Source organism: Melanotaenia boesemani, chromosome 1 (genome assembly GCF_017639745.1).
Source record: "Melanotaenia boesemani isolate fMelBoe1 chromosome 1, fMelBoe1.pri, whole genome shotgun sequence".
Taxonomy (NCBI): Eukaryota; Metazoa; Chordata; class Actinopteri; order Atheriniformes; family Melanotaeniidae; genus Melanotaenia; species Melanotaenia boesemani.
Window position 1 is genome coordinate 849881 of NC_055682.1, and position 144179 is coordinate 994059.

Genomic DNA, 144179 nt, shown 5'->3' on the forward strand with positions numbered 1-144179 from the left:
CGTGTCTGTGGAGCTGGAGCTGTGGATCGCGGCAGCAGGTCTTCAGATCAGACTCAGGTTATTCATCCCCGATCTGATCAGCAGTCCCTGCCAGATGGATGCTTTTTCTCCTGCGGTTATCAGCCATCTATGCTGTCTTTTCTTATAGCTAAGGCTGTATCTGTCCGCTGCCCACCCGCTGTGTTCCAGCTCCGGTCGGCTCGATGAGAAGAAAATTGCCTGCTCTCATCAGACAACTGTGCGTGTGATATTTCAAGCTCGTTCACGTGAACACGGGGGCTCGCGACGCGACTCAAAAAAGTTTCAGCATTTTCCAACTTTTGTCGATGTTGCAGGTAGCTACTAAAAGCAATCAGAGAACAGAGACATTTTTACCTGGAGGATCAGATCAGCTGATCATTTATTTTGTCTCTTATTTTTGTGGAAACCAGTGTTTCACTAATCAGACCCCAGGATAACATTCATTAGGAAGCCCTGCAGGCGGACAGGTTTCCCTCCACACTACCACAGCTTGAGCTGTGGAGATTTTGTGATCCAGGATCAGAGAACAGCTGAAATCAGGATGGTGAATGACTTTTTGTGTCTACACATCAATATCCAAATTAAATTAAGCTGTTAAATATCTAAATAATTGACAACAGAGATGTAGCAGTGGTTCAGGCAAGTTTGATAGCATATTGTGCAAGTTCTGCAAAAAACCTCTTAGATTGGCCAAATATATAGCCTATTGCATTGTTAAAGGGTGTTTGTTTTTTTCATGTTAATAAGCGACACAGATAAGCTGGACCACACATCATTTATCTTGACAAGGTATCCTGACAGTTTAGCTTAAATTCATATATCTTTCTCTCTGTGGGCTTTTACTGACACTGTTACACTGTTAAATGTAACATGGTTATCATTGTGACACCAACCAATGTAGGAGCACAACTGTGACTGAATGTTTTTATTAAATAAAAGGTCCCGCATCTCCATTAACGCTGCTCTTCTTTTGTTTGTGATTATAAGTGTAATAGCTGCAGTTTGCCAGCAGAGGGAGTTTGTCCCAAGGTGAGCGCTGGGTGTGGTGGTTTGTTGGGAGGCGCCTCCTTTGATCCTTTGTGCTGCTTTGGTGTTTGAGATATGAAGATTATTTCAATATTGGTCTGACATCATGCAGCTAACTGACCTCCCCGTATAATTTTTAAAAGGTTGAAGTTTTCAGACAATGTTTTCCTGTAAATCGGCATGAAATTTATTGAATTAGGAGAGCCAGTTCACTGCAACTGTCCCAGGCCCTGACACAAGATGGCCACCCTGTCGACACTTAAAAAAACAAACAACAAACTTAATTTTGAGGACAAGAGTATAAAGACTGCATCAACACTGGCCCATGCGGGAGAACTGTTGATGAAGGCAGCCCAACTTGTCAACAACTGCTTGTTGCATGAAACACATGTGCTAAGATAAACATTTAGTAGCCTTGATGCACAGCAGGGCTCAACTGGGACAAAAGTCAGCTCGTGCAATTTGAGACCTGACTAGCTCAAGTATTGATAGAAAAATGATCAAACCTACGAACAAAAACAAACTTGTTGCAACTGCACTTGTCTTGTTGGTGTAGTATTTTGTAGGCTTACTTGTCTATATCGTGTATAGGTATATATTATTGTGTATATTGTAATATATATATTACACCATCTTCCCAGTCCCCTTCCTCTACAATACTTAGCAGAAACCAAAAGGTTGATTGGTCAACTTAACCTTCTGAACAATGTAGGCCTAAAACATTTGATGGAATCCTGAAATTAGGACAGTGAAGAATAGGTGAGACATGTTGAAGAATATCATAATAATAAAATTACAGATTTAGCCATATTTTCATAGAATATTTATTCAACACAAAATAAACAGCACATTTTCTCCAACAAGGCAACCTTTAAAAAGTGAAAGGAGGCAGAGAAAAAAGAAGGGTAAGAAAAATGAACACTTGATGGACTTAAGGTCAGTATAGAGAAGTGCGGGGAAATATTTGCATAGGCCTACTGCTCTTACTTCGAGGAACCTCCTGGACAAACAATGAACAAAGTGTGGTGGGACTGTAGGCCTACAAGAAGCCACAGGAAGCTTCGCGACATGCCCATGATATACCAGCAGATATTGAATAAACTTCCCTTCCGGATGGGATTTGTTTTGACCATTTCACAGCTGCCTGGCCGTTCACAGAAAGGCTCGGCAACTACCGCTGCTGGAGCAGTATGTGCCGCTCCGTGGAAGTGGTTGACAGTTTACCATTTTAAGCTCTAGTCGCCTCTCATAATAGGCTAGACGTGTAGTGCTCAGTTGAGAGCGCAATGAGACCGAGAACATGAAAAATCTTAAAACAATCAGATCTCCGAGAGAAAAACGCAAAATCTGGAAGGTTCAACTTCATGGCTGTCACCGGTGAGAAAACTCCTTTTTTAACAAGAAATGATCTGAGTTTCCTCAGCAAATGAAGGAGCTGTTGTGCCTTTTTGTAAACAGAGTCAGTTAAAGGACAGTCCAACATTTTTCTATTCTCAAATATCTGATAGACTACACCTGCTCCACTAACTGACCCTGGATGTTGAGTGGTTGGTTCAGGGCAGGTGGGAGCTGTCCTCTGAGCCCACAGCAAAGTTCCTTAGTCTTGGAGATGTTTCGCTCCAGTGACCTCTCACCTGGATTCTCCCCTCCTTTTCCTCATCGGCTGTGAACAGCAGCGATAATAACCAGTCAAGTTCTCAGGACTTTTCAAGGGCAGTTGCTCAAACCTGAAAAAGGGGCAATCTGAGGTAGCCCTCTGATAATGTTGACAGTGAGGGGAATTTTAAAAAAAAAGTTCTGGCAAGACATACAAAGGCATGGCCATATTTTATCCAGTGGCCACGCATTATTAGAGTGTATCAACAAATAATTGACATGTGGGATCAAGATAACCAAAAAAATAATAATTAACGTTGGCCAGTCATTACATAAACAACTTGAACCATATCCACATGTCTCCAAATTCACTGTTTGCCAAGACACAGTGATTTAGGGATTTTTCATATAATACCCTTTGCCTATATGTGACTAGTAAAAGTTTTTCCATCACTCTGATTCCAAATGTAACACTTGTAAATGATCATGAACATAATTATTTTCTCCAGTTCATCCTCCATGTAGTATTGAGGCTAGACACAAAACCTGGTACATCCATTTCTAAAACTTGCACAGGTTGTTGTCTAACCAAAAACGAACAAAAGCCTTCAAAAAACAAAAAAAACAACAATTTTTTGTTTAACAATAAGCAAGCTCTGGCCCTGACACACAACAGGAGCTTAAGCTTCAGATCTGACACACCAGATATTTCTCTTTATCTACACATATCTTCTCACAATGTCAATGAGATCCTTTATTGGTCAAATTAAAATTCAAGAGAGAAAATGAAATATAAAAAAACCCTTTTTGTTAAAAGTATTGGTCCATGATAAAGATAGGCTTCAACAGTGATGCCCATCCTGGGGCATGAGACCCCTCAAGGCAGGCCAACAGGGGGTTCCCAAAAGCTTTGACAGCTTAGAAGATATGATTTAAGGACATACATATAGCCTACAGTAAATTTCAGGGAAAACACCACCATGGGAAGTCGCTGAGAAAAAGGCTTAGAATACGGTACTTTCCCGGTCCAAAAGGGAGACTGATTCAGTAGGTAGCCTACTTAAAGTGACTTGATTGAAGGGGACTAAAATTAACAACCCAAGTGTCTGTGTCACGAGCCCTGCATGTCTCAGATAGGCCCTGTATTTTTATGATATGAGCAGTATGCGCCTCCCAACAAACCACCACACCCAGCGCTCACCTTGGGACAAACTCCCTCTGCTGGCAAACTGCAGCTATTACACTTATAATCACAAACAAAAGAAGAGCAGCGTTAATGGAGATGCGGGACCTTTTATTTAATAAAAACATTCAGTCACAGTTGTGCTCCTACATTGGTTGGTGTCACAATGATAACCATGTTACATTTAACAGTGTAACAGTGTCAGTAAAAGCCCACAGAGAGAAAGATATATGAATTTAAGCTAAACTGTCAGGATACCTTGTCAAGATAAATGATGTGTGGTCCAGCTTATCTGTGTCGCTTATTAACATGAAAAAAACAAACACCCTTTAACAATGCAATAGGCTATATATTTGGCCAATCTAAGAGGTTTTTTGCAGAACTTGCACAATATGCTATCAAACTTGCCTGAACCACTGCTACATCTCTGTTGTCAATTATTTAGATATTTAACAGCTTAATTTAATTTGGATATTGATGTGTAGACACAAAAAGTCATTCACCATCCTGATTTCAGCTGTTCTCTGATCCTGGATCACAAAATCTCCACAGCTCAAGCTGTGGTAGTGTGGAGGGAAACCTGTCCGCCTGCAGGGCTTCCTAATGAATGTTATCCTGGGGTCTGATTAGTGAAACACTGGTTTCCACAAAAATAAGAGACAAAATAAATGATCAGCTGATCTGATCCTCCAGGTAAAAATGTCTCTGTTCTCTGATTGCTTTTAGTAGCTACCTGCAACATCGACAAAAGTTGGAAAATGCTGAAACTTTTTTGAGTCGCGTCGCGAGCCCCCGTGTTCACGTGAACGAGCTTGAAATATCACACGCACAGTTGTCTGATGAGAGCAGGCAATTTTCTTCTCATCGAGCCGACCGGAGCTGGAACACAGCGGGTGGGCAGCGGACAGATACAGCCTTAGCTATAAGAAAAGACAGCATAGATGGCTGATAACCGCAGGAGAAAAAGCATCCATCTGGCAGGGACTGCTGATCAGATCGGGGATGAATAACCTGAGTCTGATCTGAAGACCTGCTGCCGCGATCCACAGCTCCAGCTCCACAGACACGTCCATGCACACCACACACACCTATATCCTGCCTGCCAAATATAAATAAACACTTTTTTTTTCTCACCGCCAATGAACGCTTATTTCCTGTACCCCGTGTAGGTGTGTAGGGCCTACAAGACCCACTTAAATTTAGAATCGGTGCATACGGGGGCAGGCAACATAACGAAAGTTTCTTCATCCATTGAGTAGTAACTCTTATTTTGGAGGGCACAGCACCGGCGGGCTTCGAAGTCCCGCCCACAAATGAAACAAAATATAGATTGGTAATTTCATTTCTTGGCCAAAAACGAAAAAACAAAAAACGAACTGTTTTCCGGTTTTTGGGTTTTATTGTGCAAAACGAAAAACGGAAAAATGAACCGTTTCCTCGTTTTTTCGTTTTTTGCACAAAACGAAAAAACGAAAAAACAGTCTGTTTTTGGTTTCTGCAAGTGCCTTTTATACCAGGAAAACAAACTGTCAAAAAGTACCTTGGTCCATGAACAAACCGGTGTTTAATTTCTCCGCTACGAATCTTCTACATAAATCAAGTATACTGCCATCATTTCAGTCTGAGATACGCTTTCCTTCAATGTAGGCAAAGGGTCCTCTGAAGCCAGCCGCCTTACCCTCCTTTCTTGCCTTCTCAATCCTCGGCCACAGCGCCTGCCTGGATCTCCAGTCCTCCTGGGTCAGGTCTTCTGCAAACCTAATTCCTTCTTCCTTGCAGATCCGTGATGACTTTGTTTGCTTCCACACTTCATCTCTTACACTTCGCTTGGAGAAGAGGATTATTACTTGTCTGTGACGGTTTTCTGCTGGCCTCCCCACACGGTGAACAACGTCAACGGCGTCTTCCATCTTTTCCGCCTGCTCCGGTAAAATTTTATTTAACAGTTCCACAACTTCAGCCCTGATGTCTTCTTTGCCTTTTTCCTTTTTGCCTTTGATGCGCAGGCACCATCTTCGTTTGTATCTTTCTTGGTTGGTCAAAAACTCCTTCATTTCAATCTTTTCCTTTTGAAGAATCTCTACTTGTGCCTCCAGAGTTTTAACCTTGTTCTTGCACTTTTCAATATCTTCCGAGTTGATCTGTACCATCTTTGCAATCGTGGCTAGCATGGTGCTGTGCTGCTGGAGCTGGCTGCTGATGTCATCCAGACGGTTATCAACACGTGTTCCTAAAGCCTCTAAAGCTTCAAGAATTGACCCGACTGCTTCGTCCGGAACGGTTTCGCCGCTGATATTTTTAGCTTTCTTTCCTGCTTGTGCTTTTTCAGGAGTATTAGTTGGCGTGTTGACTTCTCTGTCTCTTTTGCTATTAGCATTAGCCGCTTCCATTGGTGTGGAGTAGCTGTGCTCGGAGCTTTCTGAAATGCGAGGTTTAAACAGCGCTTTTTTAGATACCTGTGCGTCCTTTCTTTGATTCATTTTTACAACCAAAGTTTTGCAGTTAAATTTTCTGTGGAGTTGACTTTGTTGCACTTTTAACGTCGGGACTCGTGTAGAGCTCTGAGTAACGCGTCCGCTCAGCACGCCATTAACCCGGAACTCACCGACAGCAGAGAGTTAATGACAACAGGAAGTGAATGATAACAGGAAGTGAATAACAACAGGAAGTAAATGATAGCAGGAAGTGAATGATAACAGGAAGTGAATGACAACAGGAAGTTAATGATAACAGGAAATGAATGATAACAGGAAGTGAATGACAGCAGGAAGTTAATGACAACAGGAAATGAGTGATAAGAGGAAGTTAATGACAGCAGGAAGTGAATGATAACAGGACGTGAATGACAACAGGAAGTGAATGATAACAGGACGTGAATGACAACAGGAAGTTAATGATAACAGGAAGTGAATGACAGCAGGAAGTGAATGACAACAGGAAGTTAATGATAACAGGAAGTGAATGACAGCAGGAAGTTAATGACAACAGGAAGTGAATGATAACAGGAAGTGAATGACAGCAGGAAGTGAATGACAACAGGAAGTGAAAAGACAACAGGGAGTGAATGACAACAGGAAGTGAATGATAACAGGAAGTTAATGACAGCAGGAAGTTAATGACAGCAGGAAGTGAATGACAGGAGCAAGTGAAAAGACAACAGGAAGTGAATGATAACAGGAAGTGAATGACAACAGGAAGTGAATGACAGCAGGAAGTGAATGACAGCAGGAAGTTAATGACAGGAGGAAGTGAATGACAACAGGAAGTTAATGATAACAGGAAGTGAATGACAACAGGAAGTGAATGATAACAGGAAGTGAATGACAGCAGGAAGTTAATGACAACAGGAAGTGAAAAGACAACAGGGAGTGAATGACAACAGGAAGTGAATGACAGCAGGAAGTTAATGACAGCAGGAAGTGAATGACAGGAGGAAGTGAAAAGACAACAGGAAGTGAATGACAGGAGCAAGTGAAAAGACAACAGGAAGTGAATGACAACAGGAAGTGAATGACAGCAGGAAGTGAATGACAACAGGAAGTGAATGATAACAGGAAGTGAATGACAACAGGAAGTGAATGACAGCAGGAAGTGAATGACAGCAGGAAGTTAATGACAGGAGGAAGTGAAAAGACAACAGGAAGTGAATGACAACAGGAAGTGAATGACAGGAGGAAGTGAAAAGACAACAGGAAGTCAATGACAGCAGGAAGTGAATGACAGGAGGAAGTGAAAAGACAACAGGAAGTGAATGACAGGAGGAAGTGAAAAGACAACAGGAAGTGAATGACAACAGGAAGTGAATGACAGGAGGAAGTGAAAAGACAACAGGAAGTGAATGACAACAGGAAGTGAATGACAGGAGGAAGTGAAAAGACAACAGGAAGTGAATGACAACAGGAAGTGAATGACAACAGGAAGTGAATGACAGGAGGAAGTGAAAAGACAACAGGAAGTGAATGACAGCAGGAAGTGAATAACAACAGGAAGTGAATGACAGCAGGAAGTTAATGACAGCAGGAAGTGAATAACAACAGGAAGTGAATTCTTACCAACTGATCATGACATTGCTGTCTTCTTGGTTTCATCGGTTGTTGAAATGGGTAAAAAAAAGGAAAACAGGAGAGAGTTTAGAGCAGAACATCATCTGGACATTAGCATTCACCACTGAACTTTCTTTATTTCGATGATCCTAAAACTGAGGTGATTGTGTTTGGACCCAGTTCAGCCGGCGTTTCTCCTGTAGATCTGGACAATTTGAAGTCATTTTGCAAGCCAGAGATTGTCGGCCTGGGTTTTAAATGGATTCAGAACTAAAACTTGCAAGCAGCTTTGGGCAGTTATCAGATCCAGCTTCTATCACCTGAGGAAGCGGCCAACATAAAGCCCGTGATCCATGCCTGTGTTACCACCCGGCAGGATTACTGCCAGGCACTTTACTTTGGGGTGGATAAGTTCTTTATTGCTCGACTGCAGCTTGTACAAAACGCAGCTGTGAATCTTTTAACTGGCAGACGCAGGTATGAGCACATCACCCCGGTTTTGTCTGCTCTTCTCTGGCTGTCGTGCGCTTCAGGATCCATTTAAATTGCTTTTATTTGCTTTTAAGTCTTTAAATGGTGCTGCCCTGTCCCACCTCTCTGAGCTCCTCCATCCTCAATCACCTTCTCGAGCTTTCAGGTAGCCGGACCACCTCCTCATGAAGGCCCAGGGCCAGCCGGAAGCTCAGAGGGGACCAGGCCTGTAGGCAGGAGCTGCTTCATACACCAGACAGGCCTCCTCTAGGTTTGTTCTTAAAACCAGCTGTCCACCTCGGCTTTAATACAAAATGAGATGTTGACATTTTGATATGATTTTATTTATTTTAATAATTTTTATTGTTTTACTCTATTTTATTACTTTATTTAAATCTATTACATAATTTTAATATTTGTATGCTATATATTTAGATGTTATGTGCACATTGTGGCACGTTGTTTCATCTACATGGTGTTTTTAAAATTGCAGTTGCAGACTAAAACATTGGGACCTGTTCAGGTTTAACTTGTTTCAGTCCAATTAATTGAATGGGGTGGTCTGACGGTCCAGTTCTGATCATCTGCTGGTTCTGAAACACTGCAGAACAGTGAGAGGCGCGACCCTGGACCAGGCCTGAAGAAGCAGGTCCAGATTCAGCACAACCAGAACCAGCTGCCCCCCCCCCCCCCCCCCCCCCATTCTGCCAGAACCAGAACCAGGCCAGAGTTCTACAAAATAATGTAGTGCTGATCTGGATCCAGGATTATTTGACCCATGTGGAAGAAATTTTACTTATTATGCTCCATGTGTTATTATAATCATTTCCTTTACTACCTACATTTATTCATCCATTAATTATTTGTGTTCACACTGACTGTTTAACATTTTATCCTCTGTGCTTTAATCATCATGTTCTGCTCTGCTGGGCGTTCACTAAAAGGCCCCCTAATCAACAGAAAGGTGTAAAACTTTTGTCCGGTCTCTGGTCCAGCAGAGTCCTCAGCTGACTTCCTGCGAGTCAGACGATTACTCTCACTTACCTGCAAGTAATTATTTGTTCATTTTTCCTTTAAAGAAATTTTGTTCTACTTTCACCAATTCCAGACTCTTGCTAATTCATTTTTCTACAACACCCAGGACTAAAGTCTTGGACTTATGCCATCTTTGAAACACAAAACTTTATTTGTGGCTGTAATGTGACATCAGAACTCTGCTCTGTGTTTAAGACATCCCTGGAATTCAGAACCGGGTCAGAACCATAGATGGATCGGACCGCCTCCTCTTTACTCTGAGTCCTGAACCGCTTCAGAGCCAGCTCCTCCAGCGCTGGATGGAACTCCTAATTCCATGTGTTCTGTTGTGGTTCTTCGCCAAACTTCCGTTTGTGGTGGATTTATTGTGCTCGTGGCTCCCAGACTGTGTTCAACAGTGCAAAAAATGTCCAAAAACTCAAGTGAAAATTATATTTACATACTTACAAAAAATGGAAAAAGAAAAGACAAACAATTACCCTTCGTCTCTCTTTAGACCAGCCAAAAATATTCCAATATTCTATCTCCAATCGATCCTTCCAGTTGCCAGCAACACAACTGAATGAATGACCCCCTGCACTTCTCAGGCTTCCTTTTAAATACTCTATGCTCCTCCCCTTATATTCAATAATGCTTAATTTCTACAAATAAATCACTTTAGGTTTTAAGTTTCCACAAAATAAAATAATTACAAAAATAACACAAATTCTACACATTCATTTAGAATATTCATATTCACCACAGAAATACCAAAGTAATAAATGCTTTTTTAAATCAAAATGTTTGGCGTGAACCGGAGTTGTCGCAGGATCATGACGTCCTTCCGCATGTCGGCCAGGTCGGCTTCTTGGATATTGCCTCGGTTTTGACCAAAGCCACAGCAGGGACAGGAAGAGGATGGTGAGTAACCCACAAACGCCATATAATCAGTAAGCCTAGCAAAATATTAAGTGTGCACTCTTAATAAGTCGCTACGTGAGGCAGATTGTATTCCTGTGTGGTTTACTGTTGTATATGTCGGACTTTGGCGTGAGTTTGTTCCCGCGGGACTGACCAGGCGAGTATATGTGTGTGTGTGTGCGGACTCAGTGTCAGTGATGAGAGGGCTTCGTCACATCATACCTCTCCTCCCCAAGGTTGACAAGGCTTGGCAACCGTGACAGATATTCTGCTACAACACTGGATTTTCCAGATCGATGGCGGATGTGGGACTAGAAAGGTTAGCGAGAGGTACCAACATAAGCTGGCTGTTATTGTCCTTCATTGAACTAATCCAGGTAAGAGCACGATGATCAGTCTCTAGATGAAATTCTCTTCCCAAAAGATAATAGCGCTGACTTTCTAACGTCCATTTTATTGCCAGTCCTTCTTTTTCAATGACAGTATCTGGTCTCACGGGGAAGTAGCTTCCTGCTCAGGTACAGGATGGGTTGCTCAGCTCCTTCCTCACCCTGGGCCAGAACTGCTCCGATTCCCACGGCTGATGTGTCCACTTGCACCAGGAACTTCTTGCTAAAGTCTGGACTGCACAGGACCGAGGTGAACACAGCTGTCCTTTAAGGGTTCTGAAGGGTTTCTCACTCATTCCAGGCCACAGGGTTTTTCTGGTCTTTGGTGGTAAGTGCTGTAAGTGGGGCAGCGATAGTTGCGAACTGCAGTACAAAATGGCGATACCAGCCAGCCAAACCTCCACTTTGTCCACCTGGGGCCGTACCTCTCCTCGTCCCAGCTGGTATCCCAAGTATCGAATCTCTTGTTTTGCCCATTCACACTTTGCAATATTTAAAGTCAGCCCAGCCTGCTGAATTCAAGACTGGTTCTGCCTACACCTGCCCCTCGCCGGCGTGATGTGGTCTCTCTCACACCACCAAGTGATGCAGATGATGCAGTAACCGGATCAGACCAGCAGAGACCAGACTCCATATACCACACACAGCCAAAGATTCCTCCATACCAGGTGGGAGAGGATACTGAAAACTACTTGTTACGCTTTGAAAGAATTGCTAAAACCTGGAAATGGCCAGAGACTGAATGGGCATGCAGACTGGTTCCACTTCTCTCAGGAAAAGCTCTGGATGCTTATACCTCCATGGATGGGGACAGAGCTCACTCATACAGAGACCTGAAAGCAGCATTTTTAAGCAAGTTTGACATATCGCCTGAGACATACAGACAGAAGTTTAGACATATCACCGCTTAAAAGGACTCTACCGCTGTTGGATTCAACCGGAGCAACGGACCAAAGAGCAGATCGGGGAGGCCATCATCCTGGAGCAACTTCTTCACGTCCTGTTGCCAGATGTGAGAACCTGGGTGAAGGAGCATTAACCAGCAGATGGATTGACAGCAGCAAAACTGGCTCTACAGTACCTCAATGCACGCAGAGAAAAACCATCTACACGTACCACCACCTTGGCTCGACCCACCACTGACGTATGGCCTCCAGCACGTCCAACATTGCAGGTCTGGAAAAATGGGGAGCAACAGTACGACAGTCTACAGGTACCACCAGCGCAGTGACTGAACAACCAGAAACTGGTAAGACACTGATTTGCTATTATTGTCAGCAGCCTGGACACAAGCTTCAGTTTGTCCACTGAAAAAAAAACACAAGTCACTGGTTCGTGTTATGTACCTAGAAATGAGCTGGAACCAACTGAAAATGACAAAATAAGGAAGCTCGCTTATAAAACTGTGACTGAATGGTGAAACTGTAGCAGTGCTAATTGACAGTGGTAGCTTTACATCACTCATCAACAGATGTCCTGTTCCAGTTGGTAGTATGCACTACAGTACTACCACAGATGTGTGTGTTCATGCAGATAATCATGCTTACCCTCAGACTGAAATAACTGTGTTAACTAATGAGCAGCCTTATCTTCTGACTGTTGGGGTGGTAGATAATCTGCCTGTGGACCTTCTTTTGGGGAGGGACTTACCAGTGTTGATATGTTTGCTACAAAAAGGAGAGACTGATGAAATTGCTGGAACTACTAATGTGTATACTAACACTGCTACTGCTAATGACCAGGAGTGTGTTTCTTGTCCGGTCATTACTAGAGCCCAGGCAAAGGCTGGGGTCATGCCTCTCCCAGACTTGGATGGTAGTCTGTGTGAGGGTGGCACCAAAGGGCCAAAAAAGTCTAGATGGCAACGCCTTTTTGAAAAACAGCTTGGTATAACTGAACACAATGTACAAGGTTTAAACACAGACAAAGTGTGGGAGATACCTGAAAGTATGGACTTACAAAAACAAGATAGCACATTGAAGCCTCTGTTTGCCAAGATGATGGATGTTGGGAATGTTAACCTTGTGGGGAATCATTTTATTGTTGAAAATGGTATATTGTATATAAGCAGTGACAACCACAAACGCCTTGTAATCCCAGTTAGCTGCAGACCCATGGTAAAGCATTTAGCTCATACTGTTCCATGGACTGGGCACCTTGGACGACATAAAACTTATCTACGCGTTAGCTCATGTTTTTATTGGCCTGGTATGTACACAGACATTCAATCATACTGCATGACATGCCCAACCTGTCAGAAAACATGTACTCCTCGCAGGTCAGATCGCGCTTGCCTTCAACCTCTTCCAGTTATCTCCACACCATTCCAAAGGATTGCCACGGACATCGTTGGACCGCTGGTAAAAAGCAGCCAGGGGCATCAATATAACTTGGTCATCTGTGACTACGCCACCCAGTATCCTAAAGCATTTCCCCTGCGCACCATCACTTCTTCAGCAATTGTCCATGCTTTGGTTGAACTGTTTTCCAGAATGGGGATCCCTGATGAGATACTGACAGACCAGGGTACCAACTTCTGCTCCAGACTCATGCAGCAATTCCACAAACAGCTAGGCATCCACGCTATTAAAACCACACCCTACCATCCGCAGACTGATGGACTGGTCGAGAGGTTCAACCAGACTCTGAAGCGGATGCTGCAGAAATTTGTGGCTGACAAGGGTAAGGACTGGCATCGCTGGTTACCTTTTCTTCTCTTTGCCTATCGTGAGGTTCCTCAAGCATCCACCGGTTCCTCACCGTTTGAACTGCTGTACGGCTGGGACGTCCAGGGACCCCTGGATATACTCCACAAAAGCTGGGAAGGTCCTGCTAGCAACACAGAAGAGAGAGGTGTGGTGCAGTTCATCCTGGAGATGAGAGAACGTTTGACAGAATACAAAGAAGAGGCAGAAATGAACTTACAAGAGGCACAACGGACACAAAAGAAGTGGTATGACCAGCAGGCACGACAGCTGGACTTCAAACCAGGTCAGAAGGTGCTCCTACTCCTTCCTTCCTCCAACAGTAAACTGTTGTCAAAGTGGCAAGAACCGTACACCATTACCTGGAAAATGGGCCCTGTGACATATGAAGTCCATCATCCTGATAAGAAGAAGCCGAAACAGACTTACCATGTCAACCTACTAAAGAGATGGAAAGAACCTCAGAATCAGGTGGCAACAGTGTAGGTGGTGAGAGAAGAGGAGTTTGACAAGGAGAACCCAGGTTGGGACACCTTAACCCAGACTGCAACACCAGTGCTTTCCCATCTCACACCTGACCAAGCATCAGACCATCTACAGGTGTTCCAGGAGGCACTGTCCCTGTTTGGAGCGAAGCCAGACAGCCAGTCACTCAACATGTCATCCAGTTATAGGACAACCGACCCATCTGACAACGACCATACCGTGTTCCTCAGCAGCTGGTTGGGAAACTGAAGAAGGAGATCACGACCACGCTGGAAATGGGAGTGATCGAGCCATCAGAATCAGAGTGGTGCAGCCCCACGGTCCTCCTAACCAAAAAGGATGGCTCACTACGGCCCTGCATTGATTTCAGAAAGCTGAACACCATTTCCGAGTTTGATGCCTATCCCATGCCGAGAACTGAGCAACCTGCTGGAGAGCAACCGGGTGGAGAAGCGACCATGTGTAGGAGCAGCCGGGTGGAGGAGCGTGACCGGGTCGAACAGCGACTGGGTGGAGGAGAGTGACCGGGTCGAACAGCGACCGGGTGGAGGACAGCGAACAGGTGGAGGAGAGCGACCGGGTGGAGGAAAGTGACCGGGTGGAGGACAGTGACCAGGTGGAGGAGAGCGACCGGGTGGAGGAAAGTGACCGGGTCGAACAGCGACCAGGTGGAGGAGAGCGACCGGGTGGAGGAAAGTGACCGGGTCGAACAGCGACCAGGTGGAGGAGAGCGACCGGGTGGAGGCAGTGGTGGTTTGCAGAGAGTCCGAAGCTCCTGCTGCTGGAGCGTGGGACTGAATAATATGGGTTCATGTTGGAGTGAGATGTCTGTCACTAATAGACAATCTTTGCACATAGGTGGTTGTCTGAGTCAGAGGTAAATAAAAAGAACTGTGTGTTGTCCAGTTACTACTAAGGCTCATCTGTGTGGGGGAAGCCTACATCGGCAGAGACGTCAGGAGGGAAAAGACACCCGACGCTCTGCAGCTCCACACCTGGACGGAATCACATCGTTCTGTCTCAGAGGTCAGTGTCATTTAATAAACCTCTGCTCACACCATCGTCTCTTAAACATATCCACTCCCCTTTAACAGCCTGCAGCGGTGTGGAAGGACGGGAAGCTGTCTGCTCCCTGATTGGACAGTTTGATTAGTCACCATCCAATCAGATAGACGTGTAATGACAGGGACAAAATTCTCTCTCGCACGAAGTTTTGTGCTTCGCATCTGTGGACAGGATGTTTGCAAAAAGAGCTTCTATTATTTTCCACAAACACAAATCTTTCTCCCACCCTGCAGATCCTTTCTGAACACGGAACGAACTGGAATTTTTCAGGACGATAAATTTCATAATTCTTCCTTTTAGTCACATTTTTAATCCAGCGTTGTTTTATCTCATCCTTCAACTTGTGGAGCATCTTGCTCCTGCTCAAGACGTCCGTGGCCAGAAACACGCCAAGGCTGACCTGTTTGTGTGTAAAATAAATTTCCAATTATTGAAATGTTAATCAGGCAATTATCTCCACATAAAGCTTAGCGCCCCCTGGTGGTCCCACCACTCCATAATACAACTCAAAAAAATATATTTGAACTTCCTGCATCTGTCTACGAGGGGAAACCAGTCCAAATTGAAATACTGACATGGAAAACTGAATGGGTTTAAACTGCGATGACTGGGAGGTTAAAATATGAAGTTTTAGTGGAAGTCAATCGGACATTTTTGGTCCTCAGAGGGAGAATGTGATTCTACAGAAAAATATGAACATCTGATAAATTGTCCAGCTAATTTCTGACTCAACGACCCATCCTCTGGATATTTATTATGTAGAAATTCATTCTGTTCTTATCTGTTTTTAATCAATAATTAATACTAATATTTGAAGTGGCTTTTAAAGGGTTAAAATCCTGAAACCGACTGATGGTTCTGAGCAGCTCTGAAGTTATTGCTGGATAAAATCTTGATGTTTGATGAGGATTTCTGGCCATGGGGACACTAGTTAATGGGTTTAATATGTTTGTAAGAAAAAAAGAAAAGAAAAATGGATTAAAATCAGAAATCTAATTTGGTTTCAGAAAATCAGATTTTATTTTTCAGCCCTGATTGTTCGACTGACTGACTGATTATTCCACCTGTTCTGGGGGATCAGTTTTAATGACATCATGGGTTACCATGGAGACCAAACAACAGTGGCGTCTCCTCAGGGCTGGACATACTCGCTGTGACTGCTAGCGTACAAACAACGAAATCGCGGCGTGGACAAAACGCTCAGTACCGGAGGTCACCACCAGGGGCAGTACACCGCACCTGGACTCCGAAATAGTGAAAAGGTCCACGTTGTGTTTCCAGGGCATCAAACCAGGTAGGAGTGCTTATCGCTGTGCAGCGAGGACAAAAATCCTCTAGTGTTCTGTTCTATTCTATTCTATTCTATTCTACAGTCATTTAGCAGACGCTTTTATCCAAAGCGACCTACATCTGAGAGGAAGAACAACACAAGACAGGTGTTCGGGCCAATATTGCAACGCGTTACCTCGCCTCGACGAGAGCAGCCCATGCGCCAAACGAACGCTAGGAATGTGTGGCAGCCATGAAACGTATGCGGATGCACCGCTAACAGCGAGTATATCCCAGCCCTAAGATGGCGTCCACAGGAAGTGACATGCACACACACACACAGGAAGTGACATTGGCATTCAAATTAAAGGAATAAATAAAGACTTTTGGCCAGTCTGTGATGAAAGGATGAAGATCAACCCTCATTTCTCCAACAAGGAAGCTACACCTGAACCCAGTGATGTCCGAGACACCGGGCTGAACCCGGGTCCAGGTCTGGACCCAGCCGGTCTCCTGCCCAGACTGAAATCCTGGTGTCGGGGCTCAGCAGGGTCTCTACTGGCCCGGCTGACGAACACGGAGGGGGGCTGAGTGGACGCCATCTCAAACCTCTGCTCACCCGTGCTCCTGTTAGCTCGGGAGGCGGCGGCCTTCCTCTCAGTCCGGGGGTGGGGGGGACGGCGCGGGGAACGCCGTCCTGTGCGAGGAGGCATATCCGGGGGCAGCAGAAGACGAGGAGCCGAGCTTCGCCAGCGCCACCGGGATCTCGTCCAGAGATTCTGCAGAGTCTGAGTGGTACTCAGCTGGAGGAGCAGCGGCCTGGACGGGGCCCGAGGTCGGAGCCAGGGGGGGCAGTGAGGCCCTCAGAGGGAATGCTGGGAAGGGAAGCTGCTGACCCAGGGACACACTGGACACACTGCTGGGATCTGCAGGAGGAGAGCGGCTTCAGAAGCTGCAGAGTTTAGCACCATTCACCTGGTCTACCTTCCCCTCCCTACCTGGGGGCGGAGCTGCAGGGACACGGCGCTCTCTGGTCACCTCTGAAGGAACTGGACGCACCTTCTTTTTCTTCTTCTTCTGTGGAGAAACACGAAGCAGATTAAAACAACTTTATTTACATCTCACGATGTCAGTTACACGCGTGACCTGTGTTTACCTGTGAGGTTCTGTATGTGTTTGCTGCTGCTTTTTGCTCTGCAGAGATGGTGGGCGGAGCCTCTTCGTGCGTGACAGGATTGGACACGTTTCTGACCGTCCCGTTAACCAGAAACCTGAAACACACACAGGTTACTGGTTCTGAACTGGCCTAGTACCAACATCTCAAACACACATCAACCAGTAAAACTGGATCTGCTTCCATCTCCAGAGGAGGTTACTGTTTCCAGCCTTTTTCTTCATCTGCAGTTTGAATAAAGTTTTTTTTTCCTGCCAGACGAGGCTTAGGGCAAACAGTTACTAGAAATAGCACACACACACGCACGCACGCACGCACACACACACACACACACACAGAGCGTCCTCATGGCCAAAGAATTTTTATTGTGTTCGCCTTGTTTACAGCAGAGTAAGCCGTCTCCATGGCGACAAGATCCAGCCCAGTCCTGTTATGAAACGAAGAGACGTGTTCAGACCCAGTCTGCCTCAGCCAATCCCAGCAGGCCGGGTCTGACCACCAGAGAACCAGGTCAGAACCAGAATGGGAGGACTTACTCAGTGTGTCCCTGCACCACCACCACGGCTGGCTCCTCCACGTCCAGCTGGGGGTTGGTGTAGGCCAGAGTCCCCGCATAGTCCACATCCTGAAGGGGGGAGGACAGACAACCAAACATTAATCCTGAAACCCAACCCAGCCAGGCCAGAGCCAGCCTGTCTCAAATAGACCTAGGGCGCAGCTCCGCAGAATAATTCACAAAAATTCAGTCAAGACATGAAAGTCCCAAGTCCAGCAGTTTTTCAGCAGATCCTGGTCCAGGGGTCTGCAACCGTCGGTTCCGGAGTAGGCTCTTAACAGATGGCTAAACATGCTAAAGAGCTAACTGGTGTTTAAGTCCCACAGGTCCCCACGGTAGCGATGTGCGATACCACTCATTTTCTTTCCAATCCGATACCAGAATACAAGCCAGAATTGGTGATACCAATCTGACACTGATCCAATACCTATCCGATCCGACACCGATCCAATACCGATCCGATACGATACCGATCCAATACCGATCCGATACCGTTTCAATACCAATCCTATACCGATCCGACACTGATCCAATACCGATCCGATACTGATCTAATACCGATCCGATCAGATACCGATCCAATACCGATCCGATACGATACCGATCCAATACCGATCCGATACCGTTTCAATGCCAATCCTATACCGATCCGACACTGATCCAATACCGATCCGATACTGATCCAATACCGATCCGATCGGACACCGATCCAATACCGATCCGACACTGATCCAATACCGATCCGATACCGATCCAATACCGATCCGATCCAACACTGATACAATACCAATCCGACACTGATCCAATTCCGATCCGATCCAATACCGATCCTACACTGATCCAATCCCGATCCGATACCGATCAAAAACCCGATCCAATACCAATCCTATACCGATCCGACACTGATCCAATATCGATCCAATACCGATCAAATACCGATCCAATACCAATCCGACACTGATCCAATACCGATCCGATCCGACACCGATCCAATACCGATCCGATCCAATACGATCCGATACCGATCCAATACCAAACCTGTACCGATCCGACACTGATCCAATACCAATCCGACACTGATCCAGTACCGAGCCGATCCGACACCGATCCAATACCGATCCTACACTGATCCAATACCGATCCGATACCGATCAAAAACCCGATCCAATACCAATCCTATACCGATCCGACACTGATCCAATACTGATCCGATACCGATCCGATCTGATACCGATCCAATAGCAATCCCACACTGATCCAATACCGATCCGACACCGATCCAATACGATCCGATCCAATACCGATCCGATACCGATCCGATACCGATCCAATACCAATCCTATACCGATCCGACACTGATCCAATACCGATCAGGTACCGATCCGATCTGATACCGATCCAATAGCAATCCCACACTGATCCAATACTGTTCCGATACCGATCCAATACCAATCCGACACTGATCCAATACCGATCCGATACCGATCAAATACCGATTCAATACCAATCCGACACGATCCAATACCGATCCGATCCAATACCAATCCTATACCGATCCGACACTGATCCAATACCGATCCGATCTGATACCGATCCAATACCAATCCCACACTGATCCAATACCGATCCGATACCGATCCAATACCAATCCGACACTGATCCAATACCGATCCGATCCGACACCGATCCAATACTGATCCGATACCGATCCAATACCGATCCAATACCAATCCTATACCGATCCGACACTGATCCAATACCGATCCGGTCTGTCACCAATCCAGTACCGATCCGATACCGATCCAATACCAATCCTATACTGATCCAATACCGATCCGATACCGATCCAATACCGATCCGACACTGATCCAATACCGATCAGATCCGATACCGATCCAATACCGATCCGATACCGTTTCAATACCAATCCTATACCGATCCGACACTGATCCAATACCGATCCAATACTGATCCAATACCGATCCGATACTGATCCAACACCGATCCCGATCCAATACCGATCCAATACCGATCCGATACCGATGCAATACCGATACGACACCTATCCCGATCCCATACCAATCCGACACTGATCCAATACCGATCCAATCCAATACCAATCCTATACCGATCTGACACTGATCCAATACCGATCCGATCTGATACCGATCCAATACCAATCCCACACTGATCCAATACCGATCCGATACCGATCCAATACCAATCCGACACTGATCCAATACCGATCCGATCCGACACCGATCCAATACTGATCCGATACCGATCCAATACCGATCCAATACCAATCCTATACCGATCCGACACTGATCCAATACCGATCCGATCCGACACCGATCCAATACCGATCCGATACCGATCCAATACCAATCCTATACTGATCCAATACCGATCCGATACCGATCCAATACCGATCCAATACCGATCCGACACTGATCCAACACCGATCCCGATCCAATACCGATCCAATACCGATCCGATACCGATGCAATACCGATCCGACACCGATCCCGATCCAATACCAATCCGACACTGATCCAATACCGATCCGATCCAATACCAATCCTATACCGATCCGACACTGATCCAATACCGATCCGATCTGATACCGATCCAATACCAATCCCACACTGATCCAATACCGATCCGATACCGATCCAATACCAATCCGACACTGATCCAATACCGATCCGATCCGACACCGATCCAATACTGATCCGATACCGATCCAATACCGATCCAATACCAATCCTATACCGATCCGACACTGATCCAATACCGATCAGATCCGATACCGATCCAATACCGATCCGATACCGTTTCAATACCAATCCTATACCGATCCGACACTGATCCAATACCGATCCAATACTGATCCAATACCGATCCGATACTGATCCAACACCGATCCCGATCCAATACCGATCCAATACCGATCCGATACCGATGCAATACCGATCCGACACCGATCCCGATCCAATACCAATCCGACACTGATCCAATACCGATCCGATCCAATACCAATCCTATACCGATCCGACACTGATCCAATACCGATCCGATCTGATACCGATCCAATACCAATCCCACACTGATCCAATACCGATCCGATACCGATCCAATACCAATCCGACACTGATCCAATACCGATCCGATCCGACACCGATCCAATACTGATCCGATACCGATCCAATACCGATCCAATACCAATCCTATACCGATCCGACACTGATCCAATACCGATCCGATCCGACACCGATCCAATACCGATCCGATACCGATCCAATACCAATCCTATACTGATCCAATACCGATCCGATACCAATCCTATACCGATCCGACACTGATCCAATACCGATCCAACACTGATCCAATACCGATCCGATCCAATACCGATCCGATACCATTTCAATACCGATCCAATAGCCAATCCGACATTGATCCAATACCGATCCGATCCGACACCGATCCAATACCGATCCGATCCAATGCCGATCCGATACCGATCCGATACCGATCCAATACCGATCCAATACCAATCCTATACCGATCCGACACTGATCCAATACCGATCCGGTATCGATCCGATCTGATACCGATCCAATACCAATCCCACACTGATCCAATACCGATCCGATACCGATCCAATACCAATCCGACACTGATCCAATACCGATCCGATCCGACACCGATCCAATACTGATCCGATACCGATCCATCACCGATCCAATACCAATCCTATACCGATCCGACACTGATCCAATACCGATCCGATACCGATCCAATACCAATCCTATACTGATCCAATACCGATCCGATACCGATCCAATACCGATCCAATACCGATCCGACACTGATCCAATACCGATCAGATCCGATACCGATCCAATACCGATCCGATACCGTTTCAATACCACTCCTATACCGATCCAACACTGATCCAATACCGATCCAATACTGATCCAATACCGATCCGATACTGATCCAACACCGATCCCGATCCAATACCGATCCGATACCGATGCAATACCGATCCGACACCGATCCCGATCCAATACCAATCCGACACTGATCCAATACCGATCCGATCCGACACCGATCCAATACCGATCCGATACCGATCTGATCCGATACTGGTCCAATACCGATCTGATCCTATCCGATACAGATCCAATACCGATCCGATCCAATACGATCCGATACCGATCCAATACCAAACCTATACCGATCCGACACTGATCCAATACCAATCCGACACTGATCCAGTACCGACCCGATCCGACACCGATCCAATACCGATCCTACACTGATCCAATACCGATCCGATACCGATCAAAAACCCGATCCAATACCAATCCTATACCGATCCGACACTGATCCAATACTGATCCAATACCGATCCGATCTGATACCGATCCAATAGCAATCCCACACTGATCCAATACCGATCCGACACCGATCCAATACGATCCGATCCAATACCGATCCGATACCGATCCGATACCGATCCAATACCAATCCTATACCGATCCGACACTGATCCAATACCGATCAGGTACCGATCCGATCTGATACCGATCCAATAGCAATCCCACACTGATCCAATACTGATCCGATACCGATCCAATACCAATCCGACACTGATCCAATACCGATCCGATACCGATCAAATACCGATTCAATACCAATCCGACACCGATCCAATACCGATCTGATCCAATACCAATCCTATACCGATCCGACACTGATCCAATACCGATCTGATCTGATACCGATCCAATACCAATCCCACACTGATCCAATACCGATCCGATACCGATCCAATACCAATCCGACACTGATCCAATACCGATCCGATCCGACACTGATCCAATACTGATCCGATACCGATCCAATACCGATCCAATACCAATCCTATACCGATCCGACACTGATCCAATACCGATCCGATCCGACACCGATCCAATACCGATCCGATACCGATCCAATACCAATCCTATACTGATCCAATACCGATCCGATACCGATCCAATACCGATCCAATACCGATCCGACACTGATCCAATACCGATCAGATCCGATACCGATCCAATACCGATCCGATACCGTTTCAATACCAATCCTATACCGATCCGACACTGATCCAATACCGATCCAATACTGATCCAATACCGATCCGATACTGATCCAACACCGATCCCGATCCAATACCGATCCAATACCGATCCGATACCGATGCAATACCGATCCGACACCGATCCCGATCCAATACCAATCCGACACTGATCCAATACCGATCCAATCCAATACCAATCCTATACCGATCCGACACTGATCCAATACCGATCCGATCTGATACCGATCCAATACCAATCCCACACTGATCCAATACCGATCCGATACCGATCCAATACCAATCCGACACTGATCCAATACCGATCCGACACCGATCCAATACTGATCCGATACCGATCCAATACCGATCCAATACCAATCCTATACCGATCCGACACTGATCCAATACCGATCCGGTCCGTCACCAATCCAGTACCGATCCGATACCGATCCAATACCAATCCTATACTGATCCAATACCGATCCGATACCGATCCAATACCGATCCGACACTGATCCAATACCGATCAGATCCGATACCGATCCAATACCGATCCGATACCGTTTCAATACCAATCCTATACCGATCCGACACTGATCCAATACCGATCCAATACTGATCCAATACCGATCCGATACTGATCCAACACCGATCCCGATCCAATACCGATCCAATACCGATCCGATACCGATGCAATACTGATCCGACACCGATCCCGATCCAATACCAATCCGACACTGATCCAATACCGATCCAATCCAATACCAATCCTATACCGATCCGACACTGATCCAATACCGATCCGATCTGATACCGATCCAATACCAATCCCACACTGATCCAATACCGATCCGATACCGATCCAATACCAATCCGACACTGATCCAATACCGATCCGATCCGACACCGATCCAATACTGATCCGATACCGATCCAATACCGATCCAATACCAATCCTATACCGATCCGACACTGATCCAATACCGATCCGATCCGACACCGATCCAATACCGATCCGATACCGATCCAATACCATTCCTACACTGATCCAATACCGATCCGACACCGATCCAATACGATCCGATCCAATACCGATCCGATACCGATCCGATACCGATCCAATACCAATCCTATACCGATCCGACACTGATCCAATACCGATCAGGTACCGATCCGATCTGATACCGATCCAATAGCAATCCCACACTGATCCAATACTGATCCGATACCGATCCAATACCAATCCGACACTGATCCAATACCGATCCGATACCGATCAAATACCGATTCAATACCAATCCGACACCGATCCAATACCGATCCGATCCAATACCAATCCTATACCGATCCGACACTGATCCAATACCGATCTGATCTGATACCGATCCAATACCAATCCCACACTGATCCAATACCGATCCGATACCGATCCAATACCAATCCGACACTGATCCAATACCGATCCGATCCGACACTGATCCAATACTGATCCGATACCGATCCAATACCGATCCAATACCAATCCTATACCGATCCGACACTGATCCAATACCGATCCGATCCGACACCGATCCAATACCGATCCGATACCGATCCAATACCAATCCTATACTGATCCAATACCGATCCGATACCGATCCAATACCGATCCAATACCGATCCGACACTGATCCAATACCGATCAGATCCGATACCGATCCAATACCGATCCGATACCGTTTCAATACCAATCCTATACCGATCCGACACTGATCCAATACCGATCCAATACTGATCCAATACCGATCCGATACTGATCCAACACCGATCCCGATCCAATACCGATCCGATACCGATGCAATACCGATCCGACACCGATCCCGATCCAATACCAATCCGACACTGATCCAATACCGATCCAATCCAATACCAATCCTATACCGATCCGACACTGATCCAATACCGATCCGATCTGATACCGATCCAATACCAATCCCACACTGATCCAATACCGATCCGATACCGATCCAATACCAATCCGACACTGATCCAATACCGATCCGACACCGATCCAATACTGATCCGATACCGATCCAATACCGATCCAATACCAATCCTATACCGATCCGACACTGATCCAATACCGATCCGGTCCGTCACCAATCCAGTACCGATCCGATACCGATCCAATACCAATCCTATACTGATCCAATACCGATCCGATACCGATCCAATACCGATCCGACACTGATCCAATACCGATCAGATCCGATACCGATCCAATACCGATCCGATACCGTTTCAATACCAATCCTATACCGATCCGACACTGATCCAATACCGATCCAATACTGATCCAATACCGATCCGATACTGATCCAACACCGATCCCGATCCAATACCGATCCAATACCGATCCGATACCGATGCAATACTGATCCGACACCGATCCCGATCCAATACCAATCCGACACTGATCCAATACCGATCCAATCCAATACCAATCCTATACCGATCCGACACTGATCCAATACCGATCCGATCTGATACCGATCCAATACCAATCCCACACTGATCCAATACCGATCCGATACCGATCCAATACCAATCCGACACTGATCCAATACCGATCCGATCCGACACCGATCCAATACTGATCCGATACCGATCCAATACCGATCCAATACCAATCCTATACCGATCCGACACTGATCCAATACCGATCCGATCCGACACCGATCCAATACCGATCCGATACCGATCCAATACCATTCCTATACTGATCCAATACCGATCCGATACCGATCCAATACCGATCCAATACCGATCCGACACTGATCCAATACCGATCAGATCCGATACCGATCCAATACCGATCCGATACCGTTTCAATACCAATCCTATACCGATCCGACACTGATCCAATACCGATCCAATACTGATCCAATACCGATCCAATACCGATCCGATACTGATCCAACACCGATCCCGATCCAATACCGATCCAATACCGATCCGATACCGATGCAATACCGATCCGACACCGATCCCGATCCAATACCAATCCGACACTGATCCAATACCGATCCGATCCAATACCAATCCTATACCGATCCGACACTGATCCAATACCGATCCGATACCGATCCAATACCAATCCCACACTGATCCAATACCGATCCGATACCGATCCAATACCAATCCGACACTGATCCAATACCGATCCGATCCGACACCGATCCAATACTGATCCGATACCGATCCAATACCGATCCAATACCAATCCTATACCGATCCGACACTGATCCAATACCGATCCGATCCGACACCGATCCAATACCGATCCAATACCAATCCTATACTGATCCAATACCGATCCGATACCAATCCTATACCGATCCAACACTGATCCAATACCGATCCGATCCAATACCGATCCGATACCATTTCAATACCGATCCAATAGCCAATCCGACATTGATCCAATACCGATCCGATCCGACACCGATCCAATACCGATCCGATCCAATGCCGATCCGATACCGATCCGATACCGATCCAATACCGATCCAATACCAATCCTATACCGATCCGACACTGATCCAATAGCGATCCGGTACCGATCCGATCTGATACCGATCCAATACCAATCCCACACTGATCCAATACCGATCCGATACCGATCCAATACCAATCCGACACTGATCCAATACCGATCCGATCCGACACCGATCCAATACTGATCCGATACCGATCCAATACCGATCCAATACCAATCCTATACCGATCCGACACTGATCCAATACCGATCCGGTCCGTCACCAATCCAATACCGATCCGATACCGATCCAATACCAATCCTATACTGATCCAATACCGATCCGATACCGATCCAATACCGATCCAATACCGATCCGATACCGTTTCAATACCAATCCTATACCGATCCAACACTGATCCAATACCGATCCAATACTGATCCAATACCGATCCGATACTGATCCAAAACCGATCCCGATCCAATACCGATCCAATACCGATCCGATACCGATGCAATACCGATCCGACACCGATCCCGATCCAATACCAATCCGACACTGATCCAATACCGATCCGATCCGACACCGATCCAATACCGATCCGATACCGATCTGATCCGATACTGGTCCAATACCGATCTGATCCTATCCGATACAGATCCAATACCGATCCGATCCAATACGATCCGATACCGATCCAATACCAAACCTATACCGATCCGACACTGATCCAATACCAATCCGACACTGATCCAGTACCGAGCCGATCCGACACCGATCCAATACCGATCCTACACTGATCCAATACCGATCCGATACCGATCCAATACCGATCCAATACCAATCCTATACCGATCCGACACTGATCCAATACTGATCCGATACCGATCCGATCTGATACCGATCCAATAGCAATCCCACACTGATCCAATACCGATCCGACACCGATCCAATACGATCCGATCCAATACCGATCCGATACCGATCCGATACCGATCCAATACCAATCCTATACCGATCCGACACTGATCCAATACCGATCAGGTACCGATCCGATCTGATACCGATCCAATAGCAATCCCACACTGATCCAATACTGATCCGATACCGATCCAATACCAATCCGACACTGATCCAATACCGATCCGATACCGATCAAATACCGATTCAATACCAATCCGACACCGATCCAATACCGATCCGATCCAATACCAATCCTATACCGATCCGACACTGATCCAATACCGATCTGATCTGATACCGATCCAATACCAATCCCACACTGATCCAATACCGATCCGATACCGATCTGATCCGATACTGGTCCAATACCGATCTGATCCTATCCGATACAGATCCAATACCAATCTTATACCGATCCGACACGATCCGATTTGACACCGATCCCATACCGATCCAATACTTGGTACTGAAACTTGATGTGTTTGGAAAATCACTTTAAAAGCAGCTAGCTGATGGGAAAGGATGTGGTACTTCCACTTTTATAGAATACTTAAACACTGAAATTACAAGTAAATTACACAAATAAATATTTGTCTGTCAACACCTACGTAGTAAAATATTTAGATTCCATCAGTTTGAACAATGACAGGATTGATCTTATCGTCTTTCTATCCTAATTAATATTTTTCATCCATATTTTTACTTTTAAAAACCCCACAATGAGTATTTAATGGCACCAGCCTCTGCAGCATCCTGACCCACTGGATCCGGGTCCCTGATCTCTGTTCCGGCTGTACTGATACAGATATTTGTCTGCGTCTGCTAAATGACTGTAGAATAGAGAATATTTATTGCAGTATTTTCTGATTTAATAACCAGATTATTGCTGTACAGAACATGAAGCAACAGTCTGCATAACGAGGAGAACTCTTGTTGGTGGAATATTATGGCGTTTATTCAGTTCCAAAAGCAGCGCGCTTGAATACCGCCCGCGTGCATAAAAACAATGCATGCGCATGGGGATCACCGCGCGCGAGTACGTGATATGAGCGAGTAAATTAGTACCCGCGAGTTAAAACACACGTCGCGAGGAGGCATTTCTGCATTGCGAGGGAATAACACAGTATCTGCAAGCAGAGAATACCGATCAGATCCGATACCGATCCAATACCGATCCGATACCGTTTCAATACCAATCCTATACCGATCCAACACTGATCCAATACCGATCCAATACTGATCCAATACCGATCCGATACTGATCCAACACCGATCCCGATCCAATACCGATCCGATACCGATGCAATACCGATCCGACACCGATCCCGATCCAATACCAATCGGACACTGATCCAATACCGATCCGATCCGACACCGATCCAATACCGATCCGATACCGATCTGATCCGATACTGGTCCAATACCGATCTGATCCTATCCAATACAGATCCAATACCGATCCGATCCAATACGATCCGATACCGATCCAATACCAAACCTATACCGATCCGACACTGATCCAATACCAATCCGACACTGATCCAGTACCGATCCGATACCGATCAAAAACCCGATCCAATACCAATCCTATACCGATCCGACACTGATCCAATACTGATCCGATACCGATCCGATCTGATACCGATCCAATAGCAATCCCACACTGATCCAATACCGATCCGACACCGATCCAATACGATCCGATCCAATACCGATCCGATACCGATCCGATACCGATCCAATACCAATCCTATACCGATCCGACACTGATCCAATACCGATCAGGTACCGATCCGATCTGATACCGATCCAATAGCAATCCCACACTGATCCAATACTGATCCGATACCGATCCAATACCAATCCGACACTGATCCAATACCGATCCGATACCGATCAAATACCGATTCAATACCAATCCGACACCGATCCAATACCGATCCGATCCAATACCAATCCTATACCGATCCGACACTGATCCAATACCGATCCGATCTGATACCGATCCAATACCAATCCCACACTAATCCAATACCGATCCGATACCGATCCAATACCAATCCGACACTGATCCAATACCGATCCGATCCGACACCGATCCAATACTGATCCGATACCGATCCAATACCGATCCAATACCAATCCTATACCGATCCGACACTGATCCAATACCGATCCGATCCGACACCGATCCAATACCGATCCGATACCGATCCAATACCAATCCTATTCTGATCCAATACCGATCCGATACCAATCCTATACCGATCCGACACTGATCCAATACCGATCCAACACTGATCCAATACCGATCCGATCCAATACCGATCCGATACCATTTCAATACCGATCCAATAGCCAATCCGACATTGATCCAATACCGATCCGATCCGACACCGATCCAATACCGATCCGATCCAATGCCGATCCGATACCGATCCGATACCGATCCAATACCGATCCAATACCAATCCTATTCCGATCCGACACTGATCCAATACCGATCCGGTAACGATCCGATCTGATACCGATCCAATACAAATCCCACACTGATCCAATACCGATCCGATACCGATCCAATACCAATCCGACACTGATCCAATACCGATCCGATCCGACACCGATCCAATACTGATCCGATACCGATCCAATACCGATCCAATACCAATCCTATACCGATCCGACACTGATCCAATACCGATCCGGTCCGTCACCAATCCAATACCGATCCGATACCGATCCAATACCAATCCTATACTGATCCAATACCGATCCGATACCGATCCAATACCGATCCAATACCGATCCGACACTGATCCAATACCGATCAGATCCAATACTGATCCGATACCGATCCAATACCGATCCAATACCAATCCTATACCGATCCGACACTGATCCAATACCGATCCGGTCCGTCACCAATCCAATACCGATCCGATACCGATCCAATACCAATCCTATACTGATCCAATACCGATCCGATACCGATCCAATACCGATCCAATACCGATCCGACACTGATCCAATACCGATCAGATCCGATACCGATCCAATACCGATCCGATACCGTTTCAATACCAATCCTATACCGATCCGAATCTGATCCAATACCGATCCAATACTGATCCAATACCGATCCGATACTGATCCAACACCGATCCCGATCCAATACCGATCCAATCCCGATCCGATACCGATGCAATACCGATCCGACACCGATCCCGATCCAATACCAATCCGACACTGATCCAATACCGATCCGATCCGACACCGATCCAATACCGATCCGATACCGATCTGATCCGATACTGGTCCAATACCGATCTGATCCTATCCGATACAGATCCAATACCAATCTTATACCGATCCGACACGATCCGATTTGACACCGATCCCATACCGATCCAATACTTGGTACAGAAACTTGATGTGTTTGGAAAATCACTTTAAAAGCAGCTAGCTGATGGGAAAGGATGTGGTACTTCCACTTTTATAGAATACTTAAACACTGAAATTACAAGTAAATTACACAAATAAATATTTGTCTGTCAACACCTACGTAGTAAAATATTTAGATTCCATCAGTTTGAACAATGACAGGATTGATCTTATCGTCTTTCTATCCTAATTAATATTTTTCATCCATATTTTTACTTTTAAAAACCCCACAATGAGTATTTAATGGCACCAGCCTCTGCAGCATCCTGACCCACTGGATCCGGGTCCCTGATCTCTGTTCCGGCTGTACTGATACAGATATTTGTCTGCGTCTGCTAAATGACTGTAGAATAGAGAATATTTATTGCAGTATTTTCTGATTTAATAACCAGATTATTGCTGTACAGAACATGAAGCAACAGTCTGCATAACGAGGAGAACTCTTGTTGGTGGAATATTATGGCGTTTATTCAGTTCCAAAAGCAGCGCGCTTGAATACCGCCCGCGTGCATAAAAACAATGCATGCGCATGGGGATCACCGCGCGCGAGTACGTGATATGAGCGAGTAAATTAGTACCCGCGAGTTAAAACACACGTCGCGAGGAGGCATTTCTGCATTGCGAGGGAATAACACAGTATCTGCAAGCAGAGAATCACCCTCGTGAGAGCTCATCAGTCCACTGTGTTCACACATGTGGACCTGCTCGCTCTCAGTTCTGTCACTGCACGCTCGGCTCAACAGTCCTCCCTCACTCGATTGCTGGAGTTTTGAGACTCCGGAGGTGGAGACTTTGGCTGATGTGTCTTATCCTCTGATTGGTCAGTTTTCAGTCCCTCTCCCTTGTCTCCGACAGAGCCTTCGATATATTCGGTCACGTGGGTCATGGAGCCTCCAGTAGTTCTAAACAAACCCCGCACTACTGGGCTCCACTACGGAACAGACAGCAGCGATCGGATTACTGAGGGTGGAAACTAAATAAACACATTATTGCTGTACATACACGTTTGTCACTGAATAAATTGTTATGTTAATGTTGATTAAAGTGATGATCAAGTCATGTTTGACTATAGATTAAATAAGTGTAACCAGCACAATAATTTCATACACTTTTGGAGGAAAATATTCATCTCAACCAACGAGCTAGCTCCTTACAATTTACTCTCATATGGTTAAATGATTAGCTTGATATGGCTTACTTTCACCTATTAAAGCCAGCCGTGTAGTAGCATGTAATATCCCAGCAGTATGGATTTAAAGTCAAAGACACAATGCAGACAACACCGAAGATCCTCTTCAGACAGGACTGTCTCTCAGCTGCATTTCAGTGGTTTGTACTTAAAAGACCAAATTTGCACCGTCTCTCTTCATGCTTAGTTTATGTTCTTACTTTACTAAAAAAAACTAAACCACACTTTATTGTAGGATTTTTGCATTACACCACATTTTTTTGGTACTGTGTACCAATAACTAGTAGCAGTTTAATTTAGGTGATTCAGAGTTTATCACATTGGACTATGAGTTTTTATTGAGGGGCAGCTAGCTAGATTTACCGAGTGGCTATAAAGTGAAGTCTGAGTGATATACATGCATACAGTTCCAACTATGTTTGGCTGCCTTTTGGAGAGGAGGCTTTTACAGCGGTATAGCAATCAAAAACAATAGCTTGAAACTTTTAAATATAGTCTCTAGAAGTGTACTTGTTCTGCCATAATTTTTTACGATTAATGAGCATTCTTTGTGTACTCTTATTCAATATCTTTTTCGCCGTATTTCTCTGTCCACTAAATTAGCATGTAAACAATAACCGTGCTCCCGCTATGGTGGACAAAGTCCCCAAATGCACTAGCTTGGCTGGGCAATGTGTGAGCATTTAAACTGACCAATCAGAGGATAAGACACACCAGCCAAAGTCTCCACCTCCAGAGTCTCAAAACTCCAGCAGTCGAGCGAGGGAGGACTGTTGAGCCGAGTGTGCAGTGACAGAACTCCTCTATTGTCGAGGCCGCCAGCCGCAGCTGTGGCCGTAAGGTCGTCAGTGCCTGTTGTGGCAGTAACCCCCGAACTTCTTGATGACATTGTGAGGCGGTGGAGGGAATACTTTGAAGACCTCCTGAATCCTACCGACACGTCTTCCGATGAGGAAGCAGAGTCTGGGGTAGCTGGTGCTGGCTCTCCTATCTCTGGGGTTAAAAAGCTCCTTGGTGACAAGGCCCTGGGGATGGATGAGGTCCGCCCAGAGTTCCTTAAGGCTCTGGATGCTGTAGGGCTGTCTTGGCTGACACGCCTCTGCAGCATTGTGTGGACATCGGGGACAGTTCCCCTGGACTGGCAGACTGGGGTGGTGGTCCCCCTCTTCAAAAAGGGGGACCGGAGGGTGTGCTCCAACTACAGGGGGATCACACTCCTCAGCCTCCCTGGAAAGGTCTATTCACGGGTGCTGGAGAAGAGGGTCCGTCGGAGAGTCGAACCTCGGATTGAGGAGGAGCAGTGTGGTTTTCGTCCCGGTCGTGGAACAGTGGACCAGCTCTACACCCTCTTGAGGGTCTTTGAGGGGGCATGGGAGTTCGCCCAACCAATCTACATGTGTTTTGTGGACTTGGAGAAGGCATTCGACTGTGTCCCCCAGGGACTCTTGTGGGGGGTACTCATGGAGTATGGAGTGCCGGACTCTCTTGTACGAGCTGTCCAGTCCCTGTACGACCGGTGTCAGAGCTTGGTCCACATTGCTGGCATTAAATCAGAATTGTTTCCAGTGAAGGTTGGACTCCGCCAAGGCTGTCCTCTGTCACCGATTCCGTTCAAAACTTTTATGGACAGAATTTCTAGGAGCAGCCGAGGTGTTGAGGGGATCCGGTTTGGTGTCCTCAGGATTGGGTCTCTGCTCTTTGCGGATGATGTGGTTCTGTTGGAAAAGGGTGGAGTGCTCTCTCCGCGTTGGGAATGAGGTCCAGCCCCAAGTGGAGGCATTCACGTATCTCGGGGTCTTGTTTAGGAGTGAGGGAAGGATGGAGCGGGAGATGGACAGGTGGATCGGTGCGGCGTCTGCAGTGATGTGGACTCTGCATCGATCTGTCGTGGTGAAGAAGGAGCTGAGCCAAAAGGCAAAGCTCTCGATTTACCGGTCGATCTACGTTCCTACCCTCACCTATGGCCACCTGCTGTGCGTAGTGACCAAAAGAACAAGATCACAAATACAAGCGGCTGAAATGAGTTTTCTCCGCAGGGTGGCCGGGCTCTCCCTTAGAGATAGGGTGAGAAGCTCGGTGATCCGGGAGGGGCTGCTTCAGAACTCCAGAATCTAATCATTTCATGTAGAAATGATTTTTCTTGCAAACAGATAAGTAAGTATTTTCAGGTCAGACATGAGATAAAAATGAAATCAGCTGACTGGATTTACCACAACAACCTAATATTCAGAGTTGTGTTCCAGCTTGGTCACTCCTCAGTTTATACACATGATCAGTTCCTGGTTTGTACGCTCCACTTTTGGCCGTAGACAGAGACGACAGAAAGGAATAAAGGAGGAAGTTGAGTGTTGGCTGGAAGAGGAGGGGGGAGCAAATCACAAGCTTTTTAATTCCCAAGTGGAACCCATCGTTAGGATGGACCAGGTGAAAGAGCAGGAAATGTTAACTCATCTACTCATTGTTTTATTTCCATGTTGTTCATCTGCTGTGATGATGAAACAGAGAGTTCACATCAACATGTTTACATTTATTTTGGCCGTGGGCGGAGAACTACGTGAACGAATGTTTAGTACACAGATATTCATCAGTGCTGAGTCTTCAGAGTCAAAAGCCTTTGTGTAGTTGAGGATTAATGTTGCCCCGGCATGAAACCGTGCTGGCTGCCAAACCAAGTTTGTTGAGTTCTTGGACAAAAACAAATAATGGGATAGAACAGACTAAACGCTAGTAGAAGTGTTAGAAAACACACTCTGTGCTTTCACAGACAACGCTACACAGGAACCTGCACTGAGTGTGTGTGTGTGTTCTTGGTCAGAAAAAGCAGCACGTTTGCTTTGCAAGCCAAGGATCTGCCTCGCTGTCTGTGGTGGACAAGCTGGAGTTCAGCTTCGGCTGCCTGCGACAGCTGCGTGCTGGATGAGGCTGTCCAGTGATGTGTTGGCTTTCTTCACCGTGGGACGGGTGGATTCATGGGCTTTCTCCTTGGAACAACAAAGAGGGACACAGAAGGAATGATGCATTATTCATTTTACTCTGTTCCATTTAATATCAAGCAATATCAGATTAATATCTTTGAAATATTTATCACCAGTACTTGTATAAAAATATAGTTTTTAAGGTTTTATAGTTAGCTGCAGCTTCCAATTATGACATCCCTCTGGTCTTAATGTGCAGGATCTTTAGCTTTAGCTAGCTTTGAACCTGGGATCCATGAAGCGCGCCCAGAAGTCCCTGGTTGCTGAGTTCTCTTACTTTGTGTTCATGTAGCTGAGGATCTTATTCTTAACTGATTTTGTTAAGTCACTGTCTTTCAGTCTCTGCAAGAACTGACGTCTTCATCAGATGAAGGACGAGTTTCACACATGAAACACTGACGTAAGTCTCGCCAGAGCGTCAGGAAATTGTTCCAGAGGACTCAATGTCTGGTTGATTGACTCAAGCACATTCAGATCCTGCCAGGTGGGAATCATATGCGTCGATTTTCTGTCTGCTGAGAGGACATCGTCTTTAACCGCATTTTCTGGGGAAAGGAGAGAAAACAAGACACAGACCAAAAATGATTTAAAATATGTGAATAAAAATTGTATTGTCTATCAGAAATTCATATCCACAATGATCCACTTATCATGCTAATAATTCAAACTTTTAGTGCAGCATTATTCAGCAAGTGGTTTGTGCATTAAAATCAACGGTTTATGAAGCAGTGCACTACACCATGTCTCAACATTGGAACAAGTTCATGTAAAACTGGATGGTTCGTAATAACCTGTATCAATATTCCTACAATTATAATCAGTAAGACTCATCTCAATAATCCAATCACTGAAAGACTTACCGATGGCGAGACGTAGCCTGTGGCCGAAACACTGGAGTCTGACCCGGCTGTTCAGCTCGGTGGCCTTCAATGTTGCGCCGTTGTCCGTGGTGATGTGACCCGGTGCTCTTCATGCAGATCCCAGCTTGCTAATCCATGAGCTAGATTTTCCATGGTGTGCAAGTCCGGGAAATATACAGTTTCTAAACACCGCGTTCTCAGTTCGTTGTGTTCAGTAAGGAAATGCACGGTGAAACTCGTGTAGGGCTCCGTCGTGCGACTGGACCAGAGGTCTGTTGTGCTAGCATGGTATCCAACTGGACGACGTTCGGACTGAACCGTTTCTGGAATAGAAAGGTGAGGAAGAGCCCCGTAGTGGGATGCTGTTTCTTGGGTCCGGTGTTGCATTAGAAGCCCTTTGTGCTCTCAGTGTAACAGCCGTTGAGTCTTTGGCGGATTAACGTGTAACAGCTTCTGTGATTTCTTTACGCTGCTTTGATGACTTTTCATGTGGAGTTCTACTCACAAAACTCTCATGCACGAACGTCTGTTGAACTTTTGAGATTTTACGTTAGAAGCATCGTTTTTACCAGCGTTAGACCTGAAGAGCTCTTCCTCTGTGGTTATACTGAAGGTGAGAGCGAAGCTTGGTGGTTTTCCCTGGTGGTTGCCAAGTGTTCGACATGTCCTGCAGAGCGTTTGGAGCAAGTCTTCTTCTTACCGAAGTAGCTCCAAATCGCTGAAGTGCTGTTTATTTTGCTACAAGTTCTTCCACTTTCTCTACGCTTTTCTCGCAATCTTCCGCCATCGTGACCCTCCGTGTGCTCTACTGTTAGCTAAACAAGGCAGACGGGGGGGCGTATTTATGACAGTAAAAGTTCATTTGATTGGCCACTGACACACACAGCACAAAAACGTACAGCTGCAATTGGAACATCATCACACCACTTTCTTAAAATAAGGAATCATACTATTAGCTAGTTTAGGTCATCTTTGAAATATGTATGTCACACGGGGTAAGATCACGATGAAGGTAAATTTTCAATATATTGTGCAGCTCTAATGAAGACCACCTCAGACCCCCCAGAGGGCGGCCCAGCCAGAGCCCGCACCATGCCCAGCAGGATCGGGCCCCCTCAGACAGCCACCCGGCTAGGGCTGCACGATTATGACCAAAATAATAATCACGATTACTAATCACGATCATTCAGTGTTTGGAAAAACATGTACTTTTATTGCACCAATTATAAACAAACTATGTATTTAAAGAACGATTTTTAGTGAAAAATTAAACTTTAAATCAGAATAGATTATAAACAATGCAAAGAAAAATATACTTGCATTTTTGAGAAGTTAACGTGAATTATAGGGCTATAAAAGAAGCTAAATTAAGAACCAATCGGGAGCAACATGAGCTGTAATGGATGCTACGTGGAGAGGGATGTCGTGACAAAGGCAAAAACTGATGAAAAGACAACGTAAAAATGTTTAGAACAGCAAAAAAAAATCTAACTGAATTCTTCAGTCAATATTTGTTTTTTAAGGTTAATTTTCTTAAGTGTAACATGTCACAACACTTAACTTTTTACATATTTATGTCCACACTCTTCATGAATAAACATGAACATGTGACGGTAAGCCAGCGAGGATCCGCCAGCAGCAGCTTTTACGTTTCGTTTCCAGCCTGGTGATGAAACAGAGGTGCTGCTGCGTGAGGACCAGGCCTCTGCTGAGTGCTTTGGATGGGGGGGTCTGCGTATCACCCCCTCCTCACTGAAGAGGAAACTATACCTCTTTCACGCCAGTCTCCAAAAGTCTCCAATATCACCAGAAAAAGTCGCTACGTTAGCGACACAGCTAGCTGCCGACTGTAAAAGTACGTCCTGGTTGTTTAGGCAGCGTAATGACGCCCCTGGTGGCTGGCAGACCGCCGGCTGAGAACGGTGGGATCAGAGATGCAGCAGAGCCGCATTTTTAATGTAAATATTGTTGACCATCAGGTTCATTTAATTGTGGCCACCAACATCATGATTACTATCAAAATCCAATTAATTGTGCAGCCCTACACCCAGCGTGGGCCAGTACCCACCCCGATGTTCCAGCCACACACCCCAGGAACCAGGGCACCACCGAAGAAGAACTGCAGAACAGAGATCAGGGTTTACTGAACGCTTTGAAGGGAGGAAAGAAAGAGAGATGGAGAAACAGGTAACAGGGATGAAAGAGGGCAGATGTGTGGCTCTTGGTCTAACAGTAAATGTGTTTCTGGTTAAATCTCCCTCACGTCGGTGATGTTATGAGTTTAGTAAGTTATGTGGTTATAGTAAGTTATATAGACCCCTTGCTCTGTGTATATGAGGGTGGGGGTCCTGGGATGTTTATTCCTGCAAAGGGAGGCACAGTAAAAAACGTTTGAGAACCACTGCACTAAAAGTTCCAGTAATATTTATTTTATCTCATTTTCTGGTCATTGGGTTGGAAATTATGGACTTTTTTCCCATAATTTTTCACAAAAACCTACATCCAAAAGTTATGTTTTTCTTTATTTCAAAATCTAAAATAGATAAATAAAATATAAATGTGGTTCTTCAGAGCTGACAACACACGTCCTCTAGTGGATATTTATCAGAAGTTCTGAGTCGTCCTTTTCCAAAAGGTCTGGTAACATCTGCGTCTGAACGAGTTTCATTCAGCTGGCTGAGGAAAAATGGCTCTTTGGACTGGAAAGCCTGCAGACCCCTGGTCTAAGGGTTAGGTTTTCAGAAGGACCTGGTCTAACGAAGTTGGGTCCACATCAGTGGATTGGTCATTTTGTACATCACAGATCAGAAGCTAACTTCATCTACATCTGAACATTTCTCCGTCCACGCTGAATGGCCTGACGTAGTTTACCTCATTTAAATAACGCATTTCAGACCCGACATGGTTGCACGCGTCTCCCCCCTGACGTACAGACACGTGCACGCTCACGCAGGTGAGCCACACCCACCAGCTGACAAAGAGCAGGCAGCATAAATACCAGGTACTAACCAGGTTCCACCCTCCAACTACCCTGGTTCTTTTCACCACAAAAACTCCACACGCCGAAGATCCGGCATGGTGCCGGAATACTTTAAACCCTGCAGACCCCACCAGGCTAGATCCGACCAGACCAGACCAGGCTAGATCCCACCAGACCAGGCTAGATCCCACCAGAGCAGACCAGACCAGATTAGATCCGACCAGACCAGACCAGGCTAGATCCCACCAGACCAGACCAGGCTAGATCCCACCAGAGCAGACCAGACCAGATTAGATCCGACCAGACCAGACCAGGCTAGATCCTACCAGACCAGGTTAGATCCGACCAGACCAGACCAGGCTAGATCCGACCATACCAGACCAGACCAGTTTAGATCCGACCAGACCAGACCAGGCTAGATCCGACCAGACCAGACCAGGCTAGATCCGACCAGACCAGACCAGATTAGATCCGACCAGACCAGACCAGGTTAGATCCTACCAGACCAGACCAGGGTAGATCCGACCAGACCAGACCAGGTTAGATCCGACCAGACCAGACCAGATTAGATCCGACCAGACCAGACCAGGTTAGATCCTACCAGACCAGACCAGGCTAGATCCGACCAGACCAGACCAGGTTAGATCCGACCAGACCAGACCAGGTTAGATCCTACCAGACCAGACCAGGCTAGATCCGACCAGACCAGACCAGGTTAGATCCGACCAAACCAGACCAGATTAGATCCGACCCGACCAGACCAGGCTAGATCCGACCAGACCAGAACAGGTTAGATCCTACCAGACCAGACCAGGTTAGATCCGACCAGACCAGACCAGGGTAGATCCGACCAGACCAGACCAGGTTAGATCCGACCAGACCAGACCAGGCTAGATCCGACCAGACCAGGTTAGATCCGACCAGACCAGACCAGGTTAGATCCGACCAGACCAGACCAGGGTAGATCCGACCAGACCAGAACAGGTTAGATCCGACCAGACCAGACCAGTTTAGAGTCGACCAGACCAGTTTAGATCCGACCAGACCAGACCAGGCTAGATCCGACCAGACCAGACCAGGTTAGATCCGACCAGACCAGACCAGGTTAGATCCGACCAGACCAGACCAGGTTAGATCCGACCAGACCAGACCAGGCTAGATCCGACCAGACCAGGTTAGATCCGACCAGACCAGACCAGGCTAGATCCGACCAGACCAGACCAGGTTAGATCCGACCAAACCAGACCAGATTAGATCCGACCCGACCAGACCAGGCTAGATCCGACCAGACCAGAACAGGTTAGATCCTACCAGACCAGACCAGGCTAGATCCGACCAGACCAGGTTAGATCCGACCAGACCAGACCAGACCAGGCTAGATCCGACCAGACCAGGTTAGATCCGACCAGACCAGACCAGGCTAGATCCGACCAGACCAGACCAGGTTAGATCCGACCAGACCAGACCAGGTTAGATCCGACCAGACCAGACCAGGTTAGATCCGACCAGACCAGACCAGGCTAGATCCGACCAGACCAGACCAGGGTAGATCCGACCAGACCAGAACAGGTTAGATCCGACCAGACCAGACCAGTTTAGATTCGACCAGACCAGTTTAGATCCGACCAGACCAGACCAGGCTAGATCCGACCAGACCAGACCAGGCTAGATCCGACCAGACCAGACCAGATTAGATCCGACCAGACCAGACCAGGTTAGATCCTACCAGACCAGACCAGGCTAGATCCGACCAGACCAGACCAGGTTAGATCCGACCAAACCAGACCAGATTAGATCCGACCCGACCAGACCAGGCTAGATCCGACCAGACCAGAACAGGTTAGATCCTACCAGACCAGACCAGGCTAGATCCGACCAGACCAGGTTAGATCCGACCAGACCAGACCAGAACAGGTTAGATCCTACCAAACCAGACCAGATTAGATCCGACCCGACCAGACCAGGCTAGATCCGACCAGACCAGAACAGGTTAGATCCGACCCGACCAGACCAGAACAGGTTAGATCCGACCTGACCAGACCAGACCAGGCTAGATCCGACCAGACCAGACCAGAACAGGTTAGATCCGACCAGACCAGACCAGAACAGGTTAGATCCGACCTGACCAGACCAGACCAGGCTAGATCCGACCAGACCAGACCCTAGCTCAGCTGCGAGTCCATTACCTTGAGGACTGAAGGAGCTGCTGCCTCCTTCCCTGATCCTGGTTTCTTGGTGTCTTTGCTGTCCAGACGGTGTCTCTGCCGGACAATGTACTCATAGGTACTGAGTCTGTTCCACACTGAAAACACACACACACACACGTTACACATGGGTCACATGACCACACTCAGTCTTTTCTGTGTGGAAACTGTTAAATAATAATAATGATTAAATAATAATTTAATAATAACAATTAAACAGAAAACAACCCTGAAAAGTTTAAATTTCTAAAAACTGTCACATTTGCAACAAGCCACATCCCACTGTTCTTCACATATAAGATAAATAAATTAAATGAAATGAACAAAATGAAAATCCAAAATGGTGTTAGAACCAAAAACCAAAGGTGGTTCAGTGACAACGCTCTCGAGTGTTCGGACCTGGGGAGGTGTCGTGGGACTGGACAGCAGCTTCTCTCTACAACCAGTTGAGGCTGTGACGCGGGTCACATCCACTGTGTACTGCTCAGGTAAAGCAGATGGAGGCGTCGGCCATTGTGTCAGCCTACGTCAGGTTAAGACCACAAAGGGTAAAGACCTGCGAGTCCACCGAGCAAGGGCACGACCTTAAACCTCCTCACTACTAAATCAACGCACACTGTGCTTCAAACCATCCCTGTCAGACATGGTACAGACCAAGACGTGTCACCCATAGACACCGCAATCCACAAAACCCGTCCTTTCCAATGGCATGAACGTCTGCCACATCCTCTGTTACCTTCGGTCTCTGGAACTGTCAGTCTGCAGTGAACAAAACAGAATTTATCAGTTCATCAGGCTCTAAGGGAGCACAGAGCCGGACTCAGGGCTGCAGAAAGAAAGTGGTGCAAATCAAAAGAACACACTGACTTGTCTGAGTAGCAGCAAAAACCTGAAACTTTCACATCCAGCCTAAAGGTGGCCAAGATAGCCTTTTATCAGAACAAGATCCGCAATGCTCCCAACACACGACATGTTCATGGTGTTTAACTCTCTTCTATCTCCACCACCTGCTCAGCCTCCCACTGTGCTGACTGCAGAAATGTTTGCTTCCTACTTCACTGAAAAGGTTGCTACCATCAGTAACCAATTCACTGAGCCGGACCAACTCAGCCTTACCAAACCAGCTACTGGTGCCTCACTCTGCTCCTTCCGCTCTCTAAATGAGGACCAAGTCTCTAAACTTCTAGTCAACTCAAAACCCACGACCTGTCCTCTTGATCCTGTTCCCTCTGACATCCTGCAGAGCATTTTACCTACAATCAAACCTGCAGTAACCCATATTATCACCTCCTCTCTTAAATCCGGTATCTTTCCCTCTGCCTTCAAGCAAGCTCGGGTTCCCCCGCTGCTAAAGAAACCCACACTCAACCCAGCCCAGGTTGAAAACTACCGGCCGGTCTCACTGCTTCCATTCATGTCTAAACTACTAGAGCGTGCCGTCTTCAGTCAGGTCTCACAGTTCCTCCAAGACAACAACCTGTTTGATCCATATCATTCTGGCTATAGGCAAGGCCGCTCTACTGAACCTGCTCTCCTGTCAGTTACTGATTCCCTACGGGTTGCCAGATCCGCTGGTCAATCCTCAGTCCTTATACTGCTGGACCTGTCTGCTGCCTTTGACACGGTCAACCATCATAAAGCCCTTTCCAACTGTAGGAACCTTTTGTAGTTCTTCTAACTTTTTCGGGAACCAGGACGGTTTTTGGCGCATTCGGACATATAGGAACTTAGGGGTAAAAGCCCTCAGTTCCTAGAACCATTTTAGCTCGTACTCCGAGGAAGGTCTTTTCGAGGTTCCATAGGAACCCTCATGATGTGACTGGTAGCGACGCCCGTTGCCACGGTTGCAGCTACGGACCAAAAAAAGAGCATGCGAGAAATGGACCGACGAGAAGGTCAAAATTTTCTTCTCTCTACGCCACAGAGGATATTCAGACACGTTTTGAAGGTTCGTAGTGGAATATAAAAATATTCATGACGATCAGTTCTCAATCAGAGAACGCAGGATTTATCATAACGCCAAGCAGTGCACGTAGAAAACTCTCACAAGACTACAAATAAATTAAGGACCACAACAACCGGACTGGGATGAACCGAAAAACCAGTAAATTCGACACCTTGGACCACCGACCTGCCTACTCAGGCAACACCGCAGCAAATGACCCATGAGCGGGGCTTCTGGAGGAGGGGCTTCTAGTGGCGGGGCTTCTGGAGGCGGAGCTTCTAGAGGCGAGGCTTCTGGAGGCGGGGCTTCTAGAGGTGGGGCTTCTGGAGGCGGGGCTTCTGGAGGCGATCATCCGAAGTGAAAACATCTTCAGAGGAGTTTGAAGGTTAGTAAACAGGTCAAGAAGCATTAGAGCTTCTGTATAGACCTATGAGTCGTTCTCAGATACCACCCAGATAGCTGAGCTGATCTACTTCACATGTTTCCATCATTTTTGTAAAAATATGGTTCTAATCCATGTTTGCTTCATCAGAGACGGAGCAGGACAGCATCCTGGATACTCCTGCTGCCTCCAGCAGCTGCATCCATCAGGTAAATAAAACAGCTTTAATGCACATAAAAGTCTCTGCCCTTGATTTAATGACAGACCATGTGCTAATGTACAGATACTGGTTTAAATGGAAAAAGGGGAACTGATGGAGCCACACAGAGCTGATTGTAACAGCAGGATCAGTCATTTCAACTGGACTTTTTGTTTTAATGTTTAATTGGAGTTTAAATGACAACTTGTGCACTCCTGGACAATTGAGAATTTTACACTATATATTATAATATTAATATTTATCTCTGGGTGTACTAGACAGGATGGCAGGAAAAGCCAAAGTGATAAAATCATCATATGCACATATGTAAATAGTTCTTTTCTGCACGGCTGTATTCACTATAAAAAATAAATGACTGGAAAATATGGCGTTTATTCGATTCCAAAAGCAGCGCGCTTGAAAACCGCCCGCGTGCATAAAAACAATGCACGCGCACAGGGATCACCGCGCGCAAGTACGTGATATGAGCGAGTAAATTAGTACCGCGAGTTAAAACACACGTCGCGAGAAGGCATTTCTGCATTGCGAGGGAATAACACAGTATCTGCAAGCAGAGAATCACCCTCATGAGAGCTCATCAGTCCACTGTGTTCACACATGTGGACCTGCTCGCTCTCAGTTCTGTCACTGCACGCTCGGCTTAACAGTCCTCCCTCACTCGATTGCTGGAGTTTTGAGACTCCGGGGGCGGAGACTTTGGCTGATGTGTCTTATCCTCAGATTGGTCAGTTTAAATGCTCACACATTGCCCAGCCAAGATAAACAGCACCTGTGCAGCGAATTTCAAATGACTTTAAGTTGGTTAAACTAGCTTTAGTTTTGCATAACTAATAAGTATTCACGTTATATCTAATTGCACGTTTTTTCCAATGCATGTTAAACATTCAATTGTTATACCTTAAAAAAATGCCATGTTTGATATGTGCATCATAACACATTTCTTCAACTATGCTTTCATTTGTCAATAGCCGAGATGTCACCTGCTTGATCGGCTTCTGCATAAAATACAAAGAGGATTCAGCACAACACCACTGAATCCTGATTACCTGACGTTTTTATGTCGCCAGAAGCTGTACATCCTGGACACCCTATCTAATTATGTACAAATACCCATCGTTATCACAGAAGCTAATTTAGCCATTACAGTCATTTAAAAAAAAAAAATATTCAGGAGCAGCAGGCAGGAACACTGATGTCTATCAGTTTGTCATTTTTCCTTCCCCAAGGTTTATTTTTATCATTTCATTATGCACACTGGAACTAATTTATTTACTTTATTGCTTTGCCCTGTTGTCTTATGTCATTAAAAAGTTTGTTTTTTGAAAGGTTTCACCTGTTTTCTTGTCCTGTGGTGCCAGTCCCACCAGTCAGGTGAGTTTTTAGTTAAACCAAGTTCTTACTCAGTGAGACATTTCATTTTACATTCAAAGCAAAGCAACTTTATTTGTAGAGCACAATTCAACAACATGGTGATTCAAAGGGCTTTACAAAGACATTAAACACATAAGATTATATAAAGCATAATTTTAAAAAAAGATAAAAAGGTAAGAACATAAACTAAGCATGATCACGTTTTATTATTATTTTTTTATCCACCTTAAGAGAGACAGTGCAAACTTGGTCTTTTAAATACAAACCATAGAAATGCAGCTGAGAGACAGAGTCCTCTCTGAAGAGGATCTTCGGTGTTGTCTGCATTGTGTCTTTGACTTTAAATCCATACTGCTGGGACATTACATGCTACCACACGGCTGGCTTTAAAAGATGAAAGTAAGCCGTATCAACCTAATCGTTTAACCTTATGAAAGTGAATTGTATGGATGGTTATCAATAAGAAATATAGAGGCTAATGAGGACCATGTCTGGTATTTAATAAATGCTAGCTCGGTGGTTGAGATGAATATTTTCCTCCAAAAAAGTATGAAATTATTGTGCTGGTTACACTTTTTTAATCTATAGTCAGACATGACTTGATCATCACTTAAATCAACATTAACTTAATAATGCATTCAGTGACAAACGTGTATGTGCAGCAATAATATGTTTATTTAGTTTTCACCCTCAGTAATCCGATCGCTGCTGTCTGTTCCGTAGTAGAGTCCAGCAGAGCAGGGTTTGTTTGGGACTACTGGAGGCTCCATGACCCACGTGACCGCTCTTACAGTCTGAAAACTGACCAATCAGAGGATAAGACACATCAGCCAAAGTCTCCGCCCCCGGAGTCTCAAAACTCCAGCAATCGAGTGAGGGAGGACTGTTGAGCCGAGCGTGCAGTGACAGAACTGAGAGCGAGCGGGTCCACATGTGTGAACACAGTGGACTGATGAGCTCTCACGAGGGTGATTCTCTGCTTGCAGATACTGTGTTATTCCCTCGCAATGCAGAAATGCCTCCTCGCGACGTGTGTTTTAACTCGCGGGTACTAATTTACTCGCTCATATCACGTACTTGCGCGCGGTGATCCCTGTGCGCGTGCATTGTTTTTATGCACGCGGGCGGTTTTCAAGCGCGCTGCTTTTGGAATCGAATAAACGCCATAGTAAAGAGTCTGAAGTTTTCAGTCTGTCAGTTAGTTGTGGTTTGGCCATTATTAATAATAGCTATGAAATATTACGTTTTAAGTCTTTATCCTGGGGTGTGCGTTACATTACAGTTTATCACCGTTTTAAAACGCAGCACATCCATCATGTTAACGAAGGTCGGCTTCTTAGAAAAGTCCACACCTGTAAGCATCTCACCGCCTTTCTACATGTTAACCCTCACATGCTGCTAATTCTGTGCGACTATATCCTCATAATTCTTCTGAACCATAACTCCGTCACCAGCAACCCTCCAGCGCCGGATTACTCCTCCACCTTCTACTGATGATTCCATGAAGCACACAGAGCTTAAAGCAGGTGATGAGATCTTTATTCTGAACACATGATGCATTTTCTCTTTAAATGTGTACATCATGTGTACATGTATGTTCTGTCTGTCCAACTTTCACAACATGATGCTTCTTATGAAAAGTTGTGTTGTGATTAGCTGGATAGCACAAGGTAAAACATCCAGGCTGCACTATTCTATTCTATTCTATTCTGTTCTACAGTCATGTAGCAGACGCTTTTATCCAAAGCGACTTACATTTGAAAGTAAGAACAACACAAGCATGAATTCAAACAAGATGGAGTCATCATTAAGTTGTAGTCAGACTGCTGGAGTCCAGGTGCTGTCATGTGGCGCTAGAGGCAGGGCTTTTTATTATTTTTGTTTGCTTTTTTAGTTTTTTCTAAGTCATTTTGTTTAAATACAAGATCACGATTTCATCACACAATATCAACTTGGGCATAAGTGCAGCAGCTTCTTCAGTACCTGGTTGAACCAAAGAGCTGGACAAATCTTTCTAACTCATTCTGAGTAGAAGAGTTAAGCTAAGTGTGGAAATGCTCCTTAAACAACTGAGTCTTTAGCTTGCTTTTAAAAGTGGATAAGGACTCTGCGGATCGGATGGAGTTTGGTAGATGGTTCCACCACCGAGACACAACAGAGGAGAAGAGTCTAGCTACTGATGTGGCGCCACCTTGTGGTGGGAGCACTAGGCGTCTTTCACTGGCAGAGCGTAACTGTGGAGAGGGAGTGTAGCTCTGGATTAAGGAGTGGAGGTAGACCGGAGCCGTTTGGGTTATTGTTTTGTAAGCCAGAAGCAGAGCTTTGAATCTGATGCGCTGCAACTGGAAGCCAGTGGAGAGCCATTAGTAGCGGAGTGACATGAGCTCTTTTAGGCTGGTTGAAGACCAGACGTGCTGCTGCGTTCTGGATCATCTGCAGAGGTTTAACTGAGCATGCAGGCAGGCCAGCCAGTAAGGAGTTGCAGTAGTCAATGCGTGAAATGACCAGAGCCTGGACCAGGAGCTGGGTCGTGTGTTCAGTCAGGTAGGATCTGATCCTCCTGACTAAAAAAAACTCCTTCAGTATTTGCAGCATGTGGTTATGTCAATCCTCTTCAGTGCAGCTTCAGGTGGCGACAGATGGACTGAAATGTTTCCCTGGACGTACAAAAATTCTCTACCCGCTGCTCATCGGTAAAACTGGGAACAACCTTTTCCCACCATCATCAGCTTTGCTCCGAACCAGCCGGACGGTGAGGAGTGTACAATGAGCAGCAGCAACGTCTGAAACAGAACACGAGTTACAATAAACCTGCCGCCTGAAATATTTACTTATTGTAACCTGCTCAACACAGACAGTAGAAAACCGTCTGACATTTTTACTCATACGACACGCATACAGTTGCTGCATGTTTAACAAGTTAAACTTACATGTCATCTCTGTTTGCAGCGTATCGCCTGCTGCTGGATTCTTCATCTCTTTTCTCTATACACCTCCTCACTTGGTGCATCATTAGCTCTCATGGTTTCTCCTACCACTGCTATGCAGATGACACTCAGCTTTTCCTTTCTTTCCCACCTGACTACACAACGTCTCAATGTGAATATCAGCATGTTGCTGATATCTCCGCATGGATGAAGGATCGCCACCTTCAGCTAAATCTGTCCAAGACTGAGCTTATTGTCTTTCCAGCCAATCCTTCCTTACCGCCACAGATAAGCGTGCAGCTTGACTCCATCACGCTTGTGTCTACGTCTTTTACTAGGAATCTTGGTGTCATGGTAGACAACCAGCTGACCTTTAAGGACCATGTTGTCTCGGTTGCTCGATTTTGTTGATTTGCTCTCTACAACATCAGTGGCCTTACTTGGAAGAGGTTGTTCTGACTCTAGTGGATGGACGGTGGATGGATCGCCCTCCTCCTCAAGTTTTGGAACTGTGGAGTCTGATAAACACTGAAGGTCATGGCCCTACGCTGTCTGGACTCGTAACGGCTGGGTGAGTAATACTCCATTTAAGTATTGTAGAGATGATGATGGGCATCAGAACTTGGTTCAGGTTAACAAAATCTTATTAAGTATCTCATTAAGACCTGTTGGTTAAGCAGTACAACCAAGAGTTTGTGAAACAGCAGCGTGATGAACACACAGAACCATCTGTAGAAGACAGTTTGTGGACATAATGACCAAGTCAGCGGTGCATAAAAACAGACATTATTATCTGACACTTCCTTTTTGTAAGACCGATGTTAGAATGCCTAACAACAAGCAGGTAGCGCAGCAGAGAGCACAATGCCTGCTGAAGTCCTCTAAAAGAGATCAGGTTTTCTTTGAAGGATATGACGTTTAGGCACAACATGGCTGTGGATGGACATTGTGAGATCGTGCCACATGACCAACTGGAGCAAGAACATGGAAAAGTGTAGTATGTACCTCACCATGGGATCTACCATCCACATAAGAAAACACTGAGGGTCATGTTTTATTGCACCACATTCTTTGCTGGAGCATGTTTTGAATGAAGAGCTTCTACTGGGCCGGCTTGCACAAGCACCCTACTGACAAGCTTCTGTAACTCTGATGACAGACATCAAAGGAATGTTCCATCAGGTAAGACGAGGAACATATTGACTACCTGAGCTTTCTTTGGTGGCCGGATGGTGACATCACCAAAGAACTGGTTGAGCAGTATCCTCCCCTAGTTGTGCAAGCTATGCACTGTTAGGGAGCAGCTTAGGGAGTCCAATGGAACGTCAGCGGAACGTCAACCAGGAAGTTTTCACCTTCAGTGCTGTGAACAAGCAAAAGCCACTGAAGAGAAGGGAATTTGTTAACGGTAAGCTCAGTTTATGATCCCTCGAGCTTTGTAGTAATTCTTTCTGCAAAGCAGATTATGCAACAACTGAGCAAGATAAAGATTGGATATGATAAAATGTGATGGCCACCTAAGCAGCCACACACTGAGCCCGGTCTGTTAACCTTTTTCTTCATTTCAGTTAAATCATTTTATTTGTAATATTTACCATTTCTTTTATATTTCACATTTTCCTTAGCAAGACTGGCAGGGGGGGTTAACTGATTGGGTGCACACTTTTAGTTGACTCATTCTTGTCACCTTGTTAGTTTGGTTTATTTTCAGTTAATATGCATTTTCTTTGAGTTACCAGTTCCTGGGGAAGTTGCTGTGTGGGAGGCCCAAGCCTGCTAACAGTCCCAGCTGAGGTGGATCTCCATTGACGAGGATACAGCCTAATTGGACTCATCCATCTTGCAAAAAGATAGTGGGAGAGGGGTTTAGATTCTCTATTGTTTTGTATTACTTTATTTGTTATGTAGAAGTATGATTATTTAGATTTCTGTTTCCCTAATGAGTTATGAATCTAAATGGTTTAAGTTCTGTTGTGAATTAGTTAAGTTTAAGTTAGCTGAAGATGGTTATGTATTTCCCTCTGGTCTGATCAGCCAGAGTATAAAGTTTCCCTTGTGTGTCAGTTTGTTAGGTCAGTTAGTTTTCAGTTCCTTATGTTGATGTTCTGTTTATTTGACCTCTTTTATGGGCCTAAAACTTTTACTTAGGAATTTGTATTTTTGTTGTTTTTTGTAAAATTAAATGTCAAAAGACTTTTTCTTTAAAAAACCTCCTGTGCTCTCTTCATCCTTGGCCTCGGTCCCTCACATAAAATTATACCAGCGGAGACAGCACAAACCTGGAAAAAGTGGATGGAGGACTTGGTTTAACTTAACTTGTTTGCTGTTGGAAAAGTTTTGCAGCCAAGGCTTTTGGAAAAATAAAGCGAAACTGGATGTGGAGCAGCGTCATACCTTCGGCTAATTAAATGCAAACAGGAAGTGTATGTTACATTCATTATTAGAAAAGCGAGAGTTGTACCACTGAAAAATAAAAAACACCATACCATGTCTTGAACTTTCAGCTGCCGTTCGAGCTACACGCTTGAAAAAAAATCTAATCAAATTTTATTTATAAAGAACTTTGGTCTGTATTTATATATCCCTTTACTGTACCTGGAATGATACCGAAAGCGCTTTACATCATACTTCACATTCACCCGTTTACACACACATTCCAGTGTTGTTTGTGGCAGCATCTCAGTTTTAGTCTTCAGGACGAAAATGTTTATTAGTTTGATTTACATTTTAGCCATTTCTAGGTTTGATAGTTTTAATCTAGTTTTAGCTGGCGAAAACTCAAAAAAGGTTTTAGTCTAGTTTTAGTTCAATAAAAAAAAGTATTAGCCTTTTAACAAATTAATTTATGTCAATAATACGTATTAAAAGTGGAATCAAGGTTGACAGGTTATAACAAGTAATTCATAAAACAAGTTAACCTGAATGCTTTTACATAATAACCAGATCCTTTACCAGACTGATAGCTTTAGCCGAGATCTCCCCCGTGTCTTCCAACCACGGTCAGAAGAGGAAAACAGGAAAGGTTAACACATAAATGAATGAACTGCTTGTGTGTGCGCTGCACGTCTGGTGGTGGGCGTGGCCAAGACGCAGCAGAAGCTGCCATCCAAAGTGCTAACCATGACCCATCAGGACCAATGTTGGGTTCGGTGTCTTGCTCAGGGACCTCAACATGAGCTCGAGAGTCCGAGGATCGAACCAGCAACCCTCAGATTATAAAACAGCAATTAAAAATCCACACCTACTGTTTTTCTCTAACACACACACATTGTTTTTTTTTTAATAAATAAGTACATGAATAAGAAAAATAAAGTAAAAATAACGAAAAATTATTAAATGAAGCCTCGAGGCCTCGCTGTGCGATGTGGACAGAGGCCTCGCCGTGCGATGTGGAGTGCGATGCGGACTGAGGCCTCGTCGTGCGATGTGGAGTGCGATGCGGACTGAGGCCTCGTCATGCGATGTGGAGTGCGATGTGGACTGAGGCCTCGCCGTGCGATGTGGAGTGCGATGTGGACTGAGGCCTCGCCGTGCGATGTGGAGTGCGATGTGGACTGAGGCCTCGCCGTGTGATGTGGAGTGCGATGTGGACTGAGGCCTCGCCGTGCGATGTGGACTGAGGCCTCGCCGTGCGATGTGGAGTGCGATGTGGACTGAGGCCTCGCCGTGCGATGTGGAGTGCGATGTGGACTGAGGCCTCGCCGTGCGATGTGGACTGAGGCCTCGCCGTGCGATGTGGAGTGCGATGTGGACTGAGGCCTCGCCGTGCGATGTGGAGTGCGATGTGGACTGAGGCATCGCCGTGCGATGTGGAGTGCGATGTGGACTGAGGCCTCGCCGTGCGATGTGGACCTCAGAAAGAAGGTCCAAGAACATTAAATCATGCATAAATTCTGGAGTAGCCACAGGTTAGAAATGGACTTTTTGGAAGACCAGAGAGCAGGGCATTACAGTAATCTATTCTGCTAGATATGAAAGCATCAGCACCTCGGTGCTGGCAGAGAGTGGAATGGGCGTCTCTGGTGATATTTTTAAGATGATAAAATCCTGTTTAGAGCGGAAAAGAACACCCAGATTTCTTGCACACTGAGAAGGATTAAAATGTTGTAATTGTGGTAGAATGATCTCACTTTTGTCTTCAAGACTGATAATTAAAACTTCAGTTTTTTCTCCTGATTGAGCTGTAAGAAGTTCTCTGCCATCCATGACTTTATATGTAAAATCCAGTTTAAAAGGGGGTTAACTGGCTACAGGTCATCAGGAGACACAGTGATGTAAAGCTGCGTATCATCAGCATAGCTGGAAATCAATGCCGTGTCTCCTGATGACGTCCCCGAGAGGCAACATGGACAGATTAAAAAGAAGTGAGCCTAGAACTGATCCTTGGGGAACCCCACATAGGATTTTATGAATTCCTGTGGAGCATGTATCCATACTTACATAAAGTTGTCGATCTGAGAGATAGGAGTAAAACCATTTCAGAACAGTTCCTCAGAGGTCCACCAGACTTTTGAGGTGACTTCTTGTGATCTACTGTATAAATGGCAGCTCTAAGATCCAGTAGAACCAGGACAGAAAGTTTCTGAGAGTCTAAGTTAAGTCTAAGATCATTAACAATCTTTAAAAGGGTGTCTCTGTACTATAGCTTGTCTTAAAACTAGATTGATCATTTCTAAAATATAACACCAAGCTGAATCCAGCCTCCCAAGGCATGAGTGGAGTCTTCCACCTAGCTTAATGGTCCAGAGTTCCTACAGAGAACTGAGATCCACTGACTGGCAGGTGAGTATGGAACATCTGGTCATTTGGGGGATCCAGAGGTAGAAAATGAAATTGAGATGTGTGCAGCACATGCTAAAAAAGGAGGTTTGTCCCACCACTTAACTACTGACATCCTTCTCAAGCTGGATAAAACTGTCTTTAGCAGAAGAAAGCATAGTGAGATTATGCAAAAGAAACATTTTGATGACGGGCTGACCACTTTGGAAGTCGAGTCATATCTACAACCTGGACCCAGTCATCAACACTGGCTTATAGAGAGTGGGTGGTAGGTTAGTAAAGCGGCTTTACCTGGAGAAATAAAGCATTCAGTACTCACCAAAGAAAACCAATGTTTCAAAACAACTTCTTTAGCATATTCACCAAACGGTCGGACATGGAGGCAGAAAGATCATCAGGGACTGCATGGTATGTCAAAGACAGCAGCAGAAACCAGATCTTATCTTAACAGAATCACAGCGGATCTACCAGCATTCACCTAGGTTGAGCAAGATACGAAACAGCCTAACACAGTCTGGAATAGAACAGATATTTAACCTGCCACATGGAGCCCATCATGGCGGTGTGTGGGAATACATGGTAAAGGAAGTAAAGCAAGTACTGTGTTATGTGGCAAACCAGCAGGTACTTGACAAAGCTTTGCAGTTTTCTATGAAGAACAGGTGAGTCTAAATGTCCGATCAGCCCTCTCATCTGATGACCCCAATGTTAATGAGGCTTTGACTCCTAATCACTAGTCACAGCGAAGACGAGCCCCCCCCCTCTTCACTCTGCTGACCCACGACTGCACACCGTCATCCAGCTCCAACCTCCACATCCAGGCTGCAGACGACACGAAGGTGGTGGGTCTCATCAGCAACGAGGATGAGCCAGACTACAGGAGCGAGGTGGACCTCCTGGCCTTGTAGTGGGAACACAACAATCTGAACGTGGAGAAGATGAAGGAGATGGTTGTGGACTTCAGGAGACCACACCCCCAGCATGCACCTCTGACCATCAATGGTGCTACGGTGGAGAGAGCAGCAGTTCCTGGTGTGCACGTCACAGAGGACCTCTCCTGGACCATCGATGCCCCATCACTGGCCCAGGAAGCCAACCAGCGTCTTTACTTCCTCCGCAACCTGAGGAAAGCTGGAGCCCCGCCCCCATCACGTGAACCTTCTACAGAGGAACCATGGAGAGCGTCCTGACCGGCAGCATCACCGTGTGGTATGACCTGCAAACACCTCCACCTCTCCTCCACCTGTACAGCCCTCTGCATGGAGAGAGACTCCGCCCACCCGTCACACAGCTTCTTCAGCCTGCTGCCATCAGCAAGGAGCCTGCAGGCCGGGACCAGGACCAGGACCAGGAGTATGGAGAGATGAAACAGTGAGTTCTGGAGCCGCTGACTCTACACGGAGGCTCGTACACTGACCAGCAGACACCTCATTACAGTGCATGTGTGTTTAAGCATGCGTGACTACATACTCTTCAAACAATCGCTCCTTATGGTTTTGTTGAGGTCATGAAGATGTTTTTGTGTAAAAAAAAGTGGAACAAAAGAATATTTGTGATGTATATGAATTATTTGAAGATAAACGCTAAATGTTGAATGGTTGAATAAAGTATTTAAAAAGCATATAGATGCTAAACGCTAAGTCATAGATGGAACACGTAAAGGCTGGTATGTAAACACTGATTGGGTCGTGGTTGTAACACGTCTACCGTATTTAATTATCGGCCACTTAACCGTCTTACCTGGAACCCAAGGATGAGGGCCGGTATGTAGCAGCTGTTTCTCTGGTTGCTGCTTTCTTTTTTCTTCTGTTTATTATGTGTGATATTTGTTAGGCTCTGGAATAAGTTATGGATTAATATTATGGCATATTTCACCTGGGACGAAGGCTTTCATGGTGGACACACCTTTTTCTTTGGGACGCTACTGATGCCACGTCTGACCAGCTCGACAGGTTTTATTCTTCTATGTGTTGGGTAACTTGACATTAGCTGTTATATGATTTTTGACCACTTTCAATTAATTTAGCTGATTTTTGTTTAATTTAGCTTTTGTCTGTTTATGGAAATAAAGAAAAAGATGTTTTTTTTATATATATGATATGTAAAAATATGTACTTTTCTGAACACTTTTGTCTGTGCAGGAACTCCTATGGATCTGCTACCCAGGGCCGTTGGAAAGGTGGAAAAGGTCGATACAACAAAGATAACGATGATGATGGTGATGATGATGATGATGATGATGATGATGATGATGTCTTACTCAAGTAGAGGTGGAAGCACAGCAGGTGGCAGAGGAGGACAGAGGACAGCAGACCGAGAGCGATGGTGACGGCAGCGAGGCCAGGAATCACTGCTGCTGAAGACCTGAGAGGAGCCACGGGGAGGAAGACGAACCAGACCCCCGTCTCATTCCTCACTGTGGACAAAAAGACCGTCTCATTCCTCACTGTGGACAAAAAGACCGTCTCATTCCTCACTGGGGTCATAGAGACCGTCTCATTCCTCACTGTGGACAAAAAGACCGTCTCATTCCTCACTGTGGACAAAAAGACCGTCTCATTCCTCACTGGGGTCATAGAGACCGTCTCATTCCTCACTGTGGACAAAAAGACCGTCTCATTCCTCACTGGGGACATAGAGACCGTCTCATTCCTCACTGGGGACATAAAAACCGTCTCATTCCTCACTGTGGACAAAAAGACCGTCTCATTCTCACTGGGGACAAAAAGACAGTCTCATTCCCCACTCTGGACATAGAGACCGTCTCATTCATCACTGGGGACATAAAAACCGTCTCATTCCTCACTGTGGACAAAAAGACCGTCTCATTCTCACTGTGGACAAAAAGACCGTCTCATTCTCACTGGGGACATAGAGACCGTCTCATTCTCACTGGGGACAAAAAGACCGTCTCATTCCTCACTGGGGACATAGAGACCGTGTCATTTCCCACTGTGGACAAAAAGATCGTCTCATTCCTCACTGTGGACAAAAAGACCGTCTCATTCCTCACTGTGGACAAAAAGACCGTCCCATTCCCCACTGTGGACAAAAAGACCGTCTCATTCCTCACTGTGGACAAAAAGACCGTCTCATTCCTCACTGGGGACATAAAGACAGTCTAATTCCCCACTGGGGACATAGAGACCGTCTCATTCCTCACTGGGGACATAGAGACCGTCTCAATCCTCACTGTGGCCATAGAGACCGTCTCAAATCCTCACTGTGGACATAGAGACCGTCTCAAATCCTCACTGTGGACATAGAGACCGTCTCATTCCTCACTGGGAACAAAAACACCATCTCATTCCCCACTGTGGACAAAAAGACCGTCTCATTCCTCACTGTGGACATAGAGACTGTCTCAATCCTCACTGGGGACATAGAGACCGTCTCATTCCTCACTGTGGACAAAAAGACAGTCTCATTCCTCACTGTGGACAAAAAGACCGTCTCATTCCTCACTGTGGACATAGAGACTGTCTCAATCCTCACTGGGGACATAGAGACCGTCTCATTCCTCACTGTGGACATAGAGACCGACTCATTCCCAACAGTGGACATAGAGACCGTCTCATTCCTCACTGTGGACAAAAAGACAGTCTCATTCCTCACTGTGGCCATAGAGACCGTCTCAATCCCCACTGTGGACATAGAGACCGTCTCATTCCCCACTGTGGACATAGAAACCGTCTCATTCCTCACTGTGGACATAAAGACCGTCTCATTCCTCACTGTGGACAAAAAGACCGTCTCATTCCTCACTGTGGCCATAGAGACCGTCTCATTCCCCACTGTGGACATAGAGACCGTCTCATTCCTCACTGTGGACATAAAAACCGTCTCATTCCCCACTGTGGACATAAAGACCGTCTCATTCCTCACTGTGGACATAAAGACCGTCTCATTCCCCACTGTGGACATAAAGACCGTCTCATTCCTCACTGTGGCCATAGAGACCGTCTCATTCCCCACTGTGGACATAGAGACCGTCTCATTCCCCACTGTGGACATAGAGACCGTCTCATTCCTCACTGTGGACATAAAGACCGTCTCATTCCTCACTGTGGACAAAAAGACCGTCTCATTCCTCGCTGTGGACATAAAGACAGTCTCATTCCTCACTGTGGACAAAAAGACCGTCTCATTCCTCACTGTGGACATAGAGACCTTCCCATTCCTCACTGCGACAGGTGGACATTAGCTCTTACCCAGGAAGTGTTTGTCGGTACGAAGTTTGGACGGGTCCAGAAAGAACTCGATGAAGACGTAGAAGGCGAAAACCAGGACCAGACAGACACCCAACAGAGCCGAGACCACACTGTGGAGGAAAAACCTGCAGGAGACAGAGACAGTACTACACACTGAGTACACAGTACTACAAACTACATGTCGTACTACACAATACTATACGACTAGACACAGTACTATACACACTTCTACTCAGTACTGCACACTGCTAAACAGTGAGCATACAAATTAGTAGACAGTACTACAAGTATACAGTACTACAAACGGTACTACAGACAGTACTACAGAGCAATAATACAGACGGTACTACAGACAGTACTACAGAGCAGTACTACAGACAGTACTACAGAGCAGTAATACAGACGGCACTACAGACGGTACTACAGATAGTACTACAGGCGGTATTACAGACGGTACTACAGACAGTACTACAGACACTACTACAGAGCAGTAATACAGACGGTAGTACAGACAGTACTCCAGAGCAGTAATACAGACGGTACTACAGACAGTACTACAGAGCAGTACTACACAGAACTACAGAGCAGTACTACAGAGCAGTAATACAGGCGGTACTACAGACAGTACTACAGAGCAGTACTACAGACAGTACTATAGAGCAGTACTACAGACAGTATTACAGAGCAGTACTACAGACAGTATTACAGAGCAGTAATACAGACGGAACTACAGACAGTACTACAGAGTAGTAATACAGACGGTACTACAGACAGTACCACAGACAGTATTACAGAGCAGTAATATAGACGGTACTACAGACGGTACTACAGAGTAGTAATACAGACGGTACTACAGACAGTACTACAAAGCAATAATACAGACGGTACTACAGACAGTACTACAGAGCAGTACTACAGACAGTACTACAGAGCAGTAATAGAGACGGCACTACAGACGGCACTACAGACGGTACTACAGACAGTACTGCAGACGGTACTACAGACAGTACTACAGACAGTACTACAGAACAGTAATACAGACGGTACTACAGACAGTAGTACAGAGTAGTAATACAGACAGTACTACAGAGCAGTACTACAGACAGTACCACAGAGCAATATTACAGACGGTACTACAGACGGTACTACAGACGGTACTACAGACGGTACTACAGACTGTACTACAGAGCAGTACTACAGACAGTACTACAGAGAGGTACTACAGACGGTACTACAGAGCAGTACTACAGAGCAGTACTACAGAGCAGTAATAGAGACGGTACTACAGACAGTACTACAGACAGTACTACAGAGCAATAATACAGACGGTACTACAGACAGTACTACAGAGCAGTACTACAGACGGTACTACAGACAGTACTACAAAGCAATAATACAGACGGTACTACAGACAGTACTACAGAGCAGTACTACAGACAGTACTACAGAGCAGTAATAGAGACGGCACTACAGAGGGCACTACAGACGGCAGTACAGACGGTACTACAGACAGTACTACAGACGGTACTACAGACAGTACTACAGACAGTACTACAGAGCAGTAATACAGACGGTACTACAGACAGCAATACAGACAGTACTACAGACAGTATTACAGAGCAGTAATACAGACGGTACTACAGACAGTACTACAGACAGTATTACAGAACAGTAATACAGACGGTACTACAGACAGTACTACAGAGTAGTAATACAGACAGTACTACAGAGCAGTACTACAGACAGTACCACAGAGCAATAATACAGACGGTACTACAGACGGTACTACAGACGGTACTACAGACTGTACTACAGACAGTACTACAGAGACGTACTACAGACGGTACTACGGAGCAGTACTACAGAGCAGTACTACAGAGCAGTAATAGAGACGGTACTACAGACAGTACTACAGACAGTACTACAGAGCAATAATACAGACGGTACTACAGACAGTACTACAGAGCAGTACTACAGACAGTACTACAGACAGTACTACAGAGAGGTACTACAGACGGTACTACAGACAGTACAACAGACAGTACTACAGACAGTACTACAGAGCAGTACTACAGAGCAGTAATAGAGACAGTACTACAGACAGTACTACAGAGCAATAATAGAGACGGTACTACAGACAGTACTACAGAGCAGTACTACAGACAGTACTACAGAGCAGTAATACAGACGGCACTACAGACGGTACTACAGATAGTACTACAGACGGTATTACAGACGGTACTACAGACACTACTACAGAGCAGTAATACAGACGGTACTACAGATAGTACTCCAGAGCAGTAATACAGACGGTACTACAGACAGTACTACAGAGCAGTACTACACAGAACTACAGAGCAGTACTACAGAGCAGTAATACAGGCGGTAGTACAGACAGTACTACAGAGCAGTACTACAGACAGTACTATAGAGCAGTAATACAGACGGAACTACAGACAGTACTACAGAGTAGTAAAACAGACGGTATTACAGACAGTACCACAGACAGTATTACAGAGCAGTAATATAGACGGTACTACAGACAGTACTACAGAGTAGTAATACAGACGGTACTACAGACAGTACTACAAAGCAATAATACAGACGGTACTACAGACAGTACTACAGAGCAGTACTACAGACAGTACTACAGAGCAGTAATAGAGACGGCACTACAGACGGCAGTACAGATGGTAATACAGACGGTACTACAGACAGTACTACAGACGGTACTACAGACAGTACTACAGACAGTACTACTAGGCCTGTCGCGATAAGCAATAAGTCAATTAATTGAACGATAAGAAAATAAGAGCACGATAAGTTTGCCGGCCGCGATAATTTTTATTAGTCCCCACTTTACCATAAACTGTGTATGACAATAGGTTTCACTATGGAGTATTTCGACTCAACGCTCTGGTTTGTTGCGGAGTGATCTCTCTGGTGTCATACTTGACTGCAGCATGTTGCAGCACGAGCCGGTAAGCCGCATTTGTTTTGCAGGGCTGCCAACACGCAATGGCCGTGAGACTTGCGCATTTAAGTGGCTTCTCACGCTCTCGCGCTAAACCTCCGATTCTCATGCTAAATATGTAAATAAGTCGAATGGAGAAATAATAGATGCAAGCACCTCCTCTTTTATCATTTCGCTGCTCCCCACATGTAAGCAGAACACACACATTCTAGCTTACGACGTCAGTACAAAGCCCCCACTTCCTGGTCTACCGTAATAACCCCTGTAATCCGCAGGCACATTACGCAAATAGAGTCAGCCTATATACTAGCTTATTTGACAAAATACACATTAAGAGCAATGCCGGCTAATCGAGAGGTTTGGGAGGATTCCCAGTGGGTCGCATTACTTTTGGGCCGGTGTCCCGGCGTATGTGAAAAAGGCGCTTTTATTTATTTAGTTTATTGACCTTTACAAAAGGGGTACTTGCATTATTATGGCATATGTCATTATATTAGTTGAGAATGGTCTCAAAATGACACATTAGCGCTTTGCGCAATATTATTGTTTATCGCGATAATTTCTGAGAAAATTTATCGTACAGCTAAATTTGTTATCGTGACAGGCCTAAGTACTACAGAGCAGTAATACAGACGGTACTACAGACAGCAATAGAGACAGTACTACAGAGCAGTAATACAGACGGTACTACAGACAGTACTACAGACAGTATTACAGAACAGTAATACAGACGGTACTACAGACAGTACTACAGAGTAGTAATACACACAGTACTACAGAGCAGTACTACAGACAGTACCACAGAGCAATAATACAGACGGTACTACAGACAGTACTACAGAGCAGTACTACAGACAGTACTACAGAGAGGTACTACAGACGGTACTACAGACAGTACAACAGACAGTACTACAGAGCAGTAATAGAGACGGTACTACAGACAGTACTACAGACAGTACTACAGAGCAATAATACAGACGGTACTACAGACAGTACTACAGAGCAGTACTACAGACAGTACTACAGAGCGGTACTACAGACAGTACTACAGAGCAGTACTACAGAGCAGTAATAGAGACGGTACTACAGACAGTACTACAGAGCGGTACTACAGACAGTACTACAGAGCAGTACTACAGAGCAGTAATAGAGACGGTACTACAGACAGTACTACAGACAGTACTACAGAGCAATAATACAGACGGTACTACAGACAGTACTACAGAGCAGTACTACAGACAGTACTACAGAGCGGTACTACAGACAGTACTACAGAGCAGTACTACAGAGCAGTAATAGAGACGGTACTACAGACAGTACTACAGACAGTACTGCAGAGCAATAATACAGACGGTACTACAGACAGTACTACAGACAGCACTACAGAGCAGTACTACAGACAGTACTACAGAGCAGTAGGCCGCCAGCGCTGACCTGTAGTTCTGGCTGCCTACACAGTTGTTGAGCCAGCGGCAGTGGTGGTCGAACTCAGACACACATTTATTACAGGCGCTGCAGTGCTTCGACTTCGCTCCCCTGGAACACACACACACAAGAACAATGGTTAGCATTGGTTATCACACCAACTTGATAATTAGTGCAACCATGCTGGTCGACCCGCTGTGCACCTTCATTTAAAAGGGGCGGAGCCAACAGGTGTGTGTTACTCACACGTCCACCTGGCACAGGTAGCAGTGGCAGTTCTCGATGACGTGAGCGTGCTTGGAGCGGTCGAACACGGGAAGCGGACCTCTGCTGCTCTTCATCTTCACGTTGCGGTCAGCCGGGTCCACGGAGACGGCCATGACGTGAACACACAGGTGACAGGTGAACATGATGCCGGTACACTGGAGCTCAGATCAGGAATCTGACATCAGGATGGAGCTGTCATAGCAGTCCCCCAGCATGTCCCCACATGGACACCAGGGACATCTGAAAACCGCATCCTCTGATGATGCCTGAGCTGGGCCTGAGTCGTCTCCGGACCGGACTGTGGTTACGATGTTCTGTTAGCTCAGGAAACTGTGACAACGTAACTGGTCTGAGCTCCAACCAGAGAATGTTCTTTGTTAGCTTAGCAACACCAGGAATACCAACAGCTTCCTGGTCTACCAACGCTCCAGAGAACCCGTCCTGCAGAGCAAGATGGTGGACATTTCTGGAACTTTAAAACAATTTAAACCTAAAAACAAAACAATCCATCTCCGATACAGCCGTTTCCACATGTACGGTTCTGCTGTTTATATTACCTCATCATCATTATTACTACAATGTTCTATAAACTGCCTGGCCAAAAAAAAAAAGCTTTCAGTCTGATTTCTGGTTGGACCTCCTCCATCTCCGACTCCAGCAGCTTCTCTGCGGCATCGATTCTAGAAGCTTCTGCAATGTCACATTTATTTCCATCCAGAGTCGCATTGATTTCTCTCCATGATCTTTTATTGATGATGGAGAGTCCGATCACTACACAAAGCCTTCTCCAGCACATCCCAGAGGTTCTCCATGGGGTTCAGGTCTGGATACATGGAGGCCAATCCATGTATGAAAATGTCTCCTGTTCCCTGAACCACTCTTTCACAGTCTGAGTCTGAGCCCCAGATGGAATAACCTGTTCATTTAGAATATTCAGGTACCAACTGATCTCATTCTTTGGACACAAAGTTGCTGAACCTAGACCTGAACCTAGAGCTGAACCTAGACCTTACCAGCTGCAGCAACCCCAGATCATAGACTGCCCCCACAAGCTTGTACAGTAGCACTAGACATGATGCTGCTTCCCTTCATCCTCCTCTCTTCTTACCCTGATGCTCCATCACTCTGGACCAGGGTAGATCTGGACTCATCAGACCACATGACCTTCTTCCATGGTTCCAGAGTCCAGTCTTTATACTCCCTCGAGACCTGAAGCCTTTTCCTCTGCTTAGCCTCACTGGTTAGTGGTTTCCTTCTGACTCCACAGCTGTTCAGTCCCTTAAGTTCCTTCACATTGTTCATGTGGAAATGTTCTAACTTTCACTATTAAACATGGTCCTGAGTTCTACTGCTGTTTTTCTTCCTTCTGCTTCCACCAAACACTGAATCACCATCATTCAGGATTTTTCTGACCACGTTTCTTCCTGGAAGACGATGGTTCCCTCCATCCTTCCAGTTTTAATGATGGTTGGACAGTTCTGAACCCGGTTCTAGTAATTTCTGCTTCTCCTGAGATGTTTCCTCTGCTTGATGATCTGACCCTTCCGGACCAGTCTAACATCTTCTCTCAGACCAGGATGTGTCTTTCCTCATGGTTGTTTAAGAACTGAGAAGCTGCTTGTTGCATCAGTTGGAGTTAAATAACTTGATGCAGCTGGAAGTTTATCACCCTGCAGGAATCATCCAATAGACTCCACTACCACCACCATCATCAAATGGAATGTTTCAGACCCTTGAGCATCAGCAGGTAGATCTCAGGTGTACCATCAGCACACCTAGCCAGCCTCTGATGACGTGCACACACACAGGAAGGATACGATGTAGCCCGCGGGGATCCAGTGGGCAGGCAGCAGGGGCACGAAGACGCCGAGGCCGGTGACAGCGAAGTAGATGTAGAGCGTCCAGGCCAGCAGCTGGAAGGGGTGGGGGGGCCAGGTCCACCCGTTGGTCCGGGAACACAGAGGAACGTCTGCATGCGGTGGAACGCCCTCACCGACCGGCGCCGTGCGGTTCGGGTTCCTGCTGCACACGTCCATCCTGCACACGGAAAACACAGAAAAAATCAAACCCTTCATTTCAACCCGAGTCCATCTTTCAGTGTGGTTTTATACACACACCTGACTTTCCATCCATCCACTCGTTAAAGCAACACAATACCACAAGCCTGGACTTTTGTTTGGACGGGAGGGGGGCTTGGGGCTGCTTCTGGAACTGACCTGGATGGTCTACGTGCAAAGTATCCAGAAATAAATAAATGGGCCTTATTTTTAATAAAAAAAAAAAAAGTTTTTGAAATCAGGACCTCTGTTCCAGTTAATCTATCAGCTCTGTAGGTAATTCAGACCATATATGAACAGCTGCCGTCTTGCAGGCTTTCAGCAAGACCTGGTCTAATGTGGCCAAAGTCCCCAAAGAGTAGAGGAACTGGTCTTTTTATCACTCATCACAAGCTAGCTTCAGAGACGTCTTCTTCATCCATGCTCAACACCGGAGTTTAAAAACCGATCTGATGGTCTTACCTTTAAATGAATGCACGTCCCTTCTGACTACATTTCTCCTCCAATCCATGTGCAACGACATGTGCACACACAGGTGAGCACACACCCACCAGCTGACAGGCAGAGTGTGTGTGGTGTAAATTACAGATGATAACCAGCTTCACTAACTTACCCTCCGTCCAGCCGGTAAAGCTGACGTGGCGTAGTTTGGTGGCAGTTTTATTTAACGTTTACAGCTATTAATTAGCATCTCTGCTCTACACACCGATCTCAAAGTCAAAGTCAGCTTTAAAGTCAGTTCCGCAGCATACAGCACAAACAGAGAAATGCAGTTATGGTTCTCTCAAACGTTGGTGCATGAAATCCAATAATAAGAGCCAATCAACAAAACAAGTTCTATCACTGAGTAAACAGGATGGGGGGGCGTCAGAGTCCGGGGGGGTGGAACAGGGGCAGAGCAGGGAGAGAGTTCAGCATCCTGTCCCTCAGTCTGCTGGTCCTGGTCCTGGTCCCGGCCTGCAGGCTCCTTGCTGATGGCAGCAGGCTGAAGAAGCTGTGTGACGGGTGGGCGGAGTCTCTCTCCATGCAGAGGGCTGTACAGGTGGAGGAGAGGTGGAGGTGTTTGCAGGGAGGGGACCCGTGTTCAGTGTGGTGATGCTGGATGTGTTCCTGCCAGCCTGAACTGTCTGTGGTCTCCTGGTCAGGAAGTCCAGCAGCCACAGTGAGGCGTTAACTCCCAGCTGGTCCAGTTTCAGAAGGAGCTGTTGGGGGACGATTGTGTTGAATGCTGAACTGAAGTCTATGAACAGGATTGTGAGGTTGGAGTCTTTGTGTCCAGATGTGTGAAGGCTGTGTGGAGGACAGTGGAGACGGCATCGTCGGTCGAGCGGTTGGAGCAATGTACGAACTGGAAGGGGTCCAGGGAGGATGGGAGGACAGACTTCATGTGCTGCAACACTAGCCGTTCGAAGCGCTTCATAAGAACGGGAGCGAGGGCTACCGCACGGTAGTCATGGAAACAGGGATGACGGTGGTGGTTTTGAGGCACGTGGGGACGACAGCCTGGCTCAGCGAGATGTTAAAGACGTCCATGAAGACATCCATGAGCTCCCCAGGCCCTCAGCACACAACCAGGTTTGTTATCAGGACCAGAAGCTTTGGGAGCATCGATCCTGCTGAGTGTCCTCCTCACACCGTCTGGGGACAGCATCAACACCTGTTCTCCAGGAGGGGGCGGAGACTTCTGTGCAGGTGTGCTGTTGTGTGCCTCAAAACATGCAAAGAAGTCATTTAGCAGAGAGGTGGAGCTGTCACAGGTCTGGAGGGGGGGTTGTAGTCCCGTGATGGTCCCTCGCCACAGGCTCTGTGTCTCTGAAGCGATCCTCCTGGAGTCCTGCTTCTTGGCCTCTCTGATGCTACGTGATGGTCGGCCCTCCTCATCTCCTGCTCTGAAGGCAGCGTTTCCAGCCTTCAGCAGCCTGTGCTCCGCCCCTGTCAGCCATGGCTTCTGATTGGCCCGAACAGTGATGATCTTAAGTACTGTTACATCATCAGTGCACCTGGTGATGTAGGCAGTGATGACATATGTATCGTCCTGGAGGTCTGTGTTGTTGTTGTAGGTGGCGCCCTGTTTAAACACACTCCAGGATCAGCCATCTGCCCCCACCGGCCCTACCTGCTGCACACCCCCCATCATCTGCCCCACCTGTACACTGCTCCTCCCCCTCCCCCACCAAACTCAGCTCACAGCCACCCTGCACATCTACACTTCTTTGGGTGGGTTCGCAAAACTATCCTGTTTTACGTCCTTACACTGGAATATTTAAAAGAAAGTAAGTCAACACAAGAAAGACGAGCTGCACAGAAGTAACTTGATCAGACTGTTAATCATAATCGAATCCTCACAAAAAGAGCTTATTACCGAACTACCATGCAAACTGACCACGACTACAGCCCTGCTGCCGCGGGTGAGTCAGATGTGTCGGAGGTGGATGAGGGAACTGAAAAGATCTCTGATGACAAAACGCCAATGCCCAGCCCTAGTCCCGAAAAGCTTAAAAGAAAACATAAAAAAGACAACAAAACCCAAAATAGCGCTTCAAATGAACATATCCTCAATGCTCTACAAGCTCTCATCAAGATGCACGTCTGACCAGATTTGAACGTAAAATGGAGGAAACTGTACAAAATGTGAAGGAGAATAAAGAAGAAGTAAACAAAGTGAAAGTTTTAGTAGCTCAACTCCAGAAAGAAAACGATACCCTCAAGCCTGGAGCATGCTCGATATAAAAGAAGGTGGAACCTTCGCCTTATCGGACTGCCCGAGAAAGAGCAAGAGGAGACAAAAGAGGAAATCATTGGCATTCTCACACGTATTCTACCAGGACAAGCTCCACCAAACGGTGGATCCGGCTCATCATTTGGGAAGAAGAAATGATGCTGCTACAAACAGGACGCCCGCCCGGTGATTACCCAGTTTGCTCTGCGCTCCATCCGCGACGGAGGAGATCTAGAGACGCTAAAGTCTGTGAGGACATGGGCACCCGCTTTAAAGAAGATTTCTCAGAGGACCGAGAGGCACGGGCCAAATTATGGCTGAAGGTTGAGGAGGCAGAAACGAGAAGAAAGCCTGACTCAGAGAGTTATGCTCTTATTGAAGGTAAAAGAATAGACCAGTGAGATGTCTGATAGAAGGATGGGTAAACCTCAGTGAGCTTGTATTATGTTGGCTTCTGATTTAAATGTGTTTTTGAAGGACTACATAATCATTCCTGCACTTTAAAAGTTGTTCTCTTTTCCTTAAGGAAGTCTTAATTCTGTTTCTGGAGACTAATAACATTACATGTAATGATTACAAGCTCTTAGCCTCCTGCTACGCTAATCGTCTTAAAACCATCCTCACAAAAACTGTAGCTGAATATCCTGCTTTTATAAAAGGACGCTACATCTCCAACCATATTAGACTCGTCCTGGACGTGGTGGACCACAGGAGCCTAATCTCAGAGCCTCTTTCTGTTTCTTGATTTTTTTAAAGCATTTGACACCCTGGAACATAACTTTTTATTGACAATTCTTAATAAATTAGGATGTGGTGATAATTTCTGTAAAATAATAAAAATGACATCTATAGCAAACAAACATCCTGATCTTCTCAAAGGTGACTGCTAGACTCCCTGAATTAAAAACTGGGGAAATGGAATTAGAGAAAAAACAATGCAATAATAAACTGATCTGTAGCACTCAAACAGAAACTATTTACTGAGTTCATTATCCCAGGGAGGCACTTCTGAACCACACTACCCCTAATAATACTATTCATAAATACAGAAAAGAAACTCCATTTAAAATAATAACTACTGCCCTGCTGTGGCAGTAAAGAAGCGGTTTCATTTTGAAGTGGAGTCGTGTGTTTTTGTGGGGCGAGTAGCGACACTATAGAACATTTATTTTTCTCTTGCCCATTTTCCATAAAATTCTGGAAAGAGGTTGTTACCTGGTTTAAAATAGGTCATGACACTGTGTTATATTGAAGATATCCCCCACAAATGCCAAAAACTACTAAATATAGTTTTCCTTCTAGGTAAATATCATACCATTGTAAAAAATGGAATAATAGTGCCCTTCACCCTATTCACACATGACTGTTTTGCTATCCATCCCACAAACATGGTTCTGAAGTTTGAACTTCTACAGAGCCACCATAGAGAGCATTCTCTGTCTGAGTGTGGGACGGGAGCTGCACTGCACACGACAGGAAGGTCTTGGCCCGGGTGATGAAAACAGCACAGGGGATTGTAGGGAGTCCTCTCCCGCTCCTGGACTCAATATACGACAGCCGGGTCCAGAGAAGGGCCAGTCGTATAGCTGCAGACCCACCCACCCAGGACACGAACTGTTTGTACCTCTTCCCTCTGGAAAGAGATACAGAAACATCAAAGCCCACACCAACAGACTGAAACACAGCTTCTTCCCCAGAGCTGTGAAATCCATCACCCCATCCTGCCCCTCACAACAAACCAGGTGAGGAAAGAGTTCAGGAGCATCAAGGCAGGAAAGGCTGCAGGTCCAGATGGAATCAGCTCAAGGCTTCTCCAGACCTGTGCAGACCAGCTGTGGGGGATAGTAGGTCACATGATCAAACAGAGCCTGAAACTGGGGACAGTTCCACAGCTGTGGAAATCATCCTGCGTGGTACCGGTTCCAAAGACCCGAACCCAAAGGACCCCAACAGCTACAGGCCGGTGGCACTGACATCCCGTCTGATGAAGACCTTGGAGAGGCTGGTTCTTGCCCATCCCCGGACCCGCTACAGTTGGCCTATCAGCCTGGTCTTGGGGTGGATGACGTGGTCATCTTCCTCCTACAGAGATCCCTCCTCACCTGGAAAAGGCTGGCAGCACTGTGAGAATCAGGGTTTTTGGTTTCTCCACCATGCAGCCCACGAGAGACAAGTTGGAAGTCACAGCGGTAGACCTCCGTCTCACAACATGGATCCTGGACCACCTCACCAACCCACCACAGTATGCGAGGACACAAGACTGTGAGTCTGACAGGGTGGTCTGCAGCACGGGGGCCCACAGGGACCAGTTCTGGCTGCCTTCCTCTCCATCATCCACACTGCTGAATTGTGTGTGAAGTCTGCAAACCGCACCTACACAAGTTCTCAGATGACTGCAGTCGATCCAGGTTTCATGTGCTGGTGCCAGCAGAACCGCCTCCAGATCCATGCAGGGAAAACCTGGTGGATTTCCGCAGGTGTGAACCCCCTCCTCCAGGCACCGGTGAACATCCAGGGAACGGACATGGAGAGTAGGGCCCGGCCGATATGGATTTTTTGAGGCCGATATCGATTCAGATATTTGGCAGAAAAAAAATCTGATAACCGATTAATCGGCTGATTTTTAAAAAAATATATATAAAGAATAAATTAACTTCATTTTTGCTTAATTAACACTTACACCAACAAAAATATGAATTCCAGGCAGAACATTTTACTGCTTCACAACATTTTGTCCTTCAGTATGTTTAACTGTACAACAGAAGAATTTCCAAAAACATGCAACAAAGCTGGAAAATTAAAATATATAACCTTAAAAAAAGTCTATCTATAAATTAATTGTATAAATGAATGGTGAATTCATTAAATAAATCTTGTTTTGTAATTCTTGCTGATGCAAATTAGAAGTAGGTTAAAGTACAGGTAGATAAATATTTATAAGGTGTTCGCCTTATATAACAACATGAGTGAATTTAGCTAAACATTATGCAGCCTTCTGATGCCCTTTAATGTTAAATGACATTTTCTTTACTCCAATATTTTCTTTGCCATGACATATATCATGGTCTCTATCATATATGAACCAAAATAAAACCAGATATGTTTTTCTCAAATGTCAGAAAGACGTCATCTTTGATAGCGTTGTGTTTTATATATAATGGTCACCATGGTCTGGCACTAACTGTAACACAGAGTCGCTGTTACAGCCGCTCACGCTAGTATTTTCTGACAAAGTAAAACTAAGACATGACATCATGACGGTGGTGAAGACAGACTGTAATGTAGGGCTGCACGATTATGACCAAAATAATAATCACGATTATTTTGATCAATATTGTAATCACGATTATTAATCGCGATTATTCACTGTGTTTGGAAAAACATGTATTTTTATTGCACCAATTATAAACAAACTACTTTGCAACAATTTTTTGTGAAAAAGTAAACTTTAAATTAGAATAGATGATAAATAATGCAATAAATACATTTACCATTCATTTTTGAGAAGTTAATGTAAATTTTGGGGCTACAAAAGATGCTAAATCAAGAGCCGTTTAGATGCCAAAAGAACCGGTTCTCTGAAAAGAGCCGAACATCCATCACTAGTAATGGATGCTAGTGTGGGAGGGATGTTGTGAGAAAGGCAAACATTGAAGAAAAGACAACATAAAAATGTTTAGAACAGTAAAGAAATAATAAAAATTTAATTCTTCAGTCAATATTTTCTTTGTTTTTTAAGTTTAATTTTATTAAGTGTAATGTTTTTTTTAATTAGGAGTCTGCAACATGTCACAACACTTTTTAAATGTTAATGTCGACACTCTTCATTAATAAACATTAATATCTGACGGTAAGCCAGCGCGGGACCAGCCAGCAGCAGTTATGTACGTTTCATTTTCAGCCTGGTCATGAAACAGATCTTCTGCTCTGAGTCCAGCTGCTGCGTGAGGACCAAGCCTCTTCTGAGTGCTTCTGGACGGGGGAGGGGTCGGAGCACCCCCCCCTTGTTGAAGAGTGAACTATACGCTCTTTCACGTCAGTCTCCAAAAGTCTCCAATATCACCAGAAAAAGTCGTTAGATTAGTCGCTAGTCGTTTTTTGAAAATAAGTCGCTAGAGGTGAGTGAAAACTAGCAACACTGAGTACAACTAGCTGCCGACTGTAAAAGGTGCACGCCCTTGTTCTTTAGGCAGCTTAATGAAGCTTTGGCCTCGCGTTCGCCCCCTGGTGGTTGGCCGACTGCAGGTTGAGAATGTGTGTGATCAGAGAAGCAGCAGAGCTGCGTTTTTAATGTAAATATCGCTGACGATCAGGTTCATTTAATTGTGGCCACCAAAATCGTGATCACGATCAAAATCCGATTAATTGTGCAGCCCTACTGTAATGTTAATAAAGTTTTGGAGCTGCAGTGAGTAAAGCTCCTCCCCTCTGCATCCACACCTCTCCTCCTAAAATACGCCTCCACCTGCAGCTGACGGAGTGATGGACGCTCGTTCTGGATGCTCAGATATTTTATACACTTATGGTATTTCTGCAGCTACTGGCTACTGAGCTAATGCTACGCTAGTTTGGGATAATGTTATTGCTAACATAGGGGGGAGAGCCTTAAGCTAATTTAGCACAACTTTAGCAATGCAGCATAAATAAAAAGCTACCGACACAACGAAACACGCGTCACTCGTCATTACACACGGTAACCAGAGTTAAACTGAAACTGGAAACATGCTGAGTCATTAATTGTGCAACATTCCTTCCTGCCTTATATTCCCCTTTACTTCTTTCCTTCCTTCCATGGGGAACATTAATCCCAGGTTGGACAACCTAATCTGGCAACCCATTACACACACCTGCCTACCTGTGTTTTAACAGTTTTTGGGTCGGGCTACTGCTTCTTGACCAGAGACCAGAAACATTCTTCACAGCTCTCAGAGACCAGGCTTCATTTCTTCATCTATAGGACACATCTGCCCCCAAAAACTCGTCCTCTCACCATCCACCACCACCCTGGACGGGATCTTCTAGGAAGGCCCCCCAAATAAAGAACAGTCAAGTTTCAGGAGCAGAGCCATCATCCTGCTGTCATGACACTAAGACTGGATAAATAAGAGCTACCCATCACACCCATCTGTCTGTCCGTCAGGTTCACACCTGACCGTAACACAGACTGATAAAGATGTGACTGACCATCATCACCATCACCTTTTTCAGCAGAAGAAAATCGTCCAATCAGCACAGCGATGAAGAAGAACCGGAGCGTCACTGGTGTTACACCAAAATCGGTGACCCATCAGAAACTGTGACCATAGGGGTCGACAGCGTACATTTCTCTGCATGTACGTCTGTAAAGTCTATAAGAGGGTTGACCAAAGTCACCATTTCCATCAGAATGTGTGACTTCACTGTAACTGCATTATACTGAACCCAAAGAAATACAAACCACGAATGCAGTCTTCAACCATAATTATTGGATCATTATTCATGTTCTGACATCAGTTAGTGAGCAAGCTCCAATCTCTGACAGAAGTGTGTAAATGTGTGTTTGCTTTGGCACATCAGATTCCAGATGGACATGGTTAAAAAGTTCACCCCTCTTATAGTCTGGACTCATCTAATATAATATGTGACCCTCACATAGCCAGGATCACACAGGTCGCCATTTCTGAGAGCCATCATAATGTATGACTTTAATGTATCTGCATTATAATCAACTCAGGCTTAAATACAAGTGTTTTCTAAAACTTTGCTTGTCTTCTGCAGAGAAATGTACACTGTCGCCTCTTGTGGTCACAGATTCTGATGGGTCACAGATTTTGGTGTAACACCGGTGCACACGCTTCCAGTGCTAGCTCACCTGGTTAGCTCGGGTTAACGGGTCTCGTGATGGGGACCGGCCCTCCGCTCCTCATCTCATCCTAGAGTCGGGGCCTGAGCGGCAGCGTGGCCTCTGCTTCACGCCGGACCCCGGGAACCGGGCTGAGCTTAGCTGGATACCCGGAACGTACCGGCCCAGCTCTTAACTTACATCCATTCCGTCCACACACAGGACCGGGTTAGACCCAAGAGGCTGGTTCTGAGCGCTTGGTCGCGGAGGGGCGGGCCGGTTAGCGTGCTAAGCTGCTATATAAGCTACAACCATGCTAACGCCGACCGACATCACAGTGATGACAGCAGACAGAGGACCACACAGCGGCTCAGAGCTTTAGTTTATAACCTGGAAGATTATCCTAACGATTTAATATTTAACGGCCGACTTTCCTCCAGCCTGTTGTTTTGTTAGCTTAGCTGCTTCTCCCACTGACACCGCGCGGTCCCAGTGTCGTACGCCGTCTCCGTGGCAACCCTCTAGCTCCCTTCTTATTGGTCAGGAGGGCTGACCACGCCCACCGCCTGTTACACACTGATCTGAGAGCAGCTTTACAGTGACAGCTGTATTAGGGGGTTATGTCCAGCAGAGGACAGCAGACCCACAACCAGCAGACCCACCAGCATCTCCAGACTGAGACATACACCCTGTCAGCAAATGAAAGACTAAAATAAAACTTTGTGACACAGCACTGTTTAAGAATAAAGAACAAACTTTTTACAGAGCAGCAGCATCAGCACAAAAATAAAATGCTGTGATGTGCTCAGGGGTTCTGCTGTAGTAGACCTACCAAAGAGAGGTGTTCCGAGTACAGACTGGGACCCAGCAGGTTCCTGTATTAATGTTAACTGTACCATGTATAACCCAAAATCCATCTGTACATATGAAGGCTCAGTACAGGATGGCTCTGTTAGAGACGGCCCGGGGGCGGGATGGCTCTGTAATGGAGGGCTTGGTACAGAACATCTTGTTCATGTAAGTCGCTTTGGATAAAAGCGTCTGCTAAATGACTGTAGAATAGAATAGAATAGAATTACAGGTTGGCTCTGTAAGGGACAGTACTTTTTTGTGGTTTCACAGAAAAAACTAGGACAGGTGCCAGAATGTCTGATCTGACCTAAAAAGGGTGGAGTTTTATACAGTGCAATCCTCTGATTGGTCAAAAGAATCATGTGGACAAAGCAGGAATAGCTCCATGTTTAATTATAAGGTGGAAGGCGAGACACTGCAGGTGAATGGAGCAGCTATCACCAGGAAACTTTTCTGCTTTAGTCCTCACACACAGGATGTCTCTGTAAGGGACGGCTCGGTACAGGATGGCTCTGTAAAGGATGGCTCGGTACAAAATGGCTCTGTAAGGGACGGCTCGGTACAAAATGGCTCTGTAAGGGATGGCTCGGTGCAGGATGGCTCTTTAAGTGACAGCTCGGTACAAAATGGCTCTTTAAGGGACGGCTCGGTACAAAATGGCTCTGTAAATGATGGCTCGGTACAGGATGGCTCTTTAAGTGACAGCTCGGTACAAAATGGCTCTGTAAGGGACGGCTCGGTACAAAATGGCTCTGTAAATGATGGCTCGGTACAGGATGGCTCTTTAAGTGACAGCTCAGTACAAAATGGCTCTGTAAGGGACGGCTCGGTACAAAATGGCTCTGTAAGGGAGGGCCCGGTGCAGGATGGCTCTTTAAGTGACAGCTCAGTACAAAATGGCTCTTTAAGGGACGGCTCTGTACAAAATGGCTCTGTAAGGGATGGCTCGGTGCAGGATGGCTCTTTAAGTGACAGCTCAGTACAAAATGGCTCTTTAAGGGACGGCTCTGTACAAAATGGCTCTGTAAGGGAGGGCCCGGTACAGGATGGCTCTGTAAGGGACGGCTCGGTACAAAATAGCTTTGTAAGGGACGGCTCGGTACAAAATAGCTCTGTAAGGGATGGCCCGGTACAGGATGGCTCTGTAAATGATGGCTCGGTACAAAATGGCTCTGTAAGGGACGGCTCGGTACAAGATGGCTCTGTAAGGGATGGCTCGGTACAAGATGGCTCTGTAAGGGATGGCCCGGTGCAGGATGGCTCTGTAAGGGACCGCTCGGTACAAAATGGCTCTGTAAGGGACGGCTCGGTACAAAATGGCTCTGTAAGGGAGGGCCCGGTGCAGGATGGCTCTTTAAGTGACAGCTCGGTACAAAATGGCTCTTTAAGGGACGGCTCGGTACAAAATGGCTCTGTAAGGGACGGCTCGGTACAAAATGGCTCTGTAAATGATGGCTCGGTACAGGATGGCTCTTTAAGTGACAGCTCAGTACAAAATGGCTCTGTAATGGACGGCTCGGTACAAAATGGCTCTGTAAGGGAGGGCCCGGTGCAGGATGGCTCTTTAAGTGACAGCTCAGTACAAAATGGCTCTTTAAGGGACGGCTCTGTACAAAATGGCTCTGTAAGGGATGGCTCGGTGCAGGATGGCTCTTTAAGTGACAGCTCAGTACAAAATGGCTCTTTAACGGACGGCTCTGTACAAAATGGCTCTGTAAGGGAGGGCCCGGTACAGGATGGCTCTGTAAGGGACGGCTCGGTACAAAATAGCTTTGTAAGGGACGGCTCGGTACAAAATAGCTCTGTAAGGGATGGCCCGGTACAGGATGGCTCTGTAAATGATGGCTCGGTACAAAATGGCTCTGTAAGGGACGGCTCGGTACAAGATGGCTCTGTAAGGGATGGCTCGGTACAAGATGGCTCTGTAAGGGATGGCCCGGTGCAGGATGGCTCTGTAAGGGACGGCTCGGTACAAAATGGCTCTGTAAGGGACGGCTCGGTACAAAATGGCTCTGTAAGGGAGGGCCCGGTGCAGGATGGCTCTTTAAGTGACAGCTCGGTACAAAATGGCTCTTTAAGGGACGGCTCGGTACAAAATGGCTCTGTAAGGGAGGGCCCGGTGCAGGATGGCTCTGTAAGTGACAGCTCAGTACAAAATGGCTCTTTAAGGGACGGCTCTGTACAAAATGGCTCTGTAAGGGAGGGCCCGGTACAGGATGGCTCTGTAAGGGACGGCTCGGTACAAAATAGCTTTGTAAGGGATGGCTCGGTACAAAATGGCTCTGTAAAGGATGGCTCGGTACAAAATGGCTCTGTAAGGGACGGCTCGGTACAAAATGGCTCTGTAAGGGATGGCTCGGTGCAGGATGGCTCTTTAAGTGACAGCTCAGTACAAAATGGCTCTTTAACGGACGGCTCTGTACAAAATGGCTCTGTAAGGGAGGGCCCGGTACAGGATGGCTCTGTAAGGGACGGCTCGGTACAAAATAGCTTTGTAAGGGACGGCTCGGTACAAAATAGCTCTGTAAGGGATGGCCCGGTACAGGATGGCTCTGTAAATGATGGCTCGGTACAAAATGGCTCTGTAAGCGACGGCTCTGTACAAGATGGCTCTGTAAGGGATGGCTCGGTACAAGATGGCTCTGTAAGGGATGGCCCGGTGCAGGATGGCTCTGTAAGGGACGGCTCGGTACAAAATGGCTCTGTAAGGGACGGCTCGGTACAAAATGGCTCTGTAAGGGAGGGCCCGGTGCAGGATGGCTCTTTAAGTGACAGCTCGGTACAAAATGGCTCTTTAAGGGACGGCTCGGTACAAAATGGCTCTGTATAAGAGGGCCCGGTGCAGGATGGCTCTGTAAGTGACAGCTCAGTACAAAATGGCTCTTTAAGGGACGGCTCTGTACAAAATGGCTCTGTAAGGGAGGGCCCGGTACAGGATGGCTCTGTAAGGGACGGCTCGGTACAAAATAGCTTTGTAAGGGATGGCTCGGTACAAAATGGCTCTGTAAGGGATGGCCCGGTACAGGATGGCTCTGTAAATGATGGCTCGGTACAAAATGGCTCTGTAAGGGACGGCTCGGTACAAGATGGCTCTGTAAGGGATGGCTCGGTACAAGATGGCTCTGTAAGGGATGGCCCGGTACAGGATGGCTCTGTAAGGGACGGCTCGGTACAAAATGGCTCTGTAAGGGACGACTCGGTACAGGATGGCTGTTTAAGGGACGGCTCTGTACAAAATGGCTCTGTAAGGGACGGCTCGGTACAAGATGGCTGTTTAAGGGACGGCTCTGTACAAAATGGCTCTTTAAGGGACGGCTCGGTACAGGATGGCTCTGTAAAGGATGGCTCGGTACAAAATGGCTCTGTAAGGGATGGCTCGGTACAAAATGGCTCTGTAAGGGACGGCTCGGTACAAAATGGCTCTTTAAGGGACGGCTCGGTACAAAATGGCTCTGTAAAGGATGGCTCGGTACAAAATGGCTCTTTAAGGGATGGCTCGGTACAAAATGGCTCTGTAAGGGATGGCTCGGTACAGGATGGCTCTGTAAAGGATGGCTCGGTACAGGATGGCTCTTTAAGTGACAGCTCAGTACAAAATGGCTCTTTAAGTGACAGCTCAGTACAAAATGGCTCTTTAAGGGACGGCTCTGTACAAAATGGCTCTTTAAGGGATGGCTCGGTACAGGATGGCTCTGTAAAGGATGGCTCGGTACAAAATGGCTCTGTAAGGGACGGCTCGGTACAAGATGGGTCTGTAAGGGATGGCTCGGTACAAAATGGCTCTGTAAGGGACGGCTCGGTACAAAATGGCCCTGTAAGGGATGGCTCGGTACAAAATGGCTCTTTAAGGGACGGCTCGGTACAAAATGGCTCTTTAAGGGACGGCTCGGTACAAAATGGCTCTGTAAGGGATGGCTCGGTACAGGATGGCTCTGTAAAGGATGGCTCGGTACAAAATGGCTCTGTAAGGGACGGCTCGGTACAAAATGGCTCTGTAAGGGATGGCCCGGTACAGGATGGCTCTGTAAATGATGGCTCGGTACAAAATGGCTCTGTAAGGGATGGCCCGGTACAGGATGGCTCTGTAAATGATGGCTCGGTACAAAATGGCTCTGTAAGGGATGGCTCGGTACAGGATGGCTCTGTAAAGGATGGCTCGGTACAAAATGGCTCTGTAAGGGACGGCTCGGTACAAAATGGCTCTGTAAGGGATGGCCCGGTACAGGATGGCTCTGTAAATGATGGCTCGGTACAAAATGGCTCTGTAAGGGATGGCCCGGTACAGGATGGCTCTGTAAATGATGGCTCGGTACAAAATGGCTCTGTAAGGGACGGCTCGGTACAAGATGGCTCTGTAAGGGATGGCTCAGTACAAAATGGCTCTGTAAGGGACGGCTTGGTACAGGATGGCTCTGTAAGGGACGGCTCGGTACAAGATGGCTGTTTAAGGGGCGGCTCTGTACAAAATAGCTCTTTAAGGGACGGCTCGGTACAGGATGGCTCTGTAAGGGATGGCTCGGTACAAAATGGCTCTGTAAGGGACGGCTCGGTACAAAATGGCTCTGTAAGGGATGGCTCGGTACAGGATGGCTCTGTAAAGGATGGCCCGGTACAAAATGGCTCTGTAAAGGATGGCCCGGTACAAAATGGCTCTGTAAGGGATGGCTCGGTACAAAATGGCTCTGTAAGGGACGGCTCGGTACAAGATGGCTGTTTAGGGGCGGCTCTGTACAAAATGGCTCTTTAAGGGACAGCTCGGTACAGGATGGCTCTGTAAAGGACGGCTCAGTTCAGGATGGCACTGCTTCCTGCTTCTGTCCCCTGCTGACACTTGCTGCTTCGCTCTCCCCTCTGCCTGCATTTTTCTGCCAATATTCTTATTTTTCTACTCAAGGAACTCATGAGCAATGGCTCCTGGATAGTCATTAATCACTGGGACTGTATTTTGTGGTAGATTTGGTTGGATACTGCAATTTTTTTAAGACTTACAACCTTGTCAGTGTCACGTCAGCGTGGCCTACAAATAGCAGAAGCCTTATCCACAGTTACTCAGGAGCTAAAGCTAACTAGTTGCAAGATGCCACGCTTTTCTACAGATGACTATCACACACTTCTACAGAGGATCAACATTCTGGATACAAAGATTCAACAGCTCGAGGTGAATGTGGAAGGGAATGGATTGTGTGGAAATGAAACAACCTTGCCTTTAATAAAAAAAACAGCAAAGAAGATTGTGCTAACGCACAGCTAATTAGCACAAACTTAGCTGGAAAGAAAAAGGAGGACAATGTACAAGGTAATAACTCTTTCACTGATAGTCCTCCCTGGAATGCTCTTGGTGCAAAGCCAAAGAGTAAATCATCTCACAGGGAAATAGGAGGATGAATAACAGGCAGAGCCCAGTTTGCTGAGATTAGCGATGCGACCGGCTGGCCTGCTCTGCCATCCAAACCAAGCACATCCTCAACCCCTCTCATTAGCAAGACATAGTCGTGGCCAGTTATCAGGAGGAAAACTAACAAATCCTCTCCACAACAACCGGACATGCATCTACAGAACAGGTTTGCTCCACTGCTGCAGGATTCTGGATCTACATCCGATGACCAAAATGAAATCTCCCTACACACCAGGGTAAGACCAAAGAACAAGTCAGAAAGTAAAAGGTGACAAGAAAAACAAATGGCTGGGCCTCAGACTCTGATTGTTGGTGACTTCGGTGTGAAAGACGTGAGAAACGTGTGTGGAAAACGTGCAAAAGTACCATGCTTTCCCAAGGATATGGTATCAGATGTGAGAGGCAAAATTACGCAAATTGTGGCGGCGCACCCAACTGTGGAAAACCTCCTGCATGTGGGGTCGAATGATGTTATGAAACAACAATCTGAGGTGCTGCAGCAGGATTTTACTGAACTGCTGAATACGATCAGCTGTCTGGATGCCCGGATATTCATCAGTGGCCTCTCCCTCCCATCAGAGGAGGAGTGGAGAGATTCAGTAGGCTGTTTAGTCTGAATGCATGGCTGTCGGCTGTATGTACCACACATCCAGTTCATTTCATAGACAACTTCAGCTTCTTCTGGGACCGCAGGCACTTTTTTAAGATGGATGGATTCTGCCTGAACAGGTCAGGAGTGAAGCTGTTCGCCTCCAACCTGTTTTATTTTCTGAACAGACTCTGTTCCCTCGGACAAGGACAACAGACAAGAGAGACCAAAACAACGTGATGAGACAGAGCCTAGAGGAAACCTTAAGAAAAAACCACCTCAGCCCCTCCTGAAGAAAGCCCCAAAGCTCTCAACGAGGACCCACCCCCTTCATCTCATCATACTCCATCCAAGCCACCCTCCCTCTCCCCATCCTCCCCACCCCTCCTGAACTTCACCTACCAGATGTAGGAGCTGGTCACTATGGCAACCAAACTAACCCCATGCCCCAATATAATTTTGGTCTCCCATAAACCCCCCACCGGGGTGGCTAAATGGGGGGTACCCAGCCCCTCCTGTACCACCATGCCAGCTTCATGTTTGGGATGTATGATGTGTGGAGGGTCCAGGCTGTGTAGATAACAGCAGTCATGATTTTTCCCAGGTCCAGCTGGACCCCTGTTTATTAGAAGGTTCAAAACTATCTGGACTGTTTGGCAACAGAAGGAGAAAAGCAGCTCGGTCAGAACACAGAGGGCTGCTTTCTAAAAGGTTTCTAAGTAGAGTTAACATACCCTGTGAGCCACAGCGTGTCCCCAAACATAGAGTAAACTATTCCAAACCCATTAAGTTAACTTTATTAAATGTTAGGTCATTATCAGGGAAAACATTTTTAATTAATGATTTTATAACTGAAAACAACCTTGATTTTATGTTTTTAACAGAAACTTGGTTAAACCAAGATAATAACACAGCTGCCCTGATAGAGTCAACCCCTCCCAGCTTTAGTTTTATCAGTGAGGTCAGACTGAACAGGAGAGGAGGAGCAGTTTTATTTAATGAATCATTTCAGTGTAAGCAGTTATCTCTTGGAAGTTTTACTTCTTTTGAATATGTGGCTCTTCAGTTGAAAGCTTATCATAAAATAATATAGCTTAATTTCTATAGACCACCAGGGCACTGCGCAGAATTTTATAAAGAGTTTAGTGAACTGCTGCTACAATCTGTTTGGATTTTGACTGTGTAATTATTGTTGGTGATTTTAACATCCATGTCGACAACCCTTAGGACAAGGCGACTAAAGATCTGAGTAACAGTCTGGAGAACTTTGGGCTGACTCAGCATATAACAGAGCCCACACACATTAAAGGACACACTCTAGACTTGGTGATTTCAAAGGGTTTGGATGTTTCCATGGTTACTGTGTGTGATGTGGGCCTGTTTGATCATTACTGTGTTTTCTTTGAGTGTACAGTTTCACAAAACGGTGTATAGCTGAAAACACGACTGGGATGTTTAACCAGGTCTTCTCTTCAACACCTGCCCTATCAGGCGGTTCAGCCAATGAGCTTGTCATTAGTTTTAATGCTAAAATGTAAAGTATTATGGATGCTGTTGCTCCTATTAAGGTGAAAGTTGTCTCTCGAAAGAAAAAGTCTCCATGGAGAAATTCCACACTGGTGAAAAATGGAAAAGGAGAGCGTGGGAAAGCTGAGCGTAGATGGAGAAAAACAAATCTACAGGTTCATTATGACATGTATAAAGAGAAACTTCACTCTTATAATTTACACCTGAGGAATTCAGGAAGTCCTGTTTCTCTGACATTATTAGCAAAAACTATCATAAAGGGCAGGTCTTATTTGCTATGGTTGACAGGTTAACAAACCCTCCTGTGTCAGTAGCCCCTGAACTTTATTCCACCAAGGCTGCAATGAGTTTGCCAAATTTTTCATGGAAAAAATCCAAAATATCAGACAAATAGTTGGTTTATCAACAGCAGGTTAAACAGACATACTGTGTCCATTGAAAACCAGTTTAAGCACCATGACACAGTTTAATCCCATTAACAGCAAATATCTGGGCAACATCTTATGTCAGCTGAACTCCTCCTCTTGCTGCTTGGACATCCTGCCCACAGGTTTCTTCAAAAAGGTCTCAAAGTAGTGCTGTCACTACACGACAGCACCTGGGTCCAACTGGACTCAAAAGCGGTCTGACTATCACTTAATTATGACGTCCCATCTTGTTTGAATTCATGCTTGTGTTGTTCTTCCTCTCAAATGTAAGTCGCTTTGGATAAAAGCGTCTGCTAAATGACTGTAGAATAGAATAGAATAGAATAGAATAGAAAGACTCTGGAGCCAGATCTGGTCCAGATTGTGAACTTGTCCTTAATTTCTGAAATCTTCCCAGAACTTTTAAAAACAGCTGTAATCAAACCTCTGCTAAAAAGAGACAATCTAGACACAAATGAGCAACTACAGGCCGATCTCAAATCTTCCTTTTCTAAGTAAACTATTTTTAACACAAAACAACTGCTACGATGTCTTCCAGTCAGGTTTTAAACGGCACCACAGCACTGAGATGCTCTGACCAAAGTCATTAATGACATGTTTGAACACAGACGATGGAAAAATGTCAGTCTTAGTCTTACTGGACCTCAGTGCTGCATTTGATACAGTCGACCACAATATATTACTCCAGACTGGAGAACTGGGTGGCCTCTCTGGCGCTACACTGGTTTAAATCTTATTTAGAGAACAGGAAGTACTTTGTGTCAGTAGGTAATTTTACATCTGAACAGACAAGAATTATTTGTGGAGTTCCCCAAGGTTCCATCCTGGGGCCTCTTCTGTTTAACATCTACATGCTCCCACTGGCACAGGTCGTAAAAAACAACATTAGTTACCATAGCTACGCAGATGACACACAGGTATATATTACAATGTCACCAGGAGACCGAGGCCCCGCACAGGCTCTTGGTAAATGTATTGAGGAGATTAATGACTGGATGTGTCTGAACTTTCTCCAGTTAAACAAAAACTAAACTGAGGTGATGGTTTTTGGAGCCAAAGAGAAACGATTAAGTGTCACCACAGAGCTTCAGTCTATACACCTAAAAACCACCAACCAGACCAGAAATCTGGGTGTATTGATGGACTCAGACCTAAAAACCACCAACCAGACCAGAAATCTGGGTGTATTGATGGACTCAGACCTAAAAACCACCAACCAGACCAGAAATCTGGGTCTAGTGATGGACTCAGACCTAAACTTTGAGAACTACATGAAGGGAACCACAAAGTCAGCCTACTATCAGCTTAAGAACATATCAAGGGTAAAAGATCTGATGTCTCAGCAGGACCTGGAAAATCTAGTCCAGCTTCCATCTTTAGTCGGCTTGATTATTGTAACAGTGTTTTTACAGGTTCTACCTAAAACATCAGTCAGACACCTGCAGCTGATCCAGAACTCTGCTGCTCCAGTCCTCACTAAGACCAAGAAAGTGGACCACATCAGTCCAGCTCTGAGGTCTTTACACTGGCTGCCGGTCCGTCAGAGGATAGACTTTAAAGTTCTGCTGCTGGTCTAGAAAGCTCTGAATGGTTTAGGACCAACATACATCAGAGACCTCTTGACCCAGTATGAACCTACCAGAACCCTCAGGTCATCTGGATCCAGTTTCTTATCAGTTCCAGAGTCAGAACCAGACATGGAGAAGCTGCATTCAGCTTCTACGCTCCACATGTCTGGAACAAACTCCCAGAAAGCCTCAAATCAGCTGAAACACTCAGTTTATTTAAATCCAGGTTAAAGACCCACCTGTTCTCTGCTGCATGGACTAGTTTTTATTTACAGTCCAGATCTGGATCTGGTTCTTTAAGCTGGAATTATGTTTAATATTGTCTTTAACTTTATTTCTTGCATTTTATCTATTTTATTTTAGCATATTCCTTCTGCTTTTATTTCATTAATTGCATTTCTTTTAATCTTATTTATTTATTTTTTTTATTATTTTTTTAATGCACTTATCTGCACCCTGCTGTAATGATTTATGTAAAGCACTTTGAATTGTCTTGTACATGAAATGTGCTGTACAAATAAATTTGCCTTTGCCTTTTGCCTTTGAAGGACAGCTCGGTACAGGATGGCTCTGTACCAAACTGGACCGACCCGGACCAACCTGTACTAACCCATACTCAAGTTCGACTTCAAGTTTATTCATGAACCACATTTACTGCAACCCCCGTTGCCCAAAGTGCTGAACGATAAAACAACTACAATATAAAACACTATGCAGTAAAACAATAAACAATAAAAATCAGTAAAAACAAATGACACTGAACCGGAATAAAAAGTAAAAGCAAGGAAATGTCAAGCTCAAATATGAAAACCGGAACCAGACTGGGCAGCTCTAATGTGAAATAGTAAACTGTTCCACAACTTTCGGGCGACAATCAGAAAAGCCAGCTTTGAACCTGGAGGACGGGACCTTTAGAAGGAGCTGGTAGAAGACCTCAGAGCCCTGGCTGGAGCATGCTGGTGCAGCAGCTCCGGCAGATACAAGGGAGGCAAACGTTTAAGGGTTTAAAAACTAAAGATATTTTGTACTGAGTCCTAAAACTAACAGGAAGCCAGTGCAAAATAGCAGCAGGGGTGATGTGATCACGTGGCCTCCTCCCTGTAAGCAACCCAGTACCTGCTTTCTAAAAGAGCTGCAGTCAGTGCAAAGATGACTAATCAAGGCCATAATACGGGGAGATGATCTAAGCAGGACATGATGAGCAGGTGGAGGACTTTTTCTAGGTCTTGTTTAGGCAGGACCACAATCTCAGTTTTCTCCTCATTTAAGTAGAGAAAGTTTAATTTTATCCATGCTTTTAACCCATAAGTGCCTGACGTGACATATTTGTCACATACAGTTTCTGAGACATTTTGCTTCAATTTATGGTAAAAACTTTGCTTAAAATCCTGATGAACACAATTTGATACTTGTCTTCTGTCCCCTAATAGATACCCAGAAGCAGAAAACCATATTATCTCTCCAACCGCACACAGTTTATTCAACTCAAGACCCACACTTCAGAGTCACTCCCCGTCTCGGCCGGTGTACCCCAGGGATCAGTCCTGGGCCCCCTTCTGTTCATCACTTATCTTCTCCCTCTTGGCCACATTTTCCGTAAACATAATATTAACTTCCATTCCTACGCAGACGAAACCCAGCTCTACATCTCCTCCAAACCATACTCCTCTCTTCCACCTTCCTCTCACTCTGACTGCCTCCAGGAAATTAAAGCATGGTTCTCCTCCAATTTTCTCAAACTCAACAGCAGTAAAACTGAGGTTCTACTTGTCGGTACGCCCTCCACTCTAACCAAGTCTCACAGTTTCTCCATCAACATTGACAGTTCTGCCATTTCCCCCTCCCCTCAGGTCAAGAGTCTTGGCATCATTCTCGACAGCACCCTATCATTTCAAGCCCACATCAGTGGCATTACTCAGTTTGCCTACTTCCACCTTCGTAATATCAACCGTCTGCGCTCATCACTCACTCCGCATGCTGCTGCAATCCTTATCCATAGTCTTGTCACATCCCGCATTGACTACTGTAACTCACTCCTCTTCGGTCTTCCCAATAAATCACTTCAGAAACTGCAGCTTCTCCAGAACTCTGCTGCTCCACTGGCTCCCAATAAAATACAGAATCAACTATAAGTTACTGGTCCTCACTTTCAAAGGTATTCACAATCTGGCCCCTCCTTATTTGTCTGATCTCCTCCATATTGCCCCTCCATCCCTCCCTCCCTCCCGTGCTCTCAGGTCATCCTCCTCCGTTCACCTTACTGTTCCCTCTGCCCGTCTGGAACTCACTTCCATCCGAGATTCGGAACATCAACTCTCTTCCATCACTCACATCTGCACTCAAAACCCACCTGTTTAAAATGGCGTACTCCCTATAACTCATGTAAACTGACTGTTTTATGTAATTTTTATTTCAATGTCCGTTATCTGCTTTTAACTCTTATGTAATTTGTATTTTTATTGTCTTTTTATTTATTTTTCCTTTTGTGTATGGTGACCATGGGTGTTTGAAAGGCGCCAAGAAATAAAATTTATTTATTTTTATTATTATTATTATTATTATTATTATTATTATTATATTTTTAATATATTACATGGTAATAAATGGTAGATACCCCTCCCCAATTAAATTTCTCAAGCAACTAAGCAGATCAGTCAGAGAATCTCCCTGTGGTTTTAAGGGGACATAAATCTTAACATCATCTGCAAAGCAATGGTAGGCAATGCTGTGCTTTTGAAATATAGACCCCAAAGGCAGCAATTACAAAGAAAAGAGAAATGGACCCTTGTGGAACTCCACAACTGAGAGGGGCTACAGCTGAGCAATACTCCTCAAGATGAACACAGAAAGTCCGTTTCGACAAATAAACCAGAACCAGACCGAAATCTTTCTAAAACTTTATTAAAATCTGAGCCTGTAATTTTATGTGTACTATTTTCTCTAACACAAACACTAAAGTAACTGTAATTCAAACCAGAGTAAGAGTTTGAAGCAGATCTCTAACAGCAGAAACTGGATTTCTACACAGAACCCAGCCCGCCACCTTTACCAGTGGAAAGGGAGGAGTCGGAGAAACCGGACGGGTGGAAAACATCCGGTACTAACTTGGACAAACCCATTCTGACTCGTAAAGGTGGGGAGGGCGTGAGGCCGGTCCTTGAAGGCAGCCCTGCTGAAGCCGTGTGTTGACCTCTTGAATGTGGTTCCATCTTTTACACAGTTCCCCAACTTCTTTGAAGTTGTAGTAAGAAAAAGTTCACTTCCTGTCACGATGATGATGATAATGGTGATAGTTCAAGGAGTCTCTATTATTCCTCTGGGGTAATTTGCTTAGAGGCAAACACCAAAACAACCAGTCAGAACAGCAATCACACAGGAACAAGAATACATATGAAAAAGGAAACTGATCAATAAAAATACAGAAAAAAAGAGATTTGTTCATCAGAGCTTAGGAAGCATACAGGTGTCTGTTAGTCCTGTATTTATGCAGGATATACCAGGGGATGATAAGGATGATGATGGTGGTGTTGACAATGATTACGATGATGATGATGGTGATAATTCTCTTCTCTTCTTTTCTACAGTTATTTAGCAGACACTTTTCTCCAAAATGACTTACATCTGAGAGGAAGAACACCAGCAGAAACCAACCAGAAGGGGCGTCATCATTAAGTGGCAGTCAGACTGCTGTGAGTCCAGGTGGACCCAGGTGCTATCGTGTAGAGCTAGAGGCAGGGCTTTTTTCCCTTCCTACAATAGTCTTTCTTTAAGTACGAGATCATGATTTCATCTAACAACATCATCTTGTGCATAAGTGCAGCAGCTTCTTCAGTACCTGGTTGAGCCAAAGAGCTGGACAAATCTTTCTAACTCATTCTGAGTAGAAGAGTTAAGCTAAGTGTGGAAATGCTCCTTAAACAACTGAGTCTTTAGCTTGCTTTTAAAAGTGGATAAGGACTCTGCGGATCGGACGGAGTTTGGTAGATGGTTCCACCACCGGGGAAGAACAGAGGAGAAGAGTCCAGCTACTGATGTGGCGCCACCTTGTGGTGGGAGCACTAGGCGTCTTTCACTGGCAGAGCGTAACTGTGGAGAGGGAGTGTAGCTCTGGATTAAGGAGTGAAGGTAGACTGGAGCCGTTTGGGTTATTGTTTTGTAAGCCAGAAGCAGAGCTTTGAATCTGATGCGCTGCAACTGGAAGCCAGTGGAGAGCGATTAGCAGCGGAGTGACATGAGCTCTTTTGGGCTGGTTGAAGACCAGACGTGCTGCTGCGCTCTGGATCATCTGCAGATGTTTAACTGAGCATGCAGGCAGGCCAGCCAGTAAGGAGTTGCAGTAGTCAATGCGTGAAATGACCAGAGCCTGGACCAGGAGCTGGGCCGTGTGTTCAGTCAGGTAGGGTCTGATCCTCCTGATGTTGTAGAGAGCAAATCGGCAAGATCAAGCAACCGAGGCAACGTGGTCCTTAAAGGTCAGCTGGTTGTCTACCATGACACCAAGATTCCTGGTAGAAGACGTAGACACAAGCGTGATATAGTCAAGCTGCACACTTATCTGTGGAGGTAAAGAAGGCTTGGCTGGAAAGACAATAGGCTCGGTTGTGGGTAGTTTGGTAGTTTCCAACCTGGGCTGGGTTGAGTGTGGGTTTCTTCAGCAGCGGGTAACCCGAGCTTGCATGAAGGCAGAGGGAAAGACACCGGATTTAAGAGAGGAGGTGATAATATGGGTTACTGCAGGTTTGATTGTAGGTAAAATGCTCTGCAGGATGTCAGAGGGAACAGGATCAAGAGGACAGGTCGTGGGTTTTGAGCTGACTAGAAGTTTAGAGACTTGGTCCTCATTTAGAGAGCGGAAGGAGCAGAGTGAGGCACCAGTAGCTGGTTTGGTAAGGCTGAGTTGGTCCGGCTCAGTGAATTGGTTACTGATGGTAGCGACGTTTTCAGTGAAGTAGGAAGCAAACATTTCTGCAGTCAGCACAGTGGGAGGCTGAGCAGGTGGTGGAGATAGAAGAGAGTTAAACACCATGAACATGTCGTGTGTTGGGAGTGATAATCATGTTGATCATGATGATGACAATGATGATGATGATGTTAATGATAACAATGAAGATGATGGTGATGTTTGTGGTAATGATAATAATGATGATGATGATGATGATGATGGTGGAAATGATAATAACGATGACGGCGATGGTGATGATCGTGGTAATGATAATAATGATGACGGTGATGGTGGTGATGGTGATGATGGTGGTAATGATAATAATGATGATGGTGATGGTGATGATGGTGATGATCGTGGTAATGATAATAATGATTATGGTGATGGTGATGATGGTGATGATGGTGATGATGGTGGTAATGACAATTACGATGATGATGGTGATGACGATGGTAATGATAATAATGATGGTGGTGATGGTGATGATGCTGATGATCATTGTAATGATAATAATGGTGATGGTGATGATGGTGATGATTATGGTAATGATAATAATGATGATGGTGATGGTGATGATGGTGGTAATGATAATAATGATGATGTGATGATCGTTGTGATTATAATAATGATGATGGTGATGGTGATGATGGTGATGATCGTGGTAATGATAATAATGATGATGGTGATGATCGTGGTAATGATAATAATGATTATGGTGATGGTGATGATGGTGATGATCGTGGTAATGATAATAACGATGATGATGGTGATGACGGTGGTAATGATAGTGATGATCATTGTAATGATAATAATGATGATGTGATAATGGTGATGATTATGGTAATGATAATAATATTGATGATGATGATGATGATGGTGGTAATGATAATAATGATGATGGTGATGCTAGTGGTAATGACAATAATGATGATGGTGATGGTGGTGGTAATGATAATAATGATGATGGTGATGGTGATGATGGTGGTAATGATAATGATGACGGTGATGATCGTCATGATCGTAGTAATGATAATAATGAAGATGGTGATGGTGATGATGGTGATGATCGTGGTAATGATAATAATGATGATGGTGATGGTGATGATGGTGATGATCGTGGTAATGATAATAATGATGATGGTGATGATGGTGATGATCGTGGTAATGATAATAATGATGATGGTGATGGTGATGATGGTGATGATCGTGGTCATGATAATAACGATGATGATGGTGATGATTGTGGTAATGATAGTAATGATGATGGTGAAGGGTGTGATGACCGCGGTAATGATAATAATGATGACGGTGATGGTGATGATGGTGGTAATGATAATAATGATGATTGTGATGGTGATGATGGTGGTAATGACAATAATGATGATGTGATAATGGTGGTAATGATAATAATGATGATGGTGATGGTGATGATGATGATGGTGGTAATGATAATAATGATGATGGTGATGATCGTGGTAATGATAATAATGATGATCGTGATGATCGTGGTAAGGATAATAATGATGATGGTGATGATGGTGATGATCGTGGTAATGATAATAACGATGATGATGGTGATGACGGTGGTAATGATAGTGATGATCATTGTAATGATAATAATGATGATGTGATAATGGTGATGATTATGGTAATGATAATAATATTGATGATGATGATGATGATGGTGGTAATGATAATAATGATGATGGTGATGCTAGTGGTAATGACAATAATGATGATGGTGATGGTGGTGGTAATGATAATAATGATGATGGTGATGGTGATGATGGTGGTAATGATAATAATGATGACGGTGATGATCGTCATGATCGTAGTAATGATAATAATGAAGATGGTGATGGTGATGATGGTGATGATCGTGGTAATGATAATAATGATGATGGTGATGGTGATGATGGTGATGATCGTGGTAATGATAATAATGATGATGGTGATGATGGTGATGATCGTGGTAATGATAATAATGATGATGGTGATGGTGATGATGGTGATGATCGTGGTCATGATAATAACGATGATGATGGTGATGATTGTGGTAATGATAGTAATGATGATGGTGAAGGGTGTGATGACCGCGGTAATGATAATAATGATGACGGTGATGGTGATGATGGTGGTAATGATAATAATGATGATAGTGATGGTGATGATGGTGGTAATGACAATAATGATGATGTGATAATGGTGGTAATGATAATAATGATGATGGTGATGGTGATGATGATGATGGTGGTAATGATAATAATGATGATGGTGATGATCGTGGTAATGATAATAATGATGATCGTGATGATCGTGGTAAGGATAATAATGATGATGGTGATGATCGTGGTAATGATAATAATGATGATAATGGTGATGATCTTGGTAATGATAATAATGATGATGGTCTTGGTGATAATCGTGGTAATGATAATAATGATGATGGTGATGATGGTGGTAATGATAATGATGATGATGGTGATGGTGATGGTGATGGTAATGATAATAATGATGATGGTGATGGTGATGATGGTGGTGATGATTATAATGATGATGGTGATAGTGGTGGTAATGATAATAATGATGATGGTGATGATAGTGGTGATGACAGTAATGATGATGGTGATGGTGGTGGTAATGATAATAATGATGATGGTGATGATAGTGGTAATGATCATAATGATGATGGTGACGGTGATGGTGATGGTAATGATAATAATGATGATGGTGATGGTGATGGTGGTGATAGTGGTAATGACAATAATGATGATGGTGATGGTGGTCGTAATGATAATAATGATGATGGTGATGATAGTGGTATTGACCATAATGATGATGGTGATGGTGATGATCGTGGTAATGATAATAATGATGATGGTGATGATGGTGATGATGGTGATGATGGTGGTAATGATAATAACGATGATGATGGTGATGATCGTGGTAATGATAATAATGATGATGATGGTGATGACCATAATGATGAAAATGTTGGTAATGATTGTGGTCATAATTATGAGGAGTATGATGACGATGATAATCATGATGATGATGATTATGTTGACTATGATAACCATAATGATGTTGATATTGATGATTTTGGTGAATTTCATGATAATAAAGATAATAATGATGATGATAGTTATTATAATGCTAACCAAGATGATGATTTTGATAATGATGATGATGTAATGATGATGATGTTATCAGATGGACCTCATCTGTTTTCATGGATTTCTTACATTTTATCAGAAAAAGGAGAGAAACTCTGCAAAAGTTCTTTATTTCTATCAAAGAATGAACACAGTGATGTCTTCACATTATGTTTTGTTGTTTTTCCTTTTATATAAAATTCACAGTTGAAGTGTGGACAAAAGAAAATAGGCTATAAATAAAGTTCCACTCAAAACAAACAGTGGGCTCAAACTGAAGAAGATCTCACATTTCCACTGACATCAGATTCACAGTACTCACTGAGCATGTGCAAACACTCATACCCAGACCTACTCTGTAAATGAAAAGCATCTGGTTCTCTGATTCTGACATTATGTGATTCTCAGTTGTGATTCATGGATCATCTTGTTCTCTGATCATCTGGTTCTTGGATCATTTAATTCTCAGATCATCTTGTTCTTTGATGATTTTTATTCTGATAAGGGTCCAACTTTATTTGGGCTCTGATCGTGGTTCTGGTCGTAATTCTCTTTGTGGTTCTGGCCATGCTTTTGGTTGTGGTTCAGATCCACTTATGTGATCATTAAGTCAGCGTGTTTGTGCAGCACAGCTCCTGATTCTCTCTGATGGACCTGTGGCTGTTTCTCTACTTTTACCAAGCCACGCCCCTTGACATAGGATAGGATAAGCCACGTTCCAAGTCTTTGCCAAGCTACTCTGTTGGACTCTGCCAAGCCCCACCCCTGGCCACCAGATGAGTTCTCAGCTGGTAGGAGGGAAGTCATCATCTGTGTGATCTTCAACGGTTACAGAACAAATGAAAGAGGAAACGTCTCTATGGTAACAGATGTGCTCTTCTATCTCCAGGTGTCTACAGCAGCTTTAGCTTCTCCTCATTGTTGTTGTTGTTGTTGTGGTGGAGGCTCAGGTTCAACTCTAGATCCGACTGCTCTCTCAGCGCTCGTGGCAGCAGCCTTTTCTTCAAGAACAGCTTCTGGAGGAAGCGGTTGCTGATGCTGACAGGGCAGTAGCTGTGGATGAAGTACATGAGGCCCACCCCGGGGCCGGCGTAGTAGTGCGCCTGAGGCAGAGGCGCCAGCAGCGCCTGGACGATGGTGTCGATGACGGGGCCGACGTCGGGGTCGGCCCGACTGGTGAAGCTCTGGAAGAGATCCTTTGTCTCGGTCAGGTAGTCCTCGCCGTAGTCCTCTAGCAGTGCCGGAGACAAACTCTGCAGCAGCTGCTGGTGTTGCTGGTCCCAGTAGGCATGGTTGATGCTCCGCCCTGCAGGAGGTGAGACATGAGTGTCACTTCATCATCATCATCGTCGTCATCATCATCATCATTCTACAAGAGATGAGAGTACCTTCATCATCATCATTGTTAGTGTCAGATTTATTTCTATAGCACATTTAAAAGGCTATGGCCACCCAAAGTATTTCACAGTAACAAAAGTCATCAACAATAAGAAACAATTAAAGCAAAACAATAAAAGAAACAAAAACAGTGAAATAAAACGGATGAAGATCCAGCAGAGGTGGCTGTGCTCAGCCAGATCCAGGGTGAAGAAGTGGGTCTTAAGACGCGTGTTAAACATGTAGAGGCTCTTCTCAGACCGCACAGAGAGCGGCTGCGTTCCACAGCGTGGCAACCACAGCTGCAAACGCTCCATCTCCTCTGGTTTTCATGAGGGATGGAGGAATGTCCAGGACCATCTGGTCAGCTGACCTAAGGGCTCTGGAGGGTTGATGCAACTTAACAAGTCAAATAACCAGGAGCCGGTGGCGCGAGGAGACGAGCTGCTGTGTTCTGGACAAGATGCCGACGGCTGAGATCTGACGTACGGGGAGTTCCAGTAGTCCAGGCGCGATGAAATAAAAGCACGGATGACTTTTTCTAGATCAGCCCTTAGACAGGGTTTGACTTTGTGTAGAAGCCGGAGCTGAGAGAAGCCTTGACCGCTGATCCGCTCTGCTCGTCTAATTTAAGCGTCCCATCAATAACAACAGGATTCCTAGCCTGCAGTCGTATATAAGCTGCTAGTGGGCCAAGGGGGCTGGCAAGGACCAAGTCAGGGCGCATCTCTGAACAGGACAATCTCTGTTTTATTCTCCTCTACCTCACACACCAAAGTCATGGAGATCCTTAGGGTTCTGTGCTTGGACCAATACTTTTCACGTTATACATGCTTCTCTGAGGTGCTATCATTAGACAGCATGGTATAAACTTTAATTTCTATGCAGATGATACTCAGATTTACTTCCTATAAATCCTGATGAAACCAATCAGTGTGTTTGGGTTACAAAGATGTCTTAAAGACATAACTGATTGAATTTTCTCCTCCTAAATTCAGACAGACTGAGATTGTTGTCTTTGGACCTGAAAAACTCAGGAAAACTTTGTCTAGCTAATCTCGTGGCATTAATTTGGCTTCCAGCACTACAGGGAGCAACCTTGGAGTTATTCTGGACCAGGGTTTGTCCTTTGGCTCACATATAAAACAGGTTTCTAGAACCGCCTTCTTCCACTTACGTAATATTGGTAGAATTAGAGACATCCTGTCTCACAGAGATGAGGAAAAACTAGTCCATGCTTTTGTTACTTCCAGACTAGACTACTACCATTCCTTATTAATGTCGTGTCCCAGATACTGTATACTGTAAGTCTCTAACTGATCCAAAATGCTGCATCGAGGGTTCTGATGAGAATTAGCAGGAGAGATCATATTTCTCCAGTTTTAGCTTCTCTTCATTGGCTCCCTGTTAAATCCAGAATAGGATTTACAATTTTTCTCCTCACATATAAAGATCTCCATGACAAGGCTCCATTGTATATCAAAGATCTCAGACTGGAGGTCTGCTTGTGGTTCCCAGGGTCTCTAAGTGTCCAATGGGAGCCTTCAGCTATCAGACCCCTCTCTTATGGAACGAGCTCCCAGTTTGGGTTCGAGAGGCAGACACCTTCTCTACCTTTAAGATCAGGCTTAAAACCTTATTTTCTGGTAAATCTGATAAGTTGGGGGGTCTAGCCATCCCTTAGTGATGCTGCCATAAGCTCAGACTGCTAAGAGACGTCCCATGATGTACTGGGCTCATCCTCTTCATCTCGCTGCTTCTCATCTTGCAAGTAGAAACAGGTGACTGTACTGGCATCATTAAAGTTGCAGAGTCTGCTGGTCACTCTTTCCTGGCCTCTCCACCCCAACCAGTCCAGGCAGATGGCCGTCCTCCCTGAGCCGGGTTCTTGTTCTGGTTCTGCCGGAAGTTTTTCCTGACTATTACAAGGGAGTTTTTCCTTTCCACTGTTGCCTCTTGCAGCTCATGAGGCTGTTTTTGGTTATAAGTTGGCTGGAATTGATCTGTCTGTAAAGCCCTGTGATGACGTTGTGAAGTGGCGCTGTACAAAAAAAGCTGAGTTGAATTGAACTGAATCTTCCTGCAGAAAATGAGAGTACCTTCATCATCGTCATCATCATGCTTGCCTCCAGCACCGTGAGAGTGCGGCCTGTAACAGCTGCTCCTGCTCGCCGCTAAACTTTTCTTTTTACTTCTATTCTTTCTACATTTTGTTTTGTCTTTCATGTCATCATGCATACAAGACTAGCAGAGTTTGCTCTGTGGCTCTTCTTGTTTTTTCACTCTTTCTTTGCGTGTCCAGAGACCTCACGTGGAGCCACAGCTCCACTGTTTACAGCAGGGATCAGCTGTTAGCCCTGCGTAGCACAGACGTGCTAACTGAGAAGCAACCCCATGTTCCCCACAAGCTTAAGAGGACGAGGCAGGGATGCCACTCTGGGAGAGAGCGCTGCACCAGGAGGAGACCGGCCCATCCTCCCCTCCCTCATCGTCAGCATGAGGCCTTATACCTGCCGAGCGAGTTCACTCATGCCCTCGCAGTAGTAGTGTACGTCCCCCTCTCTGCGATCCAGCCTGGGATGTCCTGCTCTCAGCACTTAGCCGGCTGCAGACACAACACCCTGATGCCCTCCTCCTCATCTTTGGAGATTTCAATCATGCCCCTCCATCCTCCTCTCAGCCCAAATTTAACCAATATGTCACATGCCACAGCAGAGAAAATAAAATACTGGACCTGTTCTATGCCAACTCCAAGAAAGCATACCACTCACTTCCCCTTCCTCCCCCGGGCCGAACCGACCACAACCTTATGCACCTCCTGCTCGTGTATAAACCTCGTTCACAGGCAGCCTGCCATCACCCGCACTGTGATGAAATGTTCAGAAGAAGCTGAGGAGGCACTGAAAGACTCTTTGAACACAACACTGTGGTAGGTTTTCAGCACTGCCCATGGGGACGATATCGACAGTCTAACCTACTGCCGGACGGACTACATCAACTTCTTTGTGGAGAACTCCATACCCACCAGAACTGTACAGAGCTTCTCCAACCACAGCCCTGGATTACCCAGGATTAAGGCTCTCCTGAAGGAGAAGAAGAAGAGAGCTTTTCTGTCTGGAAATAAAAAGATGCTGAAGTCTGTGCAGAGGGAGCTGAGGAGGATGATCAGGAAGAGGAAGATGGAGCACCAGCTGCAGCAGAACATCTGTGGTGTCTGGAAGGGACAGACCATCTTGGGGTTCAAGCAGCCAACGTCCCAGCCTGTGGGAGACCAGAGGTGGGCAAATGACCTAAACTTATTTTTCCACAGATCTGATCAGGCATCCACCCCTCCCCCAGCCAGGTCTCCTCTGCTGCAACCCCATCACAGTCTGTGCCCCGTGTCCACTGCTCCTCCTGTACCTCCTCCCCCTCCCTCACGGCCTTCAGCTTACGCCCACCTGACACCTCCAGGTAACACTCCATCAACACCTCCCTGCTCCGGCTGGTCCCTCACACACACCAGGTGAGGAATGCCCTGAAGAAGAGCATCGCCCCAGCGCCAAAGACCCCGCACCCCAGGGAGCTCAGCAGCTACAGGCCAGTAGCTCTGACGTCTCATCTGATGAAGGCGCTGGAGATACTGGTCCTCGTCCATCTAATGAACCCCTTCATGGACCACCTGCAGTTCTCCTACCAGCCTGACATCAGGGTGGATGATGCCAGCATCTACCTCCTTCCCACCTCCCTCAATCATCTGGAGATGGCTGGAAGCACTGTGAGGATCATGTTCTTTGATTTCTTCAGTGCATTCAGCACCATCCAGCCCAGGCTGCTGGGGGACGAGCTGCCGCTAGCTGGGGTGGACCATCATCTCCCTACATGGAATTGGGACTCCCTCGTTGTGTCACGGTTTCTGGGTTTTGGTGGGTGTTTTGATCGTGGTTTAGGATTTTGGTTTTTGTCATGTTTAGTTCGGTCTTCTTGGTTTATAGTTCATGCTTTAGGTTTCAGTTTTGTCATGTTTGGTTTTCCCTCTTGTGTTCCTGTGAGTTCTGTTCTGCCTCATTAGATCACCTGGCCTGATTAGTCATCCACTTCACCTGTGTCTTGTTACTCCCTCTGTGTATAAGTACTCCTGGTTTTCAGTCACTCATTGTCAGATCCTTATTTGGTCATGTGTAGTTTTTGTTCACTGGAGTTATCCCTGTCGTGTGTGGTTCCTTGTCTCAAGTTCTGGGAAATAAACCTGTCACCTGCACCAATTCTGCCTCCTGCCTGACTGCCTGCATTTGGGTCCTCACCTCCGCCCACTGCACGTGACACGTTGACTAACAGTTCATGAGGATGCAGGGCTCTGAGTCGGATTGGCTTCTCTGCAGCACCGGTGCTCTGCAGGGAACGGTTCTGGCTCCTTTTCTGTTCACCTTCTGCACTGCAGACTTTTCATACAACGGAACTGAGATTGACACTGTAAAGTCTTGCAAGTACCTGGGTGTTCACCTAAATGATGATCTGGACTGGTTGGACAACAACAGTGCCATGGTCAAGAAGGGCAACAGCAGACTGTTCCTGCTCAGGAGGCTGAGGTCTTTTGGAGTGCAGGGACCGTTCCTCTGGACCTTTAATGATTCTGTGGTGGCATCAGCCATCTTTTATGGTCTGCTGGGCCAGCAGCATCACGGACAGGGACAGGAAGAGAATGGACAGTCTGGTGAGGAGGGCCAGCTCTGTCCTGGGACACTCCCTGGACTCAGTGGAGGTGGTGGGAAACGGGAGGATAGTGGCTAAAGGTGGATTTCTACTTGCGGGGTCTGAGTGCGGTCGGTACGGCACAGCTGTACACCAAGTCGGAGTTCTTCTGATGGTTCACGTTAGTTCGTTGGTATTTCCTGTTTTAAAACAACAATGGCGTCCTGTATGGTTCAGTGTCTTTATTAGCTTGTGGAAGAAAATGAGGAAACAACTCAATCAGCCTCTCATTATTTAGCCTTATTTTTCTTCTTTTCACACACACACACACACTGTGTCCAAATGTACACTCTACTCCCTACATAGTGCCCTTTACAGGGGTCACACCATTTTTTCGACGTGTCCAAATGTCCAGAGAGAAAAAAGTAGGGCACTCAAAATTACCCACAATGCATCTTGAAAAGTAGTGAGCATCGATGGTCACTAGATGGGCCAATATAGACCACAATGCATTGCGGGCAGAAGCTCAACATGGAGCAAGGAGGAGAAAAAAATGAGCTGCGCGAAATGACCTGTAAGCAACCAAAGAAAGAATAAAACACAACATAAGGAATAAAAATAAAAATATTTACACACAACTTTGGATTGGATTTGTAATGACGCGGGTTGTGGTTGCCGTGGTGACGGCGGTAGTCACATGGTTTGCGGCGAGGAAAAAATAGGCAGCTTTGTGTCCGAATTGCCAAGAGAATGAGTCACCATGTAGTGAATGAGGGGTTAGGGAGTAGGGTGGACATTCGGACACAGCCATAGAACTCTCTGCTCACTGGTTGATCTTTGGCTGCTCCTGATTGGACGTTACCATCAATCTAAGCTTTCTGATTGGTGGATTAATCACAATTTACTCCACAGAGTTACACACCACCATCCCTGAGACACTGATGATGATAGAAGAGACCTGCTGGAGTTTTTAGTTTAAGGAATCAGAATCAGTACATCCGGGTCTGGCAGTTCGGTTCTGAAGTTGCGCCGCATGTGAAATGTGCTGTAAAAATTAAACTGACTTGATTTTATGGGTTCAGTCTACAAAGAAAAAGTTTCTGATCTGATTCATTATTTTATTATAAATAAAAATAAAAACAAAGTGAGAAAGAAAATGAAGACGTAAAGTTTTCCTCTATCTTGTCTCCAGGTGTGTGGGCGGGGCTCACCTGTCCTGTAGGAGGACGGTAGGATGGTGGACACCTGGACCCCCCAGGGCTCCAGCTCATGTCTCAGCGTGTCGGTGAACAGGTTCAGGGCGGCTTTGGATGCTCCGTATGCCGCCAGGCAGGGAAACGGCTGGTCACCTGGACACAGGGGGAGCATCGCTGTGACATCACATACACACATTGACCAATGAGGTTGCTCAGCTTCTAACAGCCAGCTGGACCCGAATTTGCTCTTATCCAGACCTGGATCTGGATCTCAGAACTCAACCAAATCAAAAACGCATGTAAGTAAATAAATAAAGGTCCGACTTGATGTTAAATTTCTGAGCTAGCTAGCATAAGCTAAGGCCCATTTATGCTGGACACAGAAGATGGACATGCAGACGGATGGACACGCAGACAGACGGATGGACACGCAGACAGACGAACCCGCAGACGGATGGACACGCAGACGGTTATGCATGTAATTTGGTCTGTTTTCAGGGAGCTTAGCTATCCATCACTTGACACAGAAGACAGAGCGATACCACAAGGCCACTGTGTCCCAGAAGACTATCTCTCTGGTCGGGTGGCCCTCTCAGTGACGTTAGCACAGTTTCATTGGTTTGACTGGAAAAGTGAAATGCTGACAGAGCTGAAAGACGTGTGACTGCTGAATTTATGATGTTTCAGGGACAATGGAAAAAACGCGGATGACAATGGCGGTTTCACTAAAAAGATAAATTTGTGGCGTCTTTATGTTGCCATGGTGACTAGTGCTTTACTTTTCCAGTGGAGGGAAGGGGACATCTCGTTCCTGGCCATCTTATTTATACCCTCCCCCTTCAGAGGGGGCGGTTTGGGACTAAGCCCAGGTAACTCTTCTTCTATGGTGCTTTTAAGGCATTAGTGATCCCAAACGGAGCTCTAGCTCCTATTAAACAAAGCTGCTACTGGAATTTTAAAGCTTGTTTGTCCATTCAGACACACAGTAGTAAAAGTGGAGGCAGCTACATGTGTGTGGACCCATGAATAAATGCTTCATTTCAAGGGAATGAAAACAGTTATTCTAGTAAAGTCATTAGAGACCAATAGAAGCACAGTTTATAATGATGGATTATGTGGTTCTGTTATTGATCTGTGATCGGTTCCACGCTGCAGCTTTACATTTACAGTCAGAACAAACTTTTAAATCTGGCAACAACTCGATGAAAAAGTTGAACATCAGTGAGGAATGTCTGGAAAACTGGGAGTTAAATCAATTTGATCCATGTCACACTTTTCTCATACAATCAGTTATTTGTGCAGCTTAGTGTGTGCATATGTGTGTGCGTGCACACACCTGCTGGGCTGGAGATGGTGACGATCCGACCTTTAGCCTGGCGCAGCAGCGGCAGGAAGTTCTTGGTGATGCTCAACGTTCCAAAGAAGTTGACCTCCATGCAGCCACGAAAGTTGGACATCAGGGACAGCTCGACGTCTCCGAAGTTCACGCACACACCAGCGTTGTTCACCAAACCCCACAAACCTGCGCACGCACACACGTGCACAGATATGCACAGACACACGCGTGTGCACAGACACACACACAGAGAAGCACAGGATGAGCATCTCATTCTAGCTTTGATTTTAAATCTGGTTTCTAGGCTTGGTTCCCATTCCGGCGGCGGATTCTAGCTTTGGTTCTGATTCCGACGGCGAGTTCTAGGCTTGGTTTTGATTCCAACAGTGGGTGGTAGGTTCGGTTCTGATTCCGACAGCGGGTTCTAGGTTTGGTTCTGATTCCGACGGCGAGTTCTAGGCTTGGTTCCCATTCCGACGGCAGGTTCTAGGTTTGGTTCTGATGCAGTCTGCGAGTTCTAGGCTTAGTTCTGATTCTGACACCAGGATCTAGGTTTGGTTCTGATTCCGACGGCGAGTTCTAGGTTTGGTTCTGATTCCGACGGTGGGTTGTAGGTTCGGTTCGTATACCGAAGGCGAGTTCTAGGTTTGGTTCTGATTCCGACGGTGGGTTGTAGGTTCGGTTCGTATACCGAAGGCGAGTTCTAGGTTTGGTTCTGATTCCGACGGTGGGTTGTAGGTTCGGTTCGTATACCGAAGGCGAGTCCTAGGTTTGGTTCTGATTCCGACGGTGGGTTGTAGGTTCGGTTCGTATACCGAAGGCGAGTTCTAGGTTTGGTTCTGATTCTGATGGCGGGTTCCAGGCTTGGTTCCCATTCCAACGGCGGATTCTAAGTTTGGTTCTGATTCCGACGGCGAGTTCTAGGCTTGGTTTTGATTCCGACAGCGGGCTGTAGATTCGGTTCTGATTCCGGCGGCGGTTTCTAGGTTTGGTTCCCATTCCGATGGTGGATTCTAGGTTTGGTTCTGATTCCGAGGGCGGATGCTAAGTTTGGTTCTGATTCCAACAGCGAGTTCTAGGCTTGGTTCCCATTCTGACGGCGGGCTGTAGGTTTGGTTCTGATTCCGGCGGCGGTTTCTAGGTTTGGTTCCCATTCCGATGGCGGATTCTAGGTTTGGTTCTGATTCCGACAGCGGATACTAAGTTTGGTTCTGATTCTGACAGCGGGCTGTAGATTCGGTTCTGATTCCGGTGGCGGTTTCTAGGTTTGGTTCTGATTCCGACGGCGAGTTCTAGGTTTGGTTCCCATTCCAACGGCGGATTCTAGGTTTGGTTCTGATTCCGACGGCGGATACTAAGTTTGGTTCTGATTCCAACAGCGAGTTCTAGGCTTGGTTTTGATTCCAACAGTGGGTTGTAGGTTCGGTTCTGATTCCGACGGCGAGTTCTAGGCATGGTTCCCATTCCGACGGCGGATTCTAGGTTTGGTTCTGATTCCAACGGCGGATACTAAGTTTGGTTCTGATTCCAACAGTGGATTGTAGGTTCGGTTCTGATTCTGATGGCGAGTTCTAGGCTTGGTTCCCATTCCGACGGCAGATTCTAGGTTTGGTTCTGATTCCGACGGCGAATACTAAGTTTGGTTCTGATTCCAACAGCGAGTTCTAGGCTTGGTTTTGATTCCAACAGTGGGTTGTAGGTTCGGTTCTGATTCCGACGGCGAGTTCTAGGCATGTTTCCCATTCCGACGGCGGATTCTAGGTTTGGTTCTGATTCCAACAGTGGATTGTAGGTTCGGTTCTGATTCTGATGGCGAGTTCTAGGCTTGGTTCCCATTCCGACGGCGGATTCTAGGTTTGGTTCTGATTCCGACAGCGGATACTAAGTTTGGTTCTAATTCTGACAGCGGGCTGTAGATTCGGTTCTGATTCCGGTGGCGGTTTCTAGGTTTGGTTCTGATTCCGACGGCGAGTTCTAGGTTTGGTTCCCATTCCAACGGCGGATTCTAGGTTTGGTTCTGATTCCGACGGCGGATACTAAGTTTGGTTCTGATTCCAACAGCGAGTTCTAGGCTTGGTTTTGATTCCAACAGTGGGTTGTAGGTTCGGTTCTGATTCCGACGGCGAGTTCTAGGCATGGTTCCCATTCCGACGGCGGATTCTAGGTTTGGTTCTGATTCCAACGGCGGATACTAAGTTTGGTTCTGATTCCAACAGTGAGTTCTAGGCTTGGTTTTGATTCCAACAGTGGGTTGTAGGTTCGGTTCTGATTCCGACGGCGGTTTCTAGGTTTGGTTCTGATTCCGACGGCAGGTTCTAGGCTTGGTTCCCATTCCGACGGCGGTTTCTAGGTTTGGTTCTGATTCCGACGGCGAGTTCTAGGCTTGGTTCCCATTCCGACAACAGATTCTAGGTTCGGTTCTGATTCCAACGGCAGATTCTAGGTTTGGTTCCGATTCCGACGGCTGGTTCTAGGTTTGGTTCTGATTCTAACGGCGAGTTCTAGGCTTAGTTCCAATTCCGACAGCGGTCATGACAGAGGTGACCCGGTCCTCACCTCTCAGGCCCAGCTTGGCCTTGGTGTCCAGCAGTGCCTGCTGGACCTGCTGTGGCTGCGTGATGTCCACCTGCAGGAGGGTGAGGCGGGCGGAGCAGCACCTCTGGAGATCTTTAGCTCCGTCTCCCATCAGGTCCAAGACAGTGGCAAACACCTCAAAGCCCATAGCATCCAGACGCTTTGCTGCAGCGTTCCCAAATCCAGAGTCACATCCTGCAGGGACACAGACCAATACCATCAGATTTCTGACCTCTCCTGGACTGAACACTTCCCACCTGGTGAAGAAGCCCAATAACGGCTCTTCTTCCTCAGGCTCCCAGTTTGGCTTTTAGAGGTTCAGACCATAAAGACAGTGATGACTGAGACATAAATTCAGCAAAGTTTATGCACAAAGGACAAGATTTCATGACAAATAAAACATTATGAAGGGAAAGAAAACCAATGTATTCAGAAGCAGGTCACAAAAAGTCATCTCACTTTCCCAGACACAGTCCAGTTCACGGCTGTCCAGTTATACCCAGTTAAAACAAGTCCTTCATGAGACCCACATTAGTCCAGTTTATAACCGTGTTCATTTAAATCATGAAAATAATGACCTGGCTAAGAAAAGCCTCCATCAGGACCAGGAGGAAAACCTCCATCAGAACCAAGACCAGGAGGAAAACCTCCATCAGAACCAGGACCAGGAAATAAAACCTCCATCAGAACCAGGACCAGAGAGGAAAACCACCATCAGAACCAGGACCAGGAAATAAAACCTCCATCAGAACCCCAGAGACAAGAGGGGAAAGTATTCCTATGGAGCGGTTTAGGATCAGCTTTATTGCTACTCTGGAGGCGACCCAGCTGACTCGGAGTTGCTGATACAGAAGAGGAACAAGGAGTCAGAGAGCGGCTCTGCACTCAGGAAAAACATCCCTGGAATTCATGTGGAATTCCACCAGAGGAAGAGCTACTGATGTTATTTTACAGAGATGAATCAGGGGAAGACTTTATTTCCTCAGATTTCCAGAATGTGAGGGTTAAATTCCAGTTTACACGGAACATGTCAAGCTATGGAATGTTTGTTGGACAAAGAACTCTGACCAGACTGGGACTGAACACATTCATGAGAAGTTTTTCTAACAGGACGAAGTCAGGAACGTCAGAAAACTCCAACATGGAAAAATAAAAGTATTCTTTTATTTCTCCCTCCTTCTCTCTCTCTCTCCCTTTCTACATTTCCTCCCGTTTGCCTGATGAATGAGTGTCTGATAACAGATGATGTAGAGGTGGATTTCCTCTGTGCTGTTAGCAGCTCAGAAACCAGAACTCAGACCTCAGAGATAAGGAGACCAGGTCTGACAGAGACCAGGATCCTGATTTAAACATCCAGCTCATAACTCACATCTATCCATATATCTATCCATCCATCCATCCATCCATCCATCCATCTATCCATCCATCCATCCATCCATCCATCCACCCATCCATCCATCATCCATCCAGTCATAATCCATTGACCCATCTATCCATCCATCCATCATCCATCCATCTATCCATCCAATCATAATCCATTGACCCATCTATCCATCCATCCATCATCCATCCATCCATCCATCTATCCATCTATCCATCCATCCACCCATCTATCCATCCATCCATCCATCCATCCATCAACCCATCCATCCATCCATCCATCCATCCATCGTTGGGGTGGGGGTCCTCTTCTGAGGGCTTCTGTGTTCAGGGGTGTCAATGGGTCGGGGTGATCAAACCTATTAAAGAAGTGGCTTAGCTGGTTTGCCTCTCCATGGACCACCTCTCTTGAAGCTGCAGCCAGCCTTCATCCCCTCCACACCTCCCTCATGCTGTTGTTCTGCTCCTTCGCCTCCCTGAGCTGGACTCGGAGTTCCTTCTGTATCTGCTGAATCTCCCGTGTCGCCATCTTTAAAGGTCTTCTTCTTCTGGTCCAGCTGTTATAGCTGGTAGCCACTGACGTTACAGCTGGAAAGAACCAGACTGAAGAAGCCTGTCTCTCAGTCTGGACCAAGCGCAGATTGACCAACATGTTCAAGCCATCCGGACAAGCATCCCGTGGTGGTGGTGGTGTCTGCTTCTAGACGGGTGGTGACCGTCTACGAGAAACATTTTGGATTTTCCAACTGAAGGCAGACCCTGGCCTCACTTTTATAATTAGCCTATATTTGTTTGGCAGGGACTAGACGGTGTAGTCACATGCATATATATATATATATATATATATATATATATATATATATATATATATGCATGCTTTCATGTTAGTAACATGTGTGTTTTCCCTCTCATTTTTATATAACCTTTATTTTATCAGGGAAGTTCCACTGAGATTACAAGATGTTTTTACTTAAAGGAGGCCTGGCCCAGAAAATCCGTCCAGGTTCCATCATACACACTCGGCATTCAAACAACCAATCAAAAATCAAACAACATAAAACTTACAGTATACAACATATATGAATCTGAGAGGGCAGTAGAATACAGAACACATAGTTAGCTGGACGGCAGTTGCAGACACCTACTGAGTCGGTCTCCCAGCTCTTTTAAGAGCTCAGAGATCAGCTGCTGCAGGTTTAAGTCAGTCAGCTGTTCCAGGCTGCAGGGGCGGAGCATTTAAACGCCTTTTTGTCAAATTCACTGTGAGCTTTGGGGACTGTCAGTAAAAGACTATCATTAGAGTGCAGACAGCTGGTATTACTAGAGTGGCCAGCTTTTCCATAATCCTCGGTGCAAGATGTGGTGGAACCAACCGGAATGTTGCCGCCTACACGGCAGCAAGACATGAGACTCATTTAGTCTCATTGTGTGCAGGTTTAATCATAAATACAGCTCTCAGGAGGAACAAGATGTAAAAAGGTTGACAAATAGTTTACTAAAACTATTATTAGACACTTCAAAACAAAACAGGAAACAATTCAACTACACAAAGGAAGTGAGACTAAGACAGGACACAGGGAATTTCACATGGTCATTTCTCTGGACCCGTGTGCCTTGTCGGACTGACTTGTGGCCTTTTTGAGGCCTTAATTACCAGCTGATCAGGGTGGTGAGAAGAGAAGGAAAATTATGGCAACACGTGGAACACAGACAGGAACACCGCGGCTCAGACCCGCCCACTTCCTGTGGAGGATGAGATGATCAAACCAATGTCAGCTTTGTTCTTGCAACCAAGAAGAAGAACAAAATTCTGGCAGAGTACGTAACAGACTTTACTCTCTGCTACAAGAAGGCCCGACACACACTTCATAAACAGGAGCAGGGAGGGGGAGGGTAATGGGGACCTCGGAGTTGCTGGGGGTGGTGTGGACTGTGCTTGGAGCTCGCTGTCTTCTGGTATGCCTGGGGTGTCTCCCACGGGGCATGGTTGGTGGGTTATGTGTGACGTTACTGACCGGGGCCTGCAGCTGTCGATCTTGGCCCACTGGGACCTGTGCCCCAAGACCGTGGGGGGCTCTTGCTGGGGCTCTTCACTGCCGCCCTTCGTGTGGGGCTGGAGTCGTCTTCGGTGTGGGGTGGCTTGGGTTGGTGCTCCGGGGCCTTGCCTTCACGCTGATGAAGGCAGAGTGCCCATTTGAACTTTTTCCATGCATCTTTAATAAAGTGAGTCAAGAGTCACATTTTTCTCTCTTTGCCACATCATTACCCATAAGGAAAACTTCTGTTGCAGCACCTTAGGTTTGGTTTCCTGTCCCACACAAAAGATGTAAATTAGGTTTTTAAAGAAACGCATCATGAAATGTCAGACAAAGCCAGATGTTTTTTCTCCACGTGGAGTCTCAGAAGAAACCTTTGCCACGACTTGGCTTGTTCGGGTGCAGCACTCCACTCGTATCAAACACAGCAGAAACAGTGAACATAAACTCCTCGTTCTGCAACCTCTCAGACTTCTCAGTGTTTTACGCAGCAGGTAATTCAACACAGCAGCTGACTCTGTCCGTCTCCATGGTGACAGCCGTTTTCCACCTTTCAGAAAGCTCCGGAGTGGAAAAGTTTCCACCGTGTGTGTTTCTGTGCAGATTACAGCCGAGAACAGCTACACAAAGACAGAGTCGCTTTAATCTGCAGATCTGATTATCTCGTTAACTACGACACAAAGAGTCCAGAGCCAGCTGGCCGTCAGGCAGCAGCATGGAGGCAGAGGTCAGTCCAAGCACACACCCACACATGCACGCGTGTGCACACACACACACACACACACACACACACACACATAAACTACTCAGCCTCTTATCTGCCTTGTTTCCCTGCTGCTCAAATAACAGAAACTAGGACAAAAACACTCCAGTTTAACCTGCAAACATACCACTGATGTTACCCTGAGACTTCTGTCAGGAGGACCCCCCTCACCACCCACGCACACACCCAGCCGGCCAGTTTTCCAGCTGCTGCTCAGCTCTTTACGTCGTCAGACACATTTCTGGCAGATTTACAGGAGAATTTCAGCCTTAGCAGGTGTGAAAACCTCCTGCAGGAATTTGGACTGTGGATATTTTTCTGACTTCCTCTGAGCTTCAGGTTTTCTGATAAACTTTGATTTTTATGTTTCCAGATCAGATGACAAACTTCCAGTTTTCCAAATCCAAAAAAAGACCTCAGACTGGTTTTCCCTTAACTTTCCATCCAGCAGCATACGATCTAACATGTGTGCCTTCTGCTGTGAGGAACACCTGGAAAACACCTGAACTGCACAGATTTCAGCAGGAGAAAGAGGGCGGAGCCTCCTCTTACCTGTGATGAAGACAGCCTTGCCCCAGGCGGGCAGGGTGGCGGGTGGCATTCTGATTCTGGAAGCAGAGCGGAGGCAGCAGGCGAGCCCGAACAGCACCAGCAGCAGCAGCGCCGGCAGGCAGAACTCCCACAGCCTCTCCATCAGCACCGTGGCCCCCAGCCAGGCTACCAGGGTGGGGCCCGCACTCAGGTGGAATTCCAGGACCTTCTTCAGGACCCCGCCAAGAAAAACAGCCACAACAGCCACGTAAAACCAGACTGGAAAAGTATAATCCTCCATCATCAGCTGATCAACAGTCAGTCAGTGTCTCTCTGCCGCTCTCTCTCTCTGCTGAACACACTACGAGTCCTGGAGGAGAGCTGCTCCTCCGCTGTATATATACAGAGAGAAGGAGGAGGAGGAGGAGGAGGGACTACAAGCTGCATTTAATCTGCGGCACACACACAAACACTCTTATCTCCAGCAGATCTGGCTGGTTTGTGCTGATAAGAGGTTTCTGATGTTTCGGCTCAGAACACGATCTCGACCCTGAAGCAGCAAGAACTGCTTCAGCTGATCTCAGAGGTGCTCTTCATCATACACAGAAATCTTCATCAGCAGCAGCAAGGTTAGGAAGATCAATCAGACTCAGATCAGTTAGTGATCTGGGGCGTCACGCAGGAAGCGAGCGTGGATTTCCAACTGAAACATGGCGTACGCTCAAATCCAGAACACGTCAACCTCACAGAAGAGTCCAGACGTATGAATCTGTGCACACGCACATGCATCATTTCCTTTGTACATTCCAACCAACGTGGAATAGAGCAAGCGTGTTACCCTACTCCTCCTCGTCCATGCCTCCATTTAAATAATCAATTGTAAATGAGCCACGCCTGAGATTCTCTGCACGATCAGAAAGTTACAGGAGAGCGACGAGGAAATGGAGAGGCTTTCGATCAAGAAAGTTTCCAAGGCAAAGATGAGAGAGTCCACGCTCATGAAAGGCCTCACAAAGTCACGCTTCATGACAGGGTTATTAACCAGAGTTCTTTGTACGTAAGCTGAGTTTCCATTACCGTTTTTTGCTAAATAAAAGCCGTATTTCTGAAATTTCAACATAGTGCAATTACAATTTGCTGGTGTTTCTATAGAACAGTGTCTAGCGCATTAGCTAATATTCTGGTAAAATCTCATCCGCTTCGGAGGTTGTAACTCTTTGTAAAACTCTGCATCTCCTGCATTAACTTATACCACATCATCTTTCCTTGAATTGAACTGGTCACAAGACCCGCTACATCACGTCCGGGGACATGTAAATGTGACACGTCTGAAAAACCACCTTATGAGCACCGTTTACAGCATCTGCTAATGCTGCTAACGTTGCTCCCACTGCTCACCCTGCTAATGCTGCTCATGCTGCTAACGCTGTTAATGCTACTCATGCTGCTAACGCTGCTCATGCTGCCAATGCTGCTAACGTTGCTAATGCTGTTCACGCTGCTAATGCTGCTCATGCTGCCAATGCTGCTAACGTTGCTAATGCTGTTCACGCTGCTAATGTTGCTAATGCTGCTAACGCTGCTCGTGCTGCTAATGCTGCTAATGCTGCTCATGCTGCTAATGTTGCTAATGCTGCTAACGCTACTAATGTTGCTAATGCTGCTAGCGCCGCTCATGCTGCTAATGCTGCTAATGCTGCTCATGCTGCTAATGCTGCCAATGTTGCTAATACTGCTAATGCTGCTAATGTTGCTAATGCTACTAAAGCTGCTAATGTTGCTAATGCTCCTAAAGCTGCTCATGCTGCTAATGCTGCTAATGTTGCTAATGCTGCTAACGCTGCTAATGTTGCTATTGCTGCTAACGTTGCTAATGCTACTCATGCTGCTAATGCTGCTAACATTGCTAATGCTGCTAACATTGCTAATGCTGCTAACACCGCTCATGCTGCTAATGCTGCTCATGCTGCTCATGCTGCTAATGCTGCTAACGCTGCTAATGATGGTAACCCTGCTAATCCTGCTTATGCTGCTCATGCTGCTATTGCTGCTAAAGCTGCTAATGTGGCTAATGCTGCTAACGCTGCCAATGTTGCTAATGCTGCTAAAGCTGCTCATGCTGCTAATGCTGCTAATGTTGCTAACGCTGCTCATGCTGCTAATGCTGCTAATGTTCCTAATGCTGCTAACGCTGCTAATGTTGCTATTGCTGCTAACGTTGCTAATGCTACTCATGCTGCTAATGCTGCTAACATTGCTAATGCTGCTCACGCAGCTAGAAATGTGCGTACACCAGCCATGAAATTGGCGTGAGGCACCGCACATTTCCAACGTCATTTCACTCTTCAAACATCTGAACATGCACGCATGTTCACCAATGGCAAACCCCATTTTTCCAAAAGGACTTCATCAGTGTTATGGTAACGATGATGCTGAGGAGGATGCTTCTATGAAGGAGGTATCTCTCCTAGGAGGCTGGTGGTTATTCCAGCCGAATGACAGTAGACTTCATCCTGGTAGCGTGGCTTCATGCAGAGTACATTTAACTGCTTTTACTCTGTTTTCTGTTGGTTTTCCTGTTCAGCCCTTTGTGATTGCTTAGAGTTAGACCTGATGTTTTTGCAGCACATCAGCCTTCTGCCAACACTTTGAAGAAAACAATCACACTTGTTAAAGTTCCTCAGTGACGTTTCAGATGTGGCTGCTTCCCAACATTCATTAAATCAAAGGAGCTAGCTCCACACACAGCAGGTGCTTTGTAGTTTCTTTTTTCAGTCTTCCCCTCAAACGTGGACGATGCTGAGAAGTGGAGCTGCCTCTGTGGAGTCATGTTCAGCAGGACCAATGGGAAAAACCAAACAGTAAAACATCCAGCTTTATCTACATCCTGTCATCTTCTCACAAACAGTCCTTGAAGCTCCAGAAGTCTTCATATCTGTTGTCCAGATTCACAAAACCTGCAGAAACCTGAAGGCTGAACTACAGCCTCCTTTCATTTTACACTGGATTTTGTAGAAAGTTTAAAGATACAGACACAAACACTGCATCAGATTTCATCCGTTCAAGAATGAGCCATCAGGTGACAGCAGTCGGTAGGTTGTCTTTTAAAGGTACCATATTATGCAAAATTCACTTTCTAAAGGTTTTCTAACAGTCATGTGTCCTCATAGCCCGTGAAATGAGAAAAAAAGAGAAAATTCTGTCTCCCCTCTCACCTGTTTGTTCCACTCTTTAGTGAATGCACTCAAACAGGGGAGTCTGAGATTTTTCCTTTTGTGACCTCATGAAGAAAAACAACCACTCCGCCTGGTAGTGGATACGTGGATACTGCCATTGAATTAAAATTTGGTATCAGCTGATTTAGTGTTCATGAGCGCATCTGTTTCCTCAGTTTTAAACCTGGCCTTGCCATGAAAATGAGGTGACGACCTCACCTGTCTGACATTATTACCTGTTTCTGCTGAGCTGCACAGTCACACTGCTGCTCTAACCTCTTTCCCTTAATCCTGTCAACATTTGACCCGCATCATGTCGTCCTCACGTGTCCCAGATTAGCTTCACCCTGAACCCTGGCCTCCATGGATGGGAGATTAAAGATGAGACTCACTGCAGAAGCCTGACAGCCTGTACGGTCATCTTGGTTTGTTCTCACCTGATCTTTGTGTCCAGTCACGCAGTGAAGACCTGCAGGAGAAAGCTGGAAAGATGTCCTCAGCTTGGATCAAACTTCTCATTAATCCTCCTTCTGTTCACTCATGATCTTCAGGGTTAAGTTTTTGTGGTCATTCAAACACCAAGTCATTCTTATAAGTAAGGAATAATGTTTTTCTCTGGTTTTACTTCTACCAGGACCAGGGCCAGCCTGAGCCTCTACCTCTAAGGACCAAGGCCGCCGCTGTGAAGGAGGGTCCATCATCTCTGGAGCTCTTCCTGATGACAGAAGCTCCATCATCTCTGAACCTCCTCCCAATGATGGAGGCGCCATCGTCTCTGAACCTCCTGATGACCGAGGTGCCATCGTCTCTGAACCTCCTGATGACCGAGGTGCCATCGTCTCTGAACCTTCTCCCGATGATGGAGGATCCGTTGCCTCTGGACCGCCTGATGACGAAGGCTCCGTCGTCTCTGTACCTTCTCCCGATGACCGAGGCTCCTTCGTCTCTGGATCTCCCGATGACGGAGGCGTCATCGTCTCTGGACCGCCCGATGACGGAGGCGCCATCGTCTCTGGACCTCCTGATGACGGAGGCGCCATTGTCTCTGGACCACCTGATGATGGAGGCGCCATCGTCTCTAAACCTTCTCCCGATGACCCAGGCTCTGTGGTCTCTGGACCTCCCGATGATGGAGGCGCCATCATCTCTGGACCTCCTGATGACAGAGGCGCCATCGTTTCTGGACCAACCAATGATGGAGGCTCTGTCGTCTCTGGTCCTCCTGATGAAGGAGGCGCCATTGTCTCTGAACCTCCTGATGACCGAGGCGCCATCGTCTCTGAACCTTCTCCCGATGATGGAGGCTCCGTCTTCTCTGAATCTTCTCCCGATGACCGAGGCTCCTTCGTCTCTGGACCGCCCGATGACGGAGGCGCCATTGTCTCTGGACCTCCTGATGACGGAGGCGCCATCGTCTCTGGACATCCCGATGACGAGGCGCCATTGTCTCTGAACCTCCTGATGATGGAGGCGCCATCGTCTCTAAACCTTCTCCCGATGACAGAGGCTCCTTCGTCTCTGGACCTCCTGATGACGGAGGCGCCATCGTCTTTGGACCACCTGATGACGGAGGCTCCGTCATCTCTGGACCTCCCGATGACTGAGGCGTCATCGTCTCTGGACCGCCCGATGACGGAGGCGCCATCGTCTCTGGACCTCCTGATGACGGAGGCGCCATTGTCTCTGGACCACCTGATGATGGAGGCGCCATCGTCTCTAAACCTTCTCCCGATGACCCAGGCTCCATGGTCTCTGGACCACCTGATGATGGAGGCGCCATCGTCTCTAAACCTTCTCCCGATGACCCAGGCTCCATGGTCTCTGGACCACCTGATGATGGAGGCGCCATCGTCTCTAAACCTTCTCCCGATGACCCAGGCTCCATGGTCTCTGGACCTCCCGATGATGGAGGCGCCATCATCTCTGGACCTCCCGATGACAGAGGCGCCATCGTTTCTTGACCACCCAATGACGGAGGCTCTGTCGTCTCTGGTCCTCCTGATGACGGAGGCGCCATCGTCTCTGAACCTCCTGATGACCGAGGCGCCATCGTCTCTGAACCTTCTCCCGATGATGGAGGCTCCGTCATCTCCGAACCTTCTCCTAATGACCGAGGCACCATCTTTCCTGGACCACCTGATGACGGAGGCGCCATCGTCTCTGAACCTCCTGATGACCGAGGCGCCATCGTCTCTAGACCACCCGATGATGGAGGCTCCTTCGTCTCTGGACCACCTGATGACGGAGGCTCCGTCATCTCTGGACCTCCCGATGACTGAGGCGTCATCGTCTCTGGACCGCCCGATGACGGAGGCGCCATCGTCTCTGGACCTCCTGATGACGGAGGCGCCATTGTCTCTGGACCACCTGATGATGGAGGCGCCATCGTCTCTAAACCTTCTCCCGATGACCCAGGCTCCATGGTCTCTGGACCACCTGATGATGGAGGCACCATCGTCTCTAAACCTTCTCCCGATGACCCAGGCTCCATGGTCTCTGGACCTCCCGATGATGGAGGCGCCATCATCTCTGAACCTCCCAATGACGGAGGCACCATCGTCTCTGAACCTCCCGATGACCGAGGCTCCTTCATCTCTGGACCTCCCGATGACGGAGGCGCCATCATCTCTGGATCTCCTGACGATCGAGGCGCCATCGTTTCTGGACCTCCCGATGACGAGGTGCCATCATTTCTGGACCTCCTGATGAGGGAGGCGCCATCGTCTCTGGACCACCCGACGATGGAGGCTTCGTTGTCTCTGAACCTTCTCCTGATGACCGAGGCTTCTTCGTCTCTGGACCTCCTGATGACCGAGGCACCATCATCTCTGGACCTCCCGATGACGGAGGCTCCGTCGTCTCTCAGTCTTCTCCTGATGACCAAGGCGCCATCGTCTCTGGACCACCCGACGAATGAGGCGCCATTGTCTCTGAACCTCCTCATGAACGAGGCGCCATCGTCTCTGGACCTCCCAATGACGGAGGCTCTGTCGTCTCTGAATCTTCTCCTGATGACCGAGGCGCCATGGTCTCTGGACCTCCTGACGATCAAGGCGCCATCGTCTCTGAACCTCCTGATGACCGAGGCGCCATCGTCTCTGGACCTCCCGATGACGGAGGCTCCGTCATCTCTGAATCTTCTCCTGATGACCGAGGCACCATCGTATCTGGACCTCTCGATGACGGAGGTGCCATCGTCTCTGGACCACCTGACGATGGAGGCTCCGTGGTGTGTGGACCTACTTTTGATGACAGAGGTTCAAAGTGGAATGAGCCCGTCGATACTCATGAACAGGAAAACCTGAAGAGACGTCCCAAGGACATTTGATCTCTCAGTATTCTGGGTCCATCAAATATTTGCTCTAAATAACAGATTGTAAAGAGAGAAGAAAAGGTTATTTATATGTTAATGAGGGAGCTTTAACCTGAGGACAGGTCAACAAGTTGTTTCCTGTCCTCCATCAGCACGACGCTGCCAAACAATTTTCTGAGTGTAATTAGATAAAAATCTGCTGTTATGCAATGGTGATCCCATCCCAGGCAGATCTGACCCGGCTGCAGTGGGTTCTGCCACCAGCGCCTCCTGATCACGGCAGATATAAACAGCTCATTACAGCCAGACTTCAAGCCAAGAGCAGGCTGCCAGCTACAGAGAAGTCCAGATCTTCGGCCGCTCGGACATCCAAGATTCCCATGTGCTGCTTTTTCTGAGAACTGCCTGGTACACCAACAGCTGCAGTGTTGAGCACAGACCCACACAGAGGACACAACCCCATTCTCACCGCACAGAGGGGCAACAATGATCAGAGAGGCAGAGATGGGCCCCGGGACAGAGGTGAGTCTAATAAGCCCAGCCTCTAGTACTACATGACAGCACCTGGTCCACCTGGACTCCAGCAGTCTGAATACAACTTAATGATGACGTCACTCCTGGTTGAAATCTTGCTTGTGTTGTTCTTACTCTCGAATGTAAGTCGCTTTGGATAAAAGTGTCTGCTAAATGACTGTAGAATAGAATAGAATAGAATAGAATAGAATAGAATAGAGTCATGCTAACCCCTGCTCATGTCAGCAAAAGAACTGTGTTTCTGTTTCTGAGAGAAAGTTTTTGTGTTTTTGATGTTTAATAATTTGATTAATCAGTTTAAATTAAAGCCAGGACTCAGAGTTTATCAGCCCACAATAGGATTTCCTGGCCTTAGAAAAACCTCAATAGTTGTAAATATGTTAAGGAGTCAGAATGTCTGCATAAATTGGCTGAATATGGATCATATAATGGATTTGTTTCAATTGGATAATGAATGAACCAATAAACAAATTAATTAATTAATTAATTAAGTTGTTTTTTGCATTATCCAATCAAAACAAATCAATCAATCAATCAGACAGTTAGTTAGTTAGTTAGTTAGTTAGTTAGTTAGTTAGTTAGTTAGTTAGTTAGTTAGTTAGTTAGTTAAAAGATTTTAAGATGGCTGTGCCCAGTACCACTTGTAGTCAGTTGTTGTCTTTATTAAAATCCTTTGTATTTAGACACGTGGATAAAATTGTTGGCTCCCTTCAGTTAATGAAAGAAAAACTGACAATGGTCACACAAATAACTATAAAATCTGACTAAAGTAATAAATAAAAATTCTATGAAATTTAACCAGTGAAAGTCAGACGTTGCTTTTCAACCATGTTTCAACAGAATTATTTAAAACTAAACTCATGAAACAGGCCTGGACAAAAATGATGGTACCCCTAGAAAAGACTGAAAATAATGTGAGCAAAGGGACTTGTTAATCCAAGGTGTGTCCACTAATTAGCATCACAGGTGTCTACAAGCTTGTAACCAGTCGGTGGGTCTATATATAGGCTACAGGTAGTCACTGTGCTGTTTGGTGACATGGTGTGTACCACACTCAACATGGACCAGAGGAAGCAAAGGAAAGAGTTGTCTCAGGAGGTTAGAAAGAAAATTATAGACCAGCATGTTAAAGGTAAAGGCTATAAGACCATCTCCAAGCAGCTTGATGTTCCTGTGACTACAGCTGCACATATTATTCAGAAATTTAAGATCCATGGGACTGTAGCCAACCTCCCTGGACGTGGCCGCAGGAGGAAAACCGATGACAAACCAAAGAGACGGATAATACGAACGGTAACAAAAGAGCCCAGAAAAACTTCTAAAGAGATTAAAGATGAACTTCAGGCTGAAGGAACATCAGTGTCAGATCGCAGCATCCGTCCTTGTTTGAGCCAAAGTGGACTTAATGGGAGACGACCAAGGAGGAACCATTGTTAAAAACAAACCATAAAAAAGCCAAACTACATGCTGACAAGCCACAAAGCTTCTGGGAGAATGTCCTATGGACAGATGAGACAGAAATGGAACTTTTTACCAAGACACATCAGCTCTATGTTTCCAGACGGAGAAATGAAGCATATGAAGAAACGAACACCGTCCCTACTGTGGAACATGGAGGAGGTTCTGTTATGTTCTGGCTGCTTTGCTGCATCTGGTACAGGGTGTCTTGAATCTGTGCAGCTACAATGAAATCTCAAGACTATCAAGGATTCTACAGAGAAATGTGCTGGCCAGTGTCAGAAAGCTTGGTCTCAGTCGCAGGTCATGGGTCTTACAACAGGACAAAGACCCAAAACACAGCTAAAAACACCAAGAATGGCTAAGAGGAAAACATGGACTATTCTAAAGTGGCTTCTATGAGCCCTGACCTAAATCCTATTGAGCATCTTTGGAAGGAGCTGAAACATGGCGTCTGGAAAAGGCTCCTTCAAACCTGAGACAACTGGAGCAGTTTGCTTATGAGGAGTGGATCAAAATACCTGCTGAGAGGTGCAGACGTCTCACTGACAGTTACAGGAATCGTTGGGTTGCAGTGGTTGCCTCAAAAGGTTGTTCAACTAAATATTAAGTTAAGGGGACCATCATTTTTGTCCAGGTGTGTATATAATTCTTATATAATCCCGTTGTTACAGCAGGTTTGTTTGAGAAAGATCTCATCAATATGTGTGGTTTATTAATCATTATCACCAAAATTGGCTGCTGTTTTCATTTTTTCAATGGGTTTATAATTTTATATTTTTTTATACAGCATGATTGTAAAAAAAATTGGCTGTTTTGGAGGCGTCCATTTTTTCTGAGTTGGTGCAACTAGAGCACCAAATCCCTGGTAATGACCACCAACTCTTGGCCACTCAAAATTAGGACAACTGGAAAGCACTAGAAGTACAGTCCATTTCCCACTTACCATTTACCAAAAGGTTAGCATGCTAACTGGTTAGTGTGTCAAAAGTTTAAGATGCTAACTGGTTCTGGGCTGGGTACTCGCGAGGCGACGCCTCTCCTTCTCCATCATCTCCTGTTGGATGATGAGGTGAAAATGGCCGCCCTCCTCCAGCCAAGCCACAGGCCACATTCGTGCATGTGAAATGTTGCGCTCGTTCACGTAGACGTGCACACGGGGGGTTGCAACGCGACACAAGAAAATAGAAAACTGTCCAACTTTTGTCGCTGTCGCCTGGCACTACAACCAACCAGCGAGGGTTCCACTGACTGACCAATGACAGCAGGCTAGACAGCGCCGTCTGCAGACACTTCCAACATGGAGGATCGGCTCATTCTGGCTGTCTGACCTTCCCAGACTTCACGCAGAGATTATAGAGATGGAAATAAAAGGCTGCCACATGGTGCCGGGGGAATTTGTCTGAACGTAGGTCCTGGATTTATCTGGATCGGCCTTGAGGTCCATCAGGTGATGGTCTTCACCATGCTGGTTCCTGGTTTGTATCATAGGATGAACCCAGGCTTGTCTTTCTCTTTGTTCAGTAGAGTCAGCAGCAGATTTCTCAGTTCCAGCAAAATCTGCTGACTCTTCATCCTCGTCTGTCACCGACTGCTTTCAACATGTCAGAATTCCCTCCAATATCACAACCAATCACATTTCTTGGAGAAAAGTGATCCGAGAGAGCGACGCCGTCGTCGCGTCCCGTGTGTCGAGCCCATTAGTTTGCAAACTGTGCAAATGTCTCAGAATATTGGTGAGTCTTCACTCTACTAGTGGTTCTGGTTGTTTTTTTTCTGAACTTTTAGCCTGAAGTTGGAGTTTAGACTCAGAGTTTCCCTAACAAAGTGTTCCTGGATACTATTTCAGAAAGAGATGTTGGAAAAATAGGTCATGTTTTATTCAGGTCATTGTGGTTTCTTCTTTTGTGGTTTAACAGTCAGCAGTCTGGAAGCAGTGGCACAGAAATGAGTCAGGATATTGTCCTGCATCATACAGATTAACGCTGATAAATGAGCTGACAGCATCAAACTGAGCTTGTTTTAGTGTTTCAGATGTCTGCAGATCAGCTGCTCTGCAGGGTAACTCCTCCATTTAACAATATGAGCTGCAGGACTTACCGAATCAGTCTGAGTCTGTGGAGTCCAACACCTGCAGAAACGTCTGAGTCATAGCTGTGATTTTACTGGATGTCAGAGATCTGAGCATGTGGAGATGGACACGTTGAGGAAAAAGCAAGAACATGAGCAGAGAGAAGTTTCCATGTATTTTTTTTTAATTTTTTTAAATTTAACCTTTATTTAACCAGGAAGTCCCATTGAGATTAAAAACCTCTTTTGCAAGGAAGTCCTGGCCAAGAGGCAGCAAAAAATATCAGTTACAACCAAAGTAACAATTACAACAATTAACAGTTAAAATGAATAAATAAAATTATTTACAAATTATGAAAAAACAGTAACAAGTTAAAGAGAAAGAGAGGATAGAAAGGAGTGTTAGATCTGAGGTGGAAACTCTGCAGCTGTCCTCCTGAAAACCCACCCAGTGTCCGTACAAGACGCAACCTTTTCTTTCTGACTGTAAAATGCTGCACACTCAAGTTCCTGCACATACCAAACGCATGGAAAAATTAGAACTTCTGCTAGCATTTAGGGTTAAATGAATTCATACAGCACATTTTCAACAACTGTTGCCAACTTACAAACTAAAATACAAGACAGGAATGCAATGCCATCATTAAAAACAATAGAGCAAAAAAAAAAAAAATGATAAAGAAGAAAAGTTTAAGTCACTGTGTGCTACAAGCTTGTCCATACAAGCACAGCTTCTGTAGAGACTGAGATCTGAGATCTGACATTAAGGATCAGATGATTCCAAAGTCTGGGACCTGCTACAGAACAGATAGATAAAAGCGGCTCAGGGGGTCACCTGACCTCCTGCAGAATGTGGTGGAAAAGGGTCACATGACCTGCAGAACATGGTGGAACGGAGTCTCGGGACGTCCTGCAGAACGTGGTGGAACAGGAACACGTGATCTGCAAAACGTAGTTAAACGGGGTCACGTGACCTCCTGCAGAACGTGGTGGAACAAGGTCACATGACCTGCAGAACGTGGTGGAACAAGGTCACATGACCTGCAGAACGTGGGCGAACGGGATCACATGACCTCCTGCAGAACATGGTGGAACGGTGTCACGTGAACTGCAGAACACTGTGGAAAGGGGCCACATGATCTCCGGCAGAATGTGGTGGAACGGGGTCACGTGATCTGCAGAACATAGTGGAAAAGGGTCACATGACCTCCTGCAGAACGTGGTGGAACGGGGTCACATGACCTGCAGAATGTGGTGGAACGGGGTCACATAACCTCCTGCAAAACGAGGTGGAACAGGATCACGTGGTCTCTAAAACGTGGTGGAATCTTTTCCACTTTGACCCCGTTCCACATGACCTCCTGCAGAACGTGGTGGAACAGGGCCACATGGCCTGCAAAACGTTGTGGAATACGGTCATGTGATCTGCAAAACATGGTAGAACGGGGTCACATGATCTCCTGCAGAACGTGTTGGAACGGGGTCACATGACCTCCTACAGAATGTCTTGGAACGGGGTCACATGACCTCCTGCAGAACGTGTTGGAACGGGGTCACATGACCTCCTGCAGAACGTGTTGGAACAGGGTCACATGACCTCTTGCAGAACATGGTGGAACAGGATCACGTGACCTGCAGAACGTGGTGGAACAGGGTCACATGATCTACAAAACGTGGTAGAATGGGGTCACATGATCTCCTGCAGAATGTGGTGGAACAGGATCACCTGACCTGCAAAACGTGGTGGAACAGGGTCACATGATCTGCAAAACGTTGTACAACGGGGTCACATGACCTCCTGCAGAACGTGTTGGAACGGGGTCACGTGACCTCCTGCAGAACATGGTGGAACAGGATAACGTCACCTGCAAAACGTGGTGGAACAGGGTCACGTGATCTGCAAAACGTGGTAGAACGGGGTCACACGACCTCCTTCAGAACGCGGTGGATCAGTGTCACGTGACCTGCAGAACGTGGTGGAACAAGGTCACATGACCTGCAGAACGTGGGCGAACGGGATCACATGACCTCCTGCAGAACATGGTGGAACGGGGTCACGTGAACTGCAGAACATGGTGGAAAGGGGCCACATGATCTCCGGCAGAATGTGGTGGAACGGGGTCACGTGAACTGCAGAACATGGTGGAAAGGGGCCACATGATCTCCGGCAGAACGTGTTGGAACGGGGTCACATGACCTCCTGCAGAACGTGTTGGAACGGGGTCACATGACCTCCTGCAGAACGTGTTGGAACGGGGTCACGTGACCTCCTGCAGAACATGGTGGAACAGGATAACGTCACCTGAAAAACGTGGTGGAACAGGGTCACGTGATCTGCAAAACGTGGTAGAACGGGGTCACACGACCTCCTTCAGAACGCGGTGGATCAGTGTCACGTGACCTGCAGAACGTGGTGGAACAAGGTCACATGACCTGCAGAACGTGGGCGAACGGGATCACATGACCTCCTGCAGAACATGGTGGAACGGGGTCACGTGAACTGCAGAACATGGTGGAAAGGGGCCACATGATCTCCGGCAGAATGTGGTGGAACGGGGTCACGTGATCTGCAGAACGTAGTGGAAAAGGGTCACATGACCTCCTGCAGAACGTGGTGGAACGGGGTCACATGACCTGCAGAATGTGGTGGAACGGGGTCACATGACCTCCTGCAAAACGAGGTGGGACAGGATCACCTGGTCTCTAAAACGTGGTGGAATCTTTTCCACTTTGACCCCGTTCCACATGACCTCCTGCAGAACGTGGTGGAACAGGGCCACATGGCCTGCAAAACGTTGTGGAATACGGTCATGTGATCTGCAAAACGTGGTAGAACGGGGTCACATGACCTCCTGCAGTACGTGTTGGAACGGGGTCACATGACCTCCTACAGAACGTCTTGGAACGGGGTCACATGACCTCCTGCAGAACGTGTTGGAACGGGGTCACATGACCTCCTGCAGAACGTGTTGGAACGGGGTCACATGACCTCTTGGAGAACATGGTGGAACAGGATCACGTGACCTGCAAAACGTGGTGGAACAGGGTCACATGATCTGCAAGACGTGGTACAACGGGGTCACATGATCTCCTGCAGAACGTGTTGGAACGGGGTCACATGACCTCCTGCAGAACGTGTTGGAACGGGGTCACATGACCTCCTGCAGAACGTGTTGGAACGGGGTCACGTGACCTCCAGCAGAACATGGTGGAACAGGATAACGTGACCTGCAAAACGTGGTGGAACAGGGTCACGTGATCTGCAAAACGTGGTAGAACGGGGTCACACGACCTCCTTCAGAACGCGGTGGATCAGTGTCACGTGACCTCCTGCAGAATGTGGTGGAACAGGGGTCACATGACCTCCTGCAGAATGTGGTGGAACGGGGTCACGTGACCTGCAAAACGTGGTGGAACAGGGTCACATGATCTCCTGCAGAACTTGTTGGAACGGGGTCACTTGATCTCCTGCAGAACGTGTTGGAATGGGGTCACATGATCTCCTGTAGAACGTGTTGGAACAGGATCACATGACCTGCAAAACGTGGTGGAACAGGGTCACATGATCTGCAAAACGTGGTAGAACGGGGTCACATGATCTGCAAAACGTGGTAGAACGGGGTCACATGATCTCCTGCAGAACGTTTTGGAACGGGTTCACATGACCTCCTGCAGAACGTGTTGGAACGGGATCACATGACCTCCTGCAGAACATGGTGGAACAGGATCACGTGACCTGCAAAACGTGGTGGAACAGGGTCACATGATCTCCTGCAGAACGTGTTGGAACGGGGTCACATGATCTCCTGCAGAACGTGTTGGAATGGGGTCACATGACCTCCTGTAGAACGTGTTGGAACGGGATCACATGACCTGCAGAACGTGGTGGAACAGGGTCACATGATCTGCAAAACGTGGTAGAACGGGGTCACATGATCTCCTGCAGAACGTGGCGGAACAGGATCACCTGACCTGCAAAACGTGGTGGAACAGGGTCACATGATCTGCAAAACGTGGTAGAACGGGGTCACATGACCTCCTGCAGAACGTGTTGGAACGGGGTCACATGACCTCCTGCAGAACGTGTTGGAACTGGGTCACATGACCTCATGCAGAACATGGTGGAACAGGATCACGTGACCTGCAAAACGTGGTGGAACAGGGTCACATAATCTACAAAACGTGGTAGAATGGGGTCACATGTTCTCCTGCAGAACGTGGTGGAACAGGATCACCTGACCTGCAAAACGTGGTGGAACAGGGTCACATGATCTGCAAGACGTGGTACAACGGGGTCACATGATCTCCTGCAGAACGTGTTGGAACGGGGTCACATGACCTCCTGCAGAACGTGTTGGAACGGGGTCACATGACCTCCTGCAGAACGTGTTGGAACGGGGTCACATGACCTCCTGCAGAACATGGTGGAACAGGATAACGTGACCTGCAAAACGTGGTGGAACAGGGTCACGTGATCTGCAAAACGTGGTAGAACGGTGTCACACGACATCCTTCAGAACGCGGTGGATCAGTGTCACGTGACCTCCTGCAGAATGTGGTGGAACGGGGTCACATGACCTCCTACAGAATGTGGTGGAACGGGGTCACGTGACCTGCAAAACGTGGTGGAACACGGTTAGTGATCTGCAGAACGTGGTGGAACAGGATCACCTGACCTGCAAAACGTGGTGGAAAAGGGTCACATGATCTGCAAAACGTGGTAGAACAGGGTCACATGATCTGCAAAACGTGGTAGAACGGGGTCACATGATCTCCTGCAGAACGTGGTGGAACAGGATCACCTGACCTGCAAAACGTGGTGGAACAGGGTTACATGATCTGCAGAACGTGGTAGAACGGGGTCACATGATCTCCTGCAAAACGTGGTAGAACGGGGTCACATGACCTCCTGCAGAACACGGTGGAACACGGTCACGTGATCTGCAAAATGTGGTAGAAGAGGGTCACATGATCTCCTGCAGAACGTGTTGGAACGGGGTCACATGACCTCCTGCAGAACGTGTTGGAATGGGCTCACGTGACCTCCTGCAGAACGTGGTGGAAACATGTCACATGAACTGCAGAACGTAGTGGAAACATGTCACATGAACTGCAGAATGTGGTGGAACAGGGTTACATGACCTGCAGAATTTGGTAGAACGGGGTCACATGACCTGCAGAATGTGGTGGAAAAGGGTCACATGACCTCCTGCAGAACGTGGTGGAACGGGGTCACATGACCTGCAGAATGTGGTGGAACGGGGTCACGTGATCTGCAGAACATGGTCGAACGGGATCACATGACCTCTTGCAGAACATGGTGGAAAGGGGTCACGTGAACTGCAGAACACTGTGGAACGGGGGCCACATGATCTCCGGCAGAATGTGGTGGAACGGGGTCACATGATCTGCAGAACGTAGTGGAACAGGGTCACATGACCTCCTGCAGAACGTGGTGGAACGGGGTCACATGACCTCCTGCAGAACGTGTTGGAACGGGGTCACATGACCTCCTGCAGAACATGGTGGAACAGGGTCACGTGATCTGCAAAACGTGGTAGAACGGGGTCACATGATCTCCTGCAGAACGTCTTGGAACGGGGTCACATGGCCTCCTGCAGAGCATGGTGGAACAAGATCACGTGACCTGCAAAACGTGGTGGAACAGGGTCACTTGATCTGCAAAACGTGGTAGAACGGTGTCACATGATCTCCTGCAGGACGTGTTGGAACGGGGTCACATGACCTCCTGCAGAACGTGTTGGAACGGGGTCACATGACCTCCTGCAGAACGTGTTGGAACGGGGTCACGTGACCTCCTGCAGAACATGGTGGAACAGGATAACTTCACCAGCAAAACGTGGTGGAACAGGGTCACGTGATGTGCAAGACGTGGTAGAACGGGGTCACACGACCTCCGTCAGAACGTGGTGGATCAGTGTCACGTGACCTCCTGCAGAATGTGGTGGAACGGGTTCACATGACCTCCTGCAGAATGTGGTGGAACGGGATCACACGACCTGCAAAATGTGGTGGAACAGGGTCAAGTGATCTGCAAAATGTGGTGGAACGGGGTCACAGGACCTCCTTCAGAACGTGGTGGATCAGTGTCACGTGACCACCTGCAGAATGTGGTGGAACGGGGTCACATGACCTCCGGCAGAACGTGTAGGAACGGGATCACATGACCTGCAAAACGTGGTGGAACAGGGTCACATGATCTGCAAAACGTGGTAGAACGGGGTCACATGATCTCCTGCAGAACGTGTTGGAACGGGGTCACATGACCTCCTGCAGAACGTGTTGGAACGGGATCACATGACCTCCTGCAGAACATGGTGGAACAGGATCACGTGACCTGCAAAACGTGGTGGAACAGGGTGAAATGATCTCCTGCAGAACTTGTTGGAACGGGGTCACATGATCTCCTGCAGAACGTGTTGGAATGAGGTCACAGGACCTCCTGTAGAACGTGTTGGAACGGGATCACATGACCTCCTGCAGAACACGGTGGAACAGGATCACGTGACCTGCAAAACGTGGTGGAACACGGTCACGTGATCTGCAAAATGTGGTAGAACAGGGTCACATGATCTCCTGCAGAACGTGGTGGAACAGGATCACCTGACCTGCAAAATGTGGTGGAACAGGGTCACATGATCTGCAAAACGTGGTACAACGGGGTCACATGACCTCCTGCAGAACGTGTTGGAACGGGATCACATGACCTCCTGCAGAACACGGTGGAACAGGATCACGTGATCTGCAAAATGTGGTAGAACAGGGTCACATGATCTCCTGCAGAACGTGTTGGAACGGGGACACATGACCTCCTGCAGAACGTGTTGGAATGGGCTCACGTGACCTCCTGCAGAATGTGGTGGAACGTGGTCACATGACCTCCTGCAGAATCTGGTGGAACAGGGTTACATGACCTGCAGAATGTGGTAGAACGGGGTCACATGACCTGCAGAATGTGGTGAAAAAGGGTCACATGACCTCCTGCAGAACGTGGTGGAACAGGATCACCTGACCTGCAAAACGTGGTGGAACAGGGTTACATGATCTGCAGAACGTGGTAGAACGGGGTCACATGATCTCCTGCAAAACGTGGTAGAACGGGGTCACATGACCTCCTGCAGAACACGGTGGAACACGGTCACGTGATCTGCAAAATGTGGAAGAACAGGGTCACATGATCTCCTGCAGAACGTGTTGGAACGGGGTCACATGACCTCCTGCAGAACGTGTTGGAATGGGCTCACGTGACCTCCTGCAGAACGTGGTGGAAACATGTCACATGAACTGCAGAACGTGGTGGAAACATGTCACATGAATTGCAGAATGTGGTGGAACAGGGTTACATGACCTGCAGAATTTGGTAGAACGGGGTCACATGACCTGCAGAATGTGGTGGAAAAGGGTCACATGACCTCCTGCAGAACGTGGTGGAACGGGGTCACATGACCTGCAGAATGTGGTGGAACGGGGTCACGTGATCTGCAGAACATGGTCGAACGGGATCACATGACCTCTTGCAGAACATGGTGGAAAGGGGTCACGTGAACTGCAGAACACTGTGGAACGGGGCCACATGATCTCCGGCAGAATGCGGTGGAACGGGGTCACATGATCTGCAGAACGTAGTGGAACAGGGTCACATGACCTCCTGCAGAACGTGGTGGAACGGGGTCACATGACCTCCTGCAGAACGTGTTGGAACGGGGTCACATGACCTCCTGCAGAACGTGTGGAACAGGATCACGTGACCTGCAAAATGTGGTGGAACAGGGTCACGTGATCTGCAAAACGTGGTAGAACGGGGTCACATGATCTCCTGCAGAACGTGTTGGAACGGGGTCACATGACCTCCTGCAGAACGTGTTGGAACGGGGTCACATGGCCTCCTACAGAGCATGGTGGAACAAGATCACGTGACCTGCAAAACGTGGTGGAACAGGGTCACTTGATCTGCAAAACGTGGTAGAACGGTGTCACATGATCTCCTGCAGGACGTGTTGGAACGGGGTCACATGACCTCCTGCAGAACGTGTTGGAACGGGGTCACATGACCTCCTGCAGAACGTGTTGGAACGGGGTCACGTGACCTCCTGCAGAACATGGTGGAACAGGATAACGTCACCAGCAAAACGTGGTGGAACAGGGTCACGTGATGTGGAAGACGTGGTAGAACGGGGTCACACGACCTCCGTCAGAACGTGGTGGATCAGTGTCACGTGACCTCCTGCAGAATGTGGTGGAACGGGGTCACATGACCTCCTGCAGAATGTGGTGGAACTGGATCACACGACCTGCAAAATGTGGTGGAACAGGGTCAAGTGATCTGCAAAATGTGGTGGAACGGGGTCACAGGACCTCCTTCAGAACGTGGTGGATCAGTGTCACGTGACCACCTGCAGAATGTGGTGGAACGGGGTCACATGACCTCCGGCAGAACGTGTAGGAACGGGATCACATGACCTGCAAAACGTGGTGGAACAGGGTCACATGATCTGCAAAACGTGGTAGAACGGGGTCACATGATCTCCTGCAGAACGAGTTGGAACGGGGTCACATGACCTCCTGCAAAAACGTGTTGGAACGGGATCACATGACCTCCTGCAGAACATGGTGGAACAGGATCACGTGACCTGCAAAACGTGGTGCAACAGGGTGAAATGATCTCCTGCAGAACTTGTTGGAACGGGGTCACATGATCTCCTGCAGAAAGTGTTGGAATGAGGTCACAGGACCTCCTGTAGAACGTGTTGGAACGGGATCACATGACCTCCTGCAGAACACGGTGGAACAGGATCACGTGACCTGCAAAACGTGGTGGAACACGGTCACGTGATCTGCAAAATGTGGTAGAAAAGGGTCACATGATCTCCTGCAGAACGTGGTGGAACAGGATCACCTGACCTGCAAAACGTGGTGGAACAGGGTCACATGATCTGCAAAACGTGGTACAACGGGGTCACATGACCTCCTGCAGAACGTGTTGGAACGGGATCACATGACCTCCTGCAGAACACGGTGGAACAGGATCACGTGACCTGCAAAACGTGGTGGAACACGGTCACGTGATCTGCAAAATGTGGTAGAACAGGGTCACATGATCTCCTGCAGAACGTGTTGGAACGGGGACACATGACCTCCTGCAGAACGTGTTGGAATGGGCTCACGTGACCTCCTGCAGAATGTGGTGGAACGTGGTCACATGACCTCCTGCAGAATCTGGTGGAACAGGGTTACATGACCTGCAGAATGTGGTAGAACGGGGTCACATGACCTGCAGAATGTGGTGGAAAAGGGTCACATGACCTCCTGCAGAACGTGGTGGAACGGGGTCACATGACCTGCAGAATGTGGTGGAACGGGGTCACGTGATCTGCAGAACATGGTCGAACGGGATCACATGACCTCTTGCAGAACATGGTGGAACGGGGTCACGTGAACTGCAGAACACTGTGGAACGGGGCCACATGATCTCCGGCAGAATGTGGTGGAACGGGGTCACATGATCTGCAGAACGTAGTGGAACAGGGTCACATGACCTCCTGCAGAACGTGGTGGAACGGGGTCACATGACCTCCTGCAGAACGTGTTGGAACGGGGTCACATGACCTCCTGCAGAACATGGTGGAACAGGATCACGTGACCTGCAAAATGTGGTGGAACAGGGTCACGTGATCTGCAAAATGTGGTAGAACGGGGTCCCATGATCTCCTGCAGAACGTGTTGGAACGGGGTCACATGATCTCCTGCAGAACGTGTTGGAACGGGATGACATGGCCTCCTGCAGAGCATGGTGGAACAAGATCACGTGACCTGCAAAACGTGGTGGAACAGGGTCACTTGATCTGCAAAACGTGGTAGAACGGTGTCACATGATCTCCTGCAGGACGTGTTGGAACGGGGTCACATGACCTCCTGCAGAACGTGTTGGAACGGGGTCACATGACCTCCTGCAGAACGTGTTGGAACGGGGTCACGTGACCTCCTGCAGAACATGGTGGAACAGGATAACTTCACCAGCAAAACGTGGTGGAACAGGGTCACGTGATGTGCAAGACGTGGTAGAACGGGGTCACACGACCTCCGTCAGAACGTGGTGGATCAGTGTCACGTGACCTCCTGCAGAATGTGGTGGAACGGGTTCACATGACCTCCTGCAGAATGTGGTGGAACGGGATCACACGACCTGCAAAATGTGGTGGAACAGGGTCAAGTGATCTGCAAAATGTGGTGGAACGGGGTCACAGGACCTCCTTCAGAACGTGGTGGATCAGTGTCACGTGACCACCTGCAGAATGTGGTGGAACGGGGTCACATGACCTCCGGCAGAACGTGTAGGAACGGGATCACATGACCTGCAAAACGTGGTGGAACAGGGTCACATGATCTGCAAAACGTGGTAGAACGGGGTCACATGATCTCCTGCAGAACGTGTTGGAACGGGGTCACATGACCTCCTGCAGAACGTGTTGGAACGGGATCACATGACCTCCTGCAGAACATGGTGGAACAGGATCACGTGACCTGCAAAACGTGGTGGAACAGGGTGAAATGATCTCCTGCAGAACTTGTTGGAACGGGGTCACATGATCTCCTGCAGAACGTGTTGGAATGAGGTCACAGGACCTCCTGTAGAACGTGTTGGAACGGGATCACATGACCTCCTGCAGAACACGGTGGAACAGGATCACGTGACCTGCAAAACGTGGTGGAACACGGTCACGTGATCTGCAAAATGTGGTAGAACAGGGTCACATGATCTCCTGCAGAACGTGGTGGAACAGGATCACCTGACCTGCAAAATGTGGTGGAACAGGGTCACATGATCTGCAAAACGTGGTACAACGGGGTCACATGACCTCCTGCAGAACGTGTTGGAACGGGATCACATGACCTCCTGCAGAACACGGTGGAACAGGATCACGTGATCTGCAAAATGTGGTAGAACAGGGTCACATGATCTCCTGCAGAACGTGTTGGAACGGGGACACATGACCTCCTGCAGAACGTGTTGGAATGGGCTCACGTGACCTCCTGCAGAATGTGGTGGAACGTGGTCACATGACCTCCTGCAGAATCTGGTGGAACAGGGTTACATGACCTGCAGAATGTGGTAGAACGGGGTCACATGACCTGCAGAATGTGGTGAAAAAGGGTCACATGACCTCCTGCAGAACGTGGTGGAACAGGATCACCTGACCTGCAAAACGTGGTGGAACAGGGTTACATGATCTGCAGAACGTGGTAGAACGGGGTCACATGATCTCCTGCAAAACGTGGTAGAACGGGGTCACATGACCTCCTGCAGAACACGGTGGAACACGGTCACGTGATCTGCAAAATGTGGTAGAACAGGGTCACATGATCTCCTGCAGAACGTGTTGGAACGGGGTCACATGACCTCCTGCAGAACGTGTTGGAATGGGCTCACGTGACCTCCTGCAGAACGTGGTGGAAACATGTCACATGAACTGCAGAACGTGGTGGAAACATGTCACATGAACTGCAGAATGTGGTGGAACAGGGTTACATGACCTGCAGAATTTGGTAGAACGGGGTCACATGACCTGCAGAATGTGGTGGAAAAGGGTCACATGACCTCCTGCAGAACGTGGTGGAACGGGGTCACATGACCTGCAGAATGTGGTGGAACGGGGTCACGTGATCTGCAGAACATGGTCGAACGGGATCACATGACCTCTTGCAGAACATGGTGGAAAGGGGTCACGTGAACTGCAGAACACTGTGGAACGGGGCCACATGATCTCCGGCAGAATGCGGTGGAACGGGGTCACATGATCTGCAGAACGTAGTGGAACAGGGTCACATGACCTCCTGCAGAACGTGGTGGAACGGGGTCACATGACCTCCTGCAGAACGTGTTGGAACGGGGTCACATGACCTCCTGCAGAACATGGTGGAACAGGATCACGTGACCTGCAAAATGTGGTGGAACAGGGTCACGTGATCTGCAAAACGTGGTAGAACGGGGTCACATGATCTCCTGCAGAACGTGTTGGAACGGGGTCACATGACCTCCTGCAGAACGTGTTGGAACGGGGTCACATGGCCTCCTACAGAGCATGGTGGAACAAGATCACGTGACCTGCAAAACGTGGTGGAACAGGGTCACTTGATCTGCAAAACGTGGTAGAACGGTGTCACATGATCTCCTGCAGGACGTGTTGGAACGGGGTCACATGACCTCCTGCAGAACGTGTTGGAACGGGGTCACATGACCTCCTGCAGAACGTGTTGGAACGGGGTCACGTGACCTCCTGCAGAACATGGTGGAACAGGATAACGTCACCAGCAAAACGTGGTGGAACAGGGTCACGTGATGTGGAAGACGTGGTAGAACGGGGTCACACGACCTCCGTCAGAACGTGGTGGATCAGTGTCACGTGACCTCCTGCAGAATGTGGTGGAACGGGGTCACATGACCTCCTGCAGAATGTGGTGGAACTGGATCACACGACCTGCAAAATGTGGTGGAACAGGGTCAAGTGATCTGCAAAATGTGGTGGAACGGGGTCACAGGACCTCCTTCAGAACGTGGTGGATCAGTGTCACGTGACCACCTGCAGAATGTGTGGAACGGGGTCACATGACCTCCGGCAGAACGTGTAGGAACGGGATCACATGACCTGCAAAACGTGGTGGAACAGGGTCACATGATCTGCAAAACGTGGTAGAACGGGGTCACATGATCTCCTGCAGAACGAGTTGGAACGGGGTCACATGACCTCCTGCAAAAACGTGTTGGAACGGGATCACATGACCTCCTGCAGAACATGGTGGAACAGGATCACGTGACCTGCAAAACGTGGTGGAACAGGGTGAAATGATCTCCTGCAGAACTTGTTGGAACGGGGTCACATGATCTCCTGCAGAACGTGTTGGAATGAGGTCACAGGACCTCCTGTAGAACGTGTTGGAACGGGATCACATGACCTCCTGCAGAACACGGTGGAACAGGATCACGTGACCTGCAAAACGTGGTGGAACACGGTCACGTGATCTGCAAAATGTGGTAGAACAGGGTCACATGATCTCCTGCAGAACGTGGTGGAACAGGATCACCTGACCTGCAAAACGTGGTGGAACAGGGTCACATGATCTGCAAAACGTGGTACAACGGGGTCACATGACCTCCTGCAGAACGTGTTGGAACGGGATCACATGACCTCCTGCAGAACACGGTGGAACAGGATCACGTGACCTGCAAAACGTGGTGGAACACGGTCACGTGATCTGCAAAATGTGGTAGAACAGGGTCACATGATCTCCTGCAGAACGTGTTGGAACGGGGACACATGACCTCCTGCAGAACGTGTTGGAATGGGCTCACGTGACCTCCTGCAGAATGTGGTGGAACGTGGTCACATGACCTCCTGCAGAATCTGGTGGAACAGGGTTACATGACCTGCAGAATGTGGTAGAACGGGGTCACATGACCTGCAGAATGTGGTGGAAAAGGGTCACATGACCTCCTGCAGAACGTGGTGGAACGGGGTCACATGACCTGCAGAATGTGGTGGAACGGGGTCACGTGATCTGCAGAACATGGTCGAACGGGATCACATGACCTCTTGCAGAACATGGTGGAACGGGGTCACGTGAACTGCAGAACACTGTGGAACGGGGCCACATGATCTCCTGCAGAACGTGTTGGAACGGGATCACATGGCCTCCTGCAGAGCATGGTGGAACAAGATCACGTGACCTGCAAAACGTGGTGGAACAGGGTCACTTGATCTGCAAAACGTGGTAGAACGGTGTCACATGATCTCCTGCAGGACGTGTTGGAACGGGGTCACATGACCTCCTGCAGAACGTGTTGGAACGGGGTCACATGACCTCCTGCAGAACGTGTTGGAACGGGCTCACGTGAACTCCTGCAGAACATGGTGGAACAGGATAACGTCACCAGCAAAACGTGGTGGAACAGGGTCACGTGATGTGCAAGACGTGGTAGAACGGGGTCACACGACCTCCGTCAGAACGTGGTGGATCAGTGTCACGTGACCTCCTGCAGAATGTGGTGGAACGGGGTCACATGACCTCCTGCAGAATGTGGTGGAACGGGATCACACGACCTGCAAAATGTGGAGGAACAGGGTCAAGTGATCTGCAAAATGTGGTGGAACGGGGTCACAGGACCTCCTTCAGAACGTGGTGGATCAGTGTCACGTGACCACCTGCAGAATGTGGTGGAACGGGGTCACATGACCTCCGGCAGAACGTGTAGGAACGGGATCACATGACCTGCAAAACGTGGTGGAACAGGGTCACATGATCTGCAAAACGTGGTAGAACGGGGTCACATGATCTCCTGCAGAACGTGTTGGAACGGGGTCACATGACCTCCTGCAGAACGTGTTGGAACGGGATCAGATGACCTCCTGCAGAACATGGTGGAACAGGATCACGTGACCTGCAAAACGTGGTGGAACAGGGTCACATGATCTCCTGCAGAACTTGTTGGAACGGGGTCACATGATCTCCTGCAGAACGTGTTGGAACGGGGTCACATGACCTCCTGTAGAACGTGTTGGAACGGGATCACATGACCTGAAAAACGTGGTGGACTAAGGTCACATGATCTGCAAAACGTGGTAGAACAGGGTCACATGATCTCCTGCAGAACGTGGTGGAACAGGATCACCTGACCTGCAAAACGTGGTGGAACAGGGTCACATGATCTGCAAAACGTGGTAGAACGGGGTCACATGACCTCCTGCAGAACGTGTTGGAACGGGATCACATGACCTCCTGCAGAACACGGTGGAACAGGATCACGTGACCTGCAAAACGTGGTGGAACACGGTCACGTGATCTGCAAAACGTGGGAGAACAGGGTCAGATGATCTGCAAAACGTGGTAGAACGGGGTCACATGATCTCCTGCAGAACGTGGTGGAACAGGATCACCTGACCTGCAAAACGTGGTGGAACGGGGTCACATGATCTCCTGCAGAACGTGTTGGAACGGGGTCACATGACCTCCTGCAGAATGTGTTGGAACGGGATCACATGACCTCCTGCAGAACATGGTGGAACAGGATCACGTGACCTGCAAAACATGGTGGAACAGGGTGAAATGATCTCCTGCAGAACTTGTTGGAACGGGGTCACATGATCTCCTGCAGAACGTGTTGGAATGAGGTCACAGGACCTCCTGTAAAACGTGTTGGAACGGGATCACATGACCTGCAAAACGTGGTGGAACAGGGTCACATGATCTGCAAAACGTGGTAGAACGGGGTCACATGATCTCCTGCAGAACGTGTTGGAACGGGGTCACGTGAACTCCTGCAGAACATGGTGGAACAGGGTCACATGATCTGCAAAACGTGGTACAACGGGGTCACATGACCTCCTGCAGAACGTGTTGGAACGGGATCACATGACCTCCTGCAGAACACGGTGGAACAGGATCACGTGACCTGCAAAACGTGGTGGAACACGGTCACGTGATCTGCAAAATGTGGTAGAACAAGGTCACATGATCTCCTGCAGAACGTGTTGGAACGGGGTCACATGACCTCCTGCAGAACGTGTTGGAATGGGCTCACGTGACCTCCTGCAGAACGTGGTGGAAACATGTCACATGAACTGCAGAATGTGGTGGAACAGGGTTACATGACCTGCAGAATGTGGTAGAACGGGGTCACATGACCTGCAGAATGTGGTGGAAAAGGGTCACATGACCTCCTGCAGAATGTGGTGGAACGGGGTCACGTCATCTGCAGAACATGGTCGAACGGGATCACATGACCTCCTGCAGAATATGGTGGAACGGGGTCACGTGAACTGCAGAACACGGTGGAACGGGGCCACATGATCTCCGGCAGAACGGGGTGGAACGGGGTCACATGATCTGCAGAACATAGTGGAACAGGGTCACATGACCTCCTGCAGAACGTGGTGGAACGGGGTCACATGACCTCCTGCAGAACGTGTTGGAACGGGGTCACATGACCTCCTGCAGAACATGGTGGAACAGGATCACGTGACCTGCAAAACGTGGTGGAACAGGGTCACGTGATCTGCAAAACGTGGTAGAACGGTGTCACATGATCTCCTGCAGAACGTGTTGGAACGGGGTCACATGACCTCCTGCAGAACGTGTTGGAACGGGGTCACATGACCTCCTGCAGAACGTGTTGGAACGGGGTCACGTGATGTGCAAAACGTGGTAGAACGGGGTCACACGACCTCCGTCAGAAGGTGGTGGATCAGTGTCACGTGACCTCCTGCAGAATGTGGTGGAACGGGGTCACATGACCTGCAACATGTGGTGGAACGGGGTCACATGATCTGCAAAACGTGGTAGAACGGGGTCACATGACCTCCTGCAGAATCTGGTGGAACGGGGTCACATGACCTGCAAAATGTGGTGGAACAGGGTCAAGTGATCTGCAAAATGTGGTGGAACGGGGTCACATGACCTGCAAAACGTGGTGGAACAGGGTCACGTGATCTGCAAAACGTGGTAGAACAGGGTCACATGATCTCCTGCAGAACGTGTTGGAACTGGATTACATGACCTACAACACGTGGTGGAACAGGGTCACATGATCTGCAAAACGTGGTAGAACGGGGTCACATGATCTCCTGCAGAACGTGGTGGAACAGGATCACGTGACCTGCAAAACGTGGAGGAACAGGGTCACGTGGTCTGCAAAACGTGGTAGAACAGGGTCACATGACCTCCTGCAGAACGTGTTGGAATGGGATCACATGACCTCCTGCAGAACATGGTGGAACAGGATCACATGACCTGCAAAACGTGGTAGAACGGGGTCACATGATCTCCTGCAGAACGTGTTGGAACGGGGTCACATGACCTCCTGCAGAACGTGTTGGAATGTGCTCACGTGACCTCATGCAGAAAGTGGTGGAAACGGGTCACATGACCTGCAGAATGTGGTAGAACAAGGTCACATGACCTGCAGAACGTGGTAGAACGGGATCTCATGACCTGCAGAATGTGGTGGAAAAGGGTCACATGGCCTCCTGCAGAACATGGTGGAACGGCGTCACATGACATGCAGAATGTTGTGGGACGGGGTCACATGATCTCCTGCAGAACGTAGTGGAAAAGGGTCACATGACCTGCAGACTGTGGTGGAACGGGGTCACATGACCTGCAGAATGTGGTGGAACGGGGTCACATGACCTCCTGCAAAACGAGGTGGAACAGGATCACGTGGTCTGTAAAACGCGGTGGACGCTTTTCCACTTTGACCCCGTTCCACATGACCTCCTGCAGAACGTGGTGGAACAGGGCCATATGGCCTGCAAAACGTTGTGGAATACGGTCACGTGATCTGCAAAACGTGGTAGAACGGGGTCACATGATCTCCTGCAGAACGTGTTGGAACGGGGTCACATGACCTCCTGCAGAACGTGTTGGAAAGGGGTCACATGATCTCCTGCAGAACATGGTGGAAAAGGATCACGTGACCTGCAAAACGTGGTGGAACAGGGTCACATGACCTCCTGCAGAACGTGCTGGAACGGGGTCACATGATCTCCTGCAGAACATGGTGGAACAGGATCACGTGACCTGCAAAATGTGGTGGAATAGGGTCACATGACCTGCAAAACGTGGTGGAACAAGGTCACATGACCTGCAAAACGTGGTGGAAAAAGGTCACATGACCTCCTGCAGAACGTTGTGGAAACGGGTCCCATGACCTGCAGAACGTGGTGGAATGGGTTCACGTGATCTGCAGAATGTGGGCAAACAGGATCACATGACCTCCTGCAGAATGTGGTGGAACAAGGTAACATGATCTGCAGAACGTGGTGGAAAAGGGTCACATGACCTGCAGAATATGATAGAATGGGGTGACATGACCTCCTGCAGAAAGTGGTGGAACAAGGTAACATGATCTGCGGAACGTGGTGGAAAAGGGTCACATGACCTGCAGAACGCGGTGGAATGGGGTCACATGACCTCCTGCAGAAAGTGGTAGAAAAAGGTCAAATGACCAGCAAAACCTGGTGAAACGGGGTCACATGACCTGCAAAACGTGGTGGAACAGGGTCACGTGATCTGCAAAACGCGGTGAAACGCGGTCATATGATCTCCTGCGGAACGTTGTGGAAACGCGTCCCATGACCTGCAGAATGTGGTGGAACAGGGTCACGTGATCTGCAGAATGTGGTGGAAAAGGGTCCTGCAAAACATGGTGAAACGGGGTCACATGACCTCCTGCAGAATGTGGTGGAACGGGGTCACATGATCTGTAAAAGGTGGTGGACTCTTTTCCACTTTGACCCCGTTCCACATAACCTCCTGCAGAATGTCGTAGAACGGGGTCACATGATCTCCTGCAGAACGTGTTGGAACGGGATCACATGACCTGCAAAACGTGGTGGAACGGGGTCAAGTGACCTCCTGCAGAAATTTGTGGAACGGGGTCACATGAACTCCTGCAGAAAGTCGTAGAAAAAGGTCAAATGACCTGCAAAACCTGGTGAAACAGGGTCACATCACCTGCAAAATGTGGTGGAATAGGGTCACGTGATCTGCAAAACTAGATGGAACGGGGTCACATGACCTCCTTCAGAACATTGTGGAAACGGGTCACATGACCTAAAGAATGTGGTGGAACGGGGTCACGTGATCTGCAGAACGTGGGCGAACGGGATCATATGACCTCCTGCAGAACGTGGTGGAACGGGGTCACATGATCTCCTGCAAAATGTAAATGGTAAATGGTCCGTATTTATATAGCGCTTTACTGTACCTGGAATGATACCCAAAGCGCTTTACATTATACATCACATTCACCCATTCACACAGACATTCACACACTGATGGCGGAAGCTGCCATGCAAGGCGCTCGACCACCACCCATCAGGAGCAAGTAGGGGTTCGGTGTCTTGCCCAAGGACACCTCGACATGAACCCGACTTGGCCGAGGATCGAACCGGCAACCCTTGGGTTACGAGACGACCGCTCTACCTTGCTGAGCCACGCCGCCCCTAATGTGGTGGAACAGGGTCACGTGATCTGCAGAATGTGGTGGAAAAGGGTCACATGACCTGCAGAATGTGGTAGAACGGGGTCACGTGACCTCCTGCAGAAAGTGGTAGAAAAAGGTAAAATGACCAGCAAAACCTGGTGGAACGGGGTCACATGACCTGCAAAACGTGGTGGAACAAGGTCACATGACCTGCAAAACACGGTGGAAAAGGGTCACATGACCTACAGAATGTGGTAGAATGGGATCACGTGACCTCCTGCAGAACGTGGTGGAACAGGATCACGTGACCAGCAAAACGTGGTGGAACAGGGTCACATGACCTCCTGCAGAACGTGGTGGAACCGGGTCACATGATCTCCTGCAGAACGTGTTGGAACGGGATCACATGACCTCCTGCAAAACGTGTTGGAACGGGGTCACATGACCTCCTGCAGAACGTGTTGGAACTGGATCACATGACCTCCTGCAGAACATGGTGGAACAGGATCACGTGACCTGCAAAACGTGGTGGAACAGGGTCACGTGATCTGCAAAACGTGGTAGAACAGGGTCACATGATCTCCTGCAGAACGTGCTGGAACGGGGTCACATGATCTCCTGCAGAACGTGTTGGAACGGGGTCACATGACCTCCTGCAGAACGTGTTGGAACTGGATTACATGACCTACAACACGTGGTGGAACAGGGTCACATGATCTGCAAAACGTGGTAGAACGGGGTCACATGATCTCCTGCAGAACGTGGTGGAACAGGGTCACGTGACCTCCTGCAGAACGTGGTGGAACAGGGTCACGTGACCTCCTGCAGAACGTGGTGGAACGGGGTCACGTGATCGGCAGAACATGGTGGAACGGGGTCACATTATCTCCTGCAGAATGTGGTGGAACGGGTTCACATGACCTGCAGAACGTCGTGGAACGGGATCACATGATCTCCTGCACAACGTGGTGGAAAAAGGTCAAATGACCTGCAGAATGTGGTGGAACAGGATCACGTGACCTGCAAAACGTGGTGGAATGGGGTCACGTGACCTCCTGCAGAACGTGGTGGAACAGGGTCACGTGACCTCCTGCAGAACGTGGTGGAACGGGGTCACGTGATCGGCAGAACATGGTGGAACGGGGTCACATTATCTCCTGCAGAATGTGGTGGAACGGGTTCACATGACCTGCAGAACGTCGTGGAACGGGATCACATGATCTCCTGCAGAACGTGGTGGAAAAAGGTCATATGACCTGCAGAATGTGGTGGAACAGGATCACGTGACCTGCAAAACGTGGTGGAACGGGGTCACGTGACCTCCTGCAGAAAGTCGTAGAAAAAGGTCAAATGACCTGCAAAGCCTGGTGGAACAGGGTCACAAGACCTGCAAAATGTGGCGGAACAGGGTCACATGATCTGCAAAATGTGGTGGAAAAGGTCACGTGATCTGCAAAACATGGTGGAACGGGGTCACAGCGTCATGGAAACGGATCACATGACCTGCAGAATGTGGTGGAACGGGGTCACGTGATCTGCAGAACATGGTGGAACGGGGTCACATGATCTCCTGCAGAATGTGGTGGAAACGGGTCCCATGACCTGCAGAATGTGGTGGAACGGGGTCACGTGACCTGCAGAACATGGTGGCACGGGATCACATGATCTCCTGCAGAACGTAGTGGAACGGGGTCACGTGATCTGCAGAATGTGGCCGAACGGGGTCACATGATCTCGTACAAAATGTGGTGGAAAAGGTCATGTGATCTGCAAAACGTGGTGGAACGGGGTCACATGACCTCCTGCAGAACGTGGTGGAACAGGGGTCACGTGAACTGCAGAACATGGTGGAAAGGGGCCACATGATCTCCTGCAGAATGTGGTGGAAAGGGGTCACAAGACCTCATGCAAAACGTGGTGGAACGAGGTCACGTAATCTGTAAATTGTGGTGGAAACGGGGTCACGTGACCACCTGCAGAATGTGGTGGAACGGGGTCACGTGATCTGTAGAACGTGGGCGAACGGGATCACATGACCTCCTACATAACGTGGTGGAATGGGGTCACGTGACCTGCAGAACGTGGTGGAACGGGGTCACAACGTCATGGAAACGGATCACATGACCTGCAGAATGTGGTGGAATGGGGTCACATGATCTCGTGCAGAATGTGGTGGAACGGGGTCACGTGACCTGCAGAACGTGGTGGCACAGGATCACATGATCTCCTGCAGAACGTGGTGGAACGGGGTCACGTGATCTGCAGAACATGGTGGAACGGGGTCACATGATCTCCTGCAGAACGTAGTGGAACGGGGTCACGTGATCTGCAGAATGTGGCCGAACGGGGTCACATGATCTCCTACAAAATGTGGTGGAAAAGGTCATGTGATCTGCAAAACGTGGTGGAACGGGGTCACATGACCTCCTGCAGAACGTGGTGGAACAGGGGTCACGTGAACTGCAGAACATGGTGGAACAGGGTCACATGATCTCCTGCAGAATGTGGTGGAAAGGGGTCACAAGACCTCATGCAAAACGTGGTGGAACGAGGTCACGTAATCTGTAAATTGTGGTGGAACGGGGTCACGTGACCACCTGCAGAATCTGGTGGAACGGGGTCACGTGATCTGTAGAACGTGGGCGAACGGGATCACATGACCTCCTACATAACGTGGTGGAACGGGATCACATGACCTCCTGCAGAACGTGGTGGAACAGGGGTCACGTGAACTGCAGAACATGGTGGAACGGGGTCACATGATCTCCTGCAGAATGTGGTGGAAAGGGGTCACAAGACCTCATGCAACACGTGGTGGAACGAGGTCACGTGATCTGTAAAATGTGGTGGAACAGGGTCACATGACCTCCTGCAGAATGTGGTGGAACAAGGTCACGTGATCTGCAGAACGTGGTGGATCGGGGTAACATGACCTCCTGCAGACAGTGGTAGAAAAGGGTCAAATGACCTGCAAAACGTGGTGGAACAGGGTCACGTGATCTGCAGAACATGGTGGAAAAGGGTCACATGACCTCCTGCAGAATGTGGTGGAACAGGGTCACGTGACCTGCAAAACATGGTGAAACGGGGTCACGTGACTTCCTGCGGAACGTGGTGGAACGGGGTCACGTGACCTGCAGAACATGGTGGAACGGGGTCACAAGACCTCATGCAGAACGTGGTGGAACAGGGTCTTATGACCTCCTGCAGAACGTGGTGGAACAGGGTCTTGTGACCTCCTCCAGAACGTGGTGGAACAGGATTACGTGAGCTCCTGCAGAATGTGGTGGAACGGGGTCACTTGACCTGCAAAAAGTGGTGAAACCAGGTCACGTGACCTCCTACAGAACGAAGTGGAAAATGGTCACATGATCTGCAAAACATGGTGGAACAGGGTCACATGACCTCCTGCAGAACGTGGTGGAACAGGGGTCACGTGAACTGCAGAACATGGTGGAACAGGGTCACATGATCTCCTGCAGAATGTGGTGGAAAGGGGTCACAAGACCTCATGCAAAACGTGGTGGAACGAGGTCACGTAATCTGTAAATTGTGGTGGAACGGGGTCACGTGACCACCTGCAGAATCTGGTGGAACGGGGTCACGTGATCTGTAGAACGTGGGCGAACGGGATCACATGACCTCCTACATAACGTGGTGGAACGGGATCACATGACCTCCTGCAGAACGTGGTGGAACAGGGGTCACGTGAACTGCAGAACATGGTGGAACGGGGTCACATGATCTCCTGCAGAATGTGGTGGAAAGGGGTCACAAGACCTCATGCAACACGTGGTGGAACGAGGTCACGTGATCTGTAAAATGTGGTGGAACAGGGTCACATGACCTCCTGCAGAATGTGGTGGAACAAGGTCACGTGATCTGCAGAACGTGGTGGATCGGGGTAACATGGACCTCCTGCAGACAGTGGTAGAAAAGGGTCAAATGACCTGCAAAACGTGGTGGAACAGGGTCACGTGATCTGCAGAACATGGTGGAAAAGGGTCACATGACCTCCCTGCAGAATGTGGTGGAACAGGGTCACGTGACCTGCAAAAACATGGTGAAACGGGGTCACGTGACTTCCTGCGGAACGTGGTGGGAACGGGGGTCCACGTGACCTGCAGAACAATGGTGGAACGGGGTCACAAGACCTCATGCAGAACGTGGTGGAACAGGGTCTTATGACCTCCTGCAGAACGTGGTGGAACAGGGTCTTGTGACCTCCTCCAGAACGTGGTGGAACAGGATTACGTGAGCTCCTGCAGAATGTGGTGGAAACGGGGTCACTTGACCTGCAAAAAGTGGTGAAACCAGGTCACGTGACCTCCTACAGAACGAAGTGGAAAATGGTCACATGATCTGCAAAACATGGTGGAACAGGGTCACGTGACCTCCTGCAGAATGTTGTGGAACGGGGTTACATGTCCTCCTGCGGAGCGACGAATACAAATAGGGGAGCTGCTCTGCAGGATTCTGTCCCGTCTACTTAGTAGCTCACAGAGAACAACGGAGTCACAGATTGAGGTCAGTAGGTCACACATTTCCTCTGCAGGACTCAGGGGGCGACAGGCCGGTCTGGGGTGGTCCAGGTTGATCTAGGACCAGAAGACAGGACCTGGTCTTCTAAACTTTACATCATCTTTACTGCTGTTCCTCTGTGACCTTCCATCTAGTCTTACGGGTCCCACTACTGCTTCCTATACTGGTTACTGCAACACTGATGCTTGTGGACGTGTAGTTTTAATTTCTGAGGGTGTGAACAAATGACGCTTTAAACACGAACCACGTAACTAAAAACAAGCATTTTCCAGGCTGATAGCTGCTGACAGACAGACTGACTGAAACCATCAAAGCTCTGAAATCACTTCCTGTTTCTGCAGTCAGGAGGAGGCGAGGTGTTACACAATAGTTCCTCCAAACAGCATTATGACTGAAACATCATGATCTGCTCAGAGGTCCCGTCAATTCACCATGCTGGTCATCAAGGGGGTGGAGCCTCAGACTTCCTGACAGCCTTGCATCAGAGCAGCTGTGACCTGGCCTCATCTCCATGACAACGGTCAGAGCCATTCTGTGTGTTGTGCAGAAGTTTAGAAAATAACAGCTGCTGTGAGTTTTCATCATGTTGCTGCAGCATGACAATTAACTTATTAACAGCGTGAAAATCCTATTTCTGGACAAACTGAGCTGAGACTGGACACTCACCTGTCCACCCTACACCTACAGGAGTTACTGTTTGACATGAGGCTTCATTATCAGCACACAGGCTGATGGGAAACATTCATCCTGCTTCAGAGCCGATTTCCTTTGGCTCATATTGTGGTTTCTGCTTTACCTGAAGATATGTTAAACATCCATCACGCTGGAGTTTTACCATTTATCAAGGAGTCTGATTATGGAGACTTTTCCATCCACCTGGCCACTATCACATCCCAGTTCCTGAATTTTCTTGAATGGCCAATTTCCAGGCAGTTTCCCTCTGTAACCATTGGTCCAGTGACCAGTCAGACCAGTCAGATGTCTTGACTTTTCTTTTTTATTTAATCTGCTTTATCTTGTTTTATCTCTTACCCTATTTTGCCTCTCATCTCATCTCTCTCATCTTGCTCTGTCTCACTTTGTTTCATCTTTTATTGTCTTGTTTTGTCTTGTCTCTCGTCTCGCTTTATCTTGTCCCATCTTTTCTCGTCTCATTGTCTCCTCTCATGTCACCTTGACTCATCTTGTTGAGCTTGGCTTGCTATGTCTTGTCTCATCTCCTCTTCTTTCATCCCCTTTTTTTCATCTCATCCTGCTTTTCTTGTCTTATCTCGTCTTGTTTCGTCTCATCTTGCTTCATCTTCCCATCTTGTTTAGTTTCATCTAGTCTCATCTTCCTTCACCTCTCCTCTCATGCCTTCTATCTTGTTTCAGACCTCTAATTCTTGATTTTCTATTTTTATTGAAATAAAGTTTTACTTTTTCTGTTTTGTTTAACCTTGAAAGCATGTGACTAAATTCCTTGTTTTCTGATGATGTAATGTCAATAAAGGCTGTTCTGGTTGTGTTGTGAGTTCACAAGAGGCGGCTACAGAAACAGAAACACCCGTCCAAATTGGAAGGTCTCAGCCTCTGACCTCCTGAAATATACCCATGCTAGTCTGTTATTATGAAACATCTGATTGCAGGCTGTCTTTGGGGTGGACACTGAAACTGAAACGGATCAGCAGCAAAGAACAAGCGAGTCCAAAGAAGAGGAGGAGGAAGATGATGGTGACCCTATGTGAACACTCTGACCTGTTTTCTTCAGCTCTGAGATAGCATATGAATGCTGGTTAGAAACGGTCAGACCGAGGTCATCGTGAAAAAAAAGTCAACATCCCACTCCGGTTCAGAAGAAATGCTGCCTTTGTGGAGGTGGACATTCTGTTGCGGGGTCATTTTGTGAATAGACTCTCATTAGAGGATAGCGTGACATGAGGACCTTCAGCTTGGACACAATGCATTCAAATGCTGTCAAACTATTGCATGTCCACAGTAAACAGGAACAGCAAAGAGACAATGAAGGTGTGTGGCCCATTTAATGATTAGTCCTCCAGATATAAACAAAACGCTGTCAGAGTAAGTTTCATCACATCACATGGAGAATCAGATGGATCCTGTTCTCAGAATCATTGGCCTGCTGCCATTCAGAATAAAGGCTCTTAGACCGAAGACTGGATCTGGATGAGACCCTAACCCTAGGACCCAGGTCTCTGAAGAACTCATCGGAAGGCTGGCAATGTCAAATACTTCCAATAGTCAGAATACTGAAGTCATCAACTGTATTACTGGTTGGAAAAAGGTGATGTAATCCTAGGAATGAGTAAAGTAATCCTAGGAATGGGTAAAGTAATAGTAGGAATGCATAAAATAATATTAGGAATGAGTAAAGTAATCCTTGGAATGGGTAAAGCAATCCTAGGAATGAATAAAGTAATCATAGGAATGAATAAGTAATCTTAGGAATGGGAAAGTAATCCTAGGAATGAGAAAAGTAATCCTAGGAATGAGTAAAGTAATCCTAGGAATGAATAAAGTAATCCTAGGAATGAGTAAAGTAGTCCTAGGAATGAATAAAGTAATCTTAGGAATGAGTAAAGTAATCCTTGGAATGGGTAAAGTAATCCTAGGAATGAATAAAGTAATCTTAGGAATGAGTAAAGTAGTCCTAGGAATGGGTAAAGTAATCCTAGGAATGAATAAAGTAATCTTAGGAATGAGTAAAGTAGTCCTAAGAATGAATAAAGTAATCTTAGGAATGAGTAAAGTAGTCCTAGGAATGAGTAAAGTAATCCTTGGAATGGGTAAAGTAATCCTAGGAATGAATAAAGTAATCTTAGGAATGAGTAAAGTAGTCCTAAGAATGAATAAAGTAATCTTAGGAATGAATAAAGTAATCTTAGGAATGAGTAAAGTAATCCTAGGAATGAATGAAGTAATCTTAGGAATGAGTAAAGTAGTCCTAGGAATGGGAAAGTAATCCTAGGAATGAATAAAGTAATCCTAGGAATGAATAAAGTAATCCTAGGAATGAGTAAAGTAGTCCTAGGAATGAGTAAAGTAATCCTAGGAATGAGTAAAGTAGTCCTAGGAATGAGTAAAGTAATCCTAGGAATGAATGAACGTAATCTTAGGAATGAGTAAAGTAATCTAGGAATGAGATAAGTAATTCTAGGAATTAATCAAGTAATCCTAGGAATGAATAAAGTAATCTTAGGAATGAGTGTAGTAGTCCTAGGAATGAGTTAAGTAATCCTAGGAATGAATAAAGTAATCCTAGGAACGAGAAAAGTAATTCTAGGAATTAATGAAGTAATCCTAGGATTACTTTACTCATTCCTAGGAATGAGTAAAGTAGTCCTAGGAATGAGTAAAGTAATCTTAGGAATGAATAAAGTAATCCTAGGAATGAGTAAAGTAATCTTTGGAATGAGGTAAAGTAATCCTAGGAATGAATAAAGTAA

The 144179-nt window shown here is 46.9% G+C and overlaps 2 protein-coding genes across 2 annotated transcripts; both read right to left on the reverse strand.

The window, feature by feature from the left end:
• Nucleotides 1–15835: 15835 nt before the first annotated feature.
• zdhhc1 (zinc finger DHHC-type containing 1) lies at nucleotides 15836–72781 on the reverse strand. Its single transcript, XM_041990648.1, is given in 13 exon segments — nucleotides 15836–16863; nucleotides 16865–17115; nucleotides 17188–17266; nucleotides 17346–17460; nucleotides 17900–17988; nucleotides 41166–41281; nucleotides 55068–55223; nucleotides 57019–57143; nucleotides 61427–61528; nucleotides 61664–61839; nucleotides 63502–63721; nucleotides 63802–63909; nucleotides 72312–72781. Coding segments are annotated over 11 exon segments (1680 nt in total). The 5' UTR covers nucleotide 63721; nucleotides 63802–63909; nucleotides 72312–72781; the 3' UTR covers nucleotides 15836–16611.
• An 18405-nt stretch (nucleotides 72782–91186) lies between these two features.
• hsd11b2 (hydroxysteroid (11-beta) dehydrogenase 2) lies at nucleotides 91187–106950 on the reverse strand. Its single transcript, XM_041988816.1, has 5 exons — nucleotides 106623–106950; nucleotides 101874–102086; nucleotides 99318–99503; nucleotides 97997–98134; nucleotides 91187–92043 (listed from the first exon to the last, which is right to left on the reverse strand). The coding sequence occupies exons 1-5, from the start codon at nucleotides 106903–106905 to the stop codon at nucleotides 91631–91633; spliced, it is 1233 nt and encodes a 410-aa protein (XP_041844750.1). The 5' UTR covers nucleotides 106906–106950; the 3' UTR covers nucleotides 91187–91630.
• Nucleotides 106951–144179: the final 37229 nt, after the last annotated feature.

What these genes read in the sequence shown, in the direction of transcription:
- hsd11b2 (XM_041988816.1), bottom strand. Translation starts at nt 106,905, where the DNA reads ATGATGGAGGATTATACTTTTCCAGTCTGGTTTTACGTGGCTGTTGTG. An exon ending in GGCCAAGCTGGGCCTGAGAG is followed by an intron (nt 99,504 to 101,873) that starts GTGAGGACCGGG and finishes GTGCGTGCGCAG; the next exon opens with GTTTGTGGGGTTTGGTGAAC. An exon ending in CACCATCTCCAGCCCAGCAG is followed by an intron (nt 98,135 to 99,317) that starts GTGTGTGCACGC and finishes CCCTGTGTCCAG; the next exon opens with GTGACCAGCCGTTTCCCTGC.